We start from the raw sequence: 144,179 nt of genomic DNA on the forward strand, positions 1-144,179 counted from the left end.
ACTCCTAGTATTTCTGATTACTTATGTGCTAACTTCAGGAAGCAACACATTTACGTCACATTTTTTTACAGCGAGTTAGTACTTTTTAATAACTTGCCGACATTAATGGTTTTCAAATCATGTCCAATTAAAAACCTCAGAAGAAGGTATTCAGCTTCTTAATATAACCTAGAATTTATTAATTTCTTAATATAACCTAAAACGTAGAATTTATTTAACAGGAGAATATACTGATGGACTTTATTACATATCTCATTGAAGCTCTATTAGGCAGTACAATGTTTATTCTGATAAATCCTGACTAGAAAACCTAACCATGTAGAAGATCCCCCTAAAAGCAGCTGTTTTTCCCAGACTTTCCGCTAATCATACGTGCTCATCCAATTACCCCCTGGAACTTTAACACGGCTATTTTGCAAACTGTACACACTTTGCATGTGTATGAATGAGATTCGCTTTTGAAATTCTTCTGCATTGATGAAATATTTATTACAAAGTAACAGGAAATCAGAGAGGTAAAGGGAAGTAATTTTGTTATTAATTAAAGAACATTCTTTTCGTATTTTCTTTTTTTACAATACGTTTGCATTTGACTTCTTTCTATAATGAGCTTGTATTACTTTTCTCTTTTTGTGATTATCTTGCATATTCTCACTTTTCATCTAATATATTGCATGTCATATTAAATTTTAAACAATGGGCTATTTTATCGCTCTTCTTAATGACTACTTGTGAGTATAACCTAGTGACGTTTACTAGGACAAACTATTAGAGGCAGATACTGAATTTTATTGACTTTTAACTCCCTTTTGTAATTTCTTAAATTAAATAAACAAATTCGAATTTTATAAAAATGCAAGACTTAGTAAATAAGAAAACAGCAGAAACAAATATTAATAATAATTGGAAAGATGTTAAAGAACTTAATAATTGAAAAAAATAGTGCTGTATTTTTTATCAAATGTGATGCTGTTGAGTTTTAAGAAGGTTTTTTATTTATGATTAAAAGATAACAGAATAACGAAATTCATTCAACATAGTAAATTGACAAATATCTCAGACAGTAATTTTTTTTATCATTGCAATGAATGCAAAGTTATATATATATAATATATATATACCTAAAAATGAATTAATTAGTGCTGCTTATTTTTCTTCAAAAGAGATTCGAAAATAATTATTAATTGCACATTTTAAACAAGAACAATTAGACAGAGAGATTGTCAGACAGAGAACTGAATTTTTGAAATTTTACTGCAAAAAGTGCACCTTGTTTTTTTGAAAGGCCATTGCAAAATTTTTGGTAGTAATTATGTTTTGCATTTATTTATTAACAATTCATTTGTCCTGTGATTGTTAAAGATTATTTATGAATAATACAAGAACGTAACTCTCATAAGAGAAGTTTATGTTCGTAATTTTTATTTGTCTTCTAATCATAAAATAATTAAAAAATTAAAGCAATCAAGCTTTTGAGAAATTTAAGAAGTGGAACGCAGTGTTTACACAGTGTTTAAATGAGTAGTTAAAGAAGTAAATACTTTTAAACAATTTAAATCATTTTCATTTAGGTAAAAGGAACAATAATTTTGTGTTTTTCAGTAAGATACTAATTGTTTTCTGAAACATTACTCGCACTCAGTGTTTCTTTTCAGTATTTAATAGGGAGTTAAAATCAATGTGGAAATTGTCTAGAGAAAACGTCGAGATCGAATGTGTTGAAAATGACTGCACACTCTTCAAGCCTGCAACATGATGTCTTCGGTAACTGATACGTGGCCTAATTGATATACCAATTATTTCAGCGTAATATGACATGAGAATGATAATTAGTAAGGTATTTATACGAAAATAACATAGTGTTAATACAAATTCATATTCAAATTTCTTTCACTTGCCATTTGCACATTGTAAGGTTTTTCTTTTGTTTGTTTGTGGCTTATTCCACCCAATCGACAGTAACATCAGACCAGGTCCGTGAAGACATGGACTTCAAAATACCGAAGATTAATTCCAGGACAGGAGAGCAGTTGGTTCCTCTGGCAACTAATCCAAGACAAACTATAAGCAGAAGTTGCTTGGGTCAAGTTGCATTTTGGGCATAAGGGCATACCTTCGGGCATACTTTAATGCCCTATACAAAACGTAGAGCGTGAAGATGACCAGTGCGAAACGTAGCTAGAGCTGTTTGTTCAAATCTATTGCATGCTTTAGTTAGGGAAGCGCCAGGGCGGTTACCAACATACCAAGCCATGTGTGTGGGGGCTTTTCTCCAAGACCTGATTTCTAAGTTGACCTGCGAGGCAAGTTCCGACGAGAATGAAAGACGGCCACATCAAGAGAATCCTTAAGGCTGCCTTCCTGGCCAATCCATCTGCTATCTCACTACCACAGACCTCCGCATATGAAGGCACCCATAGAAAAATATCTTATAACGGGAAGACAAGCAACCCAAACACTGGACAATATTCACAGTAATTCTATATCCAAGTTCCCACCACTCAACCATGTACTGGCTATCGCTCAGAATCAACAAGCTCATTGACAAAACAACTCAAGGCCTCTTCAACAAGAATGAGTTCTGAACAAAACCCGAAGTAGGGTTTGTTAGGGTTTCTCCTACAAATCCTTATTCCATTACCTTGCCTGATAAATATTCCGCTACCCGAGATAGCTCCATCACACCATCAGTCTAAATCTGTAACGCATCACCAGGGTTTTGTGAATAGCCTCCAAAGCCAGCAGTGTAAGATAATCTGGGTGCTGCGTAGCTTCATGACGCTTTGTAAGGTTATTATTTAAAATAAAAATGTATTTCGATTTTTACCATAACCTCTCATTTCTGCTTCTTTACCAGAATGTAAATACTTTTAGCTAGTATTTAAACTGAGGTTTTTGAAATTTAAAACAGAGCTCGTTTCTGACCTGTGAGTTTACGCTTCATTTAGTTTCTGCCAGCTTGATAGTCATAATTATTTGTCTTTAAATTATATCGCTGACGACATTTGATTATATGAATCCGGTAAGAATTTTTGAACCAGCTTCGAGTTGAAATCTAATTGTGTAGTATTTGACTACTAGTCTACGTTTCAAATTGAATTTGACTGCATCTTTTGTTGCATGACCACGAGCTGTCGTTGATACTATTATTACAAGAATGTGCATTTTTGTTACAGTTACAAATTATGTTCAAATAAAAAAAGCTTATTTAAACTTTTACCTGACTTTTTATTTACTTTGACACACAGTGATGCTTCGTTTCATGTCTGTTAGGGGTTTCGCACTCATTTACGTTTGCCAGAACAAGGGAAGCATCATAATTTCTTGGTTGAATTTGTTTATATACTGGGTGTTTTATTTATTACTATTTTTATTGCTGTACTATTATTATAAATATTATTACGGTATTTCATTATATTAGCATCACAGTATGTGATTATAGGATTATTGCTAATAATATTATATTTTTAGAGAACAGTCGCAGAGCTTTCTTCATCAGGGATTCGTGCTATAAAAAAATCTTTCTTTCAAATACTAAAAAGACTGTATCTCGTTCATAACTCAGAATCTTCCTTTACTATTTTAGTTTGAATTCTTGAAAATTAGTGATTAAAAATATAAATGAATAATGGAAATCGGAAAGGATTCGTATTTTAATATCACACCAGAGGGTTTATAACAAGATTTCACAATTTGTTCTCTCTCGTTTCATCCTCAGGTCAAAATCTTTCCCCGATTCATCCGCTATTGCTCTCATCTCCTCATTAACCTCTATTGACCGGAAGGCTGTATTTTCCCTAATTTATCCCCATTTTGAAAAGTCGTTATTGTGATAGTCATTTGATGAAGAAAGGAACATTACTTGATAAATATCCATTGCCTTAACAATCTTATCAATACATTAATTGCTGTTAAATAATTTTTTAACGGTGCATGGGCGTGAAATGCAATTCTGTTTTCAATCACACGTGATTATCATAAACTTAGTCTTTTCATATTTTCATGCATGTGTGTTTAAAACATGATCATGAACTTGCGAAAGCCGAATTTACTGAAACAAAATGAATCCCTGAAGTTCTAATATTCGAAGAGAGAATGCGCACAACTATTCACGTTGTCAAACGAAAATGAGAAGATATATATAAAAATTCTTTGCCAGATTGTAAAATAACTTTAGGCATTTCAATATGTCTGTAAAGACATATTGAAATGTCTAAAGTTATTTAATTAAAAAAAATAGAATAAAAAAGGCTGAAAACTGCCTCTTTAATTTGTCTTTTAAACTTTGACTTCCGGCGTGGAAGACAATAACTTCCGGTTTGTCGCCTGTCAGAAAAAAATGGCATATCTCTATTTGTAATCAACATATCAAGAAGAGAAAAGTTGTTTTTGACAGTTAAAAATGCGGTCTTTACAAACGGTAAATAAAACAAAATTGTGATTTTTTATGCTAAATTTGCCTTTTGCACGAGGTCGGTTATCTTAAAAATAAAAAAATAACTACAACAAAATTATAGCTCAAAATATCACACGTAGCGTTTTTCATACTCAGGGATTCAGAGTTAACTTTCCACCAAAGTCCTCGTTAAACTAAGTTTCGATTTAAAGACTTTAGGCATTTTTTTTCGATTTCTTCGATTATCGTTTTATTTGCAATAAATAAGCAAGTCAAAGAATTAAATGCTAAAAGCAAAGAATAATAAGCAACAAAAATATACAAAACTACAGTTTCAAAGATTAAACAGAACATTCGTCTTGAAGTAGAGGAGTGAAAATGCTGAGATGGAAACATGCCTGCATGAGACCAAGAAAGAAAAATTTGATAATGTGTATCTAAATTGAAAGAAACGAAGACCATAGTGCCTGTGAAAGAAATATGAAAAGAACACGGAACTTTCAGATTTTATATTACTCCCAAAGGGGTGTTTTTTTAACATTTTGTGTTATCAGGACATGTATTCCTCTTGACTTACTTTGGAAACATGAATTGTCCTGACTCGGAACAGAGAGCTTACTCAAGCTATGTTCAATAATTTGTGAAGTAGACAATACAAACAGGAAGAGTATACGAAATCCTTTATTTTTCTATCTTTACAGGTATTTCCGGAACTTCGGAATACAGAGACCAACCACTTGTCTGAACGTAAGAATATAAAACTACTAACTAAAACTCTAACTGAAACTAACTTTGAATTAGTATACAAGTGCCTAGCATTAAGATTGGCCGTTATTTAACAAAGTCCGTATGTAGTACGCCGAGCTGCTAAAACTACGATACGTTTTGCAATTATCAAGAGGACTAAACCTCTGGCCTTGAAGGCAAACAGCAACCGAGTGAAAACTCGTAAAACGACAATGGCAAGCGGCCTGCTTCCAATAACTCCTTCCTCTCTCTTGCTTGGCAAAAAGCCACAACTTAAATACTTGGCGTTAGCAAGACAAATTTGCATAAATAAGTTAAAGCTTTTAATTCTGGCGGGAAGTAGAAAATAAGAAGTGATAGTAAAGATTTAAAATAAAATAAACGTTAGTAAAACTTAGGATCCTTACATACTTCCCGCCAGAGTTAATTAGTTTGAAACTGAGGTCTAAAACAACCTTGTTGAAAACTTTTAGCTCTAAATCTAACGCGAGGCCAATCTTTTCAAACATTTCTCGCTAGAACCTATCTAATCTAGAAATTAAAATGTCGTTTTTACATGATGAACTCCATGGACAATCACTTTTCATCTGTACTGCATCTATAAACAGGAGTTTCTTAGTTGAATCTGGTTCTTTCCAGAGATCTGGAAAGAAAACTAGTTTAATGAAATGTTACACAATCAAATGGCAAGTAACAAGAATACGTACATTTTCTTTTAAAACTATTTTTATTTCATTCGTGTCCTTATTTAATTATCTCCCCGTGCTCTCTGACATGTGTTGAAAAGAAAAACACCAAACGCGCGCGTGTTTATGTACAAGTGTTCAACACTACCGCCTGCAATCAAAACACTAACGTGTTAAAATTCAACATAACTAGACCTCAGAACACACCTTATATTCATCTCTGAACCCTGAGGTACTATTCTGAAAAGTGGCTAACTCTGAAGTGTAGCTTCAGAGAGCCTAACTACATTCATCCAACCTATAACACATATTCACTATAATTTGCTCTTTTTACAGTCACACCAATAAGTTAAAATTTTGGCATTACTCTAATATTTTCACTTTTAACATATCACAGTATTTCTTAACTTTTAAGATAACAGTTCACATTGTACAGAAGGACATATTAACATGCCGTTAATTTTACGCATTTTAAAACATACATTAGTAGTACATTGTTTGTTAACTTCTATTCTTTTCCAAGCTAATGCTAATTCTTCTACATTGAAATACTACATTTCAAAAGTTTTTCAGACTAAAATTTCTTTCTTGCCAGAATCTTTTAAATAAAATTTTATACAATAATTTTACAAATTTCTTAATGTACCTTTCTCAAAGATTATCAATGCTTTTACAATATTCAAGTATTTACACATTCCTATTATACAATAATTTTAGTTTTTACTCGCGAGTAATTGAAAAACATAATACCAAAATAGGTAACAACTCATTTCTCGCCTTTTTGGCGATAAAGGTAGGCCTCACATGAGGTAAAACTTCTTAAATTCTGCCACTTGCAGTAAGAATGAAAAATTAACTTGAAAGTTTCAAAGTAACATAATAAGGGCTCACCAGCGGCCGAACGGTAAAGTCGCTGAACACTGGTAGTTCGGTCCGAGGTTCGAATCCCGCGAACGGGCTCGCTGCATGGGCGTTTTCGTGGTTTTTCCCATGTGTAACGTGTATACGAGCCAGTTTCCCTTAGAATGTCCTCCCCTTAGGCATCCCTTCCCTTAGGCAGATAGCCCTCGAGGTTTTGCCATAATCACACACACACAAAGTAACATAAAGTTTTTACTTATCTTTGTGATATTCAGACATCCTTTTTTCTACCCAGTCTTGGAAAGTGGCGAAGACTAACGTCCGGTTTATCTTCCTTCTTGTGCGAGTTCGCCCTTCGGTTCCTTCCTCCATGAGCTTTCTTTTTCTTCCAGTTCGGTCACCCTTGAAGACCTTCTTTTTAGCGTCTGCTTGTGGTCTCGGCCGTTTGATGGCAGCTGGTCTTGGCGGGACCGGGACAACTCTCTCTCGTTGTTCCTTGGATCTCGTTGCTGGCTGTTCAAACTTTTCTTGCTTCCTTGCATCTGCAGCTGGTTTTCCTTCGTCCATTCGTCGAAATGTGCTGCGTAGACTCCTATCTGATGGGTATATCTTCCGTTTTGGAGCCGTGTTATGGTTGTTGCCATTTCTCCTGGCTCTCTTTGCATTATTCGAACTTCTCCCTTCTACATTCTGGGGGTGGTCGTGCCCTTTCTTTTCTGGTCGGTGGAACGGCTTCTTTTTCTTGTTACCTTCAGTTTTTCAACGGGGAAACTTTCTTTGCAATTGCTCGTGTCTACTCATGGCTTGCCCTTGTGATTGTCGTTGTTCCACCTCTGGAGATTGTGCCTGCCGTGCCGGATCCTGCAAAAGATCTTGAAATATTGTCATTTTATTACGATTATAAAATGGTTTTATCTGGTCAACGTTTGCGGTGCAGGTTTCACCATTCCTGGCTTTTAACACCACTACAGCCTGAGTTACTTTTTCTGTGACATATGATCCTTCAAATCGTGGATAGAATTTGGCAGTTTTATCTTCTGGTGCTGAAGAAAGTGAATGCTTAATTTTTAACACTTCATCCCCTACTTTATAAATTACTCCCCGTCGTTTCATATCATAATACAGCTTCTGTTTTCTTTGTGCTACTTCAGTGTTCTTTTTTGCTTCTTTAATTAATTTTTCTATATCGCCCATTTTAAATTCTGGGGCTCTTTGTTGAACATAAAATAATTTATCTAACGGCGTTATAATCTTTCTGCCTAAAAATAACTCAGCAGGAGTTTTGCCCGTCGTATCATGTTTTGCGATCCTAAGGGCGAAAGCTAATTCATTGACATAGTTATCCCAGCTCTTATGGTAATTTTTAACATAACTACGGATAATTTTCACTATATTTCTATTGACTCGTTCCGCTATATTTGATTGCGGCCGATACGGGACAATTTTTAAATGACGTATGCCCAGTTTTTGGCACATGTCTTCAAATATGTTACTTACAAATTGAGGACCATTATCCGATATAACTTTTAGGGGCGCCCCGTATTTTAAAATACATTTATTTGAAATAGAATCAGTAATTAATATTCCGGAGGCTCGTTTTAAGGGAACAATTTAGGTTTACTTTCTAAAATGATCAACAATAACAAGGCGATACCGACTTTTATTTAACTGACTTTTCGGGAAAGGGCCCAATAAATCAATGCCAATTATTTCATTTGGAAATTCTGATTTAATGTTATTTAGAAACCCGGCCGGGCGGAAATTAATATAATTAACTGCTTGACATGTTGGGCAGGACTGGACATACGCCCTTGTTAACTTTTGCAGCTCAGGAAAATAAACTGCTTCGCGTACGCGTTGGATGGTTTTTCGAATACCAGCATAAGGAGCTAAAGGGGAGTCGTGCAACTCCTGCAGTATATTTAATCTAAGACTAGCTGGGATAACAGGTCAAAATTCGTTGTTGGAATTCGTAGTTTTTGTATAAAATAATAGACCATCTATTAATTCGTAATGGGCCGCCCTATTTCTTATCGCCACAATATCTTGGTGGCTAAAATTTTCAGGATCTTTTAAATAATCATAAATAATTTTAAATTCCGCATCCTTACTCAGTTCGGTTATTACAGTTTCTCGGGAATGTATCGTACATGCTGTGAGCATTGCCACCTTTACAGTATTACCTTCTTCATCTATTTTTATTCTGGATAGGGCATCTGCTACGATATTTTCCTTTCCGGGGGTGTGTTTGATTACCAAATTATACTCTTGTAATTTGAGTGCCCATCTTATTAATCTTGTGGATAAGTTTTTCCCTGAGTACAATCTAGTTACCGCTGCAGGATCAGAATACACTGTTACTGGCGCATTTCCAAAGTAGATTCGGAACTTTTGCACTGCTAACAGAACTGAAAGTAACTCTCTCTCAGTCGCGGAATAATTTCTTTGAGTTTCATTTAAAGTTCTACTAAAAAATGCCACGGGCTGCTGATTCTGCGAAAGTACAGCTCTTACCGCATAATCCAAAGCATCCGCTGAAATTTCTAAATTCTCGTCGTTCTCAGGAAATTTCAAAACAGGGGCTTGCGTTAATGCTTGCTTTAATTTTTGAAACGCACTATTGGCTTCGGCCGTCCACGAGAATCTTGCCTTTTTCCTTTTTAATTTTAACAATGGTTCAGCAATAGCTGCAAAATCTTTTATAAAGGACCTATAATATGAACAAAGTCCTAGAAAACAAGACAGCTTCTTCGCCGTATTTGGCGGCGGATACTTTTGCACAGTCATTATTTTTGATTCGTCCGTCTCGATTCCTTTCTGAGATATTTTGTAACCTAAGTATTTTAATTCAGGGACTGCAAATTTGCACTTTTCGACATTAACTTTTAGACCGGCCTCATTTAATAATGAAAACACCTCTCTTAAATCCTTTACATGTTGGTCCAGATTATCACTAGTAATAATGATATCATCTAAATAGATAAATGTGGTCTTTCCTAGAACAGGCCTTAGCACAATGTCCATAAATCGCTGAAATGTTGCCGGTGCCCCTGAAAGGCCAAACGGCATACGCAAGAATGCATAAGTGCCAGACTTGGTTAAAGCAGTCTTAGGCACATCTTCTGGTTTAACACCTATTTGAAAATAACCAGTCGTTAAGTCTAACGTATTCATATATTTCGTAGAAGTTATGTTCCTTAAAATTTCTTCAATAATAGGTAACGGATATACCGGATATTTAGTCATGGAGTTTAATTTACGATAGTCAATTGCAAAACGCCACCTTTTCGGATGTGTTACTGGATAGTCATTATTTTTCTTACATAACACAACCGGGCTAGCATAACTATTTGAGATGGGCGTTATGATCTTTTTACGTAACATATCTCGAATGTACTACTCTATAAATTTTTCTTTATTTTTATCGTACCGATACGGCTTGTGGCGAACTGGCAGTGAATCTCCTGTCTCGATATTATGGTTAGTAACTTGAGTAAATCCGGGAATATCACTAAATAACGAAGCAAATTCACTTACCACTTGGCGAATTTTTTGTTGCTCTCCCGTAGGCAGGTGGATGAGATTTAACGTGGGTGGTTCTCTATTTTCTTCCAGAACTGGTTTCATGGTCAGCTTAAGGGACGCTTCGTTAAAATCCAGCGTTGCTTCTGCCTCTGAAAGAAAATCTATCCGTAAAATGACATGTGCTTGTAAATTTTTTACTATAAAAAACATGATCTTTACTTGCTCGTCCTTAATGCGAATATATAATGGTATTTTACCTATGCATTTGTATCTTTCTCCCTGCGCAGCTAACACTGTCGTATTATCCGAATTATATATTCTGTATCTACGGAAGTACTTCCTAAAAAAATCTTCTGTCACACAGGAACACTGCGCGCCTGTATCCAGGAGTGCGGTGGCTGGGATATTGTTTACCAAAACTTCAATCTTTGGAAGAATCAAATTTTTCACAATAACTGTATTTAACTTGAAGAAAGAGGGGTTTTCTTGGTCTTCGGATTTCCGCACCCTCTCATCACCAGAAATCCGTTTTAGTTTAAATCTTCTTTCTTCCTTTCCATTCCTTCCTTCTTTTTCCGCTGGCCTTCAGACTTTTTTCTGGCTTACTATTGAAATGTCAACGTTCGCCGGTTGTTTTCGGATACTCAAGTTTCCTTTCCCACTGATTCGACTTGCTTCCGTAGCCGTGTTCTTGCCTTTGCTGTGGTCTTTGTCACCAAATTGGTTTTGTTGCTCATACTGGCGTCTTCTTTCAATGTCCGCCGTTCTTCTACTTTCAAACTGGATTGCTAGCTCAAATAACGTTTCCAGTGTAGTCGGGTTCCTTAATTCAATAAAATCTTGTACTTGGGGAAGTAACCTAGGCAAAATTACTTGGATTATCTCAGGATCCGGACGGTTTCCATACAAGAGTTTAAAGACGTGAATTTTTCTTAAAATAAAGCTGGAAAGATTTTCGATTCGTTGCTGGTATATGCTGAAGAGTTCCGCTTCTAATTTTGCACAATTTCTTACGACAGGGAAGGCTTTTACTAAGGCAGTCTTGAAATTTTCATAAGTATAGGTGGGAGTTCCCTCTTGACCCAAGATGTTTCTGCCTATACATTTGAACCAATTAAGCGCTTGGCCCCTCAAAGCGCTGGTAGCTAAGGTGACTTTCTGGAACTCCTGGACTGGATACAGCATGAAGTGGTCATCCAATTTTTCCAAAAAACTGGTTACCGGTGAGTTTCCATTGAAAGTTGCTTCTGGTTTCATCGATGCGCACATGGTCTGGACGATGTACCCAAATCCTTCGAGGGCGGCAGCTGGCATTTCTGGATTCTGAGACGCTTCTGCAGGCACCACAGGTTCTTCTTGAAACTCGAACATGGTTATAATTCTTCGTCGGGCGCCACTATCAGGACTTGTATTCCTCTTGACTTGTTTTGGAAACATGAATTGTCCTGACTCGGAACAGGGAGCTTACTCAAGCTATGTTCAATAATTTGTGAAGTAGACAATACAAACAGGAAGGGTATACGAAACCCTTTATTTTTCTATCTTTACAGGTATTTCCGGAACTTCGGAATACAGAGACCAACCACTTGTGGTCTGAACGTAAGAATATAAAACTACTGACTAAATCTCTAACTAAAACTAACTTTGAATTAGTATACAAGTGCCTAGCATTAAGATTGGCCGTTATTTAACAAAGTCCGTATGTAGTACGCCGAGCTGCTAAAACTACGATACGTTTTGAAATTATCAAGAGGACTAAACCTCTGGCCTTGAAGGCAAACAGCAACCGAGTGAAAACTCGTAAAACGACAATGGCAAGCGGCCTGCTTCCAATAACTCCTTCCTCTCTCTTGCTTGGCAAAAAGCCACAACTTAAGTACTTGGCATTAGCAAGACAAATTTGCATAAATAAGTTAAAGCTTTTAATTCTGGCCGGAAGTAGAAAATAAGAAGTGATAGTAAAGATTTAAAATAAAATAAACGTTAGTAAAACTTAGGATTCTTACAGTGTGCTACCTTTATTTTTTAAATATCACGTTCTTCGCACCTAAGCCATAAAATTCAGTTCAACAGCAATATAACAAAATAATTTAAAAGCAGCATAACTTTAGAATTTCTGATGCAAAGTTTCACGCGCTGGAGATAAAAATGTTTTTTTTTTTCGCTTTAAAATCGTTGAGTTTGTTGATTAAAAATTCGTTAAAGGTTTAAAAATATGAAATAGATAATAAAACAAATTCCAAATTTGGGCTTCCAGATTTCCATAGTCGAGTGGAGGACTACGTTGTTCAAAAATTGATGTCTCTAGGTACCATTGTTTCTTCACACTGCGAGGAACATACATACATTCATGCAGATACATCATTATTTAATTTCTTTAAATATAATTCAGAGCTCTAATATTTATTGGCAACAATTTGAAAAGTGAAACGCCGTTTATAGTGAACGAAGGCAAAATGGCAAAGCGAAATTAATAGTCCTTCTGCGAAAATTACCCCTTTGGTTTAAATGGCAACAAAGAAATGCATTTTTGAAAAATAATAGGTAAACGGGGTTTAAAATGACATAAGGATTAGAACACTGCGAGTTAAATTTTCTGAAGGCGTTCCTCATCCATAAAAATGTTTTAGATTTACTTAATAATCTTTAATTTCAATTCCCTATCGCCGTGAACATTTCAAGAGTTAAAATATTTTAGAATTTTTCTGTTGTTCTCAGGTAGGTACATATTTTGTTTTTGTCATTTTCAATTCCTCAGCGAAGAAAGAAGGTTCTGTTTAAGCTTAAAATCTATATTACTGGAAATTTATGAACATTTCGCCTTACCCTAAACCCTATTGGTCATTGTTAATTGTTTTATCATTTATTATCTCGACTGAATTTTTTATAAAGTAGGAAACTATAGTTAATTGGCACAGAAGTGACCAATTCAAAGTCACTAAATTTGACAATGTAAAGACATTAGGTTATTTTAAGCAGGAGATTGAAAAATGTGCAATGCTTTCGCCGGGACTCGAGCTTGGACCTCCCGAGTGTGCTAACTGTTGCACTACGAAGGCATGCTGGAAGATGGGAGAAGATACTTTATAACAAGAGAAAAAAATGCCACCCTACCGGTATAGTGGTTATCATCAGAGCCTACCGTGCCGAAGGGCCTTGGTTCGAATCTCGGAGAAGGCATGGATATCTGTAAATGTATATGCGGCATGGCGGCACTCTAAATATGCCACGAGCCAAACGTCTTCCTGTGTGGTTTGGTGGAATAGCCTCGGAACCTGCCTCCCCCGAGGATGCTCTCCATCAAACTTGCGGCGGAACTGGGCTAAATCGCACTGTCACCTTTAAGGTGCTCAAGGGTGTTGCCAACGACAGGCATAATCTTGCGCTCCTTGCTACGAGGAATTTCGTGGGCTTGGACGGATGTTACTGTCAGACAAGTGAGCATAAGCAACAAAAACAACATAAAAAAAGGTCCTCTGAAGTTTGGTTTCCATGTAGTTCTTTAGATCTCTTTTAAACAGCATTAAATACAAGCAGTTTTATGTAAACGGGAAGAAAATCTTAATACTCCCTCCCGTTAATGATTGAATTAAATGCAATGAATATTCGAGTTATTTTATTTTAAACAAAATATTCATTTACAGCGTATTATTAAAGTATTTAATTTACACCGAAATGCAGTCATGCGAGCGTGTAGTTTACTTAATCTGAATACGCTCTCTTCCTAATTTAATTTGAAGAATAACTGATGTTAACGAAGAGAGAGAACTTAGAAACTGAGATGCCAGAGCAAACAAGTGACGAAATCTAATATTCATTATTTGCTAAGCTGATAATTATTGGTAGTTAAGCTATTTATCTGATATAATTGCTTAATTAAATATTTCCATTATTTGTCATAGAAAAGGACGTTAAAAGAGATTGTATGATGTGTCACACAACTGATTTTCATTACAGAATAATTACGATAGGAAGAGTTTAGTGGATTTCTCCTGCCTAAGGAAACAGAATAAAGATCGTCTGAGACACTTTAGTCGTGACAGCATGTTTGCCGAGGATGAATATTTATAACACTGCTGGTAGGCGTTAGACAATTTCCCATTCTGTGTCGAATATCGTGCTTGCATTCATTTTTGTCATTATGTACACGTATGTTATGACCTAATTAAGAATGGAATTTCAGTTTTGAAATGAATCCACACAGTTGTTCCGTTATTATCATTTATTACAGCAAGAAAATCATCTAAGCAGCCATTTAAATAATCCAGTAGTTGAATCTGTAGGGGTTTCCTTCGTATTATTGAAAAAAGTGCAAAAACCACAGCCCTTAATGAAAGATATTACATTTTATAATTTTTGTACCGATGCGAATGACAATTAGCACACAAATCTCGAAAAATATTAACCAATTTATGGAAATTCGTGGGCTAATGTCAATAAAAGCGAGAATTAAGGAAATTGTAGTTTTTTTTAGCCTGAGGAAAAATAGGATTTGTTTCCGCTTTTTAATCACTTCTTGAACAGTTTGGTAAATGTCTTAACACTAATTAATTATTCACATAATAACATCTGCCATATATACACTTTTACACACGCTTTAGACATGTGCACTTTCACAAAAAAAATGTGATAGTTCTATATCTCCCGTTGTACTGAGTATGTTGACGGAATTTAACTAGCGTTTTTCATGTCTCGAAAACGCAACTAGGGATATATATTAGATTTATAGATAGTATTGTTCTAACATTGGTACTTTGACACAAAATCGGACTCTTCTGAAATAACATAATCATATTTTTACATATTTAAATTCTACGACTCAAATTATGTCAAAGTGCCAAATTTTATAAAAGCCGCACGGGTAGTTTTTAAAACATTATCTCTCAAAATTTTAGCTGCTCAATGTTAATTCAATTTTGTGTACATTTAACTCTTTTTTTATTACACATATTTCATCCCTTCATTCGTAAGTCGAAGTTTAAGTTCAATCCAAATAAAATTCGCAGATATTTTCCGATTAATTTTTATAATTTGTATTTTTTCGTAATATTTATAAATATTTCAAAAACAGTCGAAACAGTTTGGATTTATGACCTATAAAATTTTTACCATAATCTTAAAGTATATGGTTTTCTAGGCAAACGTGCAAAGATTAGTTTTCTATTCAAAATTTCAAAAGATATATGTCTGTTTATAAACTGGAGAGTTTTGAAATTTGGCATCGTTTTTATAAATGGTAATATCGCCAAACGTGCTTTACGCATTCTGTTTAATTTATTTTAAAGAATGAACACACACACACACACAAAAAAAAAAAAAAAAAAAGGTCTGAAATGTTTCAGATTTTAAATTACGTCCAAAGGGGCGTTTTTTAACATTTTGTGTGTTACCTTTCTTTATTAAATATCATGTTCCTCGCACTTAAACCATAAGATCCAGTGCAACAGCAATATCGCAAAATAGTTTTAAAACGAGCATATCTTTAGAATTTCCGATACAGAGACTCACGCGCTGGAGATAAAAATGTTTTTTCTGCACAACGTTGCCATTGCTCGCTTTGAAATCCTTGAGTTTGTTAATCAAAAATTCGTCAGAGTTTTAAAAAATAGGAAATCGATCATAAAACAAATTTCAAATTTCAAATTTGGTCTTCACACATGCTCATATTCGTTGGAGGATTACGTTATTCAAAATTCGATGACTCTATGTACCGTTGTTTTATCACAATACGAGAAATATACATACATTTATGCAGAATTTTCATTATTTAATTTCTTCAAATATAATGCAGGACTCTAACATTTTGTGGCAACAGTTTGAAAAGTGAACCGACATTTATGAGTCCGACGCAAAATGCCAAAACGAAACTAATAGTCCTTCGGGATTCAAATCCCTTTGGACTAAAAAGAGAAAGAAAAATAGGTTACTATAAATTAAGAATTTCGCCAAGGGAATAATTCTTGGCGAAATTTGAAATAAGCGCGCGAAAATAAAATTTTAAATTTCTAGTGCGAGGAGATAAATTTTGAAATTTCCCACTAAGTTTCTAATCAAATTTTATAAAATTTTATATTGGAGTTGTATAGTTAAAATATGGAAAAAAATCGGCATATTATTTCAGAAAAGTTCCAATTTTGCATCAGAATATCTACGTTAGAACAAAGCTATATATAAATCTGATGTATATCATAAGTCGCGCTTTCGAGATATAAAAAACGCAAGTTAAATGTTTTCAATAAGCTCAATTGAACGGAAGATACAGAAATTTCCTATTTTTTTTCTGGTGCAAGGTGAACATACGTTTTTACATCCTTCTTTATGTTATCGAGTTGTTATTTGTCATTTGATTGTAATCTGTACACATTATTATTAGAATTCGACAAAAGGAACAATTTTTCGATTAGGAACAATCTCATAAAGCTCCAAGGAATCCAAAAAAATCTCTTAAAAATATTTATCCAATCTACTTCAATTCAGAAACTTTCGATACTGCAGCAAGAATTTAAAAACAGATCAGTATGGTGAACATATTTGTGGTCATTGCTTTATAATTTTGAAAACTATCATAAGAACTCATTAAAGGAAAACACAAAAATTGCCACTCGCTTTAACACAGATGAAAAATGACAGAACCCGACGTAGCCATCAATAATGATTAATATAATTTACAAATCTCATTTCTGGAGTGACATAAAGCACCAAAAAGAGTTAAATTTTACATTCGAAATCGTTCTTCAAAGACACTTATTCTAAACTATGGTTCAGTATAGTGTTACGAAATGAACAGGCGCGGTAAGATGGCTTCCCCCGCAAAGCAGTTTTAGGGGTGCCATAAAATGGCAAAAAAAGGGCAGGATTGCCACATTTGGCGAGAAATCGCCCATTTGGCGACAAAATCGGCGATATACCATGGACGGTTGGAGAACCTTCTGGAACGAATTCTTACCGGTTTACCCCAGAATGTTCCCGAACACAAGCCGAAAGCTATATAAACCGTGCTGATCCGCAGTCAGTTAGTGTGTGTGCCTCGTCTAGAGAGCTGATAGTCAGTCATTGAGCGAGTGTCTCGAAGTCTAGCGCCGAGGTGGTCGTCGAATGCATCGAGAGAGTCTTTTAAGTGCATCGCAAATTAGTGCATCGTCGAGTTTCGTCATAGACTGTGCTGAGTCGAGAGCTATACTCTTCTGTATCGTCGAGTGCAACGTGTGGAGAGTCTCGAGAGTACGTGGAGTTCCGAGAACAACCAAGCAGAGTTGGAAGCTGTACTCGGGTGCTTTGCAGTGAAGCTGTCTCTACCGTTATTGCCTGACAGTGTGAAGGCTGTGTCACTGATTGTTCCAACGTGTTTATAGTAGATCTCCGACGACTGTAAAAAGTGTTTTTAGAGCTGCCCTGATTAACATTGGCTAAATAAAGCGTGTTTCGATACTTCATCAAGTGTCGTCGTTATTCACTCCAAATTCACGAACCCCGTACGAACGCGAACGAAGAAAATAACGCAGCAACTGGTGTTAGAAGAAAAGAAAAACGTAACAATATGAATTTGCGTTTGGGCATTAGTAACTGAAAACTAGTTTAAATCAAGAAAAGCTGAATTCCTTTCTATTTCCATCGATGCAAAATGGTATAGCATGATGACATCATCTATGATTTTGCTTTACCATCTTGTGCTCAGCAGTTCATTTAATGTACGTTGCAAATGTTAATTAAACAGATTTTAACAAACAGAAAATAATTTTTACTTCTTTGTATTGAGTAAAGGAAGTATTGTAATCGCGAAAAATTTCGGGTATCTTAATGGATTTAAAATAGATTTCAGAAGAGGCATTTTCTTGAGGTTTGTACGTACATACGTAAGAACGTATCTCGCATAACTCAAAAACGAGTAGTCGTAAAATATTTAAATTTTGTATATGGGACTGGCTATAACATATAGTTGCGCATCTCCCTTCTTCGTTGTAATCGGCTGCGTGAATCGTATATATATAAGGGAAACACACCTTTTAAATTCTTATATTTCAAATTAAATTAAGGAAACTAATAAAGTAAAAGAATTACAATTTGAAGTCTAAATAAATTCCAATTTAAAAATTTTCAATTAAAAAAAATTTTTAATTTTTAAGTAATGACTTTTTTTAATTAAAGTTTCAGAAAAATTCTTACAATAGCAGTAGAGTTATGAAGAATTTTAAAGTGGCGAGTTGAGCCTAACAAACCGCCATTTGTTTACATTTGAAACTTAGTAGAATAGTGAATTCAGTTTCTGCACCTTTAATGTCTTTTTGCCAAAACTAAATTTTCAGTTTTGTGCACCGAAAAATCTGCCTTCTTACACGCTGGACAAATTGTTTCGTTTTTAGTTTAATTTTTAATTGTGAAAATCTTTTTTTCCCACTATTTTAACTGTCTGCGTTTTATTTATTTATTTGTATTTTACAATTTTTAATAAAGATTTTTCGAGTTTCTGTGCATTTTTGTTTTGCTGCGAAGTGAGATCTGAAATAATTGAACGAGAAATGTATCTTTCCTGAAATTCGAAGAAATAAGTTTAAAGAAATGCAGCAAAAAATGTGCATAATAAATAGGCCATACAAAGAAGTCATGTGGTGCCCAGTTCAGATTTTTTTTTTAAATACTGATACATTAATTTACAAGGCGTTGTAGTAATATGGATCGCTAAGGGCACCCAAAATTTTGGAGTCTCACTTGATGGCAAAATAACTAAAATAGTAGGTAAAATTAAACGAGAAAAAAAAGGAATCAAATCAGTTTATAAAGAAATTACGCATGGAAAGCTTTTAAAAACAAAAATTATTTTGGAAACATTTACGCATCGTTACAAAATTAAATAGGCTTCAAACACAACTCCGTTGTAATTAAATACATGCAAACAATTGCGAAAAATACAACGTTAAGTAATTAAATGAGTATAATTTTATTATTTAAATATATTATACTATTCGCAAGGAAATAAAATATCTAATAATAAACTTTTCATGAAGGTACTAAAATCAAAATTTATTTTATTGAAATCACTGACGATCCTGTTCTATGAATTTGCTGCCCAATAATAAATATACAACCATCCATATGGATTAAAATGAAACGTAAAAATTACGAGCAGAAGAGAGGGGATTCAAATGCTTCCGTTAGTGCTACTATTTTGATGCCTCATCCATCATTCCAGAACAAATGTATTCCGAAACTTTGGATACCGAAGCCTATGAAGAATGGATGAGAATTTCAAGAGATTTTCAAAATTTGATTACATTTTCACTCGGCGTTTTAGTAACTGGTACTCAAACAAACCCTTTGCTTTTTTAAGGTACAACAAATCTGCAATCCAGTTCTTAGTGTCAAGTTTGTTGTATCAAGTTTTTGTTTTGTTTTTGGTGGTTTCTGCCAAGGTCCGTAAAATATAAGTTCTCTGATGTTTAGTTTTTGTGGAAGAATTCAGATTTCTGTGGTTATAGGAAAATAGTAGAATTTGAGTTGTGGATTTGATTTGTGAGACTTTTAGGGATTTTTGAGTTACGAGTATTTATTTTTAGTTTAGCACTCTTGAGAACTTTGCATTTGTTGCTTGCAGTTAGGTCTTGCGTGAAGTTGTAATGTCCTGAAAGTTGGTTTTCTTGTAAATACTTGCACTTCATGGTGGCACTTGACCTCTTACACCGGGGCAAACAGGAACTTGTTATCTGAGAAAACTATTTCTATTGTATCTTTTTCATTGTGTTGGTTCAGAATTGTAACGTTTCAGTCAGCGCACTTTTCTTTCCGAGATAAGAGATCTTATGTTCCTTTTCAACGTGTCTGGAGGTTTGCTTGATACGTAAAGTTTGGGTCTGTCATTTATAATACAGCGCTTTTCTCAGCTTACATGGACGCGGTAAAGAGTTACTTTGTTTCTTTTGTTTGGGTGGAGGTGTTGCTGAAAGCTGTTACTTAGGTTACTATACAACGTTTTGGAAGAGTCTGATGCAGAATAGATCTCAGTTTTTTGCCTAAATTAGGGGGTTTATTTTGAAGACTTTGTTGATTTGTGATATTTTATTTAGTGTTCTAGTAACGTGCTTCAGTCCAGCTTTGATTGATTTCTTTGACTAGTTTGAAAATTTTTTGGACTTAGTGGATTTTTAGAATTACTGAATTTTTTTTGTTGTCTTATTAAGGGGACTTAAATATGGTGTTGTTACTCACTAGTGTTTACCGTGAGGTTTGAATTTTTAGCGACACTTCACTCTTGCTGGTTGATTTTTTTTGGCTTGATTTGAATTACAGTGAAATATTTTTGACTTGATATGGTTTAACGTAATGACTATTCGTGTATTTGTTTAGGTATAGCAGTTTAAAAATTTTTTGTTTAAGTATCACTAATCTCATTGCTCATTTGAATTATGTACGATATTTTTACAGTTTAATTGTATTTTCATTTTTATGTGTATATGTGTATCTTGGTAGTATTTGTAAATTTTTGGCCAAACGTTATTTTGTATATGCATTAGGTTGTATTATTATTATTATTTTGTGTGTGTCTTGGATAAAATTCTAATTGGTATTTCCACAGCGTATTCGTTATGCTATTTTCGGAATTGATTTTGGTTGGATTGAATTTTTGGACAATCACTTTTTTTTTCTTCTTTCTTTCTGATTTTTGTGTGGAGTATTTTCAGCTGGTTCCGAGGTTCCTTGTGTTGTAACGTTCTTTTCTTTCTAATGCTTGGCCCTGATCAGGCCGCTTCTGTTCTTAGACGTGATTGTTTGGGATTCATTCTTGGAAGTTATTCAATTTCGTAGTACTTAGGGGGGGTCTTTACTCTTTGCTCGAATACGTTCATGTGACATATTTTATTTGGATTTGTTTGAATTATTAGTGTGTTTATTTTCTCAGGAATTTATTTTATGTATCTGCGGCGCGTTAATTATCTTATTTTTATTTATTTCATTTTTTTGGTGTGAACAATTGGATTAGATTATTTCTTTCCTCGGGTGTGAGTATCCGAACAAATTCAGTGGCTTATCTATCGTCAGGGAAAAATTGACAGATAAAGTTTTCTTCAACTTTGAAAGAGTGATTGTTCTTCCTTGGTCGAAGGTGAGACGAAGGGGGGTGAAATCTGGTTTCTTTTTAGGTCAAGTTTCTTGGCTTGCATTCTACTAAACTGTTAGTCAGTTGTTTGTTTTTCGAGCATTGTGACCTTCTACTAAGGGGTATTGTGGTGCTGAGTTCTTACATTACGGGGTTGTGGCTTTCACTTTCTCGGGTTGAAGGCTGCAGCGGGGAGTTGCTAACACAAAGATTTCTAACTACAGGGTTTTCACTCGCTTGCGTTGACAACTCCGTACTCATTTAATGTACTCCATGATTGTGCTCAGCAGAAATTGTCACAATAGTAGAATGTGTTCGACCTCAGGTGAAATTGTTTACATTAATGGACTGAAAAAAAAAAAAAAAAAGAATGAATAGATAAATAAATGTTCAGAAATGTGGCCACACAGAGACTGCAACACTAGTGTGATGTAATGAACTGAAAAAAAAAGGGGAAATTCTTATTGTCATAAAATTATTGAATGCTTGATCTTAGACATATTTTGTTTGTGATTAACGCCTTATTTTTTTATTTTTATTTTTGTATGTGTTCTGAATATTTCTAGGTTTGATTAATTAAGTGATTTAATTGATGTTTTTGATTAATTATTTTTGATGATCTTCCTTGAGTATTTTAATTAGTAATTGCTTTGATTAGTCTTGTTGTTTTGCTTGCACATGTTGGATTGAGATTTAATGTGTCAGTAACGTCACTGTTACCAAGGAGTCGTGTGAAATATTGTTACATTATGTTATCCTTTAGCCTTATTGCACAGTATGAGTCATGGTATTTCAAGAAGTGTCTGTCTTCTAAATTTTGGTACACCAAAATTGAATTCCTTAGAATTCAATTTTGAACAAGGAATGTTGTGTAGAGAATTTGTCTGATAGCGTTATAAAAACTAGGTGAATGATTTTCTGATTTATGGAAATCTTAATTTTATTTGATTCTGAATTATTTATTTTAATGCTTTAATTTTGGGGAAAAACAGATGCTTCTGGGAATATTATTTAGTTTAAAAGAATATTATTTAATTTTTCTTTTATTTGCAATTTTTGTACAAGCTTTGATTCATTGTGAAAAGAAGCAGGGAAAGGGAGGCAATTTTGCTAAGCCATGATTTCGCGCGCTTTGTCCTTTAGAATGTTCTAGAAGGAATTTCATTGTGCAGTTGACCTTAGGCCAGGAAGTACGTGACAGAAGGGTCAGAGGTTGTCACTTGACTTTCGATTTTTTTCGAAGTCATTCAGGTTTTTGGCGATTGAGGGTCCGGTTGTTGGCTAAGGGCGCGCATGCGCGATCACCCTTATTTCTGCATTCAGGGGTTGAAAACGCAAATTTTGCCAAAATTAAGGGGGCGATAATTGAAGCCATAGTGGGAGCCCGCGTTTGTGAAGGAGAGGAAGAAAATTCGAGTTTGAATCACTTTTTCGGGTGACACTTTTCGTGCGAGACTTGGCAAGACTTGCTTGCGGAACTTACTTTGGACGTTACTCTTGAAACTTGCTCTGGGATTGAGTGTTCTAAACGATGTAATTTACGGAGATGCTCCCCTGCCGCGTTCTCGAGTTTGAATCACTTCTCGTGCGAGACTTGGCAAGACCTTGCTTGCGGAACTTACTTTGGACGTTACTCTTGAAGCTTGCTCTTGGGATGAGCAAGAACAGGCGAGCCGTAATTGTCTAGAGAGACGTTTCTGGCCGGGAGCTGCAAACATGCTCCCCTGCCGCGTTCTGGTTAAAATTCGAAATTGAACTGGGCGAGTGACTTAAGACTTTCAAGACCTGGCGGACAGCCGTGCTGGGCATCAGTGCTCCTGTTTCTGTTTTCCAGAGTAAAAATAGCTTCGTCGTTATGAAAACCAGTTACCTGCGTATGTGTTTCGCCAATAGTGCCAAGACAGGACGATTTCTTCTGAAACTTCCATTTGTGACCGTAAAAATGAGCCCCGCCGACGTCAACGCTTATTAGGATACGAGTCCTCCACTTCAAGACGTCCTTACAAGATAAGTCTATTTTTTTTTTGTGTTTGAACTTTAAGTAAGGTTTCAACGACTTCCTTGGAATGTAAAATAACAACGTCGAATCTTAAATTAATTCTCAGGCTTTCAATTGTTTCCCCTTTCCTCTTCTAAATTACCGAGACAAACCTTAAGGTTTTTATGTGAATTAGGATGTAATAATTTAAGTTGTTTGTGTAATATTCCTTAGAACAGATGTGAATTGCAAATAATATGTTTTCCTTAACCTCTTAGAAATTATAGATCGGGTACCCTTAAATTAAAAGAGTCATGTAATAGATTTGCAAATCATGAATTTAAATGTAACAAAAAGTAAATGACAAATTGAAGAATTCCCCTGTGTCTAAAATAAGTAAATTAAAAGGTAACACAAATAAGAAATTAGACTCTCTGATGAGGATAAGATTTAATTTTTATTGTGAGGTATTTGAATAAACTGATATTTAATCTGGAAACCTATTACTTATGTGTTCTTTATATCTGTTATGTGTTTTTCTTATATATATATTGATTTTACATGTTGTTTATTCGATCCTCTCACAGCGGGGTCCCGGATGCATTTTCACAACGCAATGCATTAAAAATTCACTTATACGATCACTAAAAGTTTGGTAATTAGCAAACTCTTAATAGTTTAGTTTCTCAGTTGATATTTAGTTAGTTGCGGTTTCACCTGTCTGTTTCTGCATTAGTTTCCTCCCTAAGAGGAAGTTGTAACACAGCATTGGTGCCCATGATTTTTCGGCAAAGTAAAGAAACAGAACATTGGTGCAGTAGCTATTTAACATTACCCGTAATTCGTACACACATGTTACAACACAATTTCATTTTAAAGTTATTAATAAGAACTTGTGGCAAGAATTTTACTTCTGCCAATAATATTGTCTTCGAGACATTGCGATATTTAGGAGGAGAACTGAGCATGTTTATGCCTTTTTGCTTTGAAAGTGATTGACTTATGTGGTTTTTTTGTTAAGGGTAATTTTTACTTTTGCCTTCAGGTAATTTGCATGCAATAGTTGCAGAATTATCAAGAATTTAAAAGTTGTTTAAGTGTTACTAAGCCTAACGAAGGCGACATTTATTTGCATTTGAAACTCTTTAGTACAACAATGAATTAAGCCAGTTTTTTCCTTCAGCAACTTCAGTGCCTATTTGCTGAGTAGGACCAAAATAAATTTTCAGTTTTGAGCACCGAAATATCTTCCTTCTAGCACGCTGGCCAATTGCTTGTTTTTGCACAGGAACTCTAATTTTAACTGTGAAAATTGTTTTTTAACTGTATTTATGATTTTATGTTTTCTGCATTTTACAATTTTTGAAGAGGTTTTGAGTTTTTTATGTATTTTTGCTTTGCCGCGAATTAAGAACTGAATCAATTAAATGAGAAATATATCTAATAAAATTCCAGTAAATAAGTTTAAATGGAATGCAGCAAAAATGTGTATAATTTAATAGGCCATACAAGCAAGTCATGTATTGTGCACATCAGATTTTGTATATTCAAAATTAAAGCGAATTTTTGCGGATTCTTCAAACGATTGCCCTATTTTCTGCATAATTTCAGTCTGCATTATTGGATAAATGGAAAGTATATTTCTATAGGAAACATTTTTCGAATTTCTAACATAATGTATTGATTTTTTTCTATTTCCTCCGAATCAAAAATTTTTCTATTAATTAATGTATTTTTAATATTTTGACATCCGACATTAGGGGTGCATAATGTTTTATTGAAATTGGAAGGAAAAATTTAATCACTTAAGTAAAAATTCTTTTCATTTAACTGGAAAGTAACATAATGATTTGAAAATTGATCCTATTTATCTTCACAAATAGCCCATACTCACTCGTGCAGAATGAATAAAATCTGGTGTACTAAAACTTTAGCCTGCAGAGAACTTACCATGGAAATACAAGACACGTAAATAGATCTAAATCAAACAGATAACCCTAATAATGCAATACATTTGCAATAGATTTGTTCAAATATTTTGCAGGGGTACAAAATTTACGTTTTTCAATATTCACGATGACCGCTATGTGTTCTAAAATCACGCTGAAAATGTTTCATCTTTAGTTTATTACTTCAAGGATTAATATGTAGAGCATATTTTGAAATTACTATGTGCATAATGTAATTTTAGAAATTAAGTAAATGATTGTTAAAAGCAGCGAACAGACCTCGATTGGCTTTCCTAACCATTTATGTATCTGCTGGATACAATTCCTTTCTTTTTGGGCAAAAAAAGTAAAATTTGAAAAGTAGAATTGTCTTTTACACAGAGGCTGTTCTGACATTTTTTAGACGACTTTCATCGTAGTTACAGAAATATTTTACGGTTTAAATGTTTCATTTGATAACTCTTATTCTTCACTAACTTTCTAAACTGTAATTTCAAAAACAACTGAAGCTCTTTTTTAGTATCGAAAGTGGTATTCTATCTCATTCCTCTTCAACAGCTTCCCATAGTCCGAGGACGGTTGCAAGTCGACTTTCAGACAATTCGCTTTTGAAAAGTCCATGGATGATAGTCAGAAGATTAAGTAGAGATATAAGTGAGGGATAGGCCTTGATAAATGTTTCTTATTCCACTATTTACAGGAAATTAACATTGGACTTTGACAGGCGGGTTTTTGATGCATTTCTACTAATTGATGGTACTGTGGGTAAAGTGAAGGTATTTCAACTTTGAAAACTGGGTATTAGATATGTTCCTGATAATATGTAGAGTAGATTCTTTGAACAGTACTCTAAGTTTTTTTTTCTCTTTGATGACAATAAATGGATCTCTTTTATTGTGGTCATTTAAATATACCCAAGATTCATCTATTGTGGCAACATTTTTCCTTTTTTATTCGAATAATGGGCTAAAATTCCATAAGCGGGGTAAGTTGGCGCCAAACTATTTTGGCCTCCAAAATTTGGCGAATTTTTTAGGCGGCAATGAAAGCACTAAAATGTTATTTTTAAACGTCAACAGAATAGTAACTTTCAAGTCTTGCAGTAGTGAAACGCCGTTATTTTATATAAACAGAATAGTAAAATGAGATGATAAAATACTAGATGAGTAAAACAAAGTCCAACAGCTTTGCAAGTAAAAGCATAGTCCTATATATATGCAATTCATCATAAAATAGTAGAATGAACAATTCTTGTAAATAATTATTGAGTAAATAAATGTACACACTTATCAGATCAGAGCACTGCGAAGTCAGTTTTAAATGTAAACAGAATAGCAAATTATGCGTATTCAGCATCATAAAACTAACTAAGATATTCAAGTTACTATCGTCGTGGAATTCAACACACTAAACAACTTTCGTTCAAAGCTTTAAATATTCGACATGTTTCAATTGCCACATGCAAGAAACAAAACTAAAAAAAAATTAACTAAATAAAATTAAATGAAAACATTCATAAATTATAAACTTCATGTCATATGAAATTCAACATTCTCCCACCATTAACAGCTTAACCTTCTACAAATATTTATATAAATATAATATTAAACGTATATATAACAATAATATTAAACAGTAAAACTTTTAAAAACAAACACAGTATTTCAAAATTAAATTTAAAAAAAATCTGGCTACACTAAATTCGCGCTCTTACAGTTACCGAAATAAAGCTCTAGGTTTGCCACAAGAAAACATACAGCCGGAAACCACAACCAAATTAAAATCGCGCCAAATAAAAAACTCTCGCCAAGCTTGGTGCTCACCTCGATTATAGAATTTTAACCGAATAATGGTTTCTCAATGAGAATTTTGCAGCGCGTTCTGCATTCGGCGGTATGTCGTGGAGAAAGACGACTCACATTAAGTTTTTTTCGCCTTTTTAAGATTCAAATTAGCGTTAACCACTTTGTTTATAGTTAAAAATGAGCATTTTAATGATTATGTCCTTTGATTTTGAAAAGTTTCATTTAACACCAAAATTTTTACCTTTGCAACGTTCGAAACATTCCGTTTTCCTCTTGGATGTGTATTTTGAACAATTTTTCTCCTCGAAGCCAAACTTTACCTTTGTTTCCTTCTTATTGACAATACTATCTATCGTTGCTTTAGATATCAGAAAATCATGCTTTTCACACCATTTTTAATAACTAAATACGTTTTTTTTTCTGAAAGAGCATAAACATAACCTTACGTCCATTGCTTCTTAAAAGTGCCATTTTGCATGAAAAGAAAATTGTCAAGTAGCAAAAAATAATTTACACTTTCAAAAATATATTTACAGTCAGAAAAAAGTATTCCAAGGAGGCAATTTTTTTATAGCAAAGCAAATTCGTTTAAAAAATGTACGAACAGTCTTTGTATAATCTGTATAGAAGATAGATAGAAGATAATTATTTCGTAGCATCTTTTCTCTTAGATTAATAGTGATTAAATTTGAGTTCTATGTGTGATATTACTTTAAATTAATTCAGATACTGATAGTTGTATTTGAATCCACTGGATTTGAATTCAAGACTGGACACTTCTCTTTTTTTAACTTCGCTTTTCATTTCTAGGTATTTATTTCTAGGTATTTCTAGGTATTTATAGGTATTTATAGGACACTTCGCTTTTCATTTCTAGGTATTTTCAAACTAAAACGTTTTGCTCGATTTTTTATCTATGTTTCCCGTTATACGCCTCTAGTAACAACAATAAGAAAATTAAGAACAGCTAGGATGATGAATTTACTTCTTAAAAATATGTACAAATATTTTAAACACTTGTTGGTTACATAATTGATGTAATCACAATTATTTTTTTTTCGATAACGTCGGATGAGCAATTAAATTATATAAAACGGTATGAAACTATTCAATATAAGAAAAAAACGGAATTTATGGAAATTTAAGAAATATCTTTTTAAAATTAAGATAATCATTAAAGGAAAACGACTAAAAATGAAATAAATATCAAAAGTTATAAAGACTTTGTTTTTTAATACTTAAATATATCTAGAAATGCTAACTAACAATGCAAGGCGGCTGCTCGAGGAAAAATCCTTTGAGAGATCAGGAAAGGTCTAAGAGTATCTGAAGATACAAGTATTTACATTGAAAGCAAATATGTATATATGTATATAATCTTCTTATTTATTAAAAATATGAAACTTAGATTTCAAAATGAAGATGAGAAACTCACATATATCTCAAAGAAAATAAGAAAAGAACTGTTTACTTTTATAACAAATACCAGAACTACGAATTGTATTATTATCATTTATTTGGAACCTACGAGATGTAATTCTGAGTAAGTAAAAATATTCCTTTTAACTTTCTACGAGGAACTTTGCTTACTGGCAATATTTTCACCATCTCATAAGAAGAAAAAATCTTTTTTTTTTTTTTTTTTTTTTTTTTTTTTTTAAGATAATTACGGAAGTAAGCGTTTGGCATTTCACTACGTTAGAAAATGGGATATATGTTAGAATATTCTTTCATTTAAATAGGTTAGAGTTAGGATAAAATATATGCATTAGAATGCATTCTGAAAGGAATTCCATAGAGGGTTAAATCACAGACTTTTATTGCGTAATGTTATAACCTAAGTGTAATGGAACGAAACAAGTTAGCGAAACAGAATCGTCAGAGGAAATTTTAGCTTCACGAGCAACTTCAAGTACCATTATATGAACGACATTGTTTGTTTTCTTATTACAATATTTCAAGCAGTTCCTCCTACAGCAATTTTGCATTTGTCTGTACTAGAGAATTGTATTTTATTGCCGCAACGTCAGTTCTTTTTAATTTGCTGTATAAATCGAAGCTAACAATTCCGTAGCGAGACCCTTCCTTATTATTTATTCAATTGATTTAAATATTTAGCAACTGCGGTTTAAAAAAGCGGATGTATTTTTGAAACGGACGAGAATGTAAGTTAAACCTTTCAAGGGCCCAAGGAATTGAATTAAGAAATAATCATTTGCTTCTAACTTCAACGAAGAAAATTTATTTTGCTTTGAAATATTTCTTTAACAGTTATCAGAGGGTTATATTATTAATTCACTTATATTCTTTTCAAGAATGTGCCTATAAGGCATTTTCTCCCTCTTTAAAGCATGCCTTCCAGGTGTAACGCTTAGCACACTCGACGCGTATTCGAGAGGTCCACGTTCGAGTCCTAACGAGATCATTGTTCATTTTTCATGATTTCTGCTTTAAAATAACCTAATGACTTTATACTGTTATTACTTTAAATACATGATTTATATAAGTTATATAATTTTTCTTGAAAGGAACTTGAAATGAACAATCAATGAAGAAATAGTGCTTTGGAGTAAATACTCGGAAGAAAGCTGAGGAAGATACAAAAATGATAATTTCTAAAACGTATAAAATCAGCGATGCCATAAAGGAGTAATTAAAAATTATGAATATACTTTTATTCACAAATATTTGCATACTAAAATGCCATAAAAAGACAACGTCAAAATTAAAAATGCTGAAAGAAAGCGAAAATTAGTATGTAATATAATAAAATAACAAGTTAATAAACTTTCGAATATTTTTCTTTTCCTGTTAATAAGAAAATGTTTCAAGCGGTATCAACAGCAGAAGTATATTCCATGAGGAAGTTCTATTAAAGTTATGCTAATTTTCGTCTTTTTCAAATTATCGTCATATTTTAAAGTTTACACTTGCTCTTTTAATATTTTACTTACTCTAAACTTAAATTGTAACTAGGATTCAGTTTGTCTTATTTATTTTTATTTTTATTTTGAAATAGTACTGGATGGACAGCTACTTCATGCGAAACATGCCTGAAACTGGCAACCAACGAAAAGTGGATATCAAACTCTATGTTTTGTAGATGCTTGAGATGACAGAGAGATCTGGGTCAGGCAAAGTAGTAAAAGAACAGAGAATTATTAGAACTTACATATTCCTATTATTTGTTTGTTTCTATTACTTATGAGGAATTTAATAACATGGATAACTTCGAGTCTACATTTGCAACCACTATGAACGCTTATTACCACTGTGGCATGTATAGGGTGTTTATAAAAATTGCCGATGTATGAAAACTCAGCAGCCAATCGAAATGAAATCGCTCGCTCAACCGATCGAAATGAAATTTCATTAATTGCTATTTGAAACTATGCGCTCAAGATTGTGATGATTTAAAACGATACAGCTGTTACTATTACGGCTACAGAGAAAACATTTCGAAATTTTCAAATGGTCACATCTACGAGTTTCCTGCGTTATTTGATCAGCGCACTGAAAATTAAAAAAATGGCTTTGGAATGAAAAAAGCTGCCGGCGTAAAACATTTTGCAAAGAAGTGCGTTGTAAAGAACCAGTCACAACACAAGACAGAAGATAGGAAATAAAAACGTTTGGTGGAATTACGAGTTTTCAGCGTACCCACCTTCGCCGACGATAACACATTGCATACGAAAGATTGCTGACAACAATGAGAAACAAAACATTGCAGGTGGAATCTGTATAAACTCCACGGTTTACGGCATCTTTTAATTCTGAGAAATCTCGTTAATTTGATGTGTACACCTTAGATTTTAGATAATCCCCGAATCCATAATCTTTCGGAATGAAGTCGGGTGATTGCGGTTGCCACAAAACTGCAAAGTTTCAGGAGATGACTCTGTCTCCAAACTGCTGTTGGAACACTTGCCGAACACATGTGGCAACGCGTGGAGGAGCACCATCTTGCCTCCATACAACAACATAAACAACATTTCGCTGCTGTAATTCTGGACCATTGTTTATGCTACGTTATCAGGTTCAATGTTCCGTCTTACCTTCTTCGGGAACATGCAAGGACCTGACTCGGAACAGAGAGCTTACTAAAGCTATGTTCAAAACTGTGGGAAGTAGACAGGATACACAAGAAGGGTATACAAAACCCTTTATTTTCCCCTATTTACAATAACTTCCGTACTTCGGAATACACAGACCCGCTACTTGGGGTCTAACGTAAAAATATAAAAATAAAACTAAACTCTAATTTAACTTTAAAATAATAAACGTGGAAGATTGGCCTTATATTAACAGGAAGCCGTATGTAGTACAGAGAACTGTGAACACTACAATACGTTTAAAATTTATCAAGAGGATTAAAACCTCTGGCCTGGAAGGCAACCAGCAACTGCGTAAAACTTCTAAGGTAAGCGGCCTGCTTCGAGTCACTGCTTCCTCTCTCTCGCTTGGCAAAAAGCCACAACTTAAATACTTGGCGTTCGCCAGACAAATTTTGCATAAATACTTTAACGCTTATAATTCTGGCCGGAAGTAGAAAATAAGAAGTGATAGTAAAGATCTAAAATAAAATAAACGTTAGTAAAACTTAAGATCCTTACAACGTCTTTTCATATCTGTGGAAGAGACCTGTTCGACGACGTACAGACCAAATGTGCTTGCGAATGTGATCGAGAACGAATGTGCTTGCGATGACGCGCTGCACCGTTACCATAGCGCCGTGTAAATACCCGGGGGCCACATACTAAGGATTTTCAGTAGCCCAGAGAACGCAATGGTTGGAGTTTATGTTGCAAGTTAACCAGAAATGTGCCCCTTTCGTTCATATTATCTGGAGTAGCCACCTATTATCTTCATCATATCTGACGAGGAAAGGTTTCGCAAAGTCAACACTCTGTTGCTCGTCTCCAGGTTGCAACATCTGGAGGCGTCGGAATCGGTAAGGAAGCATGCGCAGAACACAGATCAGAAGCTTGAGGATGATGGTTTTCGGTGTATCCAAACTGAGAGCAATATTTCTTGCAATGTGCAATGGATCTGCTGTAATCATATTATGCACTTCCGCAACAACTTCATCAGGAACACATTGTCATCCAAATTGTGGAATATCACATGTGCATTGGGTTGCCTCAAATGCCAAAAGAACATGGGCCTCGTCTTAGCTTATGATTTCGCCAATAAACTCGCACTGTATCTGCAACATTTTCTCCGTTCAGATCAAACAGCTTTATCAATTCACCTCGTTGTTTCCCTGTAACTGGGAGATCTTGTCAGCACGTTCGAATACCTGATTGAAGTAACAGTTTTTTTGCTTATCTAAAATTTTCTAGAAGCAATGCTTTGTACATGGTGTTTTGGGATTGGTGCTTATGCTGTTTATCCCTGTTAGTTATGCAAAGTGCGTCAGTGTCATTTGTCCTTTACAGTGCTCTTCTATATAAATGTTTTATGCCACCAATTTTCATTCTTTTTTAAAACCCCGTTTATGGTTTTACGCAGGAAAAGCTCGGTGTTTCCATAAAAAATTTCGAAATGTTTTCACTGTGATCGTAACCGGGAGAGCTGTATTGTTTTAACAATCTCTATCGCATACCTACAAATAACAATAACTGAAATTTCATTTCAAATGGTTGAACGGTTAGGCGTTCTTACCTCGGGGAACATTTTTATGACCACCCTATATATGGTAGCGGCGTAGATTGAAGAAGTTCTGCTTAAAAGTTACTTGGGAGTACACTGCCTTTACATAATTATCTTTGGGGATACAAGAACAGAGATCACGATAATGGAAGTAGTAGAAGCTCCAGTTATGTAAAGTTAGTTAGAAGGTAATTACATGTATTGCACAAATTTGTATCAATAGCTGGCATAAGTCGCCTAAAACTATTCAGCCCTAGCAGTGCCGCAGATGATTTGAAATTATTTAATTAGAAAGATATGAAGCTCTTTCTTCAGGAGGGAGGCTGAGTTCAGAAGATAATGAGTTGCCACAGTAGAGTGTGTAGCTGTATTTATAGTTAATAAGTAATCGAGTTTTATTACTCTAATTCCAGTGTTCCACTATAGAGTCCAGTGCAGCCCTGTAGTTAAGCACTGCAAACATTGATGCATGATTTCAGTCTGAGAGTGTAACTTTACCCAAGACAACAAACAGTAGTTATAAATATTATGATTTTAACATATTTATATTTACCGTTTAATTTGTTAAACAAATATAAGTAATTTAAATAACATAATATATTCATAATTATTTCATTAAATAGATGATAGATTTAAATCAAAGATCAATTCAATTTTTTTGAAGGTATTCAAATGTTAAATAATAAAGCAAAAATTTAACTTTCTTCCTAAAATTATCGAGTATTATTTTTAGAGTACTGAAAATATGGCAATAAATCAATCTCACAGCTTTTCAAAACAATGTATTATGAGACAAAAATTGCATTACCCACTTAAACTGGTAATTAATGTATTCATTTTAGAGCATATCTCGAGAAAGAATTAATAGCTAGCGTTGCGATTTCAGCTTCTTTTTAAAAGTGTTAGGTATTATATCAGAAACTTTAAACATACTTATTCGATGCAGAATAAGAGCCATACACGTTTTAATTTGTCATAAATGACAACTTCAAGAATTAAGTAAATAATGTCAAATAATCTTAAATAAAAAGCTGTTTTTAAGAAAATCGTCAATAATCAAAGACATATTAAAAAAGTAAGCTTTGTTTTAATGCTATTAAGTTTGGACTTTCGAAGTCTAAGATTTAAAGTATATTTACCAACCCTTATGAGCACCAGAGTTAAATTAGCGATTGGCCGCTCATTATTAATGCTACAAATTTTGTATTTAGTTAGATATTTTTAGTAAAATTAAAATTAAAATTGCTGTGTTTCCCCGTGCAATGCAGCCCGAGACAAATTTTAAGAGAAAGCTACGCAAGAAAGTAAAAATATAGGAGCAAGTGCATTTAGCATTGAATAAATGGATATCTCGGTAATTTGTGATGAAATTGAATAAATGTAATTGACTACTGTGTTAGCTAAAACCGTAATTACATTCTCTTATAGCTTTCCAAAAATCTCGAGAAGAAGAAATTACTAGAAATATCTCTCGAACGGTTGAAATCCATAAAAAGCCAGAGGGAGATCATCTCAGTTTAGATGATTTGACCTACACTTGTGATTTCCCAAAAGAGGAAAAACCGACTTGTGTTCATTGTAAACAAAGTCACGTTGCCAGTTCAAAGAATTGCGAATTTTATCCTAAATTGCGCACAAAATCTTCAGAAGTTAAGCCACTTCCAGAACGAGCTAAAGAAACTGTTAAAAAAGCTTTTAAGTCAAGCAAGAAATCACGTGACAAGAGTATTCCAGTCCCAATGTTGATTTTTCCCGTTAAATTCTATGTGATATATCTGACTTCGAACCTAAAATTTCTGACGAACACAAAACCTTGTCTAAAACTTAAAGGTTTATTCAACTAAAACTTCAAAAATGATGAAAACCTTAACATCACAAACGAAAACTTAACATCTTAGGTGGAAACATTCAACATTTCCAGGCAATGCTTTAAACTGTCAGCTATTCCGGCACGGTGAAGAACACTTTCTTTAAAAGGAAAAAATCCATCTGGCCCTTTCGGCATATATCTCCATTTTAGTTTCGCTGGATTCAGACTTCAGCTCCTACGTGTTTTGGACTTAAACGGCCGGACTGGAACTGGAACAGGACCGGATCAGAACCGGAACAGGACTGGAACCGGAACAAGACGGGAACCCGAACAGGACGGGAACTGGAACAAGACTGGAACCGGAACAAGACGGGAACCGGAACAGGACTGGAACCGGAACAAGACGGGAACCGGAAACTATCATCCTCTGGCTTCTTCCCCGGGCAGGTGTACTCTGGCTCGAACTGAAAATGAACTGCGCCGCTACCAAGGAAAGCACCTCCTTTTATTGACGGCGGTTGCCGTTACTACAGGTGATTATGCAAAATATTTAACACCCAGTGAGCAAAGTCATTCCTGTGACTGATTCTTCTGTTGAAACCATTCTGACAAAATTTTCAGGACTTATAACCAAATTTCTTAATTTTGCTGCTCAATTTAGAAAGTTGAAATCGCAAGACGAAAAGCAACAACTTGATCTGTTTCTTGTGGACATGTTTGAAGACTTGGAATTTAAACTTTCATGTTCTAAATGTAATTTTATGTCATGATTGTTTTACTTATACTTGAAATTTAAATTCTCATGTTGTAATGTATGATGTAATGTTCTAATGTAATTTTATCTCACGACTGTTTTACTTTCAGCTCCATTAAGACATAATTACTTCAACCGAGCCGGAACATATCTAGCAAGTGTGCTAGCTAATCGCGGTATAATAAAGTCATATCCTCTCATTTCAGTTCAGTTGTTTAGTTACTGTTATTACGAGTTGTAGTTCCGCACGAACTGAGATAAATCGAAGTTAGCTTTCTTTTTAGATAATGCTTTGCACTGCGTTGTATTTAATGCTTTTAGTAAGGAGTTTAAAGTATAACTACTGATTATATTGAGTGATATTTTGAACAGTTGTACGAATGTCTCTGAGGAAAAATCCAGAATTCTGTTAAACTTCTTTTGAAAAGAATAAATTTTATTAACCTTTTATCAGATTTGTGCATTCAATCGATTATGAACCCGTACGCACGCAGTAGTATCTTAAAAATAAATCACTTTTATTGGTTTGCTTGATTCGGAACTTATCGAGACTGTTCTTGTTTGCAGAAAAGAATAATAATTGCTCATAACTGCGCACAATAATATTAGCTGTCTTGAAGCCATCTCTAAATTTACAGCAAATATTGCAACAGCTGCAACTAAAATATTGTACAATTGCTGGAATTTAGGTATTATCTAACAATTGCTACAATTTAGGTATTATCTATTCTAAAACTCCTGTTATTTAGAAACATTCGCCTATTTAACGACTAGCTCTTTCATTCTCATTATAAAGACTTTGATTTATGTACATTAGAACAATTATTTTGAAAGCCGAAGGCGGTATATAAATATTGTAGAAGTTTAACTGCTCAATGAAAGAGAATTAATAAGATATTTGCAAGTAATCTGATTTAAAGATATATTTCCCCATTAATGTTTCTTGGAAAAATTTACAGAATTTGAATTAATCAGTCATTATTTTCAAATCCTCATCCTCTTCTAGTTCTGTTATAACAAATTTAGTTTCTAGGATACGAAAATATTTTTCGAATTTCTCTATAACTGAGCAAATACTTCCAGTCGATGCTGACTGCTTTTAAAGAAATAAATTTAACTGAAATAGACTTAAATTTTAAATGAAATACAATCTGTTGATTATAGTGTGAGAACTGAGAATTGTCATTGTGTCAATGAATTTAAATATTCTATTAAAACAAAAAGTATATATCAAACGAGAAGTATATATGAAGAGAAATCGTTTTCATAAAATATTATTTTTTGGGAGATAAACGACTATTAATGTATGGAAATGAAGAAGAATAACTTGTCATTACATTAGCAGAAAAATAATGTCGGGTAGAGAACATTCAGATTTGGTGCAAAATTATTTTTTATGTTTAATGTTGATATTTCCAGTCTGCATATATATCTGCATATTGTGTAATGCGCATTAATTTAAATTAATAGGAATATTTACTTGTTATCAGTTTTAATAGGCCGTGTTTGTCATGACTAAACTAAAATCATTATCACGAGATGTTTTAAACATTTTATATCATACTTTCGATAATTGTGCTGTCATTTCACAAATCGTTTTTGTTGCATCAGGTTCTTCTATTTACAATAAAATTAATGTAAAATTCCTTACCTGCTGCATCTTCAGTGTTCACGACGCCAGGCTTCTAATAATCACGTTTTCAGTAAGAGTTTCTATTACTGCTAACAAGCCATCTTGTCTTTTAATTATTTATTGAAATAAAAAGCTAATATACACTATTTACAAGGTAGGTGATAACTATTTTAAGACAGTACATTTTTAGTTCTGAGTCTTTACGCTCCTCAGAGCGGTTCCAATCTCGACTGGTTCTCGGAACTTAATTACAGCAAAAGTAAAGGAAGAGATGCCCGCCACCTAGTGGCAAGAATGTGACATCCTCCCACCTTTTGATTTTACCTCGATAAGATGGGAAAATCAAAACAAAATTTATCAATAATCAAACAAAAATTCAAGTACAACTTTCACAAATATGAAAAGTAACAAATGCTCTAAAATTAATACTTACAAAGAAGGATTACACATCTAAACATTTTCTACATTACATTCATACCATATCCAGATAACATGTTCCAATTGACTACTGTTAGGACAATTAAATTTCTAAAATACTGAAAAGAAACAAAAATTAGTATAACAATTTAAAAATATGTAACAGGTTTTACAGTTTTACGTCCATATCTAGTTTGATAATTCATATCACTGTCACACTTATCGGCAGAGTTCTTTCTGTTCATGGTGAAGTCACTAAACAAGTTAGGTCTATCAAGTTCGAGAGGATAAATACGTTTCACAGGTCTTAGGAGTTCACCCGTTGCAGTTTTCACTTTGACAACACGTACTTCGTTGTCTTTCCCAGGATATAGTTCTACAACACGACCTATTGGCCAATCTATTCTCTTCTTGTTGTCACTGCCGACAAACACCAAGTCATTTTTGTTGATAGTCCGAGTAGATCGTTTAGATGGTTTTTGCACTAGGATAGCTAAATATTCATCACGAAATCTTTTGCGAAAATGTTCTCTTAAGTTCTGCAAGAACTTGTACCTTTTTGTCAGATTGATGGTATCCAGGTAGTCTAAGTCTGGTACTCCGACGTCGTGCACATCTTGTAGAAACATTGAAGGAGTTAGTGCCGTAAGATCATTTGGATCTTCTGAAAGGTACGTAAGGGGTCTTGAGTTAATCACTGATTCGATATCACAAAGTATAGTCAACATTTCCTCGTAAGAGACACAGGACTTTCCGAGAACATTTCTCAACATCTTCTTCACTGTTTGTACCAACCTCTCCCACCAAGAAGCAGTTGGGGGATTAAACTTCCACTGTATTCTCATACTAGTTGAATGACATTCTATTTCTTTCCAATCTATCGATCTTAACAGATTTTCAGTTCCAACGAAATTAGTACCATTGTCGCTGTAAATAATACTTGGACGACCTCTTCTGGCAATAAATCTCCTTAATCCCAAGATGAACGCATTTGTTGATAAACTTTCTATCAGCTCAAGATGTATCGCGCGATAGACCGCGCAAGTAAAGAGCAAGATCCATGCCTTTTTTCCTTTTCTTAAATAAAGAGGACCGGCTACATCGACTCCGGTCACTTCAAACACCAGAGCATCTCGAACTCGATCTTCAGGAAGAGGTGCTGGAACAGTCTCTATATTCTTTGCGCTATATCTTCTACAGCGAACACACTTCATAAGAACTTTACGTACTGTTTTTCTTCCTCTCAGGACCCAGAATTTCTGTCGAATATTGGCTAGTACGAATTGCACACCAGCGTGGGATAGTCGCAAATGGTAATCTAAAATTAACCTATGAACTAAGTCATGATTTGAGGGCAATACAATTGGACAGAGAAAATTTTCTTCTTCCTCTCTTCTAGTAATCTTGGTCTTTAACCGAATAAGGCCATCTGAGTCAAAAAAGGTACAAAGGTTGCTAACTTTAAGTTCTTTGCCAAATGCTTCTATTTGTATTATCTTGCATATTTTCTTTTCTACAGTTTCTATTTCAGGGACCGTGAGTTCTCTTGATTGTTTAGAATCTGGTCTTCTGCAGTTGTTGATAAATCTGCATATCCAAGCAGTTATTCTTAACATTTTATGGTAAGATGAATATTTCTCAAAAAAATGTTCTACCCTTTGCGTATTTATGAATCTCTGTCGAATATTGGCTAGTACGAATTGCACACCAGCGTGGGATAGTCGCAAATGGTAATCTAAAATTAACCTATGAACTAAGTCATGATTTGAGGGCAATACAATTGGACAGAGAAAATTTTCTTCTTCCTCTCTTCTAGTAATCTTGGTCTTTAACCGAATAAGGCCATCTGAGTCAAAAAAGGTACAAAGGTTGCTAACTTTAAGTTCTTTGCCAAATGCTTCTATTTGTATTATCTTGCATATTTTCTTTTCTACAGTTTCTATTTCAGGGACCGTGAGTTCTCTTGATTGTTTAGAATCTGGTCTTCTGCAGTTGTTGATAAATCTGCATATCCAAGCAGTTATTCTTAACATTTTATGGTAAGATGAATATTTCTCAAAAAAATGTTCTACCCTTTGCGTATTTAGTGCAGAAATGACTGATTTCCTTTTTTCTGAATTCACTATTTCCATGTCCGGTATTTCCCTTTGTCTTGGCCATTCTTCCTGATTTTTCTTCAGCCAGTCGGGGCCCTCCCACCATCTAACTACTAAAAGTTGTTTGGCGGTGCAACCTCTTGATGGGAGGTCAGCTGGATTTTTTGTTCCAGCAATATGTTTCCACGTTTTTGGATCCGTCAGTTTCCTAATCTCCCTGACTCTGTTTTCCACAAAGACAGCCCAGACAATCTCTTCTCTTTGAATCCATGTCAAAACTGTTGTAGAATCCGTCCAAAAATGCGTTTCCACATTTTGCCATTGTAAACCATTTAAAACAGAAGAGCATAGTTTGGCACCTATCGTGGCAGCTATCAATTCCAGACGAGGGATCGTAATAGATTTTACGGGAGCTACCCTAGACTTCGATGCTAACAGATGAATTTCAACTCCAGAATTCGTCACAATTCTCAAGAAAACTGCAGCAGCATACGCATTACTACTGGCATCACAGAATGTGTGAATGCTGCAGAACTTCCTATTGTCCTTGTTGGAATGTATCCAACGTAGGAGGGATATTTCTTTTAAGAGAAAAAGGCTTTTATACCAATTCACAAAATTTTGTTTTGTACTCTCGTCGACTTCAGTATCCCAAGAAATTCCTGTTTTCCATAGGTTCTGCAACAATACTTTAGGATACAAGAGAACAGGACTCACAATACCAATAGGATCAAATATTTTGTGTGTTACAGCGAGAATTGTTCTCTTCGTTATTATACCCATTTCAAAATCTTCTAGCCAATTCAGATTCAAAGATAAATTATCTTTCTGAGAGTTCCATAACAGACCCAATACGGGTGAAATAGTTTCATGTTTCAAGTTATCTCCGTTATGTAACCAACCTCGAAGATTAAACTTTCCTTCATACATTATTTCTCGAGATTTTTCGATGAACTGGATCATCTCGGATTTTTTGTCAAAACTGGCAACAACGTTATCTACGTAGAAGCTACGCAAGAGTTTAGCTATTATCTCCGTATCATATGAAGAATTTTTCACGTACTTTTGTAGATGGAATTCTATAACAGCTGCCAAAAGGAAAGGACTACTCTTAACCCCAAATACTACTCTAGTATGACGAAATACTTTCGTTTTCTTTTGTTCCACATCATCCCACCAGAAAAAACCGAAGCCAATCTCTATCTTGAGGCCTAACACTGATCTGTAAGAAAGCCTTTTCAATGTCTGCTATAGCAGCAAACTGGCCTTCCCGAAATCTCAACAAAAGAGATGGAATTAGTTCTATCAAATTTGGTCCACACTCCAAACACTGATTTAGAGAAGGAGACGATTGTTTCCTCGCAGACGCATCAAACACCGGTCGAATTGGTGTTGAGCTATTTTCTTTGATCACCGGTCTATGCGGTAAATAATGTCCATAGTCAACCGCAATATTTTCTTTAACTTCTTCGATCACTCCTAAGTTACACCAATCATTAAAAACTGCATTGTATGAAGAAAATAAATTTTGAGATAAAAGTTTCTGGGTGGTAGATTGTAGACGTTTCAACGCTAAATCCTTGTGGGTGGAGAGTGGTACATGATTCTCCGCCCACGGAAGTGCGACTTCATAACGCCCTTCTTCGTTTAGAGATACAGAATTTTCGAATTGCAATTTTGCTTGCAAATCCCTTTCCTCTCTAGCCTTTTTTGTAACTGGATCTGTTATTCCGATAACATCAAGCCTCCACAGTTCTGACAGAGTGGCATCAGAAATATGTAAAGATAACGAAAGCGTGGAAAAGGAATTTTCTATTTCATAATTGTCAGTGTTCGCTTTCCCCATGACTGTCCACCCAAGTCTTGTACTTACAGCAACTAATCTTCCCCAAGAAAGAACTTCGATTTTACCTGTAAATAAATTTGCAGCAACATCTGCCCCTAACAACAAATGAATCTCTTGGGGATTCTCCTGAAATAATCTGCAATTTTCAAAAACATCACTGACGTAAATTCCTCTTCTTCTAAGTTCCCTAATCCAGTGTATATTTTTGATTTTAGGGATCGAAGAACATATTTTTCTTTCATCCAATACATTGATTTCGCAATTATACCGTTTATCTACGCTACCCAATTTTATTCTATAACGTTTATGTTTTTCCGAAACTTCTATGCCACCGAAAAGTCCGTGGGTTACACTTTGTTCACCTAAGCTTCTTAATTGTAACCTTTCTGCTGCATACCTGCTTATGTATGAGTTTTGACTTCCGGTGTCAATTATCGCTCGAACAAATTGGTTATTCCCTCTTCCATATATGCGAACAACTAAAGTTTGCAAATATACTTCTGAACATCCTGCTTGATTTGAAAGTACTTTATTTTCTATCTGTTTGTCTTTTTTAATTTCCGAAACTTCGACAGAAGGATTTTGTTTATTACACATAATAGTTGCATGTTGTTTTTTACAAATAGAACAAGTTATTTTTGTTCTGCAGTTTTGAGCCAAATGGTGTAATTTTAGGCATTTATAGCAAGCACATTTTCTTTTTAAAATGTCCCTTTTTTCTTGTAATGATAAGCCGGAAACGAAACTACAGTCATGAATCTTGTGGAATTGATTACAGAATACGCAGTTCATATCTTCCTCCCTGCATTCAGATTTTGTAAACAAATCTGTAGCGGTCGGTATCTTTGGTTTATTATGTCTATTTGAGAAACCATATGCGCTTTTCGTTGCAGGGGGAAAAGAAGACTGTCGCCGATCGGATACCTTTTGCTGTTGCGAAACCGTTGACCTTGTGCGTTCGCGGGATGAAAGTTCTGCGTGTAAAAATGACATTAAATCTTTTATGTTATAATCTGTGCCAACATTTTGTGTTCTATGAAATTCAAGCGTTAATTCTGAAGGCAATAACTTCAAAATCATCGGACACAGCAAAGCACTGTAAGATTCCGATACAACATCTAACGCTTCGAGACATCTAATCTGTGTTTGTACTTTATCATACAAGTTACGAAATGTTTTTATGTCATTCGCATTTTTTAATGATTCAATATTCAGCAAATTATTCATGTGCGCATTAATAAGAATGTCTCTCCTTCCAAAACGGTCGTGTCAGATTTGAATTGCTGAATCATAATGTTTCGGCGATAACGGAAGTCCTTGAAAGCAATTAAGCAGCTGTTCCTCTTAAATACGCTTTCAGGTAATTAAATTTGTCTATTTTGTTCAATGATTCGTTATTATGTATTGAGGACTCAAAACTATTCCAAAAAGTAAGCCATTGACTAATGTTCCCATAAAATACGGGAATCGAAAGTTTTGGTAATTTAACATTAGGTGTGTCTTTTATATTTTGCTGTGTGTTCGGTGCATTTAAGTCATGATTAAGTTCCTTAATCCGTTTCTTAAGCCTAAATTTCCATAACGTTACCTTCTCACGATATTGTTCTGTAATTTCGAATTCATTTTCGAATTCATCTACACTCAGAATTGGTTCAACTTCTACATCGGCATTAGCTAGTGTTTCGGCTTTAGCATTAAGCTGTTCTAACAATTCTTTGAGCTCATTAATACTACCTTCAGATTTATTTAATTCACTTTCGATTTTCTTAAATAGTTTTGTAACGGCAGTTCTTAAGATACTTCTTTTCTTTTTTAATTTATCTACTTCAGTCATTATCTTTCTTAGATTCAAACACTTACACAAAAAATATACGTCTCATGAAAAACAAATATTTAACTCTTACTTAGAAAACAAAATTATTCTTTTGCTGAATACTTCAAGAACAAGTATTAAAATCTTCAATTTTAATATTCAGCTTTTGAATTCACTTTATTAGAACTTTTCAAAAAAACCTGGCGTCCCTGTTCGGGCGCCATAAAAATGTTGCATCAGGTTCTTCTATTTACAATAAAATTAATGTAAAATTCCTTACCTGCTGCATCTTCAGTGTTCACGACGCCAGGCTTCTAATAATCACGTTTTCAGTAAGAGTTTCTATTACTGCTAACAAGCCATCTTGTCTTTTAATTATTTATTGAAATAAAAAGCTAATATACACTATTTACAAGGTAGGTGATAACTATTTTAAGACAGTACATTTTTAGTTCTGAGTCTTTACGCTCCTCAGAGCGGTTCCAATCTCGACTGGTTCTCGGAACTTAATTACAGCAAAAGTAAAGGAAGAGATGCCCGCCACCTAGTGGCAAGAATGTGACAGTTTTCATTGTTTGAATTGTGTAGCTTTGCAAAGATAAAATAGCTTATAAACCGAAGGCACACTTTATAGTTAATTACTTTCTGGATAGGCTCAATAAAATTTTAAAAAAAAGAGAATATGTTACAAATTAGACTGAGGCATTTTTATCTTAAATTCTGAAATTCAGAAACAACTATGAAAATATTAAACATGGTTTTATAGGAGGGTTTTTTTATAATCAGAGCCTCTCAAAGAGTTTTAACTGGCCACTGCTGGTTTAAACTAAATGATATTAATGTGATAAACCTCTTTAGATAAATCATCAAAAGCTAAATTTTCCTCGAACATTTGCTTTATGTCAGCGATTCGCAACCGATGGTAAGCTTACCACTAGTGGTACGCAAGAGAAAAATAGGTGGTACGCAAAGAAATAAAGTATTTTTAACAATTAAATTCAAAAATCTCGTGAAGAAAAAGAACAATTGATAGGAATTTCCTGTGATCGACCTCTAACTGAAAATTTAAAAAATAACACGCTTGTTAACTTTTGGCTGAAGCGAAAAAAGAATTTAAAGGCATTTAAAATAAAACTATAATATTTTTATTGCTTTTTTACACAATCTGTTCATGTGAACAAGGATTATTGTCCGTGTTACATTTGAAAAATAAATAAGAGAACAAAATTAAAAAAGAATCCTATTTACGGCTCATAATTTACAGTTAATAATATTTACGGCTCATAATTTACGGATCCTAATTTACGGTTAAAGCTAAGTGAAATCAAGACCAGACATGAAGAAATTGATCTCTCTTAACAGGTCCAAATTTCACACTAAATGTTAAAGTATTATAACTTAAATTTTGATAATTAAAATGGTAATCAATTTTTAATATACAGGGTGTTTATAATGTCCCGGACCCATTTTGATGTTTAATAACTCATAAAATAACAAAGATAGATTAAAATTAATAACATAAATGGTTAGACAGACTCCAAAAGTTTTATGACCCCTGTCAATGAACTTCCACGTGTGTTCTCTTCGTCGCACGGAGAATATCAAGTCGATATTCAATTTCACGCCAGGTACCTGCAAGCATGTCGGCATCCACAGAGGCTATTGCGGTTGTAATTCTGGCTTTTAGGTCATCAATGTTCGACATTCTCCTCCTGTAAACGTTGTGCTTTACAAATCTCCAAAGTAAAAAGTTCATAATATTGCAATAGTTGCCAAAAACAAAAGAGAGAAAAATGCAATTAATAAGCAGACGATATTTAGAAAAGTACAGATATTTAGACTGGGAAATGAAATTATCTGAAATTAACCACACATGCAGACGATATTTACAAAAGTAAAGGTATTCAAACCTGAAAAGGAAAATATATAAGTTATTCCATCAATAAAATGCCATAAGTTTGTTTATATATTCATTATTTTGTGAGTTATTAAACATCAAAATGGGTCTGGGACTTTATAAACACCCTGTAATACATTTTTAAATGTATATTTATATATTTAATTCAAATATCCAATAGATTGTGTAAATTGAAATATATATACGTATTTAATATTTCGATTGAGAAATTGAAAAATAGTCATTGTAAAATGAAGTGGTGGGACTAAAGTTTTTCAGTTTTCGTTTGGATGGTTCGCGTTAGTCAAAAGGTTGAGAACTACTGCTTTATGTTTTAGTATAAGAGAAAATTAAAATTTTTTAATGCAGTGAAATTTGCCTGACTTTAATGTAGCGAACTCTTTAGATATTCTGTTATATTTGAGTTGATGTTTAACAAGCAGTCAAAAGGCAAACATACTTTAAATAATACATTCAAATTTCATTTATTCGAATTACAGAACAGCAGTAGAATGCAATTTAGTTATAAATTACTTTGCTTGCTCTTTGTACCTGTTTTATTAAAATATTACTTAATAATCTGGTACACACACCATGTGCCTTATTACGATCATTGCTACTTACATCGCGAAAGGAACTTATTTATGACATAGTATGTTAAATAGCAAAGAACCGAAAGGAGTTGCGGTAAATTTATATTCTACAGGCTATCACAGATAACATTCAGCATTGCAGAAATGATTTTATTGGCCATTAAATCACATCTGGAACCCGCAGCACATTTCACGCTTAATGGACTAAAACACCGTCACGTATTCATGTTCTAGTTAGGAAGCTTGCCTTTTATGCTTATAAAATCAAGTAACTGTAACAGCAAAATGGTGGAACGATTTTAGCCTGCTTATTTATTTATGTAGTAACACCTGAACAGAGTAAGCTGAAACTGAATTTGTGAACATATTCAAGAAATACGTGAAGTATTTGCATAGTTTATAAAATAATGCTTCATTAAACAGTTTTATTCCAGGAGTAAACATATCACGTATTCAAAAGCAACATAATCAAATAAAACAAGTTAAGCGCTTGTTTTGAATGCAATTAAGCATTATAAGATTTATAAATACACACGAGTCTGACAGTCCTCAAAGCAAATATTGCTATTTAATCTTTCCTACTTAACTACCCTGTTACATTAAGTTATGTTAAGGCAGAAGACAATAAAAATGGTTAACGCCCTAGTCGGGTTTCGAACTTGGACCTCCCGAATACACGCCGAGTGTGCTATCATTACACCACGAAGGCATGCAGAAAAGAGGGACAAAATACGTTATATACTCCCCCCCTTTTAAAGGGAGACTGGGGATTAGGGAACCCAATCGCCAAATCCTGGTGGTGAAGAATCATCATCCACCACCGTTTTTAGTTCGGGCGTCACTGTAGAGTTTATTAGCTTTATGCGGAATGCCCTCGCCGGGACTCGAACCTGGACCTCTCAAATAAGCGACGAGTGTGCTACCGTTACACCCCGAAGGCATACAGAAAAGAGGTAGAAAACCTATAATATTGTTACGAATTTTGTAGATATGTAAATGCGTTTTGTGAAATTGCATGTAAATTGTAATATCTCTTGTATAATGTAACAGGAACTGCCTCAAGAATGAAGCTGCTTTCGGAAAAGAATGTTATAGGAGCAATTCCATTTAACATTGAGGTAAATGTCAGATAACTCCAAGCTGGCGATCGTTTTTGTAGCTAAATTTTGTCGCATAATTTGGCGAGAATTCGCCAGACTTAGCAATCATTTTGAGAAATTTTGGTCTGATCACTTTATAAATGTAATAGATCTAATCCCTATATATAAGCAATTTCGAGAATTCAAAGTTACCGGAGATTACTTTGTAGAGACATTAGGTATTTTTGGAAGCAAGCAAGATGAAAAAATAACAGCGTCTTCGCCGAGAATCGAACCACGGACCTCTGGAATACGCCGCCAGCGTACAGACCACTACACCACGAAGGCGCGCTAAGAAGGCGAAGGAAATACCTTATATACTCTCCCTTTTAAAGGCCGATTGAGGATTTTAGGGGACTCATTCGGTGGTCTTGGGTGTGGAGAACCATCCTTGGTGCGAAGAACCATCAACCACCACCCTTTTAGTTCGGGCGCCACTGTAGAGATATTGGGTTATTTCAAGCAGAAGTGATATGGTCATTTTACTTAACCTGTTCCGCCAGACTAAGTTAATGGCACTACAGAGTTGAAAACTGAGCAACGCTTTCTCCGGGAATTGAACCACGGACCTCTGGAATACGCACCCAGCGTGCAGACCACTACACCACGAAGGTACGCTAAAAAGGCGGGACAAATATCTTATAACTTTAGATTAGGTACTCTGCCTATCAAGATTTATATATGATACCTGGGCCCGATAGACAAAAGATTAATAAAAGTATGTACTTGAATATTGTTTAAGGATGACTAATGAATGACTAGGCAACAGACTTAAGCACTGGCGTCGTCGTATCCAGAATTCATTCCCATCTTTGGAATAAGCTAAGTGAGGGGAATTTATGAGGCAGATCCTCTGCGATGCAACTAAGACAGCAATTTCTGTCCAGTTTTTGCTACGATTCTTCCGGAAAGGTTTTCCTTCCTGTTGCTGAAAATCATTCTTCGACATAAATTAACTACCTACCGAATTACTACGAACGCAAGAGCTTCAACGAGTTCCAAACACAGCAGTTAATGAATCGGAAGCAGATGTGCTAATTATTCGGCTTCCCAGAGGACTCGGTCGATGTAACAAACGGAGTGGTTGCCCAGAGATCTCTGATACATTAGGTCTTGAGCCAAGCGGAGGTTACAGCATCTAGTTTGAAATAAACCTTGCACAGTTCATTTCTAATTAGTCGTTTAACGATTTAGTATAATTGAAAAGGGGGTAAATTAAACCAAGCAGAACTGATCACTTGAAAGTTACACAGATAAGGATTTTTAGGAAGTATTTTTGATGTCTTTTTAAAGCTTGTTTAATGAACTGTAGCAAAGCCATCTTGACGGAACTTTACTCACCAGGAACTGGGCTTAATAGAAACAGAGGAGGTAAGTAACATTAAATTAGCGAATCTCTCTATAATAGTCGTTACTATTTGTTTTTAATTGATTCATTGTCTCAGTATTTAGAGCTATATACCTATTTTGGAATGTGAATATATTGTATAGCAAAATAATGAATGGAAGATAAGTCTCTAACACGGAGATAAATTTCAAGTTGCTGTCTATGTTAAGTGACATGTAATTTAATTAAAATTGCATTGTATTAACAATGCTCCCAAAAAGTTTAGCGCTTTTTATGCCTTCAAAATAAAGAATTCGGTTTTCGTTTGCAAGATAAGGAATTTCAGATTTCCAACGCGGATGTAACACTAAGAGAAATCTAATTAATTCTTATCAAATTAAACTTATATGGCGACAAAGAAATACACTTTTCGAATAACTATTCTAAGAATTTCTCGCCTCCCTTCCAAAAAATATTGACTGCTGTTTCAGTTTCAGTTTAGTTTATTATGTCAAATCACATTAGGGATATCTGCCTAAGGCGACGGATGCCTTCGTGGAGGATTTTCTAAGGGATCTTGCTCATTTACACTTTTGCATCACGAAAACTCCCATATAGCCAGCCCGTTCGAACCCAGGTCTGAAGTACCAGAGTTCAGCGATTTTAATGCTCAGCCACTGGTGGACGACTGTTATTTTGTAAAGGCTACCATTACCATTTTTTTATGTACAACAAATTTTGTGATTTTACTGCTCAGCCACTGTTGGACGACTGTTATTTTGTAAAGTGTACCGTTACCTTTTTTTAATGTACAACAAATTTTGTAATTTTACTGGTCAGCCACTGGTGGGCGACTGTTATTTTGTAAAGGCTACCGTTACCCTTTTTTTTATGCACAACAAATTTTGTGATTTTTTTAAAAAGAAGTAAGCATCTTATGCATAATTATTTTGTGCTTTTAATGAATGTTTTTCCAGTATACGCTATGTATTTTGTCAGGATAAGTGGACAAGTTACTATGAAGTCAAAAACATATTATGAAAAGCTTCAAAAATTAAGTTTAGTAAAATTAACTCAAAAAGTTAATTTTAAGTAAATTTTCCACCATTTCATGAGAAAATTTATCAGTAAACTGCTACTGCCATAAATTCCAGAATAAGAATCCCGTCACGTATTTTACTCTCATTTATTAGGATGTATTTTATTGCCAAATATTCATGCATTTATTTAAGCTACACTTTTACCAGTTTTTATTATGTATTTCAACGCACTTTTTTAAACTTCACCTATAGAACAATGATTAATTACAGAGTTCATAGCCACATTTTAGTTAAAAAAATAAGCACCTATAAGCACTTTTCAAGCACATTTTAAGAAAAAAAATAAGCACCTGTCTAATTACATCATACACAACTGCATAACCTTAAAAATTAGACTTGTAATTTAAAATATGAGAAATGAAGTACTTATTAAGAGAGAATAAGCATTACCTCAACCAAGGAAAATAATTACTTTTTTTTGTTTTTAATTTTAAATAATAGTTCAATTTACAGAACTATTTTACAATTAGACAGAAAAAAAAACTATGAAGAACTAAACTATATTACAAGATTTAATGATGAAATTTCAGTTCAAAATAGAGAAAATAAATAATAATAAGGCATATTTATTGTATTCGCTTGGAACCTAATATTAAATACAATTTATTTTTCCACTCATACTGATATTTAAATAATTTAAATCTAAATCCTGAAAATTTTCTAAATTTTCGTTGTATATCAGTTTTCTCTTAACAGATATTGCAAGCAAAGTAATTTAAGTAAAAAAGAGGAACATTTCTGAAGTCAGAAGACAGAAATTTGCTTCATGCAGTCATCTTTAACAGTAAAAGCTTAACTAACCCGCATACTTGGAAATTGGCGAATATTCGGACAGTCGAGCGTAACTTGAAGGAGCGGAAGGGGGGGTTAGACTGTAGCCGCTCTTTAGATTTTTCTGCTAAATAAATGCTTTTGACATTTCAATATGTGCATCATATAAAAATAAATCAACGGAACTAAAAAATATTCTGCTTAGCAAGCACAGTAAAACTCTTTTAAGTATTCATAAACAAATCTCGGACTGAACATCAAAATTAATTATCTCTGCAAAATTTCGCAAACGTTATTGCGCAATACGTGCGCCGTAATTCTTCCCTACGTGATATTACGCAATCGGAATCAACAACTGCCGGTATTGGGAGAATAAAGAACTAACTAACTGGAGTGTTTTTCATTCTAATTTTCAACAGATGGCGTTAAATTTCCGGAATAGAATCTTCTTTGCTTGGGTTGGTACACCGCAGAACTTTTAGTCCTATTCAATCCAGATTGAAAAGTGACCAAAAAATAAATAAATAAATAAAAATAAAAAAATAAAGGTCCGTTGCTTGTTTTGCAGCGAATTGTAACAGTTTCAATATTCAAGATTTTGCGGAGAAAAGACCTCCCAACCTTCGTATTGTATAATTATATTGGCCAAAAAAATGAAATTATTTTGACTATTCGATTACTTTCCCTTTATTTAAGCCATTCCGAATATTATTCCTTAGAAAGCTAATCTGTGTTAAAATACAACCTTTTTTGGAAGTTTACTATACTTCAGCAGTTACTGCAACTATGTTATTATAAACATTCATACATATGCTCATAATATAAGCATAACGATCATAATAAACACGAATATGAACTGAGCAAGCGGAACGAGAATGCAAATTTTTAAGAGCTTGATAGAAATTCAAACGTGTGTGGTATTTGGGTGGGAGGAAAAGAATGTCGAGTGTAGCGGAATTTTCTACTGCTTTCGCAATTCTTTGACCAATAGAACGATGGGCACCTGTCTGTACTCTTCGTGCACACCAAAGGTTATATTAATGCAGAGAAAGGGGGAAAACCTATTTCCGGGAGTATGACTCACCATCTGACATTCCATATTAGGAAGAAAAGTTGTTTATTTAGTTTCGGCTTTGGTACGGGAGAAAATAGCGCGTTCATTAAAAAAAAAAAAAAAAAAAAAAAAAAACACTAAAAGCAAAAAATAAGCACTAAAAACAAAAAAAAAAAAAAAAAAAAAAAAAAAAAAAAAATAAGGGCTTTAAAGAAAAAGTAAGCACCTATAAGGGCCTTTATATTTTATTTTCAAATATAAGGACTTCTAAGCACTTAATAAAGACCGCTACGAACCCTGTTAATAGTTTTAAAGTAAAAAATGCGATAAAAATAAGAATTTAGAAATTTTTAAAAATAATTACCCATACATTTATTTCCTGTATGCAAATTAAATAAAGAAAGTTTGAAATTTTTGAAACTTGAATATATTATTATATCCAGTATATCCAAAGTATGTCCAAAACAACATTATAAGGTACTTTCGCTCCGCGTATGCTAACGGATTTTTATATCCAGCTAGATATTGGAAGATAAATGATTCGAATTCTGACGAAGGCACAATTAATTTGGCATGTTTCTTGTTTTGGAAAACCTAATCCACAGTAGCGCCCGAAATAAATGTTTAGTGGACGATAGTTGAGTGGTTACTCAAATTTTGCCCTACTTATACCATTCGAATTTTGTCAGATCTGAAATATGAAATTCCTAACGCCATTTTCGTCAAATTGTATTACATTCTTAGACAAATTGTGTTTTAATAATTATAATATTATTTTCGAGAAAACTCTAGTCTATACATATAAAGAAGAAACTTTTTTCCCCAAAAATATAGCTAATTCAGAGATATCAATTAAAAACTCAGACAAATGATAGTTTTCGCCCTCATTTTTCCGAGTGGCAACAGTCTCGTAAGCTGGAGATGAAAATGTGCTTTATTTCGAAAGTTATTGTCATTGTTTGCTTTGAAATTCCAGAGTTTGTTAATAAAAAATGTTAAGTTTTACGATGAAATAAAAATAGCATTGTCAAACTTTATATACATTAGAGCCGATTCCAAAAACTCGTGGGTAGCCATTTCGACTATTCCGATCTTCGTACGACTTAATCAGCCGAAATACTAATCAAAACCCTGAAATCGCTAATTTTCGCACTCTTTTTTCCGAGTGGCAACAGTCTCATGCGTTGGAAATAAAAATGCTTTATTTATAAAGTTGTTGCCACTGCTCGCTTTCAATTCGTAAGTTTTACAAAATATGTATAAATAAAAAAGAATGTCTGTTTTTGTGTTTATTTCTTCGCGTTATTGATTTCTGACCAATTATGATCAATTTTTTGCTACATTTAAAAGACTAAAATTGAACGTAGGTGAAATATTGGATCGACCTTGAGCTATTACGACCATTTGATTACAAAGACGAAAATCATTAAAATCTGCGTGCCATTGCTGCTGATGTAATGAGAGAGAGTTAGCTTATTTTTCTATAGAAATTTTTTATGTGGATTCCATATCGCATCAGAGTGAAAAATGTATTAGAGAAGCATTCCAGCGGTATCGTTCTCTTTGTTGTTAGATGCATTACTATCGTTCTAACTTAACTGCCATCGAATTCTTCCTCTGGTATTCTTCTAAAAGTGAAAGTGAGAAATAAATAACTTCACAAGCATTTATAACAATTTTCGATAACAAGAGTCTTACAGATTCTAACTCAGATGCAAGAGTCTCATTTAACTATTATTCTCAAAGCTTTTATCAATATTACGTAAAAAGTTAGCAAACGCCTTGAAGGGCCAGCAGCTGATTTGGGCTGTCATCTGTAAACGTTAACCTATAAGAGGCCGAGTGAATGAGGCCGTATAGCTGTGGCAGTTCTCAACAAACAGGATGATGCTTTCCGCTTTAAAAAATGGATGGTGGAGATCGTCTGCTTTGCCAGTATAATTATTCCTCCAGTGTCTGAAACAGAACCGGGCTCTGAGCTTAAACTTACTTCTTTCTGGTAATAAGCCTTTCTCACTGATGGGAGTATTACACTTTCCAACGAAATTATTTACGATGAAATATTTCCGACTGATTTTACCATGTGTAATTATCAGAACTATGATGTTGCTTTGTCGAGTACCCTGATGTATAATGAATTACTGGATTCTTTAATTAGGACTCTTTGAACAGTTGCTCTTAAAGATGAAGATAAGGCAACTATCTTTAAATCTTTAAACTGAAAAAGTGTACCAAGACGCGCAGGTACTCTCATACAAGAGTTTACTGTAAATGTGAAACTTTTATAGCCAGCATTTATAAGTTTGAGTGGTACACTGCTCAAAAAAAAAAAAAAAAAAAAAAAAAAAAAAAGGACAGTCCTATATCTCCCGATCTACTGGGCCGATTGACAAAATTCAAATTGCGTTCTTCATGTCTCGAAAGCGCGACTTAGGATATATATTAGATTTATATATAGCACTATTCTAACATAGATATTTTGACACAAAATCGGACTTTTTCTGAAATAACATACCAATTGTTTTCCATATTTCGATTCTACGGCTCAAATTATGCCAGAATACCAAGTTTTGTAAAAATCGTACAAGTAGTTTTTAAAATATTAGCTCTCAAAATTTTAGCTCCTCAATGTTAATTGAATTTGGCAAATATTTATTAATATCTCTTTTTTTACTAAACTTTTTTTATTTTTTCTCTCACATTTCGAAATTTAGGTTCATTCCAAATAAAATTTACCCATTTTTGTGTTTTATTTTTTAAATTTCTATTTTTAAATAATTTTTATAAATTTTTCGAAAAAAATTTTGAATTATAACCTATAAAATTTTTACCATCATCATAAAGTAGGTGTATTTTTAAGCATATCTGCAAAAAATTAGGCTTTTTTATTCAAAATTTTCTAAGATATACACGAATTTACATATTTTCGCGTTTTGAAATTTGGCATCTCTTATTTGAGCGATAATAACGCCAAATGTGGTCTATGGATTTTTGTTACACTGAATTGCCACAGCTATTTTTAACCTTAAATTTCAAGTAAAATTTTACGGAGAATTAATTATATGAAATTTTTTCCCACAATAAGGCGTAATAAATATTTATTAATACTATATGAAAATCTATTTTTTAAATTATAGATGATATTATTCAAATTTTTAACAATTTTTTTAAATTTCTCTCTTTCTTCCTTTTTTTTAAAAAAAATAAGAGTACTTTTTTCTAAGAGTAAATTTTTACCTTCGGTGTTTTATCGTCTGCTACTTTACTTCGTTTAAATCGAATTGTCTAAAACTGAGAATTTTCGTTTAATGTTTATTTGAATTTAATGAAAATATTTTATGACATTAACTGCATAATTTATTTCTAAACAAACTGTTGCTTTTAAAGTGGCTGAAAGAGCGGCAGATACTATCATCCATATTTTTAAAGCACAGTATATTTTTATAGAAATATAAGATTTAGAATAATCATTTTTATAAAAGTCAAATTATGATATAAACATACAACCCTGTAGAGACTGAATTAATGGAAGTTCAATGGTTATGTAGAAATGATCTGCAGCTACTTAATGGCTGGATAAGTCAGCAGATTCTGTGGACAAGCAAGAATAATTATATAAACGACACCCAACATTCTGTATTTTTGTATTTAATGTCAATTTAATCTGTAAAAATGTATTTTTGTGCGTAGCTTATTTTCATTATATCCTTAAAATTATAATTTAGAATGTAATTGTCAAGAACTGAATCCTAATCATCAGTAATATAATAAGTAATTATTACGGTTATTAATAAATCCTTCTTATAAAGTAATTGCAAATATTTCAAAAAACTTTCTGTCTGAATGCAAATATTTTTGTATGAAAAATTTTTAATTTATATTAAATCAAGATTGCACACGATATTATTTATTTGCACTTCAATTTTTACCGTCAGCTCTAGTAGAAGTTGCAAATAAATTATATTTAATTAAGGATTGGATTGGATTATTTAATTATGGCAAAGCACACGAGGGCTATCTGCCTAAAGGGAGGGATGCCTTCGTGGAGGACTTTCAAAGATAAACTGGCTCGTATACACGTTACACATGGGGAAAACCACTAAAACGCTTATGCAGCCAGCCCGTTCGCGGGATTCGAACTTCCGACCGAACTACCAGTGCTCAGCGTCTTTACCGCTCGGCCGCTGGTGGGCTATTTAATTAAGGAAGACCATCTAAATTTAGAAACAGCGTACCGTAACAGCAATTCAATTATTGGCGCCGTATCTTTAATGTTACTCCCGATTGGCAAGCTACATGATTTTTAATGAGTATTCGGGTTTTGCTAGTAACTTCATTTGGAAATCGCGCTTAAACTAGGTTAGTTGGTTATTTGAACATAGAAAGAATATGGGAGCTATTTGGTTAAGATGCTTTCTTAGAGAACCTTTGTAAAGAGAACCTAGAAAACTACAAAAGCCAACCATGCAAAACCCTGGGTTAGACTTCACAACAAACAATTAGTATTTAACAATCTTCAAATGCTAGGCAATTGGTGAGGCTCCAATTAAATCTCCAATTTAATATTTTATTTGTAAATATTTAAAATATTGTTGTATACTTAGACACAAAAAGCAGAACTACCAAGCCGTAGTTCAAATGAATATTCATTTTCTTTTGCGATAATTGTATTCACTTAATATTCTTGGAGTATGAGCTAAAGAAGGAACGTTCTCGGCAGATTAAAGAAGTGTTTAAATCCAGTGATATAAGGTTTGTCTTAGAAGCTCAGGATCAAAACGATTCTGCAATTGCTCCAGTAGTTGACTTGTAAATGGTTGTGAATTAAGCAGATGACTTTTAATCTTACGTTTTCAGTCAGACAACGTATTCCAAATGTTTTGTATTGCATGACAATGCATCTTTTCATTATTCAGTAACCAGTCGGAGAACCGCTTGTGTTCCGAAAATAAGTATGTGTACTCAATCGTCCTGCATGTTTTTCAAATTTGTCTTCTTGTGATTTTTTTATTTTCCCAAAAACTAAAGTTGCCTCTCAAAGGAAAGTTTTTTGATATTGAAGAGACAAAAGGAGTATGACATCTACTTTTAGAGGCATGTCAAAAACAGATCTCTACAAGCCTTCTCTTCCATTACATGTTGTGCAGTCAGACAAAAAGTTGCATCAGCGTAAATTCTATAATCTATTTTTATTGCACTCTGATTACTTTACTAACATACAGTGAATATATACTAAATCTTTTACATCAGCTTAAGTAATTCGGAATTTTTGACGGAATTGTTGTCGGAACTAGGACTTAGAAGATAGGTCATATTGAATATTTCGATAATCCAATAAATTCAAGGTCGAAGTTTCAATATTTTATTTTCGGAGGGAGGGGAATTTTTTTCAGTTTTGTTCCATTATCCTAAGTATATTTGCTTCGATTCTTTAATTTTTCTATAAAATCGGAAATCTTACGCATGGTATACATATAACGCATAGCTTCAATTAAAATTTAATAATATACAGGGTGTTTATAATTAAAGTTCCACATTAAACGGTCATAAAACAAAAACTACTGGATCAAATGTTATCAAACCTGGTAATCGTATAAAAGAGATCATAGGAATTTATTTTCCGCGAAAAAAGGGAAGTTCCAAACCTCACCACCAGGGGGAAAATGGCGCTGTATGCAATATTTTTAAACGAAATATGGGTCGGAATCTAACTTAACCTTGTGTTACACGATTTTAATATGTTGCATACCCTTAAGAAATTTTGAAGTAAGAAAATTACCATTTAAAAGCGTTAAATTCGATAAACGTCGAGTGCGTCGAGTGTAAGTGAGAAATTTGTCCGTGAAAACCACGAATTAGCGATTAGAAAATGTGAGATCGCAAATCACTCGCACAAGTGCGTACAATCTGGAAATCGTTTTCTTACAGATCGCTAATTTGTAATTTTTGAAGCCTGAATTCGCCCTAAAACATGAAGATACTGATTCAAAACGCTTTTAATCGATTTGGGCCAAAAAAATCCCTCATGTTATCTATCTAGTTCCATTGCATTCTCCTACTGCATTCGATTGCATAGCAGTCATTCCACACCGTTTGGTGTGGAATGACAGCTAGTTTTATAACTGAACCATTTTTCTTTGAAGAACAGTCATCCTCTTAGGCAGATAGCCCTAATGTGCTTTGCCATAATTAAATACACCACACCACCACTTGAAGAACAGTCGACAGCTGGACTACTGTGATTTCAGCTCACTTAGAGTCAATGTTAAAATGTTTCATGATACATGAACTGCAGTAACGTGGCATTTTAGATACTACGATTTTTATGCATGGCTGGGCCCCACCTCACGTGTGTCGCACACTTACTTAGCAACATTTCACTAATGAACGTCTTATAGGCCAACACTTCCCCTCTTCCCACGAGACCTCAACCTCTGTGACTTTTAGCTATGGGGTTTTCTCAAAAGCACTGTTTATGGTGATAATCTAAACAATTTGGCAGAAATGAAAAATGTTAAACACTTACATGTCCGTAACATTCCTCCCGATATGCTAAGAGCTGCTGTTGAGAATGCAGTAACAGGATTTAACTTGCTTTCGGAAAATGCTAGACGTTACATTGAACATGCTTTGTAACACGTTTCGGAAAATATTAAACACATTTTAAGCAGATGTTTTCGAGTCTTATTTCATTTAAGAATCTTGTATACAGCGTCATTTTCCCCCTGGTGATGAATTTTTTTAACTATTTTTTCCTCGCTGAAAATAAATTCCCATAACCTCCTTTACACGATTCCTAAGTTTGATAACATTTGGTACGGTAGTTTTGTTTTTATGACCATTTCAAATTGGAACTTTAATTATAACCACCATGTAAATTAAACTTTAAAAATTTTACAGTTTGGTTCAAGTCCCAGCTTTAAAAATATATATATAAATATAATCTTTTATATTAATCCTCTTAGAAAGAATGTTTTAAGAAGCTAATTTTTCTCTCGCGTTATAGATTGTATAAAAAAAATGACCTTTAATATGATTTAGATTGTTTCAGCCGATATAATAATCGGGTTACTCGGTGGTACAGAATTAACCCTGCTGGACTGTTTTATTTCTGTCATTTAGCAAAAATCTTTTAATTAAAATATTTATCCTTTGGACTTCGCTTTTTTTTATTTATAGTTAAAATGACTAGAAAAGCTGTCTTCAGCTGAAACACAATTCATGTAATTGATATTTTAAAAAATTGACAAGAAAGCAAAATTTATGGAAGTCTAGCAATCGAAAAATCTTAATTTTCTTGTGTGTGCACTGAAAATAACTGTAGAAGGAAAGAAGAAAAATAGGGAGAAAAGTAAGCAAAAATTTGCAGGGAAATTTAGCTGTCAGACATACCAAGATGTTTCAAAAAGTTGGACGCTTTTGAAGATACTTTCAGGATACTTCAATGAATTTAGGTGTTCAAAGAAAAAACACTTGGACGTGTACACCAGCAAATACCATCAATTGAGCTTGTGGTTAACAGAAAAGACAATATGGTTTAGACTATATGGTTGTATAAATTTAAATTACGTTATAGAACATCATATCGTATCATAAATGGAGAATCCCATGATTTTCTCATTCGAATTATTTGAAGATTCAGGAGTTTATCCAGTGATGTATGTGGATGTCACCTAAAGATGTTTTTTTTTTTTCCTCCTGATGAAAGAGCGGCCGAGCGATAAAGTCACTGAATGCTGGTAGTTCTGTCCGAGGTCCGAATCCCGCAAACGGGCTGGCTGCATGGGCATTTTCGTGGTTTTCCCCATGTGTAACGTGTATGCGAGCCAGTTTCCCTTACAAAGTCCTCCACGAAGGCATCCCTCCCCTTAGGCAGATAGCCCTAGTGTGCTTTCTCATAATTAAATAAACCAAAACCTCTTGATGAAACCAGTCTTTCCTTTCATCTCATACCTTCAAAATGTTTAGCCTCTAAAGACTGATAAAGGCTCTGACCAAATATTGATGAAATGGATTGAATTGAATTCTTAAGTTACGCCAAAGCAGGGCTATCTGCCTAAAAGGAAGGATGCCTTTGTGAAGAACTTTCTAAGGGAAATCAGCTGGCATACACGGTACACATGAGAAAATCCACGAAAACGCCCATGCAACCAGCCTGTTTACCGGGATTCGAACCCCGGAGTGAACTATCAGTGTTCAGCGACTTTACCGCTCGGGCGTTTGTGGGCCTTTATGAAATGGAAGGCGATAACTTTATTTAAAACGATTGTCAGAAACATCAAGATATTTCGAAAATTTGGATGCTTTTTAATATACTTGCGGAATGCTTAAAGAGAAAGAGCAAGAATAAAGTAGAATGAAGAAAAAGAGCAAGAATAAAGTAGAATGCCTGAAGAAAAAGAGAAGAAAAAATACATTTTACGGTAAAATTTAGTATTTGTATTTTTTTTTTTAAATTTAAAACTTTTTAATCTTATGATATTTGATTTTTACGATATAAAAAAAAATTGACTAAAATATGAATAACATTTAAGAAGCCAAATGTAGGATAAAATTGTGTAAAGCAATGGGCACAATGATAAAACTGTTTAAAGCAGTGTATGCAAGTCATCCTAAGTTAAAATGTCGCAATCCTAAGTTAAATGTCTCTCTTATTTATATATATTTTTTCTGAACGGAACATTGAAAGGCGTGTTAACTGTGCTTTACTGTATTTTCTCTTTTAATATACGCAGTTTTCAAACGCATCGTAGTCTGGGTTACAAAGTATTCATCCGAAAGAAACGCAATTCAAATAAATAAAATCAAATTCTGGAAAATTTATATTAATAAATATATTTAAAATGCTCAATTCGAAGGAATAAATAGAAAATTTTAAAACAATTATCTGAAGAGACAATGCAACACAAACAATTAAAATAAAAGTTAAGAATTTAAAAATTACCTAAAATAATAACTAAACAAATAATAATTATAAAGAAAAATAATTATAAAATAATTATAAAGAAATAATTATAAAAAAGACAAAAAATAATTATAAAGAAAACTATTTGAAAAAAAAATAAGGGCTGCACCTTTATTTACGCAGTTCGAATAGGTAAGTAGAAATTTTTAAAACAGTTATTCGAAAAAAAAAAAAAAAAAAAAAAAAAAAAAACCATGCAACTTAAACAATTAAAATGAAATTCGAAAAAGAAAAAATTACTTAAAATAATAAGTTATAATTAAAAATATAATATAAAGAATATTATTTGGAAAAAAGGAACGATGGTGACTTTTTTCCGCTCACGGGAAAGGAAACTAGCTTGCCATATATTAAGAATTTCGCCAAGTGAACTATTCTTGGCGCAAACTGACAAAAAAGTGCCAACATAAATTTGTAAATTTCTCCGTAAATTTCGCTCCAAATTTTACAAAATTTCATATTTAGGCGTAATTTGAGTCGTAGAATCGAAATATGTAAAAAAATTGGTATGTTATTTCAGAAAAAGTCCGATTTTGTGTCAAAATACCTATGTTAGAATAGCGCTATATATAAATCTAATATATATCCTAAGTCGCGCTTTCGAGACATGAAGAACGCAATTTGAATTTTGTCAATCGGCCCAGTAGATCGGGAGATATAGGACTGTCCCTTTTTTTTTTTTTTTTTTTTTTTTTTTGAGCAGTGTACATATTCAGAAATCGTATCAAGGCATCTCCTATGCTTCCTATACTCCTCTCATCTCTGAATTCAGATGTAATTTTGAGCTAAAACTGGATTAATTAAGCAAGTTTGAATACATTATGAATTGAGCAAACTCATTTCGAATTCATTATTCAAAACGAGCCAGAATTCAGTATCCCTGAACTTCAAAAATACGGCTTTCGAGAGAAGTGAATTAAATTTGTATCTTATGATTGTTTGTTAATGTCAGGTATAGGTTTAAACAAAGAATTTTCTGCAGCATAAAGGATGAGTCTATTGTAGTTTAGATTAGGTTTCTATTAAATTCTCATATGTACCACGGGCAGGAGCAAATGGATACAGATATTTCTAACTAGTCCGAATATTAGTCAACCTGTAGAACAACTTAAACATAATATAGAGGACGACGAAGATATATGTGACATATTTCCACGTGCCATATTTTACTAAGCTCTCCCACAATTTCCTTATATTTGAATTTTCTGCAGAGAACGTTCGAATTATTAAGCTGTATCTGATCCCAATAAAGAATGTTTTCTATAAAAATATCCAAAGGTGTAACTGGGAAAGTTTCTAAATTTATGTAATTTAAATCTCTTTAATCGGATTAAATCTAACACCGAAAACGTCGGTTTCAAGGATCGTAAACTTACTTATTAGGAATAGAGAGTTGATAAATGTTGTGGAAGATAAATTAAAGTTCTTAAAATTTAAATTCTGTAAACTGCTAGTTTGATATCCATACTTGCATTTACATGTTTCTAAAGTAAACTCTCAAAATTTACAATTTCGAATAATATTGCTGCGTTCTACGGGTTCGTGGATTTGAAGTGATTGATGACAACACTTGATGAAGAATCAAAACACATTTTATTCGTGAGTCTTACATAGGACATTCGAGACGAGCTACAGTCGCCGAAAAATTACGGCAAACAGACAGCAACACAGCCTTCAGGCTATCAGGCTATAATTGTGAAGACAGCTTTACGGCAAAGCCCTAAAGCAGTGCTCCGCAACCGGTGTGCCGCGGCACACTGGTGTGCCATGAGTAGGATATAGGTGTGCCGCAATCAAATACATGTATTTGATATTTTGCAATTTTTTATCATGTATTTAATACACAATGACAATTTTTTTCCTTAATAATGTCTATTTTAAATGTTTTTATATACAGTGGATGGACAAAAATATGGAAACACCTTGTGAAATGCATGTTTGAAAAGAAAGATTGATTTTAATGAAATATGTAGGTGGCGCTGGCGTTTTTGACTACTGACGCCACCTATACAACTTCGTAAATGTGCTAAACAGTTCAGTTGTTGTCGGAGTACTGTTATGTGAAGTTTTCATTGCATTATGTCAGAGTTAACAGACTTCGAACGTGGGCAATTGTTGGAGCACGTATGGTAGGTGCTTCCGTAAGCAAGGTAGCCGAGGTGTTTAGTGTTTCAAGAGATACTATATCGAAGATTTATTCCGCATATTTGAAAAGCGGAAAAACATCATCTGCTAAATCACAGCGCGGACGAAAGTGTGTCCTGAGTGATCGTGACAGACGATCATTAAGGGCAATTGTGACGAAAAATAAGAAGACCACAGCTGCAAAAGTTACTGCTGAAATGAATGTTGTGTTACCGAACCCTGTGAGTACCAAAACAATTAGAAGGGAGCTTCATAAACAGGTAATTGCTGGCCGTGCTGCAATTGAGAAGCCACTCATCAGTGATGCTAATGCCCGTAACAGGAAAATGTGGTGTTTAAGTCATAAAGCCTGGACTATAGAGCAGTGGGAGCGAGTAATAGGGTCTGACGAGTCTTCTTTCACATTGTTTCGCACTTCTGGCCGAGTTTACGTCTGGAGAACGCCAACTCAAGCCTATAATACAGACTGCTTGTTGCCAAGAGTGAAACATGGCGGGGGTTCTGTTATGGTTTGGGCAGCCATATCGTGGTTCTCTGCTAGCCCCATGATAACTGTGTCAGGGCACGTGACTGCCAAGACTTATGTGAACATTTTGGCCGATCATGTTCATCCCATGGTACAAACTTTGTTCCCCGATGGTGATGGTGTCTTCCAAGACGACAAAGCCCCTGTTCACACAGCTCACATTGTCCAGGACTGGTTTTCTGAGCACGAGGATGAGTTGTCCCATCTCCCCTGGCCACCACAGTCACCAGACCTGAATATTATCGAACCTTTGTGGTCTACATTGGAACGGAAATTGCGTTCTCGTTATCCACGGCCAAGATCATTATCTGAACTTGCCACCGTTTTGCAGGAAGAATGGTATAATATTCCCTTGGCAAACATACAGGAACTGTATTTATCCATTCCGAGAAGACTGCAAGCTGTTTTGGATGCCAAGGAGTTTCCTACACCATATTAAGCAAAGAAACATGTTTTTTAAGGTGTTTCCATATTTTTGTCCAACCCCTGTATTTCACTGTTGTGTGGTTGTGTGTGTGATTGTAAGTGTGTCAGCATTTGAACTTTTTCGGCACTTCCTTGATAACTCGGAACTCAAAAATATATAACTTTTTTTAAGCGCAGGTATCACATTGATAATTATTATGATTGCATATAAATAAATATGTTATGGTTTTATAATTGTACATTTTTCAAATTAAAAACAAAAATTTATTGTAAATTTTGTGTATAAATCAATACATATATACATTAGCTTTTGGTGTGCCACGAAATTCCAGAAAGATTTTTTGTGCGTCGCAGGTGAGAAAAGGTTGCGGAGTACTGCCTTAAAGTACAGCTTCCGACTCGGTCGATCGCCTCTGAACTCAAAGCATTACTACTGAACACACTCAATATACTCTTCACGATAAAACTGCTACTCCGCGTAAGGCAGGGCTTATATAGCTTTTGACCTGCCTTCAAGAACATACTGAGGAAAATCGGTAAGAACTCATTCTAGGATGTTCTCTCTCCGTCTGTGGCATATCGACGATTTTGTCGCCAAATGAGCGAGTTCGCCTCAAATCTGACAGCCCTGCCTTTCCTCGCACTTTCTGGCAACCCTAATCCCGCTTTGCGGCGAAGCTATCTTACCGCAACTGGGAATTTCGTAACACTATGATCTGTTGAGTTTAGGACATTTAACTAGTTAGCGTAATCATTAATTTATAAGTAACTAGCTATTATTAGAATTTATACTATTTATTAGTCCAAAGGGGCAATTTGCCCTGAAGGATTATTAATTTCGTTTTAGCATTTTGCGTTGAAAACTTTAAAAGGCTATATTAGTTTTCTGTTCAGTACGCGAGACTCTGTATCAGAAATTCTAAAGATATGCTCATTTTAAAATTAATTTGCGATATTGATGTTTAACTGAATTTTATAGTTTGAATACGTAGAACATGATATTTAATAAATAAAGGTAACACACAAAACGTTGAAAAAAAAAAAAAAAGAAAAAAAAAAAAAAAAAAAAAAAAGAAAGAAAGAAAAAAAACGCCGCTTTGGATGTAATTTAAAATCTGAATCCTTTCAGATTTTTTGTCTTTTCTTTTTATCATTTTTTTACATTTGGATTTATTTGAAAGATATATGAGCTTGTATAAGGGCAAATGTGTTTTTAAGTAATTACATTATGAATGATGCTTGGTTTGATTCTATTATAATGACGCTTTTGAAGTATTTCTTTGTGTAATTTCTTTTTCTATGAGGTCTCCATCGTATCCAAGTTTTGTGTGCTTTTGGTAAGAGCGTTACATGACTAAAATTCTTATCGTGCCTTTTTGATACACTTCTTAAAACTAAGCATGGGTTTACTACTATCTTTGTAAGGATTATGTTAACTTTATTAACAGTTAAACTTCCGTTCATATCGATTCTTATTTCAACTTACCACTTCCGGCCAGAACGTAGTTTTAGAATCACGTCTGAATGCTAATGAGGAAAAGCGGTATATAACCGCGAAGTTCTACAATCTTAGTGAGAGAGTTACCAGATATTCTGGCTGCACGCGTCCGCCTTTTTAGGCTACTGTCTCGTAAGCTATTATTACGTTCGGCCGTACTTTAGGCCCTTGATATCTTTGCAGTCAGTTAACGTTAAGGGGCCAACTCTGTTAGAATCTTGAAAGCTTCGGCTATATCTCTTTAGTTAAGATTAGTTTAGTTTAATTCTTAGTCTGTTAAGTTCAAGCCCAAGTGTCAGCTTTATTGTACAACTCCAAGACGGAGTTTTGTTAAACTTTAATTGGAATAATAAAGTGTTATTTCAGCCTTCTTACTTGTTGCTTCCTGCACACGAATTCAAGCAATTATTCGCTTACTAGTTCTTAAGATTCTTCACTTTTAACTGTAACTTAGAATTACACAGCGGGGAATCCTACATCTTTTAAAAATATACTTAATCATTCAATATTTTTTGAAAAACATTTGTGTAACTAGAACAGAGTTAATTTCGTAGGCAAGGAAATTCTTTGATCTACCTTTATTTTTGTATTTTTGTGAAGGCGTTGAAATTTGTTATTTTTATATTAAGGAATCTGAAAAAGAATACTTGAAACAGGAATGAATGCATCAAGTAGATGTAATTTTGAGCCAAAACTGGATTAATTAAGCAAGTTTGAACACATTATGAATTGAATAAACTCATTTCGAATTCATTATTCAAAACGAGGCAGAATTCAACATTCCTAAACTTCAAAAATACGGCTTTCGAGAGAAGTGAATAAATTTGTATCTTATGATTGCTTGTTAATGTCAGGTATAGGTTTAAACAAAGAATTTTCTGCAGCATAAAGGATGAGTCTATTGTAGTTTAGATTTAGGTTTCTATTAAATTGGTTTTAGCTTCAGTTCAATCAGAACTGTTGCACTTAAAAGTGTCACAAGGTAATCATTAACAGAGGCTAAACTCCTATCCTCAAAATAGAAATTTCCATTTTGACCGCTCTCGAATTGATCTCAACGATACTTTTGCGTGGCATGTGTATGTACGGACAGAATAAAGGTCTCTTTTTCCCAAAATTTAAAAAATAGATTTAAAATAGATCCAAAACAGATTTTTTTCATAACGTCTTTTCCTGCGTACGTATATATGTATGTATCTCGCATAACTCAAAAGTTAGCTTCAGAGCGTTGAAATTTTTTATATGGGACTGCTATAACATGTAGTTGTGCATCTCCCGTTTTGGTTGTAATCGGAGCACCAAAAGTATATAAATCTATAAACATGCCCACTCTGTTACCCGGCTCGGTGAGTTTAGCATTTTTAATTTGTATATTTTTGTAAATTATGCTTTTTTTGCTTTAAAAGTGGTTGAATTATATTGTTCTTATGTCCTTGTTAAGCTTTTTAGTTAATCAGCATGCAATTGTTGTAGAATTATCAACAATTTAAAAGCTTTTAAGTGGTACTAAGCTTAACGATGCCGCCATTTGTTTACATTTGGAAATTCTTAGTAGAATACTGAATTCAGTTTGTGCACCAATTTCTGTAACTTTTCGTCAAATGGAACTAAAAGTAAACTCTTAGCACCGAAAAATCTGTCTTCCTATTTGTGCATCGAAAATTACCTTTCGACCTGTCTGCTGAGCGAATTGCTTGTTCTCACTTAGAAACTCTAATTTTAATTCTAAAAAAATTAACTATATTAACTTATCTGATAGTTTATATTTTTGTGTTTTGCAATTTTTAATGACGATACTTAAAACGATGAAGTTGTTTTTATATATTTTAAGAGCATATTTGTATACATATTGAAATATGTAAATTTAAAATTTGTATATTTAAATGCATGTTTTTAAATATATTTTAAATTATGATTTATGTGTGCATGAATGAAGATGTTTTTATGTATTTTTGCCTTACCGTGGACCGGGAACTGAATTAATTGAAAGAAAAATATATCTCTAATGGAATTTGGGGAACTAAGTTTAAATGAAGTGCAACAACAATAATTTGATAGGCCGTACAAAGAAATCATGTGATGTCCATATCAGATTTTTAGTTTCATTTTAGCTTCAAGAAAATGCTTGTTCTAACACTGTTATAGCATCCAATTTATGAAAAAAAAATTAAAAACAATTTCTTCATTCTCCGAATGATGTTCAGTCATTTTTCTCTATTTCTTAATTTACTTATAATTTGTTCCTTGATAAGGTATTTCTCCCGGCATCTTAGCACGCCTTCATGGTTTAACGATAGCACACTCGGCGTGTACTCGAGAGGTTCAGGTTCAAGCCCCGGCGAAGGCACTATTCATTTTTCGTGTTTCCTACTTAAAAAACCCTAATGACTCAATAGTGGCGCCCAAACTAAAAGGTGGTAGACAGTAATCGTCACCACCGGGATTGGGCCACTAGGTCCCCTAATCACAAATCTTCCTTTAACCTTTAATTACTGTGACCGGTCTGAGAGACCGCTGAAGATTTTCTAAGCGTTGTTTCCACCGCTAAAAACGGAGAATGGTCCCTGTTCTTCCTTCTACCTCCCCAAACCTGTCCCACAAGATCACATATCCAGTTTCACACTTCTAGCTTTATTATGGTTTCAGTTACCATGTTTTTTACTTTTTAATTGGTCTAGGACAATGTTTCTCAACCGCCGGTCCTTAAGAAATATTTGCCGGTCCAGCGAAATATACAGCTATCTGTCCAAAAATTGTGGCAATGAGTTGAATCATTAAACTTACCAGTCCGCGAGAACGTACAGAAATATTTTACCGGTCCTTGGTCTAAGTCCAGTTGAGAAACACTGGTCTAGGAGACCGCTCACAGCAGATGCGTACCAGTTTTAATGGACGTTATTCACACGTTATATCACAAGAAAACGTCCCCGTCTATCTCACTCAAAAAGAAATTGAATATCTCGTCAACAATATTTTTATGTAGAATGCTCTGATTCTGAACAATCCTGTAGTATTCACAGTGAAAGAAAATGCGAATCGGAGCTTTCTGCAGATGAATATCATAAGTTTAGAAAACTTATAAGTCATTAGAAATGACTGTAAATAAAATGATAATGTTTATGAAAAAAAGCACTTCAAATGGTGCAAAATAGAACCAAATCGGGCGGTTCGTACACCAACGCATAACACAATAATTCAGCTCCTTGGTCTGAAACATCCTGCAAAAATAGGCTCTAGAGCAGAGTCCGAAGATACTGGGAATATATGTTCATGCATATTGTTCCATTCATATCCTGATGCTACTAAACTGAAAAGAAAAAAAATATGCTTTTATTAGCTAATAAACTTATTAAACCGTACCTGAAAGTTGGAATAACTTCCGCTTTTTTGCCAAGGGAACTGAAGGTAACAGTTAGAAGAACCCTTAGAAATTCAGAGAATGGATTTATCAAATCAAGAAGAAAAACATGTAGTATGAACCCACCTTGTAAGAAGAGAAAAACAGCATACAAATGGAATGCAAGAAACCAGTATTTCTTCAGTGCTCTCAAAAAATGTGTTTTGACTGTAATGCTTTAATTGACAGTAATGCTTAATAAAGTCACTTATTTTATAGCATGTTTAATAAAATATTTTGTTCTTTAAAAGCTTCGTTCCTTAAAAGGAAGAAAATAGTAATTTTTTATATTAATTTAACTGCGTAGAAGTAAATGATTTATGCTTAAAATATATTGATTTAAATGAATTAGAATTCTATAAAGATGCATAAAGTATCTATAATATTCCTTACAAGGGCATAAAAGTATGCATTTTTACGTGTTTTTTTAAAGCGGTCTGTGAGACCGCTCACAGTAATTATGCCGAAAAAATTGTCACAACAGTTAAAGGCTAAAAAGGAGAGTATATAAGGTAGTTTCTCTCTAATTTCAGCATACCTTCTTGCTGTAACGGTAGCACACTGCTAGTATTCGAAAGGTCCAGGTTCGAGGCCTCTCGGGGGCATTGCTTATTTTTCATGTTTCCTACTTCAAAAATCCTAATGAGACTAAAAAAAGAAAATAAAATACAATTAAAAAGAGTTTTATGCAATATCTTTAATTTAATATGGATATAATATTTAATACTCTTAAAGGAAAAAAAATAATTTATCATATAGTTTAATGGGAATAAGAGATTAAACAATTCTATTTACAGAAAACATCTACCGTTTTATTTCGTGAATAATAAAAGCGTCTGACGCTCATGATAAATTAAAAAAAGATAATGGCTTATACATTTGACAACGAAGTTAAATTAATATATCACTATTAAAATGCTTCCCGCTTTTACTACTCGTGATATAAAATTGGTGATGAATTCTGCAAATAAAATTATTTAATCTGTTTCCTTTAAAATGTATGATAAATTATTTTTCTGCTTTTAGTGCATTAATTACCGTATCTATTTTAAATAAAAGCTTATTGTACAAAAACATTTTTTAAATTTTATGTCATATATGCATAAGTATATTAGCGCATTCTAGGCAAAATAGGCTAAGCTCAGCATTTGGCAAAATAGGCTAAGCTCAGCATTTGGCCTCCTTTGTTTAACTGATAAATTCAAAACATCAAGTGCACATCTTTTGCTTTGAAAGTTACATTATAAAATATGAATGAATCTTATACTACTTTTCCCCTAAGAACGATCCAAAGTTGATGGTATTCTATTGTTATCTTTTACTTGATGTTGAAAATGGCGAATGTTATACGATCTGGGGCGGTCCTTCCAGATAACAAGAGGAGACAGCTACCTGCTCCGTTCTGCGAAAGCCTTGTTTTATTTTTTTCTGTTTAATTTTTAGCCTTTAGGATCAGATTTTGGAGAGTGTTCGAAGAAAAAAGTCCCTGAAGGCATCGTAAAATGGTTCTTTGAAGTAACAGAAGGAAGCTTTTAGTCAATGTGTCCAAAACCTGGAAGATTATTTTTCGAAAAAGAAGGATTTAAAGAAGTAATACACTAAACAAAAAAAAAAAAAAAAAAAAGAGTTGCTACTGCTTTTGTTATGTTTGTTTTTCAGCAGAAAATCATTACTGCTTGTTAATCTTAGTACTTTATATTCGTGTAATTTTGCTAATTTAGATAAGTGTTTACGATCACTCAGTTTACTCCTTCATGAAAGTTCGCGCAAGTTTTCAATGAATTCTCACTATTTCTTTCGATTCTGGACATAGCTTTAGGAATTAAAAAATTAGATTCTGTGCATTTATACGTGCTCACCAATTTAGATTATTTACGACAAATAAATAAAGAGTTGAAAAAGGTTCCTTAATTGCAACCAAAATTAATTTGTTTGTTAAAAAAATAGCTAAGTTTCTGTAACGGCATTTATGTCTCACATATAAAACAGAATTTCCTTTCCTCTATTTTTCCGTTCTTCGTACTATGCTGTAATCAGATTTATATATAAAAAGTTCACATACTTCTATATAATCGATTTTGCATCGTTTTCTTTCAAACTGGTACATAACTGCATTTAAAAAATAAAGTATAGAAAATATTCTTCAGATGTACAATAAGCTGCCATTAATCATCGTATATCTGTAAGAAATTACTTGGTTGGAATTGACATGGTTTGGCTACGAAATTAAGATCACAATTTGCTGTTATCGTGGCCTTAACACTCCGAGCAAGACTAGTTTCCGTAAATACATGTACTTTCGACCACTCCTCCCGCAACATGGTGAACAATTTTGTGGCCATTTTTGATAGTTTGGTCTGGCTATCATCCCGTCCTCTAATTCCTTCCAGATTTTTTCGATTAAGCTGACTTCAGAAGGGATGTCCAGTTCATTCAGACTCACTTCCTTATAAGGTATTTCTCCCGCCTTCTTAGCATACCTTCGTGGTATAGTGGTCTGCATGCTGGGCGAGTATTTTGAAGGTCCGTGGTTCGATTTTCGGGGAAGGCGTTGCTCATTTTTCACTTCCTCCTCTTTCAAAAATAACCTTATGTCTCTACAGTGACGCCCGAACTGAAAAGGGTGGTGGGGGGATGATTCTTCCCACCCAGGATTTGGCGATTATGTCCCTTAAACAGCCCCAATGACCCTTTAAAAAGGATGTATATAAGGTATTTCTCCCGCCTTCTTAGCATGCCTTAGTGTGGTGTGTGCCTTAGTATGCCTTAGTGTGGTGTGTGCCTTAGTATGCCTTAGTGTGGTGTGTGCCTTAGTATGCCTTAGTGTGGTGTGTGCCATAGTATGCCTTAGTGTGGTGTTCTGCACGCTGAGCGCGTATTTCCAGAGGTTGTGGTTCGGTTCCCAGCGAAGGCGTTGCTCATTTTTCACTTCCTCCTCTTTCAAAAATAACCTTATGTCTCTACAGTGATGCCCGAACTGAAAAGGGTGGTGGGGGGATGATTCTTCCCACCCAGGATTTGGCGATTATGTCCCTTAAATAGCCCCAATGACCCTTTAAAAAGGATGTATATAAGGTATTTCTCCCGCCTTCTTAGCATGCCTTAGTGTGGTGTGTGCCTTAGTATGCCTTAGTGTGGTGTGTGCCTTAGTATGCCTTAGTGTGGTGTGTGCCATAGTATGCCTTAGTGTGGTGTTCTGCACGCTGAGCGCGTATTTCCAGAGGTTGTGGTTCGGTTCCCAGCGAAGGCGTTGCTCATTTTTCACTTCCTCCTCTTTCAAAAATAACCTTATGTCTCTACAGTGATGCCCGAACTGAAAAGGGTGGTGGGGGGATGATTCTTCCCACCCAGGATTTGGCGATTATGTCCCTTAAACAGCCCCAATGACCCTTTAAAAAGGATGTATATAAGGTATTTCTCCCGCCTTCTTAGCATGCCTTAGTGTGGTGTGTGCCTTAGTATGCCTTAGTGTGGTGTGTGCCTTAGTATGCCTTAGTGTGGTGTGTGCCATAGTATGCCTTAGTGTGGTGTTCTGCACGCTGAGCGCGTATTTCCAGAGGTTGTGGTTCGGTTCCCAGCGAAGGCGTTGCTCATTTTTCATCTCTCCTGCTTCGTAGAAACCTAATGACTCTGCAAACTGAAACCACACAGTTATGAAAATGGAGGCAAAATCATATTGAAAGTGATTAAGAAACTGATTCCAGACTGCTGCCACAGAATATGTGACTAACACAAAATTGTTCGATATTGCTTCATCGGCTCTGTTTTCAAGGTTAGAGGAACGAAATCCACTGAAGAAAAAGCAAACCAAGAGGCCAATTACATAATTCCTTCTCAGCCCAACTTCATTTGTGGAAGGAATATATTGTGACTAATGTTACCGTACATTTCTTTATTTAATGTATATCCATCGAAATAATAACATAGGTAAAGTGATTTATCGTTCTATATGTTCTTACATCGTTCACGGGGTTTGCTGCACGGTATTCAGCGACAAATATTCTATGTAGTTATAAAGTCATCATGAGCTGCACTTCACGTACGTAATTTAAGTGCAAGCTCCTCTCGAGGAATAGTAACATGCCATTTATAATAAGTCTGTGACGACGTATTTCAGTAAAGTTTGACGGTCAGATTACACCACACATTGGAGGAATCTGTCAATTATTTTAGCTTTCCTGTTAGAAGTTAGAGTTTTATAAAAGCAATTTATTTCTTCATTTCATCTCTCAACTGTTGCAAGTAATACTCAGAACTCATCAGAAATCTCACAGATAGAATGAGCAAATTCATGGAAGCCAAGAGTCCATTTCGACAACAGCAGGTAATATACATTTCTACTGTTATTTTACAGGCTGACCAAAAGGTTCATCTTACTTTCATTTCCGAAGGCGGTCATCCATAAATAACAATATGTTATTTATGGAGTATGTTTCTATTGTTCAGGCGGTGCATACCATATTGTTTAAATACAGAAATCATTGCAGTCCATGCTAAAACCTGCTAATAGTTTGCATTTGGATTACGCGAATAGTTTATTCCTATCAGCAGTTTTCACTTTTAATGGCTGGCATTTTCGTGGTCAGCGCTCAAATGTGTAGATTATCGTTTCATACATTGTGTGTTTCAAATTTAAGTGTGGCATTGAATTACTTGTTAACGAACCACAACTAGTAAAATGGAGCCATATTTAATGGATATTTCATTTATTTAGATTTTTCATAATATATTGCCAGTAAAATATATTTAGAATTAAGTACATAGATTTAAACTGAAAATAGATGTGAAATGGTACAAAAAGTAACATTAAAAAGTGAATATATATTCGCAAATTACATACAAGTGATTTTAAGGTCTAACTACGCTTAATTTAAAATACACGAATAATAGTAGACATGCTAGTTTAAAATAACTTTTCCGTTCAAAATTCCATCATCCACCAGCCAAACGGCAAGATCGCCGAATGATAGTAGTTTGACTCGGGTGCAAATGCTGGCGAAAGGGCTGGTTATATGACAGTTTTCGTGGTTTCCCCATATATAGCGTTAACACAAGTCATTTGATCTTAAAAAGTCGTCTACAAAGGCGGAGACAGATACCTCTCGGGTGCTCGAAAATTAACTTTCCTAAATTGATCTTTAAAATGTTATCAGATCTAGTAGCTGAGATTTTTAAAGTATATTTTGTTCAAGCTTAACTGAATGAAAAACACTTTTCTTATTGAAAATATTTTCAGCTTGTCTTTGAAAATTTATCCACATCTCAATATTTGTTGACCAATAGAAATTGTTACTACTTCTCTTCACTTGGCCCAAATAGAAACTGTGGTTATTATTATCCTTCTTCAGAACTATAGCATTTCATTATATTTAAAAAATTAAGCAATTTGAGATTACCAATAATTTTCTAGAATTTGTTTTTTTCCTGAAAAGGAGAAACCAACGAAAATGCCCAAGAGGTTTCTTGGAAATATTTTTATTTCCGGGAATAAGAAAAAGGCCAACGGAAATATACGAGAATTCTTAGTAAACAAGATAACAGGTTGCCAAGAAAACACTTTCAAGTTTTAAAAGCACCCGTTCAGATATCTTAAAAATCCATTAAACGGAAATTTAATATATAGCAGAAATGGTTTGTTCTCTAAAGTACTGTTTAGGAACTTGTTTCTAGTTGTTAAAAATGTAACTACATTTGGTACTTTGATTTTTAGTATTAATTGTTGTCAGTTGAACTGAAACGATTAAAACACCAATCAAGAATAAATATCTTAATTACATGATAATTGATACATTATTTCATACTTTTTATAGATTTGTCAGAAAGCTGTTAGAAAATAATACTTTGTTATTTTCAGTGAGAGTGCAAAAATTATAATCAGATAGTATAGAATACCATAAGCACCTGTAATGTAATTTTAGTAACTACCAAGGTTACCTGTAATGTAATTTTAGTAACTACCAAGGTTACCTGTAATGTAATTTTAGTAACTACCAAGGTTACTGTACTGCAAGATTTGCTCTTCCGGATCGGAAAGCTTTGAGCATGTATTGCCAATCACTCACAGTCTGTTCAAAAGGCAGCTATTGCCTGTACCGTTTTCATTCCCTCTTTTTTCTCACTTCTACACATAAGGTGATGTTATTGAACTTGAGCACTGGAAAAGCATTAGATGTCATTCGCAAACAGTGGCAGTCATTTGGGTAGTGTGATTGGTGTCTGTGATTTCTTTTATCGTATGCGCAGTGTCACTGTAGTGATTCAAATTAGATGCATTCATACAGCAATGTATCACGTTTCTTTCTTGCTTGCATTCTTGCTCCTGTTGTTTACCAATGCTTTCGAAGTGGCGTGTTTCGAGCTATAGGTCCTACAAAGCTATAGGTATACGTATGTTTCACGTCTTAAACTGTTATGTTTTACACAGCATGTTTCATGCCTTTTATTTCATTATTTGCTTCAAAACTACTATTGGCATAATTTTACATCATTTTAATAAATGAAACAGATACCTAGGAGAAATTTTAAAATTTCATTATCAGTAAATAATTGAATCATAATTTTAAATGTGTCACATTTATGAAAAAGAATGAGAAATACCTTTTTATATACACAGTCTGACTAAGAAATTTTAGGAATGATTTAATGGGTATTTCATTTATTTAGATTAATCAGTGCAGATCTTAAAATCCTAAAAAAATCAGCTCAGTAAAAAGAAAAATTGTTTTTACCAATTATTCTACATATAACGCTTCTAAAGTTATACACCGATTGGCGCGATTCGAAAGCCGTTCCACAACTTTCTGGAAACCCTCTGCTGCCTTCCATATCCCTTGGGAAGTTTTGTTGGATCATCTTGATAACTTCGAATCGATGGCCTTTCAGCTTTAATATTAGTTTTGGAAACAAAACGATCCTGGTGGTGATAAGTCCGACAAATAGGGGGTGAGATGTACTATAGCTATATATATATATATATATATGCAAAGAAGAGGAATGTTTAAAAGCTATTCCCCAAATGTACATTTGACACTGTAGTTCCTGTGTAAAATAATTACATCATGTAAAACCAGCTAACAATACTAAAGAAGTCTAAGTTATCGTGTAAAAACTTAATGTAAAAATTACAAAACGAGATAACTTCAAAATCAAAAAGGAATTAGGAAAAAACCAATAAATTTTAATACAAAAATTTTTAATAACTTAAAAAACATGCTCTCAAATAATTAAAAACATTTCAAATACACAGTAAAGTCGGACTTATCAAGGAAAAAGCAGCTCAAAATTGGAATTAAGTTAATACCGTTTGCGCGTTTCGTCAAACGATAACAATTGAGACTGAAAGCGAAATTTCATTAATCGAAAAATCAAACTTCATTATCTTAATAAAGTAGTAAGTCTCAAATGTATTGTTTCTTTTCCCAACACGCTTGCAATTTAAATTGTAAATGTAAAACTTACTATTAAGCAAGAAAAATCTATACAAGAAAGCCTAGTTAGGCAAATGTACAATTAAGATAAAAAGCTAAAATGCTATTACTCCAAAAATTACAGAATTTCAAGAGAGATACCTACTAGCATGAAGAATATAAACTTTTTTAAGGAGAAGAATTAGAAGAAACATAATAATAACGTATCGAAATGGGTCTTGCAAAGCCCTAAGAAAAGTATAAGAATAAGACAAAACATACCTGCGTCCATAGCGGTGGCCTAACCAACTTTAAGTGCGCAAAAATTGCTGCAAAGGGTTGACGTAAATAGAAGAATTCCAAAAGAGTGCTACTAGAAAAGAAAGGTAGTTAAAATTCTCCAATAAAGGTGAAGCTTCGTAGAAGGGGAAACAAACGTAAAGAAGCAATAGCCAATGGTACTTAACGGCCAAAGAGGAAAAACTTTTCTGCTTAAATGGGGTTTTTTGAAGGTGAAGGACGGACCTATTTTAACAAAATGGCATCTTGGTCAATACTGAGTTGTGAAAAAATGTGAAAGCAAAAACAAAATGGCTAACATCTTGACCGCTAAGGTCTCTCTTGTTCATTGTTATCTTTCTACCCACGAATAACAAAGGAAACGGAAACGGTTGGGAAACGGTCCGTCATCATGCAGCAAGAACCAGTTTCGTTTGCATGAAGGTCCGGACGCACATTTGCGATACATTTCTATAGAGTCTATAGTCTTTACATGGGTCTATAGTCTTCACATGAGTCTATAGTCTTTACATTGGTGTACTGGATCGCCTATAGTATAGACGATCCTGTACACCCATGTAAAACATTGCATTCACTGCCTTTCCTTTAAGAACGAATTCCCGGTTAATAAATCTTATGCAGTTAAAGAAACACTACTGATATTGTTTACACCCTGAAACTTTTAATAATATTATTTTAATATATATATTTAATAATATAATATTTATTAATATTTATTTGGGTTTAATAATATAATATTTATTTGGGTTTTGTAGAGTTTTGGACAACCTACTCTGTATACACTTTGTCGCACACCTAATCATCAGACGTGGTGATTTTTTTTAAGACGATACTGACAAGCTGCCAATCAATAGTCCTGCGGAACAAAATGTGCCCATAGTTTCCTTTTCCCTAAATTCTCACTAATTATTGAACGGACAGTTTCTTTATCAATGTTTAAATGTTCTGCGAGCTTTCTAATTGTTAATCGACGACCTTAAACACAGCATAGACAGCATCGATGTTCGGGCCAGTTCCTCTTGTGCGAAGATGTCCCGTTCTTTCATCATCATTTACGTCATCTCTACTGTCTTGAAATATATTAAACCATAAAAACACGTTAGAACACGACAAACTCTCTTCACCGTAAGCATTCACTGTATTTGTAAGTCTCTCTAGCGGTTTGCCGCTTTTGGAACAAAGTTTTATCCTCCATGTCACTTCCAAATGGGATTCCATTAAAAATATATATAACATTCAAACACCAATATATAATATTCTCCATAACAATTCAACTCATCCTAATGTGGTTAGGAGACTAATATCAAAATTCTCTAAAACGTTTTAACCAAGTTTTGTATGATTCATATTTACAAGAAGAAATGAGCAATTTTTTAATACTGAAACTGGAAATGTTTCCAAAAGTACTTGCATATTTTTTAAATGCCATATATATGTGGATTTTTTTATCCTACATAAGGTATTTTAAATTTGTAAAAGTTATTGTAGCTGAAGAACTTCTGTTTATACGGGCTAATCAATTCAAGAATGTATTGTAAATAATTTTTAAAAATAAATTTGTAATAAGGAGAGAAGAAAGGGGGATTTTTCGATAGAAACATTTCTGTTTTCGCAGGTCAGACTATAAGATATTTTTCCCACATTCCTAGCGAGCCTTCGTGGTGTAACGGTAGCACGCTGGGCCGGTATTCCAGAGGTCCGTGGTTCGATTCCCGGCGAAAGGCGGTTGCATATTTTTCATCTTTTCTGCTTCCAATTAACCTAATGACTTCACAAGAGGAGTACTTATAAAAAATAAAAGCCAAATACAACAGCAAAGTAAATAAAAGCCAAATACAACAGTCATATCTTAACGAAATGGAGCTTAAAAATTGAGATCGGAATAAAGGAGGTTTCTAACATTTCTTAAAAAAGAAAAAGGCATCTATTTCGTTATTAAAATAACTAATACTTTTTAAGACATATTGAAACACATTAACCTGAGAACGCTTTTTTTCTTGCAAATGCACGAAATCCTAAAAACGTCACACATAAGAAAATTTAAAGATAATTGTTGCTTAATAATTACGTCATTTCCTACCGGCAGTAGAAAAACTATTCTCAAAGATGATTTAAAATATTCATGTTTTATTCAAATGTGTAATCTATGACTATTTCATTTTCTTTTCATAAAATATTTAGTTTTTTGTTTCGGTTCCCAAGAAAAATAGTATAAAATGCAAAATAAATGTGTTCAGAATTTCGTTGCTAAAAGTTCAAATTTTCTTTTCGCGGATTCCTTTCCTCGAGGGCATTAAAAGTTCAAAGACTATTTTAGAATATTTAAAATTGCTAAAAAAGACATTTCATTAAAGAAATTTAGTTTTTTTAAATAAATTAAGCATAAAGTTACCTAAACAAAACAATCTTTTTATAAACAAATCGCATTCAGACAACAAAAGTAATCTAGTGAATCTCTATTTAATTTCCTTTGTTTCTTATGAAAGCTGTTTCAGCTTTTCACTAATGACACATAGGTCTTAAAAGTTTATATTGCTGTTAGCAAATATTTTCTGTGATATAACTTTTCATATGCAAGATATCGCGTTGTTGTTCACTGGCTTATATTATATATTTTCGTGTATTTTCCTCTTTTATATTATTTGCTTTACTTATTACTTCCAATATATTTTTCAAATTCATGTTTGTTGTTATTATTACTGTCAGTATTGTTTTAAGCTTCTCTTATCTCAAATATTTTGACAAACTCGCTTTTGATATAAAATGACAACATAACAAGATTTTCAACTGAAAACAAAACCGTACCGTTAGATTACAATCCCGAAAATATTCAACCTATTCTGCTTTAAACAAAATGGAGTAATGCAGTGGAACTTCGATCTCGATTTAAAGCGAGCGAAATTAAAAACGATTAATACGTAGAAAACTCTATACAAGGAATCTATCACACATTGTATATAAGTTTCATATTTTAAGCATATAATATTTATAACTTTTAACACGAGAAACAATTTTTTAATACAACGTTACTAAATTGAAACCTCCTTTTAACGAAAGGAAATAAAATCTGATGTGGACATCACATGACCTGGTACCGGCTTATTAAATTACTCATAGTTTCTTGCTGCATTTCATTTAAACTTATTTTCTTGAATTTCATTACAAATACATTTTCATTCAAATAAATCAGTTCATATACCGCGGAAAAGCAAAAACAAATAAAAACTGAAAACATGTTCATAAAGAATTGTAAAATACAGAAAAAACATGAAACACCAAATAAGTTAAAAAAATTAAATAAACAGTTTTTACAGTTAAAATTAGAGTGTCTATGCAAAAATTGCAATTCGGCAGCGGGCAAGGAAGGCAGAATTTTTTAGTGCACAAGACTGAAAGTTTAATTATGTTCCCACTCGACAAAAAGACATTGAAGATTGCAGAGACTGATATAATTCACTATTTTACTGAATTCAAATGTAAACAAATTGCTGCCTTCGTAGGCTAAACTCAAAGTTTTAAATTATCAATAATTTTATTTATTTTATTTTGCATGCAGATGAACTAAAGGCATAAAATCCTTAACCGGAACATAAAAGTTATATAATCACTTTTAAGAAAAAAATTACCAATTTACCAACATTTAAAAATAAAAATCTAAGCTTACCAAGCCAGTTAACAGAGTGGGAATATATATATATATATATATATATTTATATACGATTAGTGCAGCTGATTTCAACGAAAACGAGAGATGCTCAGCATGTTATAGCAGTCCCAGATAGAAAATCTAAACGTTCTACGGCTATTCGTTCTTGAGTTATGAGAGATACATACATACGTACATGTTTACGTACATATAGACGGAATCTCTTTTGAATCCATTTAAAATTCATGTTACAATCCGCAAAAGTCCAGCGAAAAAAAATCAAAATTCCAGATATATATATAGCTTCTTTTATACCTTTCTTTACCTCAAAAACAGTCTTTATTCTGTCCGTACGTACAGATGATTTTTGTTGAAATCTGACACTCGAATTTTTTTCGTTTACAATACTACTTTTATTTCGAACAAGGAAGTAAAAAAGGTTAGTTCATTCTCATTGTTTCTTGGTTGAGTTTTGTCTTAACTGAAAATGCAGCCATTTGCAGTTTAAAATATTTTTTTGGCTTGCTTCTTTTGAATTTGGATGGGTCTCAGGGTGACATTGTCCAGAGATGATTTTTGCTTTCAATTCAATTCATTATCAGGTTAATATGCAGAATACTGTGAGAACCGTGTGGCAAAGTTATATTAAATTTAAGTCTTTGGAATTATTACATTCGTCTGAAAACAGGTAAGAGATTTATCTATTTCGTTTGGCGGCAAGGTTTCGCCAACAGGTTTGTTGTAACTTGACTACGAAAGTTTCTTCAGAAAGGAACTCATTCCAATTCAGTTCATCTGTTAAGTGAGAGAAATATTATGATTGGTTGTTCTTCTCTTTGTGGATTTTTCTCATTAAGGATCGGCTGAGAGGTTTAACTGTTGGTTTAACTGTATTAATTTATAAATACCCGGAATTTGTGAATCTTGTGGCTTTTTGACTTTGTGAGCTGGTTAGGCGTGATAAACCAACGATAATTCATTTTTGTGAATGTCGTAGCTTTTTCGACACGGCTGACTTATGTACCTTTTGCTTTCGTTCACTGTACTGGATGTCTACTCTTAGAAATGTTTTTGCTTCTCGAAGGATCACTGTGAAGCAAATTCTAGAATGAAGTAATTAATACACAGTCTTAAAATTGGATACGAGACTCTCTGTTCTTTGCCTTTTACTGAACAGCTGACCATGACACGGTCAAGATTACGATCCAACTTCGGATAAGCAGCTAATTTACTAAAGCGTTCTCTGCTCCACGATAAACCGTTGAATGCCAAAGGCGAAAATGCACTTCACTGAGGTTTAAAAGAAAGTACATACTTCTATGCGATTCTGCAATTCTGAGAACGGATGTTTTTATTATGATTGGAACTCTTATCATTGTCCATAAATACACTTTCCTAACATCAGAAAAGTATTAGTATAAAAGAAATAGACACTTAAAGTTTTATAGAAACAAGAGTTTTAATAACACGGTTAAAATAATCGTCCAGTTAGAAGAGCATGTTCTAAAGTTGACGTAGTTAAGTTGCAGACATTATGTATACTATTATTTTTGGATGAAATCAAGTTCTTTTCAAATATGTGTCAGCACGTCCATGACAACATTCAGCTCTGTGACACATTCAGCTCTGTGACATATTCAGCTCTGTGACACATTGTTTAGGACCCTCGTGATTCGCTCTGTGACACATCTTCCAAGCTTGTGGGAAGGGAAAGAACAAAAATTCGTTACTTGATATGTTCTAACAAGAAGTAGTTACACTGTATTAAATGATGATCTTTTGGTGACCAACATATCAGAGGCATGTTTTGGTCTATTGAGCGACCAGTGCGATTTGGTTTCAGAGATTTTCGTCCTTATCATGGTTTAAAATGACGCTGCGTAAGAGTAGCAAAATTTGCTTTTGCAACAGTAGCAAAGTTTAGCTTGTTTCTCAAGCGCACAAACAGCTTTTTCTACCTAATTAGTAGCTATAGTGCTCGACTGATATCAAACTCTCACGCAATATTGATGTGATGCTAAAAAACGAAAGGAGAAGGCGTCACACATGAAGACGTGTTGTATAATATGGTACTAAATGCTTCCTGATAGAAACAAGACAGAGACCATTTCAAGCACTGAAGCTGTCTATTGTTTTACGCTAACTCTGTAGTATGATTTTTAGATACACTGAATTCATAGATCATTTAACCATTTAGGTTGTTTAGATCTCCATATTCGATTTCCACTACATTCTACAATACAAAAATTTTCTACTTCTGAAAGGAACATTCACTGTTTAAATGTACCCTTTCAGGAGGAATATGGTGTCTTTCTGTGTTTATATTTAAAATTATTGTATCACCTTGGGAATTTATTAATGGTAAACGAAGATGTTTAGAAGAAAGTTACAGGCTTTATTTAAATAGCATATTCTTGATCTCATAGTCTCAGCTGCAAAGTTTAAAGTAAGATGAAGAATTTTATAGTGATATCTCGAAATAGCGTTAACAATATAGGTGAAAAATTTCTGAAAAAAATCAAATATACATAGTAATGATAAAACAAAAATTCCCAGATGGAAAATGTATGCAATGTTTAATGGGTTAAAAAGATGTTCATATATTTAAATACCATATTCCCGAAACTATTCAAGAAAGAATGTATTGACTAAAACGTTTCATACCTTTACCATTATCGACGATCTACAAGCTGCCGAAAGGGATAGCAACTAAACACTGCCAGTTTGTCCCGGATTTGATGACTGGCAAACGAAATCTGGAAATCAAAATATCGAGAAAACGTTAACATAAAGATATCGAATCTTTTAATTCAAATAAACCGTGATAAAATTTCGACATCAGAAAACTTTGCTTTACGGGTATATATGGGAACGTTAGATTTTATTTTTATATGACTCTCTATGGAAAAGGTTTTTAAGGAAATTTCCATTCTTTTTAAAGAGATTTTAAATGGACTGGCCTGGATTCCATATGAAGGAAATTAAGCTCATAAAAGTTTGTTTAAAATCTAAACATTCTTGCATAAAATGAGCTAATACTGGAAATTAATATTTCTCAAAATTCTCCATAGAAGTATTTTCCTTCTTCGAACATGCATACATGTACTAAATACGTTTATTCGCAAAACCCAGAGGGTATGAATTAAGAAGAAATAATGTCGTATTCTTAAAGCAAGATTTCGGTGAGAACTACAACATAAGATTACAGTCTTAATTAATTTCAAAACTTAAGAAATGAATGCGCCGTATACAACATTAATGTATTTCTATGCAGTACTAATCATATGGTGAATAGCAAGTATTCATATGCTGAATAGCAAAGGAAACTTTGCACTAAGTGTGGTAATTAGTAAATTTGAAATAGTTTCCCGTAAATACAAAGTAAGAAACTGAAACGAAGAGATGAAAAAGTCTCTATTTGAATTTTTTTTAATCAAAAAAAAATTTTTAATCAAAATTTTTTTTTAATCAAAAAAAGGCATTAGCCTAGAAAGACCATTAGTCTCGAAACGGCATTTTGCGTCGAATCACTAAATGCGTTGATTCACTTTTCAAACTGTCGCTACCAAACGTTATCGCCCTGTATTATATTTAAAGAATTAAATGATGAAGAATTTATTTGCATGAATGTATGTATGTTTCCCGCACTATGAAAAAACGACAGTACCTAGCGCTAACAAATTTTGAATAACGTAATATTCCACCCGAATGTAGGGTCGAAACTCATCTAATACGCCTCTTTAGGCGTAATATAAAATTTGAATGTTTTCAAATTTTTTGAAAATCTTTATTTACTTTTTTTTATTTTATTTATATTTTACACACTAGATTTCTGAGTTACAGCCGAAAACATCGCGGCAAAAACATCGTGAACGAAAACGTCGCGGAGAAAACAACGCAAGGCGAAAACGTCGTGCTACAAAACATCGTGGGAGAAAACATCGCAAAGAGAAAACATCGCAGTCCTAAAACATCGTGGTACAAAACATCGTTGTCGAAAATAAAGCGATTCAAAAACTTCGCAATTTAAAAACGTCGTCGTCGAAAATGTGGTAAAAAATAAAGTATCTACAAATCATCGCATGACGATAACATCGCAGACATGCGTTAATAATTGTAAATGGATATCCCCATAATGATTTGTGAGTGCAAGATATAAAGAAGGATAATTTTTGTTTTCACATTTTTTTATTAACTAATAAATTTTTCTGAAAAAGTAAGAAGGAAACTTAAACATAGCAAATTAATGCAACTTATAGCAATTAATAGAATTTTAAACCGATATAGTTAACTAACAAAGGCCATTAATAAATCATTTTTTATAAAGCTTTTACTGGTAATTTTTCATGAAAAGTATAAGCTATAAGTTGCATTTAATTTTCTATGCTTAAGTTTCCTTGTTACTTTTTCAGTTAATAAAAAATGTGAAAGTAAAAATTATCCTTCTTTACATTTTGCCCTCACAAATCATTATGGGAATATTCATTTACAGTTATTAAAGCATGTTTTGAAAAAACATGTCTGCGATGTTATCGTCATGCGATGATTTGTAGATACTTTATTTTTTACCACGATATTTTCGATGACGATGTTTTTAAACTGCGAAGTTTTTGAAGCGCTTTATTTTCGACGACGATGTTTTTTACCACGATGTTTTAGGACTGCGATGTTTTCTCTTTGCGATGCTTTCTCCCACGATGTTTTGTAGCACGACGTTTTCGCCTTGCGTTGTTTTCTCCGCGATGTTTTCGTCCGCGATGTTTTTGCCGCGATGTTATCGGCGGACACCAGATTTCTGTATGAAAAGAACGTTTTGTTGGAAAAATTAATTTCACTATCATTTTCACATCAAGCACAATTCTGACTATAGACTTATGCAAATTTTTCGAAAGAAAATCATGTTCAGTTTTGAAATGGAAGGTTGCGATTGAGTGTTATAGAGGGTAGATGAGACTATACTATCGTTTATATTTTTTCTTTAATTATTTTCGCCTACTTAGATAAAAAAATTCTTTAACGGTAGTTTCAAAATCATCGTAGTAAGTAAGTAAAATAAATTCCTCTCCGAAGTAAAATAAAATATCAATTTTTATTTTAATACACCAAATGTACCATTTCGTTTCCGTATGTATCTTTAATGTATAATAAATTTAAATGATATGTATGCAGTTTTAAAATTTCTAATAGTTGGAGTGATCATATGAAATTAAGGAAAATTCGTTTGGCGATACTCCTAATTAATGGCATTCTCAAACTTTTTATTAACTTGAATTAACTGTTGAGATAGAGACCAGTTTTAGGTTTACCATCAAATAAAGTGTTTTTTTGAAGACTACCTATCGTTAGTATCAACGTTTTTCTAAAATAAGACATGTTATTCATTTTCTGCCCTTTTCTTTTGTCTACTTTAAATATATGCAGATTTTACGTTTATTTATTTATTTATTTAGTGCCACTGAATCTGACCTCAAGCAAGGTTGCTTTAAAATAGATGTGTAAATTAAAAAATTAGTTTCAAATGAAGTTATTCCGTTGTCATTAGATTCATCAGAAATGTCAAACTCATACAAAATTCAGGGCAGATTAAAATAAAAATATGGAATTGAAAACTTGCCATCATTGACTTACACCATAAAGAAAGAAAACAAGAGAAAAACAGTGAGATAAAAACTGATATTTTTTATAGTTTTCCATCCATAAAATTCCATAAACTTTTAACAACCTCTATATCATGTCCTATAAAATTATAAAAGTCATATTTATAGCAACATTTTATTCCCTCAGCCGAAGGAAAAAAAAGATCCTCTGATTTAAAAAAAGAACAGAAAAGCAGATGATTTAATGTGTAGTAGAATCTCTAACTGAATGTCTGTCTTTGAAAAGTAGTAACTAATAAAAGAACGGTATATTAAATGAAGTCACCAGAATTGTGACAACATACGAAGTCAGCACTGCATTGCGTTATGAGACTTTTAATAAGAAATTTCGTGTCAAGGAAAGAACATTACATGGGTAAGATGTGAGAAATAATAGTTCTTTTGACAGGACTTTTTCTTAAGTATAAAGATTTCTGGGTAGAAAAAAAATAAGAAAGTCTTACAAGGATGTTTGAAGAAAAAGAAGAAATAAAAAGTCGGCCTTTTTAGGAGCTGATGAGCCCAGCATTTACGAGTTTCATTTTAGTGGGAAAAAATTCCGCGCCAACTGGAGTTCTTGTGCTGCCTTGATGACGTCATTTAGTATCATTTTCCTCACGGGTTGTTACATTCTAATGTGGTATAGGTAATAGAGAAATTTTCAAAGATTTTTGAGATGAATTTTGCAGAATTTTTGGTTGTTTGAAAAAAAAGTGCTAGTAAAAATAAATAAAAAGTTTAATTTTTTTTTTACGTAAAAGAATATTTTGTCTTATAGATTGAGCTTAGTTAAAGGCAGAGACAAAATGTACGGATAAAATAGGATTTGATCGAAACATCCGTGGTAGATAAAGTAAGTTGCAACCAACATCGAAATGAGTGACACTGTAATTATTACTGATAATTAAAATGCAATCAGACTTTGAACTGGCTGAGAGAATTCTGTTAATCAGTAAAGTAAAACCGCTATTAATTAGTAAAATTCATTTCCACCACGATCAATAATTATTAAATTGTATTAAAAGAGAACAATGTAAGGAAAAAATCTGAAAGGTTTCAGATTTTAAATTACGTTCAAAAGGGCGTTTTTTAACGTTTTGTGTATTACCTTTATTTATTAAATATCATGATCTACGTACTCAAACAATAAAATTCAGTTCAACAGCAATATCCCAAAAGAATTTTAAAATGAGCATATCTTTAGAATTTCAGATACGGAGTCTCGCGCGCTGGAGATAAAAATGATTTTTTTTTTTTTTTCGGTACAGTGTTGCTATTGCTCGAATCGTTGAGTTTGTTAATCAAAAATTCGTTGAAGTGTTACAAAATATGAAATCGACAATAAAATAAATTTCAAATTGAAATTAGGGCTTCTACATGCCCATATTCTATGGAAGATTACGATATTAAAACTTTGATGGCTCTAGGTACCGTTGTTTTATTACAGGAGAAACATACATACATTCATCCAGATGTTTCATTATTTAATTTCTTTAAATATAATACAGGGCGATGATATTATAAGGTATTTCTCCCACTTTCCTAGCGTCCTTCGTGGTGTAGTGGTTCTGCACGCTGGGCCGGTATTCCAGAGGTCCGTGGTTCGATTTCTGGCGAAGGCGGTTGTTAATTTTTCATCTCTCTGGCTTCCAAAAAATCCTAATGACTCTACAGTATTTGGTGGCAACTATTTGCAAAGTGAAACAGTGCTTATCGTGAATTGACTCAAAATGCGAAAGCGAAATTAATAGTGTTTCTGGGCAAATTGCCCCTTTAGACTAAAAATGAATTGCTTCCATTTTAGGAGGAAATATTATCCTACAAAGTAAACGCAAGATGATTTGAAACTTTCCAACTTTCCTTCATGGTAACTGCAAGCATGCTTAATGCGCATGCGAGAGGTCCAGGGTTCGAATCCGGGTGAGATAATTGCATATTTTTCACTTCTCCTACTTAAGAAAGGGCTCACCAGCGGCCGAGCGGTAAAGTCGCTGAACACTGGTAGTTCGGTCCGAGTTTCGAATCCCGCGAACGGGCTGGCTGCATGGGCGTTTTCGTGGTTTTCCCCATGCGTAACGTGTATACGAGCCAGTTTCCCTTAGAAAGTCCTCCACGAAGGCATCCCTCCTCTTAGGCAGATAACCCTCGAGGCTTTGCCATACTCATACACACACACCCTACTTAAGAAAACCTAATGATGCTACAGTAGAGCCGGAAGTAAAAGGTGGTGGACAATAATTCGTCACCATCAGAATTTGGTGATTGCGTCCTGTAATCCTAATCGCTGTTTAAAAGGGAGGGAATATATAAGGCATTTTCTCCCTCCTTTCCGCGTTCTTTCATGGTGTAATTGGCATATTCGACAGGTCCAGGGTTCGTATCCCGGAGAGGGCATTACGTAGTTTTCACATTTCCTGCCTCAAATAAAACCTAATTACTCTACAAACAAAATTAGTGAATTTTTTTTACACAGATTTTTGGATAGAATTTCACAGTATTTCCATCGTTAATTCTAAACCCGATCGCCAAATATCCTGTGACGTATTGTTTTTGAATAAATAATGTTTAATTTAGAACAAAATACCATTACTGTATGCCATAATTAACGAAAGTATTCTTAGAAGAAATTACTAGTTTATTTTTTTATAGTCTACCTCTGATAACATATCTCTCTTTAGAGTTAACGAACAGTAAAAAATATTTTGCGATTCTATATATTTTGTTACACGTATACTACGTATAACTTGATGATAACATTCACCATAGCCCTCACTTCAGGCAAATTCTGCTAAATATCAATTTTGCAATCCAAAACGGATCATCAATAAGAATTTACACTCTAGTTTCTTAAAACCTTTTTCAAAAACTCACTGTTTTGTTTTACGGAAGTCTTTGGCGTTCGAAACGTCAGGAACGTATTAGCAAGTTTTTAAAAGAACACGAGATTCAGGTTTATTACATGATTGTAAAAAATTCACGAATATTCGTTAGTTTATTGATTTAATGACCCACAGAAGATTCTGATCTTAACTTTAGCTTCATAAAGTGCATTTCTAGGAAATGTAAACCTCTTCTTTTCCGTTCATTTCCATCATGATACTTTGTGAAACTTAATTTGATGATGATGGTGGTGTGGTGTTGTGTGGTGGTGTATTTAATTATGGCAAAGCACACTAGGGCTATCTGCCTAAGGGGAGGGATGCCTTCATGGAGAACTTTCTAAGGGAAACGGGCTCGTATACACGTTACACATGGGGAAAACCACGAAAACACCCATGCAGCCAGCCCGTTCGCGGGATTCGAACCTCGGACCGAACTACCAGTGTTCAGCGACTTTACCGCTCGGCCGCTGGTGGGCTTGATGATGATGGAAATTACACTTTGTAAATACGGTCAAGGAGTTCAAAATTACACAATACATTTTATCGAATTTATTTATGTCTTTGAAGAGGAGAATTTTTAATATAATGTTCCACCTTTTTCCTTCTGTACTTCCTCCAGAGAAAAACAATTGCATTTCGTATACTGGAGCTGTTGTCTACGCTATTGCACCAAGATCTCTCTCAGCATACTATGCAGGTCTCGCAATTTATATGTCTGTGGAAAATTTTCCAATTTTCATATCAGTCCTTCATGTGCTCAATATAAGCTTGTGGCAACAACTATCCGTCACTGCATTACAAAATACGGCTGCTATTAAGCGCGGTTACGAGGATAACGGCCTCCATTCTTCAAGATTGCAGCGCGTCTAGTAGAGTAGCTAAGCTTTTAAGTAAAATGCCCCCTAGCGGAGGTTTACCAAATCATCCTTCAAGAGAAATAAGTGGTTTATAAATTGTTTTGCTGCTTTTGATAAATACTGTTTCGTTTAGTGCTTTTTCTAAGACAGTTCGATTTTGTAATCTTGACGCCAGTATATCAGCCAGACATTTTGACAAATTGATGTAATTTAAATCAGTCTGGGTGGAAATAAAGCATACCGAGTTTGAATAAATTTAACTACATACCCAAACTGACCAATGATATTGAGTAATAAGTTTAAGGAACATTTTATTGTTGTAAAGAAAAAAAGTCCACTGCAAAATTTTTGACTTTATAACTGACATTTTTGCCGCAAAATATGAAAGACTTACTAATTGTTTTTCTGCCACAAAACCATAACAGATTATTGTCATTAGTGTTATCATACTGAACGAAAATTTACACGAATAATCAAATTTATTCTTGTTCGAAAACATCTATTTGGAACAAAATGTTACAATGTGTATTAAGTTCGGTTTTATATAATTATATACAAGCAGTATGCATAAATTAATTTTGAATTAAATATTAAATTATTGAATTAGAAATCAAACATATAAAATATTTTTATAACTGTTTTACGCATTATTAAAATACTTTGATTGCTGAAATATATCTCATTCGTATCTCTTATATTGTGAAAGCCAAGAAAACGTATCACATAAAATTAAACTTATGATGTTGCGAGGCCCCAACTTGTCAGCAACAGTAGTAGTGACTGCTATGAACTGTAAAGTACACAAACTCGTAAGAAGGGTTTAAATCCCTTTTTATTCCACTTTAGAAATCACAGATGCGTTCACTTTACGCTCACAAACTACGCCGACCCGGCGGTGTAACAAAAATAGAAAAGTACAACTAAAAATAAATGACAGGATGAATAAATAACGAAATCACTACCTACGAGGCTCTATAATCGTGACTAACTTAACCGCGTTCTAAAATACAGCTGAGATTCAGCAAGCTTACTGATTAACCTTTTGAAGACGGGATGGCCATTATAGTGGCCATAGAGTCCTCTCTTTGAAAAGACGGGGTTGTCCACTTTAGTGGCCATGTCTTTTTCCCCCATTTTCCAGGCTGAAAAGTGGGGTGAAATGTCAAATTTGACGTTCTGGGGTTTTAACCACTTATCTCTATCAAAGGTCTTCCTTTTGCGACATAGATGCACCCCTCTAAGAATCCATTAAACTACACACAAGAATCTTTGTTGCAAATAGGAGGTGATTTCGTAAAGGGGGAAAGCATTCGGTTCAAGATATCCCGTCCTTTGGTAGCTATTACTGCTACCAATGCCCCTGCCTCAAAAGGTTAAGCAGTTGAAAGATTCAACGAACTGCCGAGATAGGCACACAGGCCGAACGCGCGGTTCTTAAATTTCTGCCTAGCAACCTTCACGCTCGTGATTCAAGAAGCACACTTACAATCTCGTTTCCCTTCTATTTAAACTCAATTTACTTCTGCTAAAATTTGAATACTCTGCGCGTTCTACTCATTTACATACTCTGGCATTGGAAATTCTAGGGGAAAGTAAAGGCTTGACAGGAAAGATAGCTTAAACTTAAAATAAATGTTAATTAAAATAAATATAAACCCTACAAACTAAAGGCAAATATATATATATATATATATATAATGTAAGCTCTTTGCCGTCTTAGAGTTAAACAGACGAACTTCAAATTCTGCAATAAAATTAATTTTGGCATTTTAAAATTTATTTACATTACACTTCATTTCTTGCGGTGTTAAAAATTGTAATACGCGTATTTCTACATAGTACATGTTTGCTCGCTTTTATCTGAAAAATTACTGAAGTGATAAAATATATTCATGTATGTAAATAGAGATGCGAAGAGATGTTTATTTTATTCCTAAAATTTTATTTTTACCCTAAAGCTATATATCGAATTAAAATTTTGTGAAAATAACTGTATATTGCATTCAGCAAGCCGTAAATCCTTAAAATGGTACTAAGAGAAGCATGCATTAAAAGCAATGCAAAGCAACTATGTTTATTAAATATTAATTTCAGATTTCAAGTATGAAAGCGTATTTGAAGCGTATTCGAATACTACATCGATATCTGTTTCCTTTACATCCACGCTAAACGTAAATACAAAAAAGAATAAAACGAAATTGTTGTATAGTGAGAATCGTATCTTTAACCGTATCTTTCTAGGCAGCTAGCAATGAGTTCAGATAACAGTCGGAAGATTCCAGACCGAATGTTCAGTTTATTTTATATGATTCTTGCTCACGATATAACCAAATAACTTTATAAGGTAAATCAACGAAAATGCTACGTCACCCATTTTTGTAACATTTATGGATAACGTAATATGCTCAGCTTTAGCATTCATAAAGCTGGAAATATCAAATGACATTCAGTCAAAATATTCTTCGCAAAACGACTCACGAGAAGAATACCAGAGGTTGTATCCCCTACAGCGTTAGCCAAGAAGGGCTATTTGTCTCAAAACGAGACTTTGCGTTGAATCACAATAATAGTCATTTTACAATTTTTACCACCAAATATTATTGTCCTGTACTATATTTGAAGAAATTAACAATAAAGAATCTGCATTAACGTATGTCTGTTTCTTGTACTGGGAAAAATAAAGTACCTAAAGCCATCAAACTTTCAATAACATAGCCCTCCACCCGAATATGAGCACCTGGAAGCACGACTTTGGAATTTGTTTTACTGCCTGTTTCATATTTTGTAAAACTTTAACGAACATGTGATAAAAATACTCAACGATTTCAAAGCGAGCAGTGGCAAATACTATAAGGAATAAACTATTTTTCTCTTCAGCACACGAGACTGTCTATCGGAAATTCTAAAGATATGTTGGTTTGAAATATTTTCAGCCCAAAGTGGCGTAAGCCAAAATGCTCTCGAAACGTGTATGTGTAGGTAAGTAAAAAACACCCTTTTGGGCTTAGTGTTAAACCTGAAAACGTTCAGATTTTTTAAAGTTTCTTTATTAAATTTTGCTAATATATTATTCAGCTGATTTAGCGATAAATATATATTAAAATTATTATAACTATTTATATATTTAAAATTTACATATTTAAATATAAAAATTTTATATGCATTTTATATATATTTACTTATATATTTAAAATTATTTTATTAAAACAATAGAAATCTGTATAACGTTTAGACATGTATTAGTTTTAGTAAAATTCTCGAGGAAGCGCTGGATGGTACATAAGACTTCTATAATGTTAACTTCATTCTAGACAAAAATTAGTTTCATTTCATGAAGAAGTTTTTGACCATTTAAATTGGCAAAATATTGTACACTTTTTCATGAGAGATCGTTGTCTGACAGATTATTTCAAGACTTCACTTTTTTTAGTCATTTTAGCAAATTATACTCGCAAAGCAGAATATTGCCTCCCTTTAAAAATGAAGTAAATAATCTGACATTTTGTTCAATTCGTTTTTTTTTCTAAATCCGTGCTCATAGTTTTAGTAAACAAGAGTAATTCGACCAGAAATTGCTCCGTATAGCTATTCTGTGTCGCTAAACACCCCTCTTAAAAGGCCACATTTTAAATCAGAATATAATAAGAAATAATGAATGGTAGGTCTAAATATGGTGCCACTATTTTAAGTCCAGTCTTCAAATTTATTTCGAAAAATAGAATAACAACAGAATTAATTGACTAAATTAATCAGTCCTGCTTAAAATTCGACTAAATAATCCTTTCTGTTTATTTAAATGCGCGTTAACCCACGCCTACGAAATTTGGTACATAGGTGCATCAAGGCAAGAGTCAGTGCACCTCGAAGCGATTTTTTCGAAATTCGAATTAGAATTGTTTTATTTTATATGTTTTGTGACGAAACTGCATCATTTTGAGACATAATGGGCTATAGGAAAGCGAGATTTTACTCTACACATTCCATTTTTACATCTCCATGAAACGTAGGCTATTTTACGAACTTAAAATAAATTTCGTGTTTCAATAAATCGATTAATTACGAATTTATTTAACAAAGTGAGCTTAACACCTTTTTAACGGGATTTTTTCTAAAAAAGGTTTTTTTAAAAAATGTATCGTTTATTTTTCTTTGACTTTTGGACACGTTAAACTTTCATCCTTGCGACTGCTTTTACAAAAAGAATTTTGGAAAAATGATAATATTTTGTATTTTAAAAATTTTTTTAAATGAAGCTTCCAAGTACACTTCTCATATCTCACATCTTTAAAAATGTGATTTTGGCAACAATTTTCCTGTCTTATTGTTGTTGATAGAATTTGGATGAAATTGTACCATTTTGAATAGTTTCATTCTTTTAGAAATATGGGTTTGGCAACAACTTTTCATCGTTTTTCTTATGTCACTGTTTTTAAGAGATTGGCATATTTCATTGTCATTTTTCTATATAATTAATACATTTTTATTGATTTTTTGTTTTGATAAAGTTGTTCTGCAGAGTAAAATTCTGCGCGGAATTTTATGTTTTTTGAGTTGCTTTCATGTTATTTTTTGCTTATTTCACTGTTTGTAAGATATTGAAAAGTTTTGAATGATTTTCTTTCTTCAACGGAAAGTTGGTTACTTTTTTATTATGATAATTAATATTTGTTTTAAGGGATAAAGCTTATTCAATTTTAATTTTTTCTCTTGAAAATATAAGATAAAATATCATTAATTATACTTTGCTTTTCTGAATTTTTGTTTTTTGTATTCTTTTATGTTATTTATTGCTCATTTCCCTGTTTTTAAGATATTGAAAAGTTTTGAGTGATTTTTTTAGAAACAAAGTTCTTAGCCTCCTTCATACCATTTGAGTTCTTAAGAATTTGCAAAAGGAAGTTGGTTAATTTATTTATTAGGATAATTAATATTTGTATTAAGGGATATTGCTTACTTCATTGTAATTTTGTTATACGTAATAACTTTTTTTATGAAGTTGTTCTGCAGAGTAAAATTCTACGCAGTTTTTAAACTTAACGTTTGATGTGCCCTTCAGCCATTTTCCCGTACATTTAAAAGCAGACGAAGGCTGGCAGCGAAGCTGCTAGTTATCTGATAAATAATATGATGTTCAGTAATATGTGAGTTGAAGATGACTGTACCATTGTTGTTAATTCTAGATCAGTTATAAATATCATAAAAAGAAGTCATTGATTAGCTGTCACATTCATAAAGAATATGACATTAATGAAAAAAGCTATAAATAGCCTTCAAAGAGGTTTTTCTTACCCTTAAACGTTTCAACTTCTTCGCATCTTATGCCTGAAAGTCAAACGGTATGGAATTCATTAATCTCGGCGGCCTTGAAGAAGGGAACTGCAAATATACCTTTTAAAAGACAGAAGTAATTATGATGGCATAAATACCTGACGTATTATGGCTGAGGGATCATTATAAAAGATAAATCAGTTTTGCTTTGATTTCCCCCACCCTCTGACGAATTCTTTGGGTTGAATTCTGTAAAAAGAAATGAAAAGAAGTTTTTCAATTATGCTTTACTTTTCAGCAAACATTTGCCGAAGCTCTAAGACATCTTGTACGAATGAATTCTCCTGAGTTTCATCGATTTTTCATTTTTTTACCCTCCCCTTCCCTTAGTCCTGTTTGTTCGATGAATGAATAGTGGTTCAAAAGAACAAGAAACTTTCAGACGAGAAGATTTCATCTCCTTTTCATTTTAAAAATCGTAATTTGGAAGTTAAACGTAGATTTCAGATTTTTTTTTTCTTTTACCGAAGAGAATTTCTGGAATGATTCCACTCCGAGCGTAATTTCGAACTTTTCTGGATTCAATGCATTAATTTTCCAGATTGTAATGACATCTGAAGACTATTCGATTTTTTCGTTCTTTAAAATTGAAATAGAAAGCACTTTTGCACTAGCCTTCGGTGATTACCAAAAAATGAAATCGCTTAAAATTATTTTAACGCAATTCAATAAATACGGAAAAACTATTGACATTACTGCAAAATATAATTATTACTTAGTTGAAATCTTTAATGCAAATCTTAATTATTTCTAAGGCGTTGAAGCTGAAGATAATTATGATATAAATAATTCAAACGCGGACTTTAGTTACAAGCAGGACAAACAAACCAATTTCGCAATTGCATTCTTACTTAAAAATTAATCACTTTGTACCCCGAATAAAATCAAATAAAAATATTATTAACGATTTGGGAAAACAGATAACTATCCCTTTCCTGAAAAATACTGGCTGTTCTGAATTCGCTATTGAATATTACCAGCTTTATGGAGTGTTGTAAAATTTATATATATATATATAAATATATATATTAGAACAGAGCAGTGAAAAATGAGAGACAGTTAAATTTTCAACAAATGTACAAACAGAAATAACATCTGCCAGATTATGCAAATTTCAAGATAAAGATAATTTGCTTTCATGATTTTGAGTTTTCTGCTTTACATTCTTAAATATCATTCCATGAAATATCGACATATAAGTAGTGTGATTTAAATTAAATAATTAAGCGCTTTTTTACAGTTTTGAAAATCAAATTTATACAAATGTAGGAAGAATATTGAACTCTGTGAGTAAACTTCTATAATACTTCGGTAGGTTTTGAAGAACATTTTGTTACGGAAATTCGTGTTATCCCCAGAATGAACTATTAGAGAAAATTTCAGAAGTTTCAGAAATTAAAAAACATATATGTTTTTTTTGCATATCAGCACAAAGTTATAATAATTAATTAATTAGATGTATTATTTTCTGGTGTGTGCACATGAATGTTCTCTCACTTGACTTTGCTTCAAGCATCAAAAAATGTTTTTGGGAAAAAACATTCTCATCTTGTAAACTTGTAAGCTTTCTTCGGCAACAAATACCAAAATCTGTTTTTTCTATATGTGGGGTGTTATTTCCCTATTATTTATTTTATTTTATTTCACTTTTAGGTTACTTAACAGGAAGGAAGGTTACTTAACAGGAAGCAGGAGACGTGAAAAATGAGCATTGCCCTCGCCAGGACTCGAACGACGGACCTCTCGAATACGCGCCAAGCGTGCTGACTAATGCACCCCAAAGGTATGCTAGGAAGGCGGGAGAAATACCTTATATACTCCCCCTTTTAAAGGGCGATTGGAGTTTTAGGGGACCCAATCGCCAAACCAGCAGAAGAGCGGCAAAATCGATAAATACTGATAATTCAGTCGGAGGTTCGAATTCCGTAAACGGTTTGGCTGCATGAGGTTTAGTGGTTTTGCCCATGTGTAAAGTCTATATGAGGCAGGTTTCCGTCAGAAAGTCCTCCACGAACGCACCCCTCTCCCTAGGAAGATAGTCCTCGAATGCATTGCCATAATCAAGAAAACAAAACTAAACCAAACCTATTAATACAGTGAAATTAATAAAAATGTTGTTCTTGTTAATAATGATGGCAATGATGCTGATGCCGGCGATGATAAATACTCTTATTTCATTAACAAGAATAATAAAAAAAAAGCAAGAAAAAGAAAGGTTTTAGATTTTACATTACGTTCAAAGGGGCGTTTTATACGTTTTGTGTGTTACTTTTATATATTAAATATCATGTTCATCGCACTTTAACCATAAAATTCAATTCAATAGCAATATCGCAAAATAATTTTAAAATGAGCATATCTTTAGAATATCCTATACACAGTCTCTCGCGCTGGAGATAATTTTTTTTTTTCCGTACAGTGTTGCCATTGCTCGCTTTGAAATCGTCGATTATGTCAATCAAAAATCCGTTAAAGTTTTCCAAAATATGAAATAGGTAATATAAGAAATTTTGAATTCGGCCTTCCAGATGCCTTTACTCGAGTGGGGAATTACGTTACTCAAAATTTGATGGCTCTTCGGACCGTTGCTTTTTCACAATGCGAGAAACATATATAAATTTATGCAGCTTCTTCATTATTTAATTGCGTTAAATATAATACAGGACGATAACATTTGGTAGCAACAATTTGAAAAGTTATAGTCCGTTTGTAGTGATTCAACGCAAAATGCGAAAACGGGATTAATAGCTCTTCTGGGCTAACGCCGTAGTACTAGTAGTAAAATAAGTACTAGTTGAAATAGTAAAATAAGTAAATCTGGGTCTTTTTTCTTCCAGCTTCCAGACGGCAGGACACTCAAGTGTTAAATAACTGCAATTTAAAAATACTGAATCACTGAATAAATAATTGTAAATTTTCAAGACTCCAAAAGCTTTGCTTTTAACCAATTATAAAAAGCAAAAAATGTACTCAGTGATTAATCCGAACGTAGCTCATTTAAGCTGATAGCAAAGCAAAAGTTTCATTAAATTTTTACTAATAAATGCCTCTTTCTATATCCGATAAAATTCCTTTTTGGCAAAAACAATTTTTTTCTATTCTTTTGGTAATTAAAAACAGTAAGTGGATTTAAAAAAATCAAATATTTACATTTTTTTCCTTGTACAGCATGAAGAGATTAGTGTTTATATTTTTACAGGCGATGAAATCTGTTGTACTTTATTTTAGGGAAATATCTTTTCTTTTTCCCTCCAGATCTTTCCCTATATGTTAACTTTTTATCTCGCTGGCAAGTGCATATATATTTATTGGACTATTTTTAGATGCAATTGGAGATTTAAGAACTGATAATAATTTCATTAAAGATTAGTTATTTCGCAGTATGACTATTCTCAAGTATAGCCCTTTTTATTATATGGAAATATGTTTTATTAATTAAACTTTTTAAGACAATTGAACTCGGAGACCTCAAACAAAGATTATCTTTAACCTTTTGCCAAAACAAAAATGAAATTCACGTTAAAATAATATGTACACTGTGTAGGGTTTATATTTATTTTAACTAACATTTATTTTAAGCTATCTTTCCTGTCAAGCCTTACCTTCCCCTGGAATTGCCAATGCCAGACTATGTAAATTTTAATAGAACGCGCAAAGTATTCAAATTGTCAGCGGAAGTAATTTGAGTTAAATAGAAGGAAAACGAGTTCGAAAGTGTGCTTTCTTGATTCACGAGCGTGAAGGTTGCTAGGTAGAAAGTTAAGAACCGCGCGTTTCGGCCTGTGAGCCCACTTCGGCAGTTAGTTGAATCTTTCAACTTTTTATTAAGAAAGTTTGCTGAAATCTCAGCTGCATCTTAGAACGCGGTTAATTTAGTCACGTTTATAGAGCCTCGTAGGTAGTGACTTGTTATTTATTCATTTTTAGTTGTACTTTCTTATTTTTATTTAACCGCCGGGTCGGCATAGTTTGTGAGTGTCAAGTGAACGCATCTGTAACTTCTAAAGTGAAATAAAAAGGGAGTTAAACCCTTCTCAAGAGTTTGTGTAATTCCAGTTCATAGCAGTCACTACTATTGTTGCGGCCAAGTTGGGGCCACGCAACATCACAACTGAAAAAGAAAAAAAGAAAAGGAAAAAAAAGAGACAGTTCTATATCTCCCGTTCTACTGGGCCAATTAACGAAATTCAACTTGCGTTTTTCATGTCTCGAAAGCGCGACTTAGGATATGTATTAGATTTGTATATAGCATTGTTCTAATATACGTATTTTGACAAAAAATCAGACTTTTTCTGAAATGACATACCAATTTTTTTCCATATTTTAATTCTATGATTACGCCAAACTACTAACTTTTGTAAAACTCGCACGAGTAGTTTTTAAAAAATTAACTCCCAAAGTTTTAGATCTTCAATGTTAATTGAGTTTGGTATATATATATACAGTACACTCCCGATTATCCCCGGAATTGGATGGCGCGACCGCCGCGGATAACAAAAATCGCGGATAATCCGAAAAAAGCTAAAAACGTGTATAGCAAAAGAGAAAACAGTTATTCCAACTTTGAAAAATGTATATGTACAATAAAACGTAAGATAAACAGGAGGAAATGTTTAACTAACGCTTAATACGCATTTTAGTATATCACTCAAAACTAACCTAAAATGCATTTTCTTAATGAAAACAGGGAAGTGCTTTTTACTTACGAGAGGCGTCGAGGATACACAGAAAAATTAAAACATATGTACTGTTTTAATACTGTAATATATTATGTAATTACAAAAGCATTACTGTAAAATCAGTAAGATTAAGTAAGACGTATCAGTAAGATTAAGACGAAAGAGGGCCGTGGAGCGGGCACTGCAAGGGTAAGAAATCACTTACACATCAGAGGGAAGGTTCCGAGAAGGCCTGGGATATTTATGCTATAAATAACCGCGATGTTTAGCAAATTTAACGTTTCGCTCAGTTTTGTGTACATTTTTATTTTCTTTGCTTTACACTTGTAAAAAAAAACTTTGTGCGGCAGGCGCGGATAATCCGCTCCGCGCATAATCCGCTCGCGAAAAATCGGAAGTCTACTGTATATATATATATATATATATATATATAAATCTCTCTTTTTTATGAAACTTATTTGAGAAATTCAGCTTCATTCCAAATAAAATTCACCCATTTTTTTATGATTTATTTTTAAAATTTATATTTTTAAATAATTTTTATAAGTTTTTCAAAAACAATTTTGGATCATGATCTATAAAAATTTTACTATCATCTTAAAGAAGACGTATTTCTAAGCACACCTGCAAAAAATTACAGTTTTTCATTCAAAATTTCCAAAGATATACGAAAAATTTATATTTTGGCGCGTTTTGGAATTTGGTATATTTGTTGAAAGCGATAAAAGATCAAATGCGGTTTAGACACTGCAAAAATTATTTGAAAGTTAGAACGATGTGAGTTTTTTCCCGCTCATGGACATGTAAAAAGATAGGAAGGAGGTGCCTTTTTTTCCACTCCGGCATAATGGAAGGGAAAGGAAAATTTTTTGCCATATATCAATAAGTCCGCCAAGTTAATTATTCTTGGCGCAAACTGAAAAAATTGTCCCAAGATAAATTTTTGAATTTCTCCGTAAATTTCGCACCAAACTTTACAAAATTTCATATCTAGGCTTAATTTGAGGCGTAGAATCGAAATATGGAAAACAGAATTGCTATGGTATTTCAGAAGTCGGATTTTGTATCAAAATACCTATATTAGAACAATGCTATATATAAATCTAATATGTATCCTAAATCGCGCTTTTGAGACATGAAAAACACAATTTGAATTTTGTCAATCAGCCTAGTAGAATGAGAGATATAGAACTGTCCCATTTTTTATGCGCAGTGTACATCCCTTTCGCTGTAATTAATCAGAAACTAAGAGACAACTACTGATACTTTGATACATAATTATCGTACAAGACTTCCTCTGAAAGCGTATTTTAGTAAAATTCGGTGTAATCCTTTAAGGTCATGGAACCTCGTAATCAGAATTCCATGAATTTGATTCTGGAAAAGTAACAGGATATATGTAAGCATTTATAAATGTAAAAAATAAACATGTATATACGCGTATATATGAGTATAAATATGTGAGCTTCTCATATATTTCAAGGTAATTATTATACATATACCCACACAGCCTAATTAACGCTATTTGCAGCCCTAATCACAACTTTTTCTCGAACCCATCCTATGCTCACATTTCATAGTTTTTTGAGAGATAAAATTATTACGACCTTTCATCTAAGCTTTGAGATCAATTTTTGAAATCTAAAATACACATATGTTCACATAAAAGGTAAATATGAAGGTAAAAGAAATTTTCCAAGAAAACTGAGCTATTTATTGTCATTTTTACCATGCAGCTTCAATGAGCAATTTTAAATTTCCTTTTATTTATGGTTTCCGAACACATTTAGCTGAATTCACAGTTTATGTTACACGAGAAGGAAAAAGTTTGTAAAAAAAAACAAAGTGTTACTTTTTAAGTATTTTAAACTAAATGAATTATAACTGTAAAAGTAACACTGAAATGTTTTTGTTGATTTACAATATTTTTAAATCATATTTTTCGCTTTGCATTTTGCATGTAAAATTTATACTATTAAAAGTTGTGCAAGTTTTTTGTTCGTTTATTTGTTTGTGACATTATCTCCTTCAGAACGGTGGGGAATTAATTTTCGAGAAGGGTATCCCGGATTCCAAAAATTCGTGGGAAGCCATTCCGGCCATAAATCTTCGCACGACTTTATTTAGCCGAGATATTAATTAAAAGCTCTGAAAACCTGAGTTTCATTTTTCCAAGTGGCAGCAGTCTCGCGCACTGAAGATAAAAATCTGCTTTATTTCGAAAAGCGTTGCCACTGCTCGCTTTCGAATCATAGAGTTTGTTAATAAAATTTGTAAGTTTTACAAAATATGTAATAATAAAAAATCAGAAAGCTTTCAGATTTTATATTACGCCCAATATGGCATGTTTTTACCGTTTTGTGTATTACCTGTATTGATTAAATATCATGTTCTTCGCATTTAAAACACATACAATTCAATTCATCAGCAATATGACAAAACATTTAGAAGCAGCAAATCAGCATTTTTAGAATTTCCAATACACAGTCTCGCGCACTGGAGATAAAAATGTTTTTTTTTTTCGTACAGTGTTGCTATTGCTCGGTTTGAAATCGTTGAGTTTGTTAATCAAAAATTTGCTAAAGTTTTACAAAATTTTAAATAGATAATGAAACAAATTCGAAATTCAAAATTCGGGTTTCCAAGTGCCCAAGTTTGATTGGAGAACTACGTTATTCAAAATTTGATGCCTCCGGATACCGTTGTTTCTTTACTATGCGGGAAAAATTGATGCATTCATGCAGATTTTTCATTATTTAGTTTCTTTAAATATAATATATGGTGATTATACTTTGCGGCAGAAGTTTGAAAAGCGAATCGACTCAAAAAACGCCGTTGCGAAATCAATAGCCTTCCGGACTAACCCCTTTCGGCTAAAAATAGTATTGCTAAACATTAATATATTATTATATAAGATCATATTATGATATTGAAGAAGGCACGTGACGTCCTTGTATATCGAAGACTTTCTTTAATGTCAGTATTTTAAATAAATAGCTGGACTTGGCAACTTTCTTGTTTCAGGTTAGGAAAACTGGCACAGTATTTTAATGCCACATTCACTCTTTCATTAATATTGAGAAAAATTTATTGTATTACATTAAATTTAAATCATGATGTCATACGTATTAAGCTGAAGTGTCAAAAGTTCTTTTTTCTAGTTTGACAAAAAACAAATTATTTTCGGATTGGTTGTTGCTTGGAAAGAATAAACTGATTTTATTCATATTGAAATGTATGCATTTTCCTTTCAGGTGTACATAGAACGCATCAATTTTGCTTTAGCTGCTGCCCGCTAGTAATAAATAAAAAATTATCAGAGATAGGGGAAATAATCTTAAACAAAACTAATTCTAAATAAAATCTAACATTTCTCATTTGTACATAAGATATATAAAACATTTATAGCAATATTTCAGAAGAAGGAGAAACTTTAACAATTTACACTTTTTATAAACATGTCAAATTGAACAAATGTTAGCTGCTTAATTTTTTGAAACAAATTCAGTACAAGTTTTGTTTCAGAAAATTAAACAGATTAAAAATATATAACAGATTTCTTTTCCTTCCTTTTGAAAATCCATTAAATTTACAGATTAAATAAATAGTAACTAAAATCAGGCAGATATTTTAGTTAAAGCTTTACTTTAGGTAACTACAGAGTTTGAATTCAATCTGCCTTAAATTAATAAACAGGTCTCCTGCTGCTACATTTTGAAAATTAAATTAAACTTGAATTGATTTTCTCATGCCTTTTAAAATAAAATGAGCCATGCATGGTACTTTGAAATAGTCATATTGCAAAGTAACGGTATTTTTACATAATTAGCAATAACAGAGCTTATATTCATGCTGATAATAAAATTATTACAAAAGCGTACTATCATATAGTAAGAAGAATTTATGTTGGAAATGTAAGAATTTTAAAAATGAGAAACAAATGAATAATAAATCTTTTTTTGATTTATAAGAAATTTCACAATACGCTTATTAAATGTTTTACTTTATACGTATATTAAGTTATTTTAACGGAAATATTTGTTTAAAATATTGTATTTTTTATAGTCAATGTTTGAAATTTTCATGTTTTCTCTTTATTTATTCTTTGCTGCGTGCTGTGTAATACATGCATTATCCCTAATCTAAAATGAAAGCACATACGGTTTTTTTCCTTGAGAATTTTGTACTAATTTAATTTTCTGTAAATAATCAGCTACTTCTTATTTCAAGGATATTGACTTTTTAAAATATTATTTCGGATAAAAAACAGAAATTTAATGTCGATGGAAAACATTATTTTTTTCTTAAGATTTTCCAAAAATAAGTAGTATATTTTATCTAACAAGAGATTTGTTACTGCTTCTTAAGATTAATTTCATACCTTTTCAGTTATTCTTTAATTTACAAATATGTCATATATTTAACAGTTATTAAATGCAAAAATTAAACGGTTTATGGATGAGAAAAAATTATAAAATTTTTTACAATTATAATATTTGGAGTTTTTTATTCTTAGGAATGAACTTTAATCACGAATTACCGAAGTAAATACGAAATCTGTAGTAATGTGTAATAAGTGCTTGTACAAAACAAAAACCAAAGGGATATAAAGCAAAAATCAAAACGATTTACATTATAGCAAAGAAGTAAAAAAATAATTGTGGATTATTGCCTTTTTGTTTAATTAAACACACACCCAGTTAACTACTTTTTTAAACTCCTTTAAAACATTATATATATATATATATATATATATATAATTGTATTTACTAAAGAAATACTGATTATATTATCTCCTAATATAAATTTAGTAGAAGTATTAAAAAAGAGTGAACCCATATGTAGGAAGTTTAATTCCGAAAATTGTGTTTTAAAGTTACTTGAATGTAAATTATTAAAAATGTTTTACGGAGACTTGAATTAAATCATGAATAACAAAATTTCCGACTTTGAAAAAGAAATTAAATTAGAAGCAAGTAATTATCGCTATTGATCGAAAATTAATTGACTTTCCAAGGGGAACAAATCAACTCCCGTTCAATGAACAATAATTAATAAATACGAAAGTGTTTCGTCTTCTACAAGTAAGAATGGTTATGCCAAACTGGAAAATGAGCTTAGACCAAATGTTTCCGTGAAGTGATGGGATTTAGAACCAAAGTAGAGTATCAAAGAACTCATTCAGAAGTAAGCATTTTCACTAATAAAAATTTTGAGTATAAAGCAATTTATGTAATAAAATTTATAAAATACTTGAGTAAATGTCCCCCGACACCTTCGCTTTTATGCAAGTTAATTCAAAACTATTTGTATAAAAATTAAACAGTGGTAATTTTAATAGGAATTATGAAATAGAACTCAAAGTAATTGAAATTAACTTTGCGAAAAGAAATCAAATAATAAAAATTGAAAAATTAATATATATATAATAAGATAAAAATGTGAAATGTACATGAAGATAAGAAAGGCCAGAAAATGCATTAATTAACTTACTTTTTTTTTCAGATCATACAACGGTATATATAATTTTACATATATAAAAATGCATTCGTATATACACAGAATATAAATTAACTACATATGTGCACTTTTATACTCATTTAAAGAATTTAAAGAAATCATCCTTTAGAGAAATTATTTCAAATCATATATTACCATATTTCTTACAAAAATACTATTTATATCCTTCGGTATTAAAAATATGCAGCAAATATAATGATTTGTATTTGGAAATAAACACATAAACATCCTTTCGATAAATGTCAAATAATAATGAAGTAGTATAAATGCCAATGTACCTAGTCTAAAATTTATTGCAAAAATCTTTTCAAAGATATTTATAATTAAATTTTCTTGCTAATTAACGAAGCAAAATAATCAATAATATATTTTTAAAATTTATTTAATCACTTATTTATGTTGTATAGAGAGAATGACCACGTCGGAAAGGTTTCCTTGACCAAATCATGATTAGATCTGACATATTTAACTTACTAGTGCTTCAAAATCCAGGACAAGTCTTAATTTGCATTAATAATCGTAGGTGGATAGTAACATTAATTCGAAAAGAACACGATTTTCATGTTGAAATCATTTGGTTTTCTAAAACTATCCAAATACGTTTCCATCGCTGTTGGAATTCTTTTAAAATAAATGATATCGCTGTAGTGTATGTGAATTTTAAAATTAACGAGATTTAATTATATTTCTTGCTTTGTATATTTTACCCCGAATCGTTGTTTAACTCAGGATATTTCAATGTATAAGATGTCACGAATTTCATAGATGTTAGCCATTAATTTTTATTTGAAGAAAGGAACAAATTTGTCACCCCTGTTCTACCTGATTTCACTGCTTTAAATTTTTTAATCTTAAATCAACGTCTTATGGAGTTTTTTTTCTTCAATTTTCAGTCTTTTTAAAACCGTAGTTTAAAAAATTTTAGTAAGAAATATATTTTTTACATATATTTTTATATAGATTACCTTAGAATCAACACACAAAACTAGACTTTTTTATACATAAATTTTTGTATCATTTATGTTAATTAGCCAGAACAATTCGCCTTAAATCGTTCACAAAATAGTAAACGTTTTAAACTATTTCTATTTCTTTAAAATTCAGAATTTTGTTTTATTATTTATTTGTTTTATTATTTATTCTGTTATTGTAAATAACAGAATAACTCTAAAAAGCAAAGTTGAATCTTACTTCATAAATTTACATCCCAGTCGACAAAGAATGAGTCAGGCTAATATGGCGATTTGCTTAATCCCAATATTAACCATAAATGAAAACATAATTGAATAACCATAAATGAAATTTGTTTGTACAGTTCTCATAGAAATTGAACATGGATACAAGAGGACAAGCATCAAGATACAAGCCTCATTCATTGGCAAAGACTAAAAAAGTTCAGAATAAATTGTATACAAAGACTAAATATACTCAAAGACCAATAATGTGCTACATTTAATTTTTAAACACCCATATTAAGTCTCACAATTTTATTCCAGGGGGCCTTTATGCGTTAGGCGGTACAAAACTGTCGATAACTGCATCATCGTCTGTGTTCGTTTAATGGACTTTGGCAGGTTTGTTACGACAAAACAAAACCAGTGAAAATTAATGGGAGACAGAGTAGAGAATTACTAATGTCGGCAGTATGATATTTTCTGCACTTAGTCCTTTCAGCTTGTTGCAACAAATGTAAATAATCTTCAGCTTGTTACTTAAAATAATATATTTCATGTCAGAAATTAAAATAATCATTATTTGACGCTCTTTCTATTTTTTCACCTGAGGCAAGTGCCTCACTTGCCTTCCCCTCATCCCGGCTTTGCTGATGACTATAATATGTATACCATCTTATTCTCGTAAAGGATGCTACTTCTGTTTTATCTTTCAATGATTTCTTACATTTTACATATTTCAGTTTTAAATGAATACGCACTTTTAATAGGATTAAATTCTTTACACTTCCATGGAAAAAAGAAAACGAGCATGAACAAAAGAAATGAATCTTTCACAGAAATTTCACTGTAGGAGTCTGCAATTAACTGTACATCATTTAAAGCTTTTTAATTAAATTAAACCTTAAGATTAATATTTACGTAACGCAAGTTCATTTATAACAGAAGCATGCAACAAACAAGCTAATATTTTTAACTCCCAAAAATTCACTAGTGATAAAATACTAAAGTAGTTGTTAAGCTTACGTAATTAAACATTTAACTATTACTTCATTTGCATCGGATTAAATACGAAATGGATCCAAATGAACGAATAATTGAAATAATTTAACCTTATTAATAACATAATTAGAAAATAATGATATTTTCATCGGACAAATTTAAGAAATTGTGACGACTAGTAATCTCTCACGTGTTTGATAGATTAAGAGATTATATAGGAAATAAAATTTCCTATATAATCTCCTAATTGTTCCTATGTAATTTGTTAATTCAATCTTGTTAAAATTTGGAAATCTTTGCAACGCAAAACAGAAATTCTAAACGTTATTTATTTATTTTTAACTTTAAAATTGGTAAATATAATTCAATCACTTTTAAAGCAAGAAATGCACAATATACCAACATACAAGGATAAAAATCTAGCCTTACCGAAGCGAGTAATAGAGTGGATATATATATATATATATATATACTTTTGGTAAGGCAAATTGCAACCAGAAGGGGCGATTATTGAATGCAGATTAACTAAAGACATAAAAACCTTAAACGGAGCATAATTCAATCACTTTTAAAACAAGAGATGCACAATATACCACCATATCAGTATAAAAAACTAGCCTTACCGAGGCGGGTAATAGAGTGGATATATATATACTAGAACGCCTGGCGGTCATACGAAAGGACCGCTGATCTAGATATTATAAATTGTAATTAAAATGATTTGTGCAAAGCTGTCTGCTAATTTAAAATGAATTACCCAGCGCAGGTGGCGAAGACGTCCCTTTGCTTACTGCCCCACGGGGTTTCCCCCTTCTACTTGCTTCATTGCTTAAAGCATAGTGCAATGAAGGAAACCACTGGCGGTACATTTCTTAAAAGCCACCGCTAGCTCAATAAATAAAGGTGATTTAAATGGTAAAATGTTAATTCACATGTCAAAGATTTCTTTGTACACAACATTTCTTGTGTAGATCTTTCCATCATTTTTAAACTCGCCTTGCAGAAGACCGTCTATTGTTTTTAATTTTACGTCCGTTCTTTCACAAACTCTTGAACAGGAAACATAAAGTTGACCGTGTTCAAATGCAGGCTCAGGTAAAAAAATGCCAACACGCTTAAGCGTTTGGCCCTGGGACTTATGGATGGTCATAGCAAAGGCAATTTTTACAGGAATTTGTCTAGGTCTCAATTGAAACGCAAACCTGTGCCGTAGCAACTTCACCCCATTGGCTAGTACAGTTACGCAAGCAACCAATAAACTATCGGCGACATACAGACACTTGAACCGCATATATATATGGGGTAAAGTAACATCATCTTCTCCGGAACGGCTGGCTCCCGGGCTTAGCGAAGTACACCGTTGAATTCCGCAGGTCCGTGGCACGCCATTTTGACCACTCGCGCCTTCTTGGAACTTTAATTAGCCGAGATATTAATTAAAAACTAATTTTCCCCCTACGTTTTCCCTACATTTTCCATTTTCTTCTTGGGTTTTCCCTTTTACAGGGATTTGGATACGTGCCAAATTCTTTTTTCTCGAATATGTATGGAACGGCGCCGAGTTGAAATTCGAGACGCGTAACCTCCGATTCCAAAAAATTCTCCGAATCCATCGATACCGTTCTCGTCTTCGTACGACTTTAATCGGGCGAGCCATTAATTAAAAACTGCGGAAACGTTAATTTCTGTGCTCATTTTTCCGAGTGGCAACAATAAACTATCGCTGACATACACTTTAGCCGCTTATATATAAAAAAAGATATATATATATATACTTTTGGTAAGACCGATTGCAACCAGAATGGGAGGTGCACAGCTTAACGTTATAGAAGTGCCATACACAAAATTTCCAGCGTTCCCAGCTACCGATACATACCTACATACCAACGTCACGTAAAAATTCTTTTCTGCATGCATTTTAAATTCATTTTCCAAACCGTTTAGGAAAAAAGAGTCCTTTATTTTGTCCATACGTACAGATTTCATGCAAAAGCAGCATCGTTTAAATGGGTTCAAGAGCGGACAAAATGGATATTTTGGTTGGAACACGATACCCGAAATGTTTTGCGATTACAATACTTCCTTTACTTCGTACAAGGAAGTAAAAGCGGAAAAAAATCAACAATAAACATTTCCTAGGAATCGCTGCATTGTTTCGTTATTACTGACATTATTGCTTGCTTTAATATATTTTTACTCACTTGTGTTTTAAAATAGGATTGAAAACAAAAACATGATACATAATTCACTAAAATATTAGCTTGCTATAGCATTTATATTATTTTTAAGTGCTATTAAGCAAAATATACATCAGCCACAAGTTTTCTCGGTGCAGTAGTTTAATTTTCTAACGTGACTCCACTAACCGAAGAATTTGAATAATAGAAAGAACATTTCTTCGGTTCTGGCAGTCAAATCCAAGGGGAGAAGAAACGAGATAGAAGTTCACTCAACCGATCTTTTGATAGCAGTCAAGTACGGTAATATGCATGAGAGAATTGTTGGTATCCTAAAATCATCAAATATTGTTTTCCGTTGCTTTCATTTTAGCTACGGAAGGAAATAATATCTTCTGTATTATTGTTTTTCCTTCTCCTAGTAAGAATTATGCGAAAAGTTGGAAATGGAATGATTCTGACATTTCTGGATTGAAAACACTCTCTTTGAGAGCTAAAGAATTCTTTTATTGCTTATATTGCAATTCTTTTCTCGAGAAGAGTATTATTCGGGAAAACCGAACCAAATCAAACATTCCAAATGTATCAAAATGTTTCGTATTAATGTGCGTTTTTTACTGTTCGTGAATTTATTTACTTTTTTTCAGTTCGCTACTTATTCAAAGCAATATCAGTATCGGATCTACTAATAAATAATTCAGAACCTAGTCAATTAGAATGAATTCTAATTAAAATACTTAACATATTTTGAACATTAGTAAGTAATATATATGGTGTTTTGTGTATTGTTGTTGTTTACTAGTGCTTTTGAATTTTAGGAATCCTTAATTGCATGCTAGTTATATTTCCTTAACTAATAAATAATAAAAAATGCTTATATCTACTACTAAGAACCAGTTGAAATACTATAAATTCAAGAAAAAGAAAATACTTTATTAATCTAAAGCATTTTCTGTATTAAACAGCACTCAGACTCATCTCTAGAATTTGTTTTATTATCTATTTCATATTTTGTAAAACCTTTATGAATTTTTTTATTAAGAAACTTAACGATTTCAGAGCGAGCAATGGCAACACACTGTACAGATCAAAAAACATTATCGCCAGCGCGCGAGACTGTGTATCGGAAATTCTAAAAATATGCTCATTTTAAAATTATTTTGCAATCTTGTTGTTGAATTAAATTTTATTGTTTAACTGCGTAAAGCATGATATTTAATAAATAAAGATAACATAAAAATAAAATCTCCGCTTTGGGCGTGATATAAAATCTGAAAGCTTTCAGAGTTTTTTAATATATAAATTTTACATTATTACTCCAAAAGAAGCATTGAAACATAGCTATTTGTACTGCCCTGTTATAAGAAATAACCATATTCCGTATAGAAGAAAGTGCTCACAAATTTCTGTGTGGTCTAAATTTCATAAGTAATATGTTTCTGATATAAAATATTTTTGTGTTATTTTTTAAATTATTATATAATTCATCGATTCTCGAAATTTCAAAAAAAATTATATCATTCTTTAATGGACCTAAATTTAGGATGAACGTTATGGATGAAAATAAGAGATTTTATGAAAAGTAATGTTTAAAAAGTGCTTAATTGTTTTTATGCTGTGTTCTGGAAAATCAGATTAAACATTTAATATTTTACGCAGTTAAGAACATAAAATGACATGAGCTAAGAATGAGTTGAATAAAATTTCTTTGCAAAACGTTGCTAGAGAGAGAACGAAAATAATATAATTACTTAAGACTTCCCATCTTCAGGTATTAAGAGTTATAAGCGCACATTAAAACGACACTAGTAATTTTCTGTGGACTTAAAAAGTATACGGAATTAATGGGATTAAACGTATAACAAAACGAAAAAACAAAAGGACTTTGTTTGGGTCCTTAATATTCTCTTTTAAGTAATTAATCGAGAGCTTTACAGTTAGAAGTAAAAAATATATTTAGATGCTTTTTGAAGGAAAGTACTTTGACTAATTTAATCCCATATGATATAGTTATTGTTGTTTGCTTAAATAATCTGTCGGAAATTCACGTATTTATCCAAATACCAAACTTTTTCTTACAATCAAATGTTTCTTTTTAGAAGAATTAAATGAAATATTTTCCTATACGGATGAGTTCTTTATATAATTAAAAAAAATAAACAGCCAAGTGGATGAAACTATTAGCTTCTGAAACAGAGGTCAATGAACTGATATCATCCGTTCAGATAAGATCCGCCACTTCTTTTAGTAAATCGTAAGATGGTTGTTATGGCTTCTCTCATTTCTGTAATCAATTAGAACAAGTTCACGCATATTTTCTTGGCAAAAAGGGCAAAATTTCGTCCGTCATTGGCATGTACACCTTGCACACACACACACAAAATAGTTCTATATCTCTCGATCTACTGGACCGATTGTCGAATTGAAAGAAGTAAGATAATTTGACAAATTTTCTAATGTGTAAGGGAAACTGCCACGTCAGTGTAAGAAAAGCCTGCATAAAATGCGTTTCGTATAATAAGTGAAAGAGCAAATAAAATGGAAGAAAAGCTAATACAAAAATGCGAAAACAAATTGAATACACTGAATAAGTGTAAATATAATTAAGGAAATACAATTTACTAATAAACTAGTCCTCGAAGGGACAAAAATTTACGCAAAAGAAGAAGCGGGAAACTCATGCACATATTTTAAATAGCGTTAAAAACTAATGTTAAAACACAGCAGAAAATGGGGTATAACAACATATTTTTCGATAAATATTTTAAACAGAAATATTTAAACCTAAAATGATTATTTATGTATCACACTACAGCCTTTAAAACTCTAGTTGTCTAATGAAAACTGATGCCACTGTGAAAAAAAAATCTGATGTGTACACCACATGACTTCCTTCTACGGAATATTAAATTATACGCATTTTTTCTTGCATTTCATTTAAACTTATTGGATTGAATTAAATCTACTTCGCCGACAGCGCATAAACCACAATAGAATAAATGAATTCTTTAAAATTCACTCTAGTAGTTGTTTACCATAGCGACACTCCGGCGCTAGATTCACTTAACAGTATTAAAAATTATATAACCGTTAACTTATATAATAATTATATAACGTAAACTAAGTTAACTGTTATATAATCCAATAATTATATAAGAGTTAACTTACATATTTAGTTCATATTATAACTCCTAATGCACAAAATTTATATCATTTAAAGAATAGAATTATCTAATCGTTGCCACAAGTTCTATTCAAATACTATAATAAAGCTAGAATGATGTATAAAAGAAATTAAGCAAACAAAACAAAAAAGAAACAGTTTTTCACAGACGATTGAGTATTTCTCATTTAATTAATTCAGTTCTCACTTCGCGAGAAGGCAAAATTACATAAAAACTCAAAATATCTATATTAAAAATTACGAAGTAAATTTCAAACGCTTATTTCCTCGAAAAATTTCCAGAAAGAATTAAGCATGATTTAATTATCAATAATAAATGAATGCGTTATCTTTGTTGCTGCGAAGTTAAGTTTCTCTAGATTGGCAACAAATCCACTAGTCTCCTGTTTCAAATGTAAACATCAATGGCCGCCATAAAAAAAAGGCTTAGCGGCACTTAGACAACTTTAAAATTGTTGATAATTCTAAAAATATTGCTCACAGATTTACTAAAGGCATAAAAACCTTAACCGGAAGATAAAAACAACATAATTCAATCATTTTTGAAGCAAAAAATGTACAATTTACAAACATATGAGAGTAAAGAAACTGAGATCACATAGCCGGGTAACAGAGTGGATATATTTATAAATATATTTATATACGTTTTGCGCGGCCGATTGAAACCAAAGTACGAGGTGCACATGTTATAGCAGTCCTATATAGAAAATTTCAACGTTCTGAGGCTACTCGTTTTTGAGCTATGCGAGATACGTACGTACGTTTGTACAGACGCCACGAAAAATTCTCTTCAGAATTAATTTTAAAGCAGTTTTATAATTTTTTTGAAGGAAAAGAGTATTTTATTCTGCCCTTACGTACAGATATCACGCAAAAACATCAATAAATTGCATTCGATAGCGGTCAAAATGGATATTTTCGTTGAAATATGCTGCCTGAAACCTTTCGCGATTACAATACTTCCTTTTTACTTCGTACAAGGAAGTAAAAATAGAACAGTTCTATGTCTCCCGTTCAACTGGGCCGATTTACAAAATTCAAATTTGCGTTTTTCATGTCTCGAAAGCCCGACTTCACATACATATAACATTGTTCTAACATAGGTATTTCGACCCAAATGGAACCTTTTCTGAAATAACGCACCAATTTTTTTCCATGTTTGGATTTACGACTCAAATTATGCCTAAGATATTAAATTTTATAATTTTTGGTGAGGCATTTATGGAGAAATTAAAAAAAATATCTTGGCGCATTTTCTCAATTTGCGCCAAGAATAATTAACTTGGCGAGCTCTTTAATTTATAGCAACCTATTTTACTTTCCTTTTTTCATTGTACACGAGCGGAAAAAAGGTCATCGTTCATAGTTTTATAATTTTAACAAAGTGAGTAAACCACATTTGTCGTTATTATTGCTTATAACAAATACGCCACACTTCAAAACGCGTTAATACGTAAATTCACGTAAATCTTAGGAAATTTTAAATAAAAAACTCTATTATTTTGCACGTATGCTTAGATAATACATCTATTTTAAGAGGATGGTAAAAATGTTATAGGTTTTGATTTAAAATGGTTTTCGAACTATATAAAAAATTATTTAAAAATACAAATTTTAAAAATTAATCTTTAAAAATGGGCGATTTTTATTTGGAATGAACCTAAATTTCGAAATGTGAAAGGAATAATCAAATAAATTTAATAAAAACAATAATTATAAATATATCCAAATTCAATTAACATGGAAGGGTTAAAATTTTGAAAGCCAATTTTTTAAAAAACCCTCGAGCGATACAAAAAAGCACTTTGAAAATAAATTGAGTTGTAGAATTGAAATATGGAAAAAAAAATGGTATGTTATTTCAGAAAAAGTCGGATTTTGTGTCAAAGTACCTGTGTTAGAAGAATGCTATATATAAATCTGATATATATCCTAAGTCGAGTTTTCGATAAATGGAAAATCCGCGTTAAATTGCGATAATCAGCCCAATTGAACAGGAGATATAGAACTTTCTCTTTTTCTTTTTTGGTTTTGCAAAGATGGTACATCTTTGTAACATGGTACATCTTTGTACATCTTTTTTAAAGTAAAATAAAGATCTTGCAAGTGTATAAATTTTTCTTTGACTGAGAATAGTGAAAAATAGCATTATCAGAGAAATCAACGCTCCCACATATGATTACTGAACGGATTCTGATTTTTCTTTGAGAGTATGAGGATGAGGACACCTGGAAGTCCTAATCTGGAATTTTTTTATTGTCTATTTTATAGCTTGAAAAAAAAATGAAAGAATGCTTGATTAAAATACTCAACAATTTCAAAGGAAGCAATGATAACACTATACAGAATAAAACATTCTTATCTCCAGCGCGCGAGATTGCCTATCGGAAATTCTAAAGGTATGCTATTTTTAAATATTTTAAGCGCAATGTGGGGTAGCCTAAATGCTCTCGAAACGTATATGTGCCTGTAAAAGAAAAAAAAAAAAAAAAAAAAAAAAAAAAAAAAGAAGCCCTTTAGGGCGTAATATAAAATCTGAAAGCTTTCAGATTTTTTTTATTAAATAAATGGCATCGTGGTTTTTAAAAATTTTCTCTCGTTAGTGTAAAATTTATGTTATGTTTGAATTTTCTTTAAGGCAATTGGTAAATGTTATACAAATATTTGCATTTAAATAAGCAATTCTTATAAAGAGTTCAATGTTTTAGCAAATATGTAAGCAAGTTCATAACACGAAATACATGTAGACACAGTAAAAATGAATTAAATATTCAGCTTTTCATGTACACATCTTCTATCGGGATAAAATTTCACCATACATTTTATTAAGCAATCTATGAAAACTTGTACTATTTTAGAAATGCATGGCAGTTTACGTTTTTCGCTTAAACTGGCTATGCAAAGAAGAAATACTTTAAAAATGTTCAAAGAGAAGAAATATGCATTGGATAAAATATAGAAGGTGTTTAGACAGTTTTAGAACGATTTCGCGACGGTCTAATTAATGTTTAAAATTTAAGAGTATCAAAATCGTAAAAACAACCTTATATTTAACGTACATATATTAAAACACTCAATCGATTTCGAGGGCAGCTAAAGGTTTCTCCTCATCAGAAGAACGAAATTACTAGAAGAGGGAAAAAGAAGAAAAATAAAGCATCGGCAAAGGAGTAGCAGAAGCACGTGGTCGTTATCAGCATTGCAAGTGGTCGTAACCGGATTTTGAATCAGAGTTGCACTGGCCGCCTACTTTTACTGAGCCAGGCTATCTGATCAAACAATTAACACATAGACTAAAACGCAAAGAAAATCAGCGAAGTCGAAAAATAGGGAGCGAGGGGAAACTGCACCTTCACGCACCAAGTCTGAACCTCGAATAAAGGGAAAGCAACCTCTGTAACGGCTTTTTATACCCTCCGCTAGTCTGACATTTAAGAGTACGTTTTCAATGTTGATCTGATAACCGTTTCCCTGGACTAAACATCTGAATCATGATTACCATGATCAAAAAGCTTTCCATTAATTTACAGGCGTATTAAGTTCCATTCCTTCTCTACTAATTTCCAGAATGAATCAATCTTTGTGGGTTAGCGCTTAAAAGATCTCTTTTCAAGAGACTAGAGTAACAAAAGAGCAAAACATCAATAACAACAATTTGGGCATTTCTCTTTCTGCCAATTTAATGGCACTAAGAGTCCCTTCACATGCACTGTAGCCCTCAGAACCAGGCACAAGGGTTTAACCACCGCCTTCACATTTTGAGGAGAACATCGCATCCATTTTGCGACAGCAGTCGTTGACTATGATTTGCTACTTGGCAATCGCTCGGGCCACCCGTCGCAGAGGAACGTTACCCAATGTGTCTGGGACGCCAATCCGGGTTACTAGAACCATCTGCTATAGGACATACCAGACCCGGGCCGGTCAATAAGTGACCTTTCTGGAGCCTTCAGAACCACTAGGTTCATGATTTGTATACTCTCGTGGCCGAGACTGCCTAGGTACAGATCCTAGCCAGTAGCTTCGCAGATTTCTCTGCGTCGATCCCCGGGGAGTTGCAAAAGTGCATAGATGAAACGTCAGGGAGCTTTACAGGAATACATTGGAAAGCTATATATGCAGTACCTATATCTGTATGCATTTTTTCAAGGGATGCAGTGGAAATTTTCGCAGCATAACTTCTTGCTTACTCTTGATGAAATTTCACTCTCTGAAACACACTGGGATAAAGTAAAGAAGTTGTTTTTGTAAAAAACGGGCGTAAAACTTTTACTTGATAAGTACGTTGAGTTGATTTTAAAATTTCTTCCTATCTTCTTATTTTTGATTTCTCATTGTAAGAAAATCCAGGACCAACCTAAACTCCGTAATGAAACATTCTTTGCATTCTCAGAATCAAGTTCGTATACTTTGTTCTATCTGTTTTCGATAAAAAAATAGACTGTTTTTTTGATGTCCACATTCAGGTTAGCCTAAACTTCATCTAGGCTCATAATGTACTTCTATTTAGATAGTTTTCATTCAGGGTTCTTCTACTAATTGTTCTGCGTTGAAGCACATGCCTTGCTAATTGCTGGTGAACATCATGTTTTCTAGCTTTTGTAAATTCCAAATTCTCGCTTGTTATTTTATATATTGTTTTTACAAATGCATTTAAACACTTTGCAAACTGATGTCTGCGTCGGCAGATTTTCTTTTGTTAATATTGGTTTCATTTTAGAAACATTAGAAACTGTATGTATCTTTTCCAGATATTCGATTGGCGTCTACTTTCTACCCAAACTAACTGTTTTCTTCTTTCCAGTTAATAATGGTGCTTTTGGCGCTTAGAAATTTTGATACCATGCATTTCACAACATTTTTGAAATAGTGAGTAGGAATATTTCCCTTCGGGAAAAGCAAAAGCATTAAATTAAAACATAGCAGACTGTATTTCTCATTTCAAATTATTAGATGTTGCCAGAGATGTTTATTGTAAAACATTTGCTTTATTTTAATTATTTATAGAAGTCGTACTAAAAATTTGTAAACATCCTATTTAATTACCATGTGCTTACTTGTTAAATGAATTAAAATGTATGAAGGCACTTTGTAGTAGGAGACGGTAATAAGAATAATAATGCGAGAAGCGTATCCATGAATATCTGAGCCTATTTTGTTCGAAATTGTGTGTATGGATAAGGAGAATATTTTTTTAATATTTGGAAAAAAGACAAGAGGTTCTGGGTTCGATTCCTAGATAGTTTCATTACCACCTGTATAAAAGCCGTCTGAGCGGTAGAAAATCTGCACCATCCATTCACTTTGGTGCTGTATATCCAATCATAAATTTAGGAAAAGAATTATGAATAGTCCATTTCATGCTTAAATCAATTATCCGGTTTTTAAATGCTCTGTCTGTTCGTTAAAATATTCATAGCTGTTCAGTTTCTAATCCAGTTTCTAACAACATTTGTTTGCAGAGAGCAGTTCTTGAATCCTCCCGCCTTCTAAGCATGCCTTCGTGGTGTGGTGGTCTGCACGCTGGACGTGTATTCCAGAGGTCCGTGGTTCGATTCCCGGTGAAGGCGTTGCCCATTCTTCATCTTACCTGCTTCCAAAAATACCTATTATTTCTACAGTGGCTCTCGAACTAAAAGGGTGGCGGATGATGATTATCTAGACCCAGGATTTGGCATTTGGGTCACCTAAAAACCCCAGTCGCCCTTTAAAAGGGGGAGTATGTAAGGTATTTCTCCCTCCTTCTTAGCATGCCTTCGAAGTGTAGTGGTCAGTATGCTGGGCGTGTATTCCAGAGGTGCGTGGTTCGATTCCCGGCGACGGTAATGCTCATTTTTCATCTCTCCTGTTTTAAAAATAATAATCTAATGTCTCTACACTGACGCCCGAACTAAAAAGGGTGGTGGATGATGATTCTCCACACTCAGGATCTGGCGATTGGGTCCTCTAAAACCCCTGCAATCCTTTAAAAGGGGAAGTATATAAGGTGTTTCTCCCGCCTTCTTAGCATGCCTTCGTGGTGTGGTGGTCTGCATGCTGGGCGCGTATTCCAGAGGTCCGTGGTTCGATTGCCGGCGAAAGCGTTGCTCATTTTTCACTTCTTCCCGTTTCAAAAATAACCTAATGACTCTACACATTAACAGATCAAATTTAGTCTTTATAACTAAACTTTGTTTTAATTGTAAAAAATATGCCAACTGATCTATTTCTGTCAAAATATATCTCAAGGAAAAAAAGAAAATATGCATTCGATTTAGAAACTTTTAATTTTATTTACCTAATTCCATTCTGATATTCTATCTGCTCTATAAAGATATACCTAAATATTACTTGATTTTTTACTTGAATTATTAAGCAATGCATTATGAACATCTGTGTGGCTAAGACACATTGGATATTTGCTACATAAAGCAGAAATTTCTTTAAAAATAAATAGATCTTAAATGTCTCAAATTACTAAATTCTTTTAACTAATGACCTGGCGTCACAATCTTGCCATTTATTCCGGTCAAAAAGTTTTAAGCGAACAAAAAACGCCATAAAACGTCTTTTGCAGCCACGCGAGTCTCCAATGATTTGCACCCATTTCTACCCATGAATAGAGGCCTTGTTTCCTTAATGACTGTAATACCATTCACGAACATATTCATCAGACCATTTTCATTTAATACGCGCTTTTAATTAAAGCTCCTTCCTTTACTAACTTAATTGAAAAGAAGTCCCGAGTGTGGCCTTTATTCCCAGAACTTTTTTTTTACTCTTTCTTCTATTGTGGCTGCATTGGGGCTAAGAATGTGCTACGCAAGAATCTTCTTCAGGCAGGGAGTTTCTTAGGTAATTGAGAAGGGAAATGCTTCCATGTTCCCCCCTTTTCTTCATACCTTTCAAGCTCCATTAGGTTTTTGTGGCGACTCATAGCTTTGACTTACGGCCCGTTTCCTCTTGAAAACGTTGGAAGAAGGATGTTGTAGCAAATTCCATCTGTTATGCAAAAAGACGGTCCGGAAAGAATGTGATATCGAGAGATGCTTTTCTTCATATTTTTTATCTTCACACATTACAGTCTTGTGAAAACAAAATAAAAACAACAAAGTAATTTTTTAAAAAATTATTTACTTTCTTTAAAGTCAAGAGTTTCGTATAGACAAACTAAAAAAATGAATGTTTTATAGAACGAAAAGGAACTTCGTGAAAACATCCTGTTCACTAACATAATTTATCATGAAATTAGGCAAGCATTTTTTTTTTTTTTTTTGAAAATCCAACGCACGACATGCATTTCTTAAATTAAAAAAATATCACGGCTTCTGAATTTGTTTCTGAAGTTAAAGAAGATAAAATCCAGAAATACTGATCAAAATTAGAATTTAAGGAAACTGTAGTTTGTGGTTTTGCAAACTTGCCAAATATCCTGAAATTATTTATTTTGCTTTTATATTGTTGCGTTTTCTTCTTCTGACACCAGTTGCCAAATATCCTGAAATTATTTATTTTGCTTTTATATTGTTGCGTTTTCTTCTTCTGACACCAGTTGTTACGTTATTTTCTTCCTTCACGTTCGTACGGGGTTTGTAGATTTCAACGACGACACTTTATGAAGTATCAAAACGCACTTTATTTAGCCAATATTAATCAGGACAGCTCCAAAATCACTTTTACAGTCGTCGAACTGTTATAAACACGCTGATACGATCAGCGACACAGATTTCACACTGTCAGGCAATAGCGATGGAGACAGCTTCACTGCAAAGCACCCGAGTACAGCTCTTAAATCTGCTTGGTCGTTCTCGGAACTCCACGTACTCTCGAGACTCTCCACGCGATGCCCTCAACGATACACAAGAGTATAGATCTCGACTCAGCACAGTCTAAGACAAAACTCGACGATGCACTAATTCGCGATGCACTCGACGACCAACTCGGCGCTAGACTTCGAGACACCCGCTCAATGACTGACTATCAGCTCGCTAGACGAGGCACAGACACTAACTGACTGCGGACCAGCAGGGTTTATATAGCTTTCGGCTTGTGTTCGAGAACATACTGGGCTAAACTGGTAAGAATTCGTTCCAGAAGGTTCTCCATCCGTCCATGGTATATCGCCAATTTTGTTGCCAAATGTCGCCAAACGGGCGATTTCTCGCCAAATGTGGCATCTTTGCCTTTCTTTGCCATTTTATGGCAACCCTAAAACTGCTTTGCGGGTAAGCCATCTTACCGCACCGGTACATTTCGTAACAATATAGAAAGTACTGGAATTAAATTTCGCTGAAGTTAAAGCAAGAACTTGGTTCTAAAACATATCTTCCTGTTTTTGGCTTTTTAAAAATATAAAAATTAATTTTCCGAATGGTAATCAACAACAGAAAGACATTAATGCTTTCAAGCAATTAAATATTCCAAAAATAATTTAATTCGTGTTTCTTTCTAAAGATGTAGTTAGTTTACATTTCTTTCTAAAGAGATTAGCATATTCAAGCTCGTTTTATAAGATAAGATTTATTATAACTGTACTCTTAGGTAAATTTTATATCAAACTGTCTGAAAAGGAAGCTAATCTTTTTCAGGGACAGAAAGAATCGAAATTACAAAACATATCGTATGAATCAAGGAAACGTAGTATGCCTGATACAGCCGCTAGAAAATTCTATGTCTCAGAAATCGGTTTAGGTATTTCCACTGAAATAAAAACTATTAAATTGAAAATTTGAGTTTAAAACAATATTGCATCTAAAATGCATCTAAAATGCAATGCTTTGAGAATTAAGAAATTGCTTGACAGTTTCTGTTTTTAGAATGATTTTATGAAGGCTGCTGGAAGGAACAAGTATAATAAAAAACAACACAAATAAACGAAGGTATTAATTTTATATCTCATTATTATTAAATGTCTAAATGGGCTTCAGACGGGCATAAGTACTTTACCTAATACATTATTTGAAGTTTTAACCCATTAATCTTACTTTCTGGAAAAAATAATAAACCATTTAATGTTTTTTGGTATAGATGTGTGTGTGTGTTCGTGGTTCTTCCAGCAGCCACTAGTAAATAAAATGTTTAAATAATATTCGTGGCTCCATTTCAGAGTAAAGCAGGCTTTGCATAATTTCAAGAAAAACAGAGTAAAAAAAATAAGACAATGGAAATAACTTCCAAGTTTAGGTTATGAAGTGCTTATTATTTATATAATAAGAGGCAATCATACTAAGATTGACGCTTAGTGCTCATATATATTTAAAAATATTTTTATACCATGATAATGAACAAAATTAGCATAGAGTAAATTGCTGAAGCTTCTGTAGGATAAGAGACGGTTGTGCGTGTACTAATATGCAGACATTCCCTAGAGATATTCGCTATATGTAAGCAAGGTTTTTTCATTATTTAGTTTCTTTAAATATAATATATGGTGATTATACTTTGCGGCAGAAGTTTGAAAAGCGAATCGACTCAAAAAACGCCGTTGCGAAATCAATAGCCTTCCGGACTAACCCCTTTCGGCTAAAAATAGTATTGCTAAACATTAATATATTATTATATAAGATCATATTATGATATTGAAGAAGGCACGTGACGTCCTTGTATATCGAAGACTTTCTTTAATGTCAGTATTTTAAATAAATAGCTGGACTTGGCAACTTTCTTGTTTCAGGTTAGGAAAACTGGCACAGTATTTTAATGCCACATTCACTCTTTCATTAATATTGAGAAAAATTTATTGTATTACATTAAATTTAAATCATGATGTCATACGTATTAAGCTGAAGTGTCAAAAGTTCTTTTTTCTAGTTTGACAAAAAACAAATTATTTTCGGATTGGTTGTTGCTTGGAAAGAATAAACTGATTTTATTCATATTGAAATGTATGCATTTTCCTTTCAGGTGTACATAGAACGCATCAATTTTGCTTTAGCTGCTGCCCGCTAGTAATAAATAAAAAATTATCAGAGATAGGGGAAATAATCTTAAACAAAACTAATTCTAAATAAAATCTAACATTTCTCATTTGTACATAAGATATATAAAACATTTATAGCAATATTTCAGAAGAAGGAGAAACTTTAACAATTTACACTTTTTATAAACATGTCAAATTGAACAAATGTTAGCTGCTTAATTTTTTGAAACAAATTCAGTACAAGTTTTGTTTCAGAAAATTAAACAGATTAAAAATATATAACAGATTTCTTTTCCTTCCTTTTGAAAATCCATTAAATTTACAGATTAAATAAATAGTAACTAAAATCAGGCAGATATTTTAGTTAAAGCTTTACTTTAGGTAACTACAGAGTTTGAATTCAATCTGCCTTAAATTAATAAACAGGTCTCCTGCTGCTACATTTTGAAAATTAAATTAAACTTGAATTGATTTTCTCATGCCTTTTAAAATAAAATGAGCCATGCATGGTACTTTGAAATAGTCATATTGCAAAGTAACGGTATTTTTACATAATTAGCAATAACAGAGCTTATATTCATGCTGATAATAAAATTATTACAAAAGCGTACTATCATATAGTAAGAAGAATTTATGTTGGAAATGTAAGAATTTTAAAAATGAGAAACAAATGAATAATAAATCTTTTTTTGATTTATAAGAAATTTCACAATACGCTTATTAAATGTTTTACTTTATACGTATATTAAGTTATTTTAACGGAAATATTTGTTTAAAATATTGTATTTTTTATAGTCAATGTTTGAAATTTTCATGTTTTCTCTTTATTTATTCTTTGCTGCGTGCTGTGTAATACATGCATTATCCCTAATCTAAAATGAAAGCACATACGGTTTTTTTCCTTGAGAATTTTGTACTAATTTAATTTTCTGTAAATAATCAGCTACTTCTTATTTCAAGGATATTGACTTTTTAAAATATTATTTCGGATAAAAAACAGAAATTTAATGTCGATGGAAAACATTATTTTTTTCTTAAGATTTTCCAAAAATAAGTAGTATATTTTATCTAACAAGAGATTTGTTACTGCTTCTTAAGATTAATTTCATACCTTTTCAGTTATTCTTTAATTTACAAATATGTCATATATTTAACAGTTATTAAATGCAAAAATTAAACGGTTTATGGATGAGAAAAAATTATAAAATTTTTTACAATTATAATATTTGGAGTTTTTTATTCTTAGGAATGAACTTTAATCACGAATTACCGAAGTAAATACGAAATCTGTAGTAATGTGTAATAAGTGCTTGTACAAAACAAAAACCAAAGGGATATAAAGCAAAAATCAAAACGATTTACATTATAGCAAAGAAGTAAAAAAATAATTGTGGATTATTGCCTTTTTGTTTAATTAAACACACACCCAGTTAACTACTTTTTTAAACTCCTTTAAAACATTATATATATATATATATATATATATATAATTGTATTTACTAAAGAAATACTGATTATATTATCTCCTAATATAAATTTAGTAGAAGTATTAAAAAAGAGTGAACCCATATGTAGGAAGTTTAATTCCGAAAATTGTGTTTTAAAGTTACTTGAATGTAAATTATTAAAAATGTTTTACGGAGACTTGAATTAAATCATGAATAACAAAATTTCCGACTTTGAAAAAGAAATTAAATTAGAAGCAAGTAATTATCGCTATTGATCGAAAATTAATTGACTTTCCAAGGGGAACAAATCAACTCCCGTTCAATGAACAATAATTAATAAATACGAAAGTGTTTCGTCTTCTACAAGTAAGAATGGTTATGCCAAACTGGAAAATGAGCTTAGACCAAATGTTTCCGTGAAGTGATGGGATTTAGAACCAAAGTAGAGTATCAAAGAACTCATTCAGAAGTAAGCATTTTCACTAATAAAAATTTTGAGTATAAAGCAATTTATGTAATAAAATTTATAAAATACTTGAGTAAATGTCCCCCGACACCTTCGCTTTTATGCAAGTTAATTCAAAACTATTTGTATAAAAATTAAACAGTGGTAATTTTAATAGGAATTATGAAATAGAACTCAAAGTAATTGAAATTAACTTTGCGAAAAGAAATCAAATAATAAAAATTGAAAAATTAATATATATATAATAAGATAAAAATGTGAAATGTACATGAAGATAAGAAAGGCCAGAAAATGCATTAATTAACTTACTTTTTTTTTCAGATCATACAACGGTATATATAATTTTACATATATAAAAATGCATTCGTATATACACAGAATATAAATTAACTACATATGTGCACTTTTATACTCATTTAAAGAATTTAAAGAAATCATCCTTTAGAGAAATTATTTCAAATCATATATTACCATATTTCTTACAAAAATACTATTTATATCCTTCGGTATTAAAAATATGCAGCAAATATAATGATTTGTATTTGGAAATAAACACATAAACATCCTTTCGATAAATGTCAAATAATAATGAAGTAGTATAAATGCCAATGTACCTAGTCTAAAATTTATTGCAAAAATCTTTTCAAAGATATTTATAATTAAATTTTCTTGCTAATTAACGAAGCAAAATAATCAATAATATATTTTTAAAATTTATTTAATCACTTATTTATGTTGTATAGAGAGAATGACCACGTCGGAAAGGTTTCCTTGACCAAATCATGATTAGATCTGACATATTTAACTTACTAGTGCTTCAAAATCCAGGACAAGTCTTAATTTGCATTAATAATCGTAGGTGGATAGTAACATTAATTCGAAAAGAACACGATTTTCATGTTGAAATCATTTGGTTTTCTAAAACTATCCAAATACGTTTCCATCGCTGTTGGAATTCTTTTAAAATAAATGATATCGCTGTAGTGTATGTGAATTTTAAAATTAACGAGATTTAATTATATTTCTTGCTTTGTATATTTTACCCCGAATCGTTGTTTAACTCAGGATATTTCAATGTATAAGATGTCACGAATTTCATAGATGTTAGCCATTAATTTTTATTTGAAGAAAGGAACAAATTTGTCACCCCTGTTCTACCTGATTTCACTGCTTTAAATTTTTTAATCTTAAATCAACGTCTTATGGAGTTTTTTTTCTTCAATTTTCAGTCTTTTTAAAACCGTAGTTTAAAAAATTTTAGTAAGAAATATATTTTTTACATATATTTTTATATAGATTACCTTAGAATCAACACACAAAACTAGACTTTTTTATACATAAATTTTTGTATCATTTATGTTAATTAGCCAGAACAATTCGCCTTAAATCGTTCACAAAATAGTAAACGTTTTAAACTATTTCTATTTCTTTAAAATTCAGAATTTTGTTTTATTATTTATTTGTTTTATTATTTATTCTGTTATTGTAAATAACAGAATAACTCTAAAAAGCAAAGTTGAATCTTACTTCATAAATTTACATCCCAGTCGACAAAGAATGAGTCAGGCTAATATGGCGATTTGCTTAATCCCAATATTAACCATAAATGAAAACATAATTGAATAACCATAAATGAAATTTGTTTGTACAGTTCTCATAGAAATTGAACATGGATACAAGAGGACAAGCATCAAGATACAAGCCTCATTCATTGGCAAAGACTAAAAAAGTTCAGAATAAATTGTATACAAAGACTAAATATACTCAAAGACCAATAATGTGCTACATTTAATTTTTAAACACCCATATTAAGTCTCACAATTTTATTCCAGGGGGCCTTTATGCGTTAGGCGGTACAAAACTGTCGATAACTGCATCATCGTCTGTGTTCGTTTAATGGACTTTGGCAGGTTTGTTACGACAAAACAAAACCAGTGAAAATTAATGGGAGACAGAGTAGAGAATTACTAATGTCGGCAGTATGATATTTTCTGCACTTAGTCCTTTCAGCTTGTTGCAACAAATGTAAATAATCTTCAGCTTGTTACTTAAAATAATATATTTCATGTCAGAAATTAAAATAATCATTATTTGACGCTCTTTCTATTTTTTCACCTGAGGCAAGTGCCTCACTTGCCTTCCCCTCATCCCGGCTTTGCTGATGACTATAATATGTATACCATCTTATTCTCGTAAAGGATGCTACTTCTGTTTTATCTTTCAATGATTTCTTACATTTTACATATTTCAGTTTTAAATGAATACGCACTTTTAATAGGATTAAATTCTTTACACTTCCATGGAAAAAAGAAAACGAGCATGAACAAAAGAAATGAATCTTTCACAGAAATTTCACTGTAGGAGTCTGCAATTAACTGTACATCATTTAAAGCTTTTTAATTAAATTAAACCTTAAGATTAATATTTACGTAACGCAAGTTCATTTATAACAGAAGCATGCAACAAACAAGCTAATATTTTTAACTCCCAAAAATTCACTAGTGATAAAATACTAAAGTAGTTGTTAAGCTTACGTAATTAAACATTTAACTATTACTTCATTTGCATCGGATTAAATACGAAATGGATCCAAATGAACGAATAATTGAAATAATTTAACCTTATTAATAACATAATTAGAAAATAATGATATTTTCATCGGACAAATTTAAGAAATTGTGACGACTAGTAATCTCTCACGTGTTTGATAGATTAAGAGATTATATAGGAAATAAAATTTCCTATATAATCTCCTAATTGTTCCTATGTAATTTGTTAATTCAATCTTGTTAAAATTTGGAAATCTTTGCAACGCAAAACAGAAATTCTAAACGTTATTTATTTATTTTTAACTTTAAAATTGGTAAATATAATTCAATCACTTTTAAAGCAAGAAATGCACAATATACCAACATACAAGGATAAAAATCTAGCCTTACCGAAGCGAGTAATAGAGTGGATATATATATATATATATATATACTTTTGGTAAGGCAAATTGCAACCAGAAGGGGCGATTATTGAATGCAGATTAACTAAAGACATAAAAACCTTAAACGGAGCATAATTCAATCACTTTTAAAACAAGAGATGCACAATATACCACCATATCAGTATAAAAAACTAGCCTTACCAAGGCGGGTAATAGAGTGGATATATATATACTAGAACGCCTGGCGGTCATACGAAAGGACCGCTGATCTAGATATTATAAATTGTAATTAAAATGATTTGTGCAAAGCTGTCTGCTAATTTAAAATGAATTACCCAGCGCAGGTGGCGAAGACGTCCCTTTGCTTACTGCCCCACGGGGTTTCCCCCTTCTACTTGCTTCATTGCTTAAAGCATAGTGCAATGAAGGAAACCACTGGCGGTACATTTCTTAAAAGCCACCGCTAGCTCAATAAATAAAGGTGATTTAAATGGTAAAATGTTAATTCACATGTCAAAGATTTCTTTGTACACAACATTTCTTGTGTAGATCTTTCCATCATTTTTAAACTCGCCTTGCAGAAGACCGTCTATTGTTTTTAATTTTACGTCCGTTCTTTCACAAACTCTTGAACAGGAAACATAAAGTTGACCGTGTTCAAATGCAGGCTCAGGTAAAAAAATGCCAACACGCTTAAGCGTTTGGCCCTGGGACTTATGGATGGTCATAGCAAAGGCAATTTTTACAGGAATTTGTCTAGGTCTCAATTGAAACGCAAACCTGTGCCGTAGCAACTTCACCCCATTGGCTAGTACAGTTACGCAAGCAACCAATAAACTATCGGCGACATACAGACACTTGAACCGCATATATATATGGGGTAAAGTAACATCATCTTCTCCGGAACGGCTGGCTCCCGGGCTTAGCGAAGTACACCGTTGAATTCCGCAGGTCCGTGGCACGCCATTTTGACCACTCGCGCCTTCTTGGAACTTTAATTAGCCGAGATATTAATTAAAAACTAATTTTCCCCCTACGTTTTCCCTACATTTTCCATTTTCTTCTTGGGTTTTCCCTTTTACAGGGATTTGGATACGTGCCAAATTCTTTTTTCTCGAATATGTATGGAACGGCGCCGAGTTGAAATTCGAGACGCGTAACCTCCGATTCCAAAAAATTCTCCGAATCCATCGATACCGTTCTCGTCTTCGTACGACTTTAATCGGGCGAGCCATTAATTAAAAACTGCGGAAACGTTAATTTCTGTGCTCATTTTTCCGAGTGGCAACAATAAACTATCGCTGACATACACTTTAGCCGCTTATATATAAAAAAAGATATATATATATATACTTTTGGTAAGACCGATTGCAACCAGAATGGGAGGTGCACAGCTTAACGTTATAGAAGTGCCATACACAAAATTTCCAGCGTTCCCAGCTACCGATACATACCTACATACCAACGTCACGTAAAAATTCTTTTCTGCATGCATTTTAAATTCATTTTCCAAACCGTTTAGGAAAAAAGAGTCCTTTATTTTGTCCATACGTACAGATTTCATGCAAAAGCAGCATCGTTTAAATGGGTTCAAGAGCGGACAAAATGGATATTTTGGTTGGAACACGATACCCGAAATGTTTTGCGATTACAATACTTCCTTTACTTCGTACAAGGAAGTAAAAGCGGAAAAAAATCAACAATAAACATTTCCTAGGAATCGCTGCATTGTTTCGTTATTACTGACATTATTGCTTGCTTTAATATATTTTTACTCACTTGTGTTTTAAAATAGGATTGAAAACAAAAACATGATACATAATTCACTAAAATATTAGCTTGCTATAGCATTTATATTATTTTTAAGTGCTATTAAGCAAAATATACATCAGCCACAAGTTTTCTCGGTGCAGTAGTTTAATTTTCTAACGTGACTCCACTAACCGAAGAATTTGAATAATAGAAAGAACATTTCTTCGGTTCTGGCAGTCAAATCCAAGGGGAGAAGAAACGAGATAGAAGTTCACTCAACCGATCTTTTGATAGCAGTCAAGTACGGTAATATGCATGAGAGAATTGTTGGTATCCTAAAATCATCAAATATTGTTTTCCGTTGCTTTCATTTTAGCTACGGAAGGAAATAATATCTTCTGTATTATTGTTTTTCCTTCTCCTAGTAAGAATTATGCGAAAAGTTGGAAATGGAATGATTCTGACATTTCTGGATTGAAAACACTCTCTTTGAGAGCTAAAGAATTCTTTTATTGCTTATATTGCAATTCTTTTCTCGAGAAGAGTATTATTCGGGAAAACCGAACCAAATCAAACATTCCAAATGTATCAAAATGTTTCGTATTAATGTGCGTTTTTTACTGTTCGTGAATTTATTTACTTTTTTTCAGTTCGCTACTTATTCAAAGCAATATCAGTATCGGATCTACTAATAAATAATTCAGAACCTAGTCAATTAGAATGAATTCTAATTAAAATACTTAACATATTTTGAACATTAGTAAGTAATATATATGGTGTTTTGTGTATTGTTGTTGTTTACTAGTGCTTTTGAATTTTAGGAATCCTTAATTGCATGCTAGTTATATTTCCTTAACTAATAAATAATAAAAAATGCTTATATCTACTACTAAGAACCAGTTGAAATACTATAAATTCAAGAAAAAGAAAATACTTTATTAATCTAAAGCATTTTCTGTATTAAACAGCACTCAGACTCATCTCTAGAATTTGTTTTATTATCTATTTCATATTTTGTAAAACCTTTATGAATTTTTTTATTAAGAAACTTAACGATTTCAGAGCGAGCAATGGCAACACACTGTACAGATCAAAAAACATTATCGCCAGCGCGCGAGACTGTGTATCGGAAATTCTAAAAATATGCTCATTTTAAAATTATTTTGCAATCTTGTTGTTGAATTAAATTTTATTGTTTAACTGCGTAAAGCATGATATTTAATAAATAAAGATAACATAAAAATAAAATCTCCGCTTTGGGCGTGATATAAAATCTGAAAGCTTTCAGAGTTTTTTAATATATAAATTTTACATTATTACTCCAAAAGAAGCATTGAAACATAGCTATTTGTACTGCCCTGTTATAAGAAATAACCATATTCCGTATAGAAGAAAGTGCTCACAAATTTCTGTGTGGTCTAAATTTCATAAGTAATATGTTTCTGATATAAAATATTTTTGTGTTATTTTTTAAATTATTATATAATTCATCGATTCTCGAAATTTCAAAAAAAATTATATCATTCTTTAATGGACCTAAATTTAGGATGAACGTTATGGATGAAAATAAGAGATTTTATGAAAAGTAATGTTTAAAAAGTGCTTAATTGTTTTTATGCTGTGTTCTGGAAAATCAGATTAAACATTTAATATTTTACGCAGTTAAGAACATAAAATGACATGAGCTAAGAATGAGTTGAATAAAATTTCTTTGCAAAACGTTGCTAGAGAGAGAACGAAAATAATATAATTACTTAAGACTTCCCATCTTCAGGTATTAAGAGTTATAAGCGCACATTAAAACGACACTAGTAATTTTCTGTGGACTTAAAAAGTATACGGAATTAATGGGATTAAACGTATAACAAAACGAAAAAACAAAAGGACTTTGTTTGGGTCCTTAATATTCTCTTTTAAGTAATTAATCGAGAGCTTTACAGTTAGAAGTAAAAAATATATTTAGATGCTTTTTGAAGGAAAGTACTTTGACTAATTTAATCCCATATGATATAGTTATTGTTGTTTGCTTAAATAATCTGTCGGAAATTCACGTATTTATCCAAATACCAAACTTTTTCTTACAATCAAATGTTTCTTTTTAGAAGAATTAAATGAAATATTTTCCTATACGGATGAGTTCTTTATATAATTAAAAAAAATAAACAGCCAAGTGGATGAAACTATTAGCTTCTGAAACAGAGGTCAATGAACTGATATCATCCGTTCAGATAAGATCCGCCACTTCTTTTAGTAAATCGTAAGATGGTTGTTATGGCTTCTCTCATTTCTGTAATCAATTAGAACAAGTTCACGCATATTTTCTTGGCAAAAAGGGCAAAATTTCGTCCGTCATTGGCATGTACACCTTGCACACACACACACAAAATAGTTCTATATCTCTCGATCTACTGGACCGATTGTCGAATTGAAAGAAGTAAGATAATTTGACAAATTTTCTAATGTGTAAGGGAAACTGCCACGTCAGTGTAAGAAAAGCCTGCATAAAATGCGTTTCGTATAATAAGTGAAAGAGCAAATAAAATGGAAGAAAAGCTAATACAAAAATGCGAAAACAAATTGAATACACTGAATAAGTGTAAATATAATTAAGGAAATACAATTTACTAATAAACTAGTCCTCGAAGGGACAAAAATTTACGCAAAAGAAGAAGCGGGAAACTCATGCACATATTTTAAATAGCGTTAAAAACTAATGTTAAAACACAGCAGAAAATGGGGTATAACAACATATTTTTCGATAAATATTTTAAACAGAAATATTTAAACCTAAAATGATTATTTATGTATCACACTACAGCCTTTAAAACTCTAGTTGTCTAATGAAAACTGATGCCACTGTGAAAAAAAAATCTGATGTGTACACCACATGACTTCCTTCTACGGAATATTAAATTATACGCATTTTTTCTTGCATTTCATTTAAACTTATTGGATTGAATTAAATCTACTTCGCCGACAGCGCATAAACCACAATAGAATAAATGAATTCTTTAAAATTCACTCTAGTAGTTGTTTACCATAGCGACACTCCGGCGCTAGATTCACTTAACAGTATTAAAAATTATATAACCGTTAACTTATATAATAATTATATAACGTAAACTAAGTTAACTGTTATATAATCCAATAATTATATAAGAGTTAACTTACATATTTAGTTCATATTATAACTCCTAATGCACAAAATTTATATCATTTAAAGAATAGAATTATCTAATCGTTGCCACAAGTTCTATTCAAATACTATAATAAAGCTAGAATGATGTATAAAAGAAATTAAGCAAACAAAACAAAAAAGAAACAGTTTTTCACAGACGATTGAGTATTTCTCATTTAATTAATTCAGTTCTCACTTCGCGAGAAGGCAAAATTACATAAAAACTCAAAATATCTATATTAAAAATTACGAAGTAAATTTCAAACGCTTATTTCCTCGAAAAATTTCCAGAAAGAATTAAGCATGATTTAATTATCAATAATAAATGAATGCGTTATCTTTGTTGCTGCGAAGTTAAGTTTCTCTAGATTGGCAACAAATCCACTAGTCTCCTGTTTCAAATGTAAACATCAATGGCCGCCATAAAAAAAAGGCTTAGCGGCACTTAGACAACTTTAAAATTGTTGATAATTCTAAAAATATTGCTCACAGATTTACTAAAGGCATAAAAACCTTAACCGGAAGATAAAAACAACATAATTCAATCATTTTTGAAGCAAAAAATGTACAATTTACAAACATATGAGAGTAAAGAAACTGAGATCACATAGCCGGGTAACAGAGTGGATATATTTATAAATATATTTATATACGTTTTGCGCGGCCGATTGAAACCAAAGTACGAGGTGCACATGTTATAGCAGTCCTATATAGAAAATTTCAACGTTCTGAGGCTACTCGTTTTTGAGCTATGCGAGATACGTACGTACGTTTGTACAGACGCCACGAAAAATTCTCTTCAGAATTAATTTTAAAGCAGTTTTATAATTTTTTTGAAGGAAAAGAGTATTTTATTCTGCCCTTACGTACAGATATCACGCAAAAACATCAATAAATTGCATTCGATAGCGGTCAAAATGGATATTTTCGTTGAAATATGCTGCCTGAAACCTTTCGCGATTACAATACTTCCTTTTTACTTCGTACAAGGAAGTAAAAATAGAACAGTTCTATGTCTCCCGTTCAACTGGGCCGATTTACAAAATTCAAATTTGCGTTTTTCATGTCTCGAAAGCCCGACTTCACATACATATAACATTGTTCTAACATAGGTATTTCGACCCAAATGGAACCTTTTCTGAAATAACGCACCAATTTTTTTCCATGTTTGGATTTACGACTCAAATTATGCCTAAGATATTAAATTTTATAATTTTTGGTGAGGCATTTATGGAGAAATTAAAAAAAATATCTTGGCGCATTTTCTCAATTTGCGCCAAGAATAATTAACTTGGCGAGCTCTTTAATTTATAGCAACCTATTTTACTTTCCTTTTTTCATTGTACACGAGCGGAAAAAAGGTCATCGTTCATAGTTTTATAATTTTAACAAAGTGAGTAAACCACATTTGTCGTTATTATTGCTTATAACAAATACGCCACACTTCAAAACGCGTTAATACGTAAATTCACGTAAATCTTAGGAAATTTTAAATAAAAAACTCTATTATTTTGCACGTATGCTTAGATAATACATCTATTTTAAGAGGATGGTAAAAATGTTATAGGTTTTGATTTAAAATGGTTTTCGAACTATATAAAAAATTATTTAAAAATACAAATTTTAAAAATTAATCTTTAAAAATGGGCGATTTTTATTTGGAATGAACCTAAATTTCGAAATGTGAAAGGAATAATCAAATAAATTTAATAAAAACAATAATTATAAATATATCCAAATTCAATTAACATGGAAGGGTTAAAATTTTGAAAGCCAATTTTTTAAAAAACCCTCGAGCGATACAAAAAAGCACTTTGAAAATAAATTGAGTTGTAGAATTGAAATATGGAAAAAAAAATGGTATGTTATTTCAGAAAAAGTCGGATTTTGTGTCAAAGTACCTGTGTTAGAAGAATGCTATATATAAATCTGATATATATCCTAAGTCGAGTTTTCGATAAATGGAAAATCCGCGTTAAATTGCGATAATCAGCCCAATTGAACAGGAGATATAGAACTTTCTCTTTTTCTTTTTTGGTTTTGCAAAGATGGTACATCTTTGTAACATGGTACATCTTTGTACATCTTTTTTAAAGTAAAATAAAGATCTTGCAAGTGTATAAATTTTTCTTTGACTGAGAATAGTGAAAAATAGCATTATCAGAGAAATCAACGCTCCCACATATGATTACTGAACGGATTCTGATTTTTCTTTGAGAGTATGAGGATGAGGACACCTGGAAGTCCTAATCTGGAATTTTTTTATTGTCTATTTTATAGCTTGAAAAAAAAATGAAAGAATGCTTGATTAAAATACTCAACAATTTCAAAGGAAGCAATGATAACACTATACAGAATAAAACATTCTTATCTCCAGCGCGCGAGATTGCCTATCGGAAATTCTAAAGGTATGCTATTTTTAAATATTTTAAGCGCAATGTGGGGTAGCCTAAATGCTCTCGAAACGTATATGTGCCTGTAAAAGAAAAAAAAAAAAAAAAAAAAAAAAAAAAAAAAGAAGCCCTTTAGGGCGTAATATAAAATCTGAAAGCTTTCAGATTTTTTTTATTAAATAAATGGCATCGTGGTTTTTAAAAATTTTCTCTCGTTAGTGTAAAATTTATGTTATGTTTGAATTTTCTTTAAGGCAATTGGTAAATGTTATACAAATATTTGCATTTAAATAAGCAATTCTTATAAAGAGTTCAATGTTTTAGCAAATATGTAAGCAAGTTCATAACACGAAATACATGTAGACACAGTAAAAATGAATTAAATATTCAGCTTTTCATGTACACATCTTCTATCGGGATAAAATTTCACCATACATTTTATTAAGCAATCTATGAAAACTTGTACTATTTTAGAAATGCATGGCAGTTTACGTTTTTCGCTTAAACTGGCTATGCAAAGAAGAAATACTTTAAAAATGTTCAAAGAGAAGAAATATGCATTGGATAAAATATAGAAGGTGTTTAGACAGTTTTAGAACGATTTCGCGACGGTCTAATTAATGTTTAAAATTTAAGAGTATCAAAATCGTAAAAACAACCTTATATTTAACGTACATATATTAAAACACTCAATCGATTTCGAGGGCAGCTAAAGGTTTCTCCTCATCAGAAGAACGAAATTACTAGAAGAGGGAAAAAGAAGAAAAATAAAGCATCGGCAAAGGAGTAGCAGAAGCACGTGGTCGTTATCAGCATTGCAAGTGGTCGTAACCGGATTTTGAATCAGAGTTGCACTGGCCGCCTACTTTTACTGAGCCAGGCTATCTGATCAAACAATTAACACATAGACTAAAACGCAAAGAAAATCAGCGAAGTCGAAAAATAGGGAGCGAGGGGAAACTGCACCTTCACGCACCAAGTCTGAACCTCGAATAAAGGGAAAGCAACCTCTGTAACGGCTTTTTATACCCTCCGCTAGTCTGACATTTAAGAGTACGTTTTCAATGTTGATCTGATAACCGTTTCCCTGGACTAAACATCTGAATCATGATTACCATGATCAAAAAGCTTTCCATTAATTTACAGGCGTATTAAGTTCCATTCCTTCTCTACTAATTTCCAGAATGAATCAATCTTTGTGGGTTAGCGCTTAAAAGATCTCTTTTCAAGAGACTAGAGTAACAAAAGAGCAAAACATCAATAACAACAATTTGGGCATTTCTCTTTCTGCCAATTTAATGGCACTAAGAGTCCCTTCACATGCACTGTAGCCCTCAGAACCAGGCACAAGGGTTTAACCACCGCCTTCACATTTTGAGGAGAACATCGCATCCATTTTGCGACAGCAGTCGTTGACTATGATTTGCTACTTGGCAATCGCTCGGGCCACCCGTCGCAGAGGAACGTTACCCAATGTGTCTGGGACGCCAATCCGGGTTACTAGAACCATCTGCTATAGGACATACCAGACCCGGGCCGGTCAATAAGTGACCTTTCTGGAGCCTTCAGAACCACTAGGTTCATGATTTGTATACTCTCGTGGCCGAGACTGCCTAGGTACAGATCCTAGCCAGTAGCTTCGCAGATTTCTCTGCGTCGATCCCCGGGGAGTTGCAAAAGTGCATAGATGAAACGTCAGGGAGCTTTACAGGAATACATTGGAAAGCTATATATGCAGTACCTATATCTGTATGCATTTTTTCAAGGGATGCAGTGGAAATTTTCGCAGCATAACTTCTTGCTTACTCTTGATGAAATTTCACTCTCTGAAACACACTGGGATAAAGTAAAGAAGTTGTTTTTGTAAAAAACGGGCGTAAAACTTTTACTTGATAAGTACGTTGAGTTGATTTTAAAATTTCTTCCTATCTTCTTATTTTTGATTTCTCATTGTAAGAAAATCCAGGACCAACCTAAACTCCGTAATGAAACATTCTTTGCATTCTCAGAATCAAGTTCGTATACTTTGTTCTATCTGTTTTCGATAAAAAAATAGACTGTTTTTTTGATGTCCACATTCAGGTTAGCCTAAACTTCATCTAGGCTCATAATGTACTTCTATTTAGATAGTTTTCATTCAGGGTTCTTCTACTAATTGTTCTGCGTTGAAGCACATGCCTTGCTAATTGCTGGTGAACATCATGTTTTCTAGCTTTTGTAAATTCCAAATTCTCGCTTGTTATTTTATATATTGTTTTTACAAATGCATTTAAACACTTTGCAAACTGATGTCTGCGTCGGCAGATTTTCTTTTGTTAATATTGGTTTCATTTTAGAAACATTAGAAACTGTATGTATCTTTTCCAGATATTCGATTGGCGTCTACTTTCTACCCAAACTAACTGTTTTCTTCTTTCCAGTTAATAATGGTGCTTTTGGCGCTTAGAAATTTTGATACCATGCATTTCACAACATTTTTGAAATAGTGAGTAGGAATATTTCCCTTCGGGAAAAGCAAAAGCATTAAATTAAAACATAGCAGACTGTATTTCTCATTTCAAATTATTAGATGTTGCCAGAGATGTTTATTGTAAAACATTTGCTTTATTTTAATTATTTATAGAAGTCGTACTAAAAATTTGTAAACATCCTATTTAATTACCATGTGCTTACTTGTTAAATGAATTAAAATGTATGAAGGCACTTTGTAGTAGGAGACGGTAATAAGAATAATAATGCGAGAAGCGTATCCATGAATATCTGAGCCTATTTTGTTCGAAATTGTGTGTATGGATAAGGAGAATATTTTTTTAATATTTGGAAAAAAGACAAGAGGTTCTGGGTTCGATTCCTAGATAGTTTCATTACCACCTGTATAAAAGCCGTCTGAGCGGTAGAAAATCTGCACCATCCATTCACTTTGGTGCTGTATATCCAATCATAAATTTAGGAAAAGAATTATGAATAGTCCATTTCATGCTTAAATCAATTATCCGGTTTTTAAATGCTCTGTCTGTTCGTTAAAATATTCATAGCTGTTCAGTTTCTAATCCAGTTTCTAACAACATTTGTTTGCAGAGAGCAGTTCTTGAATCCTCCCGCCTTCTAAGCATGCCTTCGTGGTGTGGTGGTCTGCACGCTGGACGTGTATTCCAGAGGTCCGTGGTTCGATTCCCGGTGAAGGCGTTGCCCATTCTTCATCTTACCTGCTTCCAAAAATACCTATTATTTCTACAGTGGCTCTCGAACTAAAAGGGTGGCGGATGATGATTATCTAGACCCAGGATTTGGCATTTGGGTCACCTAAAAACCCCAGTCGCCCTTTAAAAGGGGGAGTATGTAAGGTATTTCTCCCTCCTTCTTAGCATGCCTTCGAAGTGTAGTGGTCAGTATGCTGGGCGTGTATTCCAGAGGTGCGTGGTTCGATTCCCGGCGACGGTAATGCTCATTTTTCATCTCTCCTGTTTTAAAAATAATAATCTAATGTCTCTACACTGACGCCCGAACTAAAAAGGGTGGTGGATGATGATTCTCCACACTCAGGATCTGGCGATTGGGTCCTCTAAAACCCCTGCAATCCTTTAAAAGGGGAAGTATATAAGGTGTTTCTCCCGCCTTCTTAGCATGCCTTCGTGGTGTGGTGGTCTGCATGCTGGGCGCGTATTCCAGAGGTCCGTGGTTCGATTGCCGGCGAAAGCGTTGCTCATTTTTCACTTCTTCCCGTTTCAAAAATAACCTAATGACTCTACACATTAACAGATCAAATTTAGTCTTTATAACTAAACTTTGTTTTAATTGTAAAAAATATGCCAACTGATCTATTTCTGTCAAAATATATCTCAAGGAAAAAAAGAAAATATGCATTCGATTTAGAAACTTTTAATTTTATTTACCTAATTCCATTCTGATATTCTATCTGCTCTATAAAGATATACCTAAATATTACTTGATTTTTTACTTGAATTATTAAGCAATGCATTATGAACATCTGTGTGGCTAAGACACATTGGATATTTGCTACATAAAGCAGAAATTTCTTTAAAAATAAATAGATCTTAAATGTCTCAAATTACTAAATTCTTTTAACTAATGACCTGGCGTCACAATCTTGCCATTTATTCCGGTCAAAAAGTTTTAAGCGAACAAAAAACGCCATAAAACGTCTTTTGCAGCCACGCGAGTCTCCAATGATTTGCACCCATTTCTACCCATGAATAGAGGCCTTGTTTCCTTAATGACTGTAATACCATTCACGAACATATTCATCAGACCATTTTCATTTAATACGCGCTTTTAATTAAAGCTCCTTCCTTTACTAACTTAATTGAAAAGAAGTCCCGAGTGTGGCCTTTATTCCCAGAACTTTTTTTTTACTCTTTCTTCTATTGTGGCTGCATTGGGGCTAAGAATGTGCTACGCAAGAATCTTCTTCAGGCAGGGAGTTTCTTAGGTAATTGAGAAGGGAAATGCTTCCATGTTCCCCCCTTTTCTTCATACCTTTCAAGCTCCATTAGGTTTTTGTGGCGACTCATAGCTTTGACTTACGGCCCGTTTCCTCTTGAAAACGTTGGAAGAAGGATGTTGTAGCAAATTCCATCTGTTATGCAAAAAGACGGTCCGGAAAGAATGTGATATCGAGAGATGCTTTTCTTCATATTTTTTATCTTCACACATTACAGTCTTGTGAAAACAAAATAAAAACAACAAAGTAATTTTTTAAAAAATTATTTACTTTCTTTAAAGTCAAGAGTTTCGTATAGACAAACTAAAAAAATGAATGTTTTATAGAACGAAAAGGAACTTCGTGAAAACATCCTGTTCACTAACATAATTTATCATGAAATTAGGCAAGCATTTTTTTTTTTTTTTTTGAAAATCCAACGCACGACATGCATTTCTTAAATTAAAAAAATATCACGGCTTCTGAATTTGTTTCTGAAGTTAAAGAAGATAAAATCCAGAAATACTGATCAAAATTAGAATTTAAGGAAACTGTAGTTTGTGGTTTTGCAAACTTGCCAAATATCCTGAAATTATTTATTTTGCTTTTATATTGTTGCGTTTTCTTCTTCTGACACCAGTTGCCAAATATCCTGAAATTATTTATTTTGCTTTTATATTGTTGCGTTTTCTTCTTCTGACACCAGTTGTTACGTTATTTTCTTCCTTCACGTTCGTACGGGGTTTGTAGATTTCAACGACGACACTTTATGAAGTATCAAAACGCACTTTATTTAGCCAATATTAATCAGGACAGCTCCAAAATCACTTTTACAGTCGTCGAACTGTTATAAACACGCTGATACGATCAGCGACACAGATTTCACACTGTCAGGCAATAGCGATGGAGACAGCTTCACTGCAAAGCACCCGAGTACAGCTCTTAAATCTGCTTGGTCGTTCTCGGAACTCCACGTACTCTCGAGACTCTCCACGCGATGCCCTCAACGATACACAAGAGTATAGATCTCGACTCAGCACAGTCTAAGACAAAACTCGACGATGCACTAATTCGCGATGCACTCGACGACCAACTCGGCGCTAGACTTCGAGACACCCGCTCAATGACTGACTATCAGCTCGCTAGACGAGGCACAGACACTAACTGACTGCGGACCAGCAGGGTTTATATAGCTTTCGGCTTGTGTTCGAGAACATACTGGGCTAAACTGGTAAGAATTCGTTCCAGAAGGTTCTCCATCCGTCCATGGTATATCGCCAATTTTGTTGCCAAATGTCGCCAAACGGGCGATTTCTCGCCAAATGTGGCATCTTTGCCTTTCTTTGCCATTTTATGGCAACCCTAAAACTGCTTTGCGGGTAAGCCATCTTACCGCACCGGTACATTTCGTAACAATATAGAAAGTACTGGAATTAAATTTCGCTGAAGTTAAAGCAAGAACTTGGTTCTAAAACATATCTTCCTGTTTTTGGCTTTTTAAAAATATAAAAATTAATTTTCCGAATGGTAATCAACAACAGAAAGACATTAATGCTTTCAAGCAATTAAATATTCCAAAAATAATTTAATTCGTGTTTCTTTCTAAAGATGTAGTTAGTTTACATTTCTTTCTAAAGAGATTAGCATATTCAAGCTCGTTTTATAAGATAAGATTTATTATAACTGTACTCTTAGGTAAATTTTATATCAAACTGTCTGAAAAGGAAGCTAATCTTTTTCAGGGACAGAAAGAATCGAAATTACAAAACATATCGTATGAATCAAGGAAACGTAGTATGCCTGATACAGCCGCTAGAAAATTCTATGTCTCAGAAATCGGTTTAGGTATTTCCACTGAAATAAAAACTATTAAATTGAAAATTTGAGTTTAAAACAATATTGCATCTAAAATGCATCTAAAATGCAATGCTTTGAGAATTAAGAAATTGCTTGACAGTTTCTGTTTTTAGAATGATTTTATGAAGGCTGCTGGAAGGAACAAGTATAATAAAAAACAACACAAATAAACGAAGGTATTAATTTTATATCTCATTATTATTAAATGTCTAAATGGGCTTCAGACGGGCATAAGTACTTTACCTAATACATTATTTGAAGTTTTAACCCATTAATCTTACTTTCTGGAAAAAATAATAAACCATTTAATGTTTTTTGGTATAGATGTGTGTGTGTGTTCGTGGTTCTTCCAGCAGCCACTAGTAAATAAAATGTTTAAATAATATTCGTGGCTCCATTTCAGAGTAAAGCAGGCTTTGCATAATTTCAAGAAAAACAGAGTAAAAAAAATAAGACAATGGAAATAACTTCCAAGTTTAGGTTATGAAGTGCTTATTATTTATATAATAAGAGGCAATCATACTAAGATTGACGCTTAGTGCTCATATATATTTAAAAATATTTTTATACCATGATAATGAACAAAATTAGCATAGAGTAAATTGCTGAAGCTTCTGTAGGATAAGAGACGGTTGTGCGTGTACTAATATGCAGACATTCCCTAGAGATATTCGCTATATGTAAGCAAGGTTTTTTTTTTCCTCTTAAAAGCGACCATTTATTCGACAGCCGAGATGCCGTTTGTGTTATTAATGCAGTGTCGGCCATTAAAATGTTGCATAGAAGCACTGGAGCCGCCCAGTTTGTATAGTAGTTAGGGCAGCCTACTGCGGTTCTGAAGAGTCCGTAGAAGGAGCCTACTGCGGTATCGGAATCCCGGAGAAGTCCTGGATGTTTGTAAATGTATAGTGTCTTTGCGGCATGGGGGTAGTCTAAATATAAGGGGAGCCTAAAATCCTCTCGTGTGGCTTGGTGGTAGGAAAGGAGGGTGGGAGACCTTTGGACCAGCCCCCGGTGTGCTCTTCCTCATAATTGGGGTGGATGTAGAAGTCCAACTTTTTTTCTGGTTCTGGAAGCCATTCTTCCATGAAATTCATAAACAAGAAGACAACAACAACAGATGCATTGGAAGTGAATAAGACGCAGGCAATGAGTTACTAGCGATAGACGCATATCGGCATCTAAACAGTAACATGAAGTGAGCAATGAACGCTGCTACCCATGCCTAGAAGCTCGTAGCAGACATTTCAATAATGGCGTTAAGCGTCTGTCAGATCTTTCAGATTCGCATGGGTCATTTTGTCTTCTAACTGTCTGTGCATGTTTCCATCACGTATATTTGTGGTTATTACGATATCTTCATTTGAGATTATAAGTGGAATTTTTGTATGTGCGAAATCTTTTCGGCCCAGACTGCATTTTTACTAAAACATATCAAGCATACGCAGAGTTGTTATCTGTAAGCCTAGCTTAGTTAAGTTTAGCTACGTTGTCTAAAAGATATATAGCTGTTTTGAAACTTTTCGTTTTTATATACTGCAGAATCTAAGCACCAATATCAGTTAGCAACACAACTCAGCCTAGTGTTTAAAAATCTGGAACAATTTGGTTGTGTTTTTTTCTGCTATTCAAATAAATATTTATTGTAATATGGATGAGATATTTCATTTATTAGATTTTATCTCAACAAAGAATATATAGCAATCATATTATCACATACACAAGAAACAGTTAAAATTATTTTTTTAAAGAAAATGAAATTATTCTATTCTTATCTTCCTTTCTTCCTTTTTTCTTAAACATAACATTTTCTTATTCAGTGTAAAATTAATCAAGGAGTTAAATGTGCTTGCGCAGAATCTAAAACTACATAATTTTGTTTCTGTTTGCACTACATTTTTAAAATGATCAAGAAAATAAACTTTTATTTGCACGAAGCGAAACACATAATATGTTTTCCTAGATAAATCTGATTACGTCCTGAAGTAGGTGTTAAGTCCTAGGAAACTTCGCAACTAGCGGACATCTTTGAGCCATGACTAATCTTTAACTGCCGACACTTTTTCTGGATCTGTAGACACAACTTCAGCAGAGATGACTTGTCCGAGAAAATTAGGGTCACGTCTAAAGAAGCTACATTTGGCAGGACTGAAATTTATATTGGCTTCCTTTAAGGGGACTCATACACCTTAAACCCCTCATGATCTTCGACTATGTGACTGTTGCAAGAATTGGAATATTTTATTTATTTGAAAAGCAATTACTTCCAACCTTTTACAGCTGATTACATATTATAACTGCTTTTGAAAATAGTAACCAGAAAGTTTGTGTTGCCACAAATATTTTTGTAATTTAATCCTCTTTGTGACAAAATATTTCGCCATGTTTCCACATTGCGCGCATGATATTTTAAAAATGGTTAATGGTACATACTTGAAATTTGATGGAATTTCTTTATATGGGGCTATTTTCAAACTGAACCAACAATCTGATGAATATTTTAATACTGAAAAATTTTATGGACGAAAACATTACACATTTTGTTAATAAAATACATTTTATAAACTCAACTCCAAATAAAATAAAATTTAACATGAAATTTTTAGAATTTTAGGTTCACAGTAGTTTACAAATGTTATAAAAGATATATATTAAATATGGTATTAAATCATAAAACAGAATGTTTTAAACTGTGCGCGCAAGTTGGAAACATGACGAAAAATGTTGTCAAAAAGCGGATTAAATTATAAAAATATATGTGGCAACACAAACTTTCTGATTACTATTTCAGAAAGCAGCAATATTATGTAGTCAGCTGTAAAAAATTGGTAGTAATTGCATTTAAAATAAATAAGTTATCTCAATTCTTGCAATAGTCACCTATTCGAACATCTTATGGGTTTTAAGGTGAATGAGTCCCCTTAATTCCTGAAACACCTTCCTAATATTTTCTAAATGCTCTTAAAATTTTCCCGGCGATGATAATAGCATTCGGATATATAAGAGACAGGCTTCGTAGAAAAGACCTCTCAACGGCCGTACCTTGAACTGACAAAGTCCTTGTCCTGTAGTAAAATTTTCGCAGTCATCACGTCATCACTGCGTAGTATTTTCGCAGTCATCACGTATTTCGCAGTCATCACGTCATCACTGCGTAGTATTTTCGCAGTCATCACGTATTTCGCAGTCATCACGTCATCACTGCGTAGTATTTTCGCAGTCATCACGAGTATCTCTAGCTGTCAATATCCATGCTTTAAGTCAAGCGTTGAAAACCACTTCCTCACAGAATATTATCAGTCCTAGGAGGAATGTAGCTGCTTCTCTTCCTGACATCGTTCAACTGGCGATAGAAACGCAAAATATGTTGAATCAGCTCTGTTTCTGAGAAGAAAGATGAAACAATCTCAAAAACGTGTTGAAGGCTCGTTAATGTCGCTTTCTTGCATATCCTTTAGACGTTTTTCTACATCTTTCTGCTTATCAATCGATAGCAGCAATGCAATATTGCTTGATTCATGGATGATCCTTGGTATCAATTTTATGCTGTGCCAAACAGTTTCGATCTAAGGTAAAACATGTGCGGGAGAAAACATCTTGAAAGTCTTGAATGAGACATCCTGAAGAACTCCTCACATCGTCGCTCAATTGTACGTTTTGCACTCCACAGTTAGACTCATTTATAACTCCGATGTGAGGTTCTCCGAAGAAATAGGTACAGAAGGACTGCTGGATCGTTTAACGCTGTTTATGAGATTAAGTGGCATGGTCACAATGCAAGGAGCTTTATTTATTTGTCTCATGATGTAGCGTCCATCACTAACGCCACCCATTGAAGAAATCTGAAGTGCTTTAAAATGAAGCTTCTAAATATCTAGCAACCTCCTACCCTCGAGATGGTCACTGATTAGTTTCCAGCGCTCCTTGTTGGAGCGGTCTTAGTTTCCGTTTCTTGGGTCTTTCTGCAGTTTCTTCATACATGGACTTAACTACAACATTTGCAGTAGTTTAGGTTCCGGTTGCTGCACTGTAACGCCGCCTCAAGGTACTGACTTGCCTGGTTAAATCCTCTAAACGAACAGTAGCTGATCCACTCGCTGATAGACATGAGCAGCTCTGACTGGGTAGCG

This window comes from Stegodyphus dumicola, chromosome 7, assembly GCF_044657685.1.
Source record: "Stegodyphus dumicola isolate Sdum_Otavi_A_Nest chromosome 7, ASM4465768v1".
NCBI lineage: Eukaryota > Metazoa > Arthropoda > Arachnida > Araneae > Eresidae > Stegodyphus > Stegodyphus dumicola.